The sequence below is a fragment of the Rhineura floridana genome, chromosome 1 (assembly GCF_030035675.1).
Source record: "Rhineura floridana isolate rRhiFlo1 chromosome 1, rRhiFlo1.hap2, whole genome shotgun sequence".
NCBI lineage: Eukaryota > Metazoa > Chordata > Lepidosauria > Squamata > Rhineuridae > Rhineura > Rhineura floridana.
The window spans coordinates 281,271,912-281,416,090 of record NC_084480.1 but is presented as its reverse complement, the minus strand read 5'-3'; the positions used below and the strand labels follow the sequence as shown (position 1 = coordinate 281,416,090).

The 144,179-nt window shown below is 41.5% G+C and overlaps 3 protein-coding genes across 8 annotated transcripts; 1 reads left to right on the top strand and 2 right to left on the bottom strand.

Moving 5' to 3' along the window:
- Positions 1-35,054: 35,054 nt before the first annotated feature.
- On the bottom strand, positions 35,055-72,116 carry LRRC69 (leucine rich repeat containing 69). 5 transcript variants are annotated; one of them, XM_061607255.1, is made up of 8 exons: positions 71,829-72,116; positions 69,635-69,761; positions 67,685-67,757; positions 65,746-65,941; positions 61,693-61,764; positions 49,231-49,332; positions 46,448-46,627; positions 35,055-37,833 (listed from the first exon to the last, which is right to left on the bottom strand). In XM_061607255.1, the coding sequence occupies exons 1-8, from the start codon at positions 72,054-72,056 to the stop codon at positions 37,720-37,722; spliced, it is 1,092 nt and encodes a 363-aa protein (XP_061463239.1). In that variant the 5' UTR covers positions 72,057-72,116; the 3' UTR covers positions 35,055-37,719. The 5 variants fall into 5 exon arrangements, with proteins under 5 accessions (XP_061463239.1, XP_061463258.1, XP_061463250.1 ...); XM_061607284.1 differs by having other exon boundaries at positions 37,721-37,833; positions 46,489-46,627; XM_061607274.1 differs by lacking the exon at positions 49,231-49,332.
- Positions 72,117-74,685: 2,569 nt separating this feature from the next.
- OTUD6B (OTU deubiquitinase 6B) lies at positions 74,686-83,174 on the bottom strand. The gene is made up of 7 exons (XM_061607238.1): positions 82,882-83,174; positions 80,074-80,228; positions 78,541-78,633; positions 77,727-78,039; positions 76,631-76,692; positions 75,401-75,507; positions 74,686-75,035 (listed from the first exon to the last, which is right to left on the bottom strand). The coding sequence occupies exons 1-7, from the start codon at positions 82,997-82,999 to the stop codon at positions 74,954-74,956; spliced, it is 930 nt and encodes a 309-aa protein (XP_061463222.1). The 5' UTR covers positions 83,000-83,174; the 3' UTR covers positions 74,686-74,953.
- A 13,444-nt stretch (positions 83,175-96,618) lies between these two features.
- On the top strand, positions 96,619-138,165 carry PIP4P2 (phosphatidylinositol-4,5-bisphosphate 4-phosphatase 2). Of its 2 annotated transcripts, none has more exons than XM_061607225.1 (7): positions 96,619-96,955; positions 115,577-115,722; positions 118,634-118,740; positions 120,789-120,912; positions 134,848-134,900; positions 136,149-136,239; positions 136,681-138,165. In XM_061607225.1, the coding sequence occupies exons 1-7, from the start codon at positions 96,850-96,852 to the stop codon at positions 136,822-136,824; spliced, it is 771 nt and encodes a 256-aa protein (XP_061463209.1). In that variant the 5' UTR covers positions 96,619-96,849; the 3' UTR covers positions 136,825-138,165. The 2 variants fall into 2 exon arrangements, with proteins under 2 accessions (XP_061463209.1, XP_061463200.1); XM_061607216.1 differs by having other exon boundaries at positions 115,574-115,722.
- Positions 138,166-144,179: the final 6,014 nt, after the last annotated feature.

Sequence of the window (144,179 nt, the reverse complement as noted above, 5' to 3'; positions counted from 1 at the left end):
GCTGCGAAACAAGACACGTCAGGCTCTTAACATGGTTGCCCCTAAGTGCCCTCTCTGGCATTGCGGAACCCAGTTTACACCTTGGTACACCAATGAACTAAGGGCAATGAAATAGGCTGGACAATGGCTAGAGCACAAGTGGCAAAAGACATCCTATGAAGCTGATCGGGCATGAGTAAAACATCATAACCATATCTACTATGTGGTGGTGAAGGTGGCGAAGAAGGTCTAATTCTCTGCCTCCACTGCATCCTCAAGTACCCATCCGCTGGAGCTTTTTTGTATTGTCAGGGGTCTGTTGATACCAACTCTAGGAAATGGAATTTTAGACCCTTTGGAGGCCCACTGTGAATTGTTTGCAAGGCACTTTGAGGATAAAGTTGCTCACCTCCGTAGCACTCTTGATGCCCCTTCCACATGTACTGTGGTCCCCAGTGAGGTGTCCAGTGCAACGTCTGCTACAACTTCTTGGGATCACTTTCAGTTGATGCGACCTGATGACATGGACAGAACCTGTGTTTCAGGTTCTGAGCCATTCTATATAAAAAAAAGCTCTGTGTTTTCCCATTCACTACAATGGAAAATCTAAAAATGGCTACAATGTTTTCCCCTTTTTGCCAAAGTGGATGAAATTTACAGGCATAGGAGCCCCTCAAGAGTGGACTAAGCCTGCTAAATTGCAGACAAACAGGTCCAGGGGCATTTTGTAGAGGAAATTTTAAAAAAATCATTTCCTCCATTACCCCTGGAGGGGGGCACGTTCTTATTTTATTTATTTATATCCCGCCCTTCCTCTCAGTAGGAGCCCAGTAGGAGCTTATCTTAAAATAAGTAAGAGGTGGCTGAGCAGTATGTATTCTTGCATGTACATTTTTAAAAACTTTGCAGCCTTCCTTTCTGACAGAAGTTGTGTCCTCCAATAGGGTTTTATAGGCTTCCAAAAGACATTACATTGGGGGGCATTCTAGAACACTGCTGGCAAAGTTCCCTAGACCTCTGGAGGGTTTTTGTTGTTGCTATTTAAGCAGATAGATCCTCTGTGGCGCAGAGTGGTAAGCAGCGGTAACACAGCCGAAACTCTGCTCATGGCCAGAGTTCGATTCCAACGGAAGGAGGAAGTCGAATCTCTGGTAAAAGGGGTCGAGGTCCACTCAGCCTTCCATCCATCCATGGTTGGTAAAATGAGTACCCATGCTGGGGGTAAAGAAAGGCCGGGGATGGAACTGGCAATCCCACCCCATATATATGGTCTGCCTAGTAAACGTTGCAGGGCGTCACCCTAAGAGTCGGAAACGACTCGCACTACAAGCGCGTGGACACCTTTACCTTACAAGCGCGGGGACACCTTTACCTTTTTTTTTATTTAAGGAGATAAATGTAGGATTTTTAAAAAACTTAACTGAAGTTTTTAACTTAAAAAAAACTCAGGTCATAGTCCAACACTCTAACCACTATGCCACACTGGGTCTCTACATCTACTATATACCACCTCAAATATTGGAGGCAGCATGTTCCGGAATACCAGTTGCTGGGAATCACAAGCAGGACAGTGTTATTACACTCATATCCTGTTTAAGGGCTTCCAACAGGCATCTAACTGGCCACTGTGGATAACAGAATGCTGGACTAGATGGGCCTTTAATCTAATCCAGCAGAGCTCTTCTCACGTTCTTGTCCATAAATCTGCACTTGCAACTGAATTTAGTACCAGTTTTGAAAATTATTATTTAGATGGTGTCATACATAAGAAGATTATGTTAACTCAAGAGATTCATCCCAAGAGAACTACCAGTAGTCCCTGGTTGTACCCACAACACAACCAGGAAGAGCTGGTTGATGCTGTCTTGTTCATTACTTGATGGCTGCAGTATTGTGGTTATTTGCATGGGTGGAAGAGCTTCCACATCAAACACCATAGATAGAACTCAGCTTTCATTTTTCCTCATATCATCCCAAGCACAGAACGTTTCAGTTGAGTCAGTTCACACATGAAGCCATCCAAATCCTTTACAAATGTCCAACATGCATAGGATGAAAGGGGGGTGACTACATAGGCAGGCTCTGCCCCAAACTTAGGCAAGCTTGTTTGAATTCAGAAGAGAACCTTTATTCATTGCATAGACTCCCTTCAGATGTTCAAACTAAAATGCATAGGTCAGGGCTCAGAGGTCAAGTCTGCTTCAATGCTGATCCCTGCCCCCACATCTGCATATTTGTTCTATCCAGATCAAACATTTGTAAAAGGCTCAAGCACTGAGCAATCAAGTGATCAGAAATCATGCATTAAATGATTAGAATCCCCATCATATCTACAAGCATACCATGAAAATGTGTGAGAAAACCAGAACTTTACTTTTGAGGGGGGAAGGTGCTCAGCTACATAACCTGTTTTAAATGTCAGCCCAAGAACATTATAATAAAGAATGTCTCTGAGCAGGTGCAGAGTGCATTTCTTCCCTATTTATTTAGTATAGCGCATCCTCACACATTTTAAGATTAGGGAGGCAGAGTTACCTAGTTGGAAGGGGAGGCCTCTAGGCTTAAGCCAAAAAACATCTCTTTTCCCCCCAGAAATTAAGCACTGGAGAAACCCACAATAGTTCATTTTTGCCAATCAGACTATGATCACAAAATTATGGCTAACATCAATGGCAATAACCCCTTTACAAAGTAATCTTTACTATGTGCTGCAATAGAAAATGTTTTCTGGCTACATTATAGGTTTTAGATCCTTAAAAGCTCTGCAGTCATTTTAAGATAATTTTATTGTCTATCTTTACAGAGCAGCTGGTATAGTACAGTGGGGAGGAGAGCCTGGCTGGGAATCCAGAGTCTGTGAGTTCAAATCCCCGCTTGTGTCTCCTGGGTGTCAAAGGCCAGCTAAAGATCACCCCCACAGGAGTGGCTCAGTGGTTATGTGCCCTGCCACCTGCGCAGCTGTGGGCAAGCTGCATAGTCCCAAGGAGCCCAGTTGCCCCCCAGCTGGCAGTTACGGGCAAGGAAGGGGCTGGCTTGTGTAGCTGTGGCAAGCTGAGCAGGCTCTAGCCAGCTGGGGAGGACTAGCCTCAGAGGGAGGCTATGGTAAACCCCCTCTGAATACTGCTTACCATGAAAACACTATTCATAGGGTAACTGTAAGTCAGGATCTACTTGAAGGCAGTTCATTTCCATTTTCCATCTTTACAAAAGAGCTGGCAACAGGGGGCACCAAAGCACTAAAGTTTCTGCAGAATCTACCACTCATGAGGTAACTGCTACAGGAGCAGAAAGAACTCCTGAAAGAACAGAGAAGGCCCACTGGAATCAAGTACAAAAACTTGTCACCCGACCCAAAAGCAAATAGGAAGGAGGTGACTACTAAATTTACATGAGTTCTGCTAGCTTATTCAATAAGGCTTTTCAAAAGAGCACTGATAAAGAACACACAAACTCCCAAATGCACAGGAATGAAGAACAGTCAAAATCCCAAATGCGCAGAAATGAAGAACAGTCAAAATCCCAAATTTCTCAGGAGCGTATGTATTTGTTACTGAAGTTAAGAGGGCTTCACGTGCATCACTGCAGGATTGGGGACTTTCTCTAAAATCTATTATAGCTAGTAAGACAGCAGGCTAAGTTGTATAATGGGTCACGAGAGTCATTCTTTTTGCAATGTCTATTGACCTTTTTCTGATGAATGATTATCTCTAATGTCACAAAGGCCTTCATTAGGTGTGTCTTGGTTCTTCTGGCTGCTATTGGCTCTGCTGCTCTGATGTCAGTCTCAACTCTGCTGACATCACAAAGGGGCTTTTAAGCCTTCGATATTACAGTTGATTGTAAGTGCAATGGGGAAGCATTTTATGCTGAATTCCAATGTTCGTGAACACAATAAAAACTTTTCCATGGCATCTTGTGGGTACCAGTGGGTTTTGAGAGACAGGTAGAAAATGTCTACCTTCTAAGATGATATAATTAATATCACTCTCAAAAAATTCGGTATCCCAGTTGTGTCTTTACCTCACTGTTGATACTGGTAAGCCTTCTATCAGATCTGCAGATTGTGTACCAGTTCAAGACTTGAGAAAACAGCTTTTTTTGTCTCATCCACTGCCTATTCTCATGACTAAGTTTTTGCCAAACACTCTTTTTAAAACCACATTTGAAAGATTATCAAAATATGACCAGTGATGTTGTGTCACCTTAGAAGGCTAAAAACTTAGCCAGCTTTTGTAATTACAACAAACAGGTGCTAGCTGACACTTCACAAAATATTTAAAAGTCAAGATTTTCCAGTCAGCATATTTTTTATTTAGAAGAGGTAATGTAATAAGGATAAGCAAGGAGGATCAGAAGACTTACTGATAAAGCCAAAATCAGAAAAACAGGGAGTACCTGAGAGGTGTTTTTATTATTTTTTATTGTTGGGGAATATTACTCACTATAATAACTAACTCAAATGGTGAAAGCACTGATAGGACTTGCTGTGAAACAAGAGGGTAATATCAGCATGCATGGGGGAACCTCAAGGTTTGCAGACATAAAAAAAACAGAAAAACTTCCATAAGAAGCATTTCTCCCACCCGCACCCCCCCAAAAAACCCAAATACAACAGCCCAGTCAGCAGAATATGACTGGCTGAATGGCACCCTGGAGCACTCCTACAAGAATACATTGCATCACTTTGTTGCAAATCATATTTGTATACTAATTGGAAATTCGGATGATCATATGTTTATCAGTTTGGAAGCAATGCTTGTCAGTTTGGAACCGCCTACAAATAAAGTAGTTGTTTCCACATACTTGGGGAACTCTTGAACTCTCCAGGTATGCATGAGTATACATTAGAAAAAAAACCCCAATTAATATATACACATACACAGAGCCCAATGTGGCAACTCTAGGGAGTTATGGGGGAGGGAGAATGGAAGGGGGGGAGCAACTTGACATATTTCAGCCCCTAGCAACATATATGCTCAGTTAACACATAAGTTCACACAGAAACACTAAGTTGAACCATGGCTTAGCGCAAATGTGTGGGCTCTCAGAGAGGAGATTGTGACCATTTTGTTCCTCCTCTGGTCTTACTGTTGCTGTGCTGCTCCAGCTAAACCATGGTTTAGCTTAGTGTGTCATCCAAACTGAGGTGCTCGGTTTGTCTCCTCCAAATAAACCACGAGCTGTAAACCAAGAATAAATCTTGGTTATATAGCTCATGATTTGGTTTAGCACTGCATGCACACCAGGTCATAATATCTCAGAAGAGGATGCAGCTGGCTAGTTGGAACCCTGTTAGCAGGTGAGGCTATACAGCAACATTTTGTTTCACATCAGACTTGCTCCTTTCGAATAAGGAATATGAAGAGCCTTCTAATATAAAGGCTGTTAAATAAAGGGCCATGTATACAGTATTCTGTTCATTTGTGTGTTTTGTGCCCTGCAGAATCTAGAATCCTGATAATTTCTATTCTGAAAGACAGAAGCAAAGGAAAGAACATAACGTACGGAGAACCTGCTGGATCAGGCCAATGACCCACTTAGTTCAGCATCCTGTTCTCACAGTGCCTAACCAGATGTCAATGGGAAGCCCACAAGAAGGACCTGAGCACAAAGCCCTCTTGCCACTTGTGATTCCCAGCAACTGGCACTGAGATATTCAGCCATCCAAGTTGGTGGTCATCGTTATTTCTTGTAGGAGTAAATTCCCAAGTTTAATAAAATTTTAATTCACGAGTTTAATGTTAAGTTCAAGGTTCTAGTTTGGTGTACAAAACCCTATGCATCTTGGGACCAGGATACCTGGAAGATCATCTTACCCTTTATATACCCGGTCAATCACTGCGCTCTGCAGATACCATCTTATCAGGAGTTCTGTTCTGCACAACATAGGAAGTGGACCTTTAGTGTCATAACACTGACACTTTGGAATTCCCTCCCCTTAAATATTAGACAGGCACCATCTCTGTTACCTTTTCAGTGCCTATTGAAGACCTTCCTCTTTCAACAAGCCTTTTAAGGAGAGATCTTATACCAGCCTGCTTCTGTGCTGGAATTGCTATTTAAGATATTTTTAAAGTTGTTTTTTAAGGATTTTAAGATGTTTTATTTCAATACATTTCTAAAAATATTTGTTTCACCATTTTTAAAAAGTCTTTTGTTTTTAAGATGTTTTAAAGTGCTTTTAGTGTTTTCGCAAGCTACCTTGGGCTCCTTTTGGGAGGAAGAGCGGGGTATAAATTTAATAAATAAATAAATACATGCTGCGTGAAGAAGTACTTCTTTAAATCTGTCCTGAAGACAGCTGTTCTATTCCTGCTGATGTGAGGCTCCTTGGTCTCTGTGCCCACTTGTGGAGGAAGGCAGGAAATGGCACAGGAACCAGTTGGTGCCACAGCCACAAACCTAACTGGCCTGGAGAGTTCCCAGGCTAGTTGGACTGGCAGTAACAGCAGCTCTAGACAGGTCTTTGTTTGAGTCACCACCATGGAAATACCCTACCACCAGTCCATAGAGTTCACAGCTGCAGTGGCAAGCATGTAGTCTTTCTGTGAGTAATTTCCATGGAGGCAGTCCACAGGGGAACCTAGCAGAGGTATACGGAAAGGGAAAGGGCTGAAGAATAGACATAACAACGTAAGAAGAGCCTGCTGGATCAGGCCAGTGACCCATCTAGTCCAGCATCCATCTAGTCCAGCATCCTGTTATCACAGTAGCCAACAAGATGCCCATGGGAAGCCCGCAAGCAAGACCTGAGCGCAAGATCACTCTCTCCTGCAGTTTTCAGCAACTGCTATTCAGAAGCATACTGCTTCCAGCTGTGAAGGCAGACCATAGCTATCATATCCTCCATGAATTTGCCTAATCCTCTTTTAAATCCATCCAAGTTGGTGGCCATCACTGCCTCTTGTGGGAGAAAATCCGATAGTTTAACTATCTGCTGCTCTGTGTGAAGCAGCACTTTCTTTTGTCTGTCCTTAATCTTCTAACATTCAGCGTCACTGGATGACGCCGAGTTCTAGCATTATGAGAAGGAGAAAAATGTCTCCCTATCCACTTTCTCCACACCATGCATAATGCACACCTCTATCATGCCCCCCTTCCTTGCCCTTTTTAAAAACAGGTCCACATGTCATAACCTTTCCTTTCATATCCGTTTTTGAGATAAGACAACCAGAACATAGTATTCAAAGTGTGGTCTCGCCATAGATTTGTATCATGGCATTACTGTATTGGCTGTTTTATTTTCAGTCCCTTTCCTAATGATCCCCAACAGGGAATTTGATTTTTTCACAGCTGCTGCACACTGGGTTGACATCTTCATTAAGATACCCAGTGCCTGCAGGAGACCCAGTGTCTGCAGGAGGAAGGGGATCACCATCGCCCAGGGAAGGAGAGCCATTTGCTGCTGCTGCTGTCTGTCTGCCTGCCTGCCTGCTTTCTTGCTGCTGCTGCTGCTCAGCTACCACCACTGCCCTCTCCCTGTTGGACTTCTGCTCTGCAGGTGTCACGTCTTGCAAGACCAGGCCCCCAGGTACTCAGCCAGCTGTTGCTGATATCGTCCACCTGTCCCTTCCCTGGAGGGGATACATAAGCTGGCTGTCTGAGGTGGCTCCTGCTTTGCAGATTGCCTGGCTTTTTGCAGGTCTTGAGTCAAGTGCCTGAGACAGAGGACTCAGAGCCAAGTGGGGAGACTTGAGGGGGGCCCAATTAGAGTAGTGACGGGTAGAGGGAGATATGGCGTTGTGAGGAGGACTTGCCAGGTAAGGGGAACGTGGCCCAGGCAGTTAACAACTGTGCCTTGTTCTGGTCCTCCCCACACCCACAGGTTTGTTGGTTGCTCTATCAGTCAGCTCTCAGACCTCCGGATGCTACTCCTAAACGCCATATTGGTGCATAAGATCTCACTCATTCATGATTTAATTGTGGATACGGCAGCCGATCTGGCATGTGTAACCGAGACCTGGGTGGGTGAGCAGGGAGGAGTCAATCTCTCCCAGCTATGTCCACCAGGGTACCTAGTCCAGCATCAGGGTAGACCTGAGGGTTGGGGAGGGGGGTTTGCTGTGGTCTATAGGAGCTCCATCTCCCTCTGCAAGCACCCTGTCCATATGACTACTGGCCTGGAGTGTTTGCACCTTTTGTTGTGTCAGGAGGACAGACAGGGGATTCTGTTGGCATACTGCCCACCCAGCTGCCCAACAGACTCCCTAGCTGAGCTGACAGAGGTGAACGCGGGTATACTGTTGAGATCACCCAGACTGTTGGTTCTGGGGGATGTCTACATCCATACTGAGGCCACCTTATGCGGGGCGGCTCAGGATTTCAGGGTCTCCATGACAACCATGGAACTGTCCCAATATGCCATTGGCCCAACACATGTAGCAAGGCATACTCTAGACTTGGTTTTTGCAACTGGACATGGAGATGGTGATCTGAATGTGGGGAGCCTTACATCAGTCCCTCTGTCATGGACAGATCACTGTTTGCTGAAGTTTAGACATACAGCGGCTTTTCCCCTCTGCAAGCGTGGGGGACCTATTAAGTTGGTCTGCCCCCAGAGACTAATGGATCCAGATGGTTTCCAAAGGGCTCTGGGGAGTTTTCCGGCTGATAAGGTTGGCGCTCCTGTCGAAACCCTGGTTGAACTGTGGAATACAGAAATGACCCGGGCGGTTGACATGATTGCTCCTGAGTGCCCTCTCCTGTGTAGAGCTCGTATGGCTCCATGGTATACCCCAGAGCTGAGAGCAATGAAACAATATAGGAGAAGGCTTGAGTGCAGATGGAGACGAACTCCTGGTGGATGCAATTACACACTGGTAGGTGCCTATGGTAAGCTGTATGTAGGGGCAAAAAAATAGTTTTTTTGCTGCCACTATCAAATCATCAATCTGCCGCCAAGCAGAGCTCTTCAGAATTGTCCGGGGGCTATTACACACTGGCCCCAAGGACATGGTAGAACCATCTGAGGCCTGCTGTAATGAATTTGCTAGGCACTTCAAGGATAAAATCTTTAGCATCTGCCAGGACTTAAGACTCCAGTGTTATAGCAGGTGAATCAAGCGGGGTATCAAAAGCACAGCCTTGTCCCAATTTCTTGGATGAGTTTCAGTTCGTACAGCTTGAGGACATTGACAAGGTGCCTGGACAGGTTTGTGCAACCACTTCTGTGCTGGATCCTTGCCCTTTTTGACTAATAAAAGCTAGCAGGGATGGAACAGCCAGCTGGGCCAGGGAAGTGATTAATGCCTCTCTGCGTTTCAGTCCCTGGCTGCCTGAAAGAGGCAGTAGTGAGCAGGGCTGTGGAGTCGGAGTCGCGGAGTCGGAAGCAATTTTGGGTGGAGTCGGAGTCGGTAGAAATGTACTGACTCCGACTTCAAAATAAAATTAATATTTTAATATTAATACATTAATATTAATACATTAATATATATTTGCCATTTATGAAGGTGTCAGAGTCGGAGTCAGACAGTAGAAAAATTAATATACATTTCCCATTTATGAAGGAGTCGGAGTCGGACAGTAGAAAAATAGAGGAGTTGGAGTCGGACAGTAGAAAAATAGAGGAGTTGGAGTTGGAGTCGAAGGTTTGACATACCAACTCCACAACCCTGGTAGTGACACCACTCCTGAAGAGACCCTCCCTGGACCTAGAACATCTTAATAACTATAGGCCGGTAGCAAATGTTCCATTCCTGGGCAAGGTCCTTGAACGAGCGGTGGCAAGCCAGCTCCAGACACTCTTGGATGAGACCAATTATCTGGATCCATTTCAGTCGAGTTTCAGGCCTGGTTTTGGCACGGAAACAGCTTTGGTCACCCTGTATGATGACCTCTGTCGGGAGATAGACAGGGGGAATGTGACTCTGTTGATTCTCCTTGATCTCTCAGCGGCTTTCATGGTATCCTTCTGGGAAGACTGGCTGAGTTGGGAGTGGGAGGGACTGCATGGCGGTGGTTCTGCTCCTACTTGGCGGGTCACCTCCAGAAGGTGGTGCTTGGGGAACACTGTTCGGCACCCTGGACTCTCCAGTATCGGGTTCCGCAGGGGTCAGTTCTGTCCTCCATGCTGTTCAACATCTACATGAAACCGCTGGGTTCGGTCATCCAGACCTTTGGAGTGCGTTGCCATCAGTATGCTGATGACACGCAGCTCTATTTCTCCTTTTCATCTTCTTCAGGTGAGGCTGTCAATGTGCTGAACCGGTGCCTGGCTGCGACAATGGACTGGATGAGGGCTAATAAACTGAGGTTCAATCCAGTCAACACTGAGATGCTGCTAGTGGGTGGTTCTTCTGACCGGATGGTGGCTGTCCAACCTGTGCTGGATGGGGTTGCACTCCCCCTGAAGGAGCAGGTTCGTAGCTTGGGGGTTCTCCTAGAACCATCTCTGTCACTTGAGACTCAGGTAGCCTCAGTGGCACGGAGGGCCTTCTACCAACTTTGGTTGGTGGCCCAGCTATGCCCCTATCTGGACAGGGATAACCTGGCTTCAGTTGTCCATGTTCTGGTAACCTCCAAGTTAGATTACTGCAATGCGCTCTATGTGGGGCTGCCTTTGAAGACGGTTCAAAAACTGCAGCTTGTGCAAAATGCAGCAGCCAGAATGGTAACAGGGACCAGACAGTTCGAACATATAAAACCAATTCTGGCCCGCTTGCATTGGCTGCCTGTATGTTTCTAAGCTCGATTCAAGGTGCTGGTTTTAACCTATAAAGCCTTACACGGCTTAGGACCACAACAGCTGATGGAACGCCTCTCCCGACACAAACCCACCCATACACTATGCTCCACATCCAAGGCCCTCCTCCGGGTCCCTACTCCGAGGGAAGCTCATAGGATGGCAACAAGGGAGAGGGCCTTCTCAGTGATCACCCTGACGAGGTGCACCTGGTGCCAACTCTGTTATCTTTTCGGCACCAGGTCAAGACTTTCCTCTTTTCCCAAGCATTTTAGTATGTGTTTTTAAATGGCTTTTTTAAAATGTGTTTTTAAATTCGTATATTTGTTTTTAATGTTTTTAATTGTTGTAAACCGCCCAGAGAGCTTCGGCTATGGGGCAGTATACAAATGCAATAAATAAATAAATTAAAATATCCACTACAATCTCAAAATCTCATTCTTGGTCAGTCACCACCAGGTCAGACCTCATTGACATATATGTGACATTAGGATTTTTTTTGCCCCAATGTGCATCATTTTACACTTGCATATATTGAATCACATTTGCCATTTTACTACCCATTCACCCAGTTTGAAGAGATCCTTTTGGAGCTCCTCGCGATCTCTTTTGGTTTTAACCACCTTGAACCATTTGGTATCACAGGAACACAGGAAGCTGCCTTATACTGAATCAGATCATCAGTCCATCTAGCTCAGTATTGTCTACACTGACTGGCAGCAGTTTTCCAGGGTTTCAGGTAGGTCTCCCATGCCTACCTGGAGATGCCAGGGATTGAACCTGGGACCTTCTACATGCAAGGCAGATGTTCTACCACTGAGCTATAGCCCTTCATCAGCAAATGTCGCTACCTACTGCTCACCCCTAACTCCATACAATTTATGAACAAGTTAAAAAGCACAGGTCCCAATACCAATCCCTTAGGGACTCAAGGAAACTTGGAAGACTGGTTCCCTTCCTTCCTCAGCTTAACCCCTTACAGAGTTTATCATGGGCTCCTATTCACCCTCCCTAATTCTCTCCGGAAACTGGAAGAGAACTCAAGCCCCACTCAGGCTTCACCCAGGTTTTGTGTGCTGTATTCATTTGCTGACTCCCTATAGTATTATATGAAGACATCGCTTCTTGTAACTGCCTTTGTTAGAACTGGGCAGTGCTTCCAAGTTAAAATGTTGTGCTTGATTGCTATGATACAGTCACCTCCTAGAACGCTGGGATAAGCCTACTGTGGGACTGCAAATCACTACAAACCTATTGCTTCATCCTTTTCTTCTTCTAAGGAGCCATAGAATTGTGCAGTAGCTTTGAACCCTTTGTAGGCTTGTCCCAATGCCTGTTTTTTGGGAAGTTAAATAATCATGTAATCAGGGAAGGCATTGGGGGGGAAATGCAATTATGTTTTAAAATGTATTAAAAGTTCTAGCATTTTTTAATGGAACAAGAGATTCATCGAGTTAATTCATTAATAAAAACTCAAGTCCTTCAGTGCTTTGGTTTCACAATCAGTAATGATACTATGCTCTGCATCTCCCCACCCTCATGCTTCCAACCTTGGACAAGCCACCTCTGTACAAATTACAGCTGCTGGGTTCACCTAAGGTCAAAGTGGCCAAGCGTATCTCTTGGTGAATTTGCTCTGTCAATTTGCAAAGTTGCATACTACTGTAGCTCAGGACTCTGTTTATGACCTTTATTACATACTGTATATTAAGGACATACTCTTTTCAAAGAATATGGGCCACTCTTCTGTATTTATTAACACTGCATAACCTAACCCATATGGCACCTCCCTTGGTGGCACACAATTCTTTAAAGAAAGTATTGTGTACTATAAGAATCTATGGAGGGCTGGGGAAGGTTGGAGTAGATGAATCTATCAACAGAAATGGCATTTCAGGAGGTGTTTCAAGACCAGGTGCAATTATTTCTCAGAAACATGTTCTTTTTTAGGCTGTCTCACTGGTTCTCCTCAGTGGGTTGCATCCAGTGCTCTGCATGCTTAGTTGCACTGGCGCAACAGGACTTGTTTCCTCTCTTCCATATCCCCAAAATCTGCCCTGACAGGTCCCCCAACCATCCAGAGGTGATTTTTAGGGCACGGGCTGGAGGGGACAGGAGAAGAAGAAATGGAAATCCATTGTACCGCCGCAGCTGCAGTGCTGAATGCTGCTCAGTGTATTACTCTTGTTATAAAATTGGCCTACAGCTATGTACTAGAGGTGGAGAATCTTCAGCGCAGTAGCTAAATGTGGCCCTCCAGGCCTCTCTATCTGGCCCTTGAGACTCTCCTGAGGCTGTACCCCTTATTGGCCTTTTTCCACACCATTCTCCACTTCTTACACCTACCTAGAATGTGTCCTTGAACTGTAACTCTCATACACATACTCGTGTACGCATAGAAACCTCTGATTTTGCATAGCTGGATTGTAGCCTAGGGAACAACGCTAAGAATCACTTCCATCTCCCCACATCCACTGTCATGCAGCCCCAAGAAAGTTGCTCAGTAGGGAATGTGGCCCTTGGTTCACCACCCCTGTGCTAGATATACATGCCAAAGGCAATCACTTTGCTTTGTGTGTGTGTGTGTGTGTGCATGTGAGAGAGAGACAGAGAGAGAGAGAGAGAGAGAGAGAGAGAGAGAGATCCGTGTTCTCTTGTGTTGTTAAGATTGCTAGGATTATGAGGTCTAAAAACAGTAACTGTACCCAATGTTTGAAACATTCAATGAGACTTTTGTTTGGGCAGTTTAATCTTGAATATTGTATATTGAAAAGTGGGCCTTGAAATCCTACAGAGAATCTTGGCCCCTCCCATACACATGCATACTCACACATTCTGAAATTTAATCCAAAACAGCACCCTGTCAATTAATTCTGTTATTAGAAGGTGGTAAGATATAGAAAAGCTAATGGGGCCCATATGACACAGTCCCATCACAGAAACTAAACTGTTCTTCCTGGGCCTGATACGCAATTCTTTTTTGTTTATCTAAAAATGCAATATTCCACCTTCCTACCATATATGTGAACAGGAAAAAAACATTCTAAGAAATCCTGTCAGGTATGAAATACATGCACATATTTAAATCTCTGCTTTTCCCTTTAAAAATTAGAACTGTCCTGTTTTTATTGATTATATGTAAGCTTCTCTGGGAGCCTTTCTGGCTGATGAGCAGAGTTCAAATGCTCTAATAAAATAAACATGTTTATTATTACTTTTTTGTCCCACCTTTCCTCCAAGGAGCTCAAGGTGGTATACAAACACAGTTCTCCCTCTCCGAATGTTATCCTCAGAACTAACCTGTCAGGTAGGTTAGGCTGAGAGACCGTGACTGGCCTAAGGTCACCCAGTGAGATTCATGGCTGAGCAGGGATTTGAACCCTAATCTCCCAGGTCCCAGTCCAATCCTCTAACCACTACACCACGTTGGCTCTCATATATGTGGCCAAATAACCAATCCTTTCTCCATTTGCAGGTATTTTAAAAGGAGAAACGGCAATTTAGACACATGTCCACCTTTTACATCTGGGGCAATTTACAAAAACAGAGTTACAGTTCAACTAATTCTTGTATATATTGATGAACATCCAGGTACTTGTGGAATGCTGAATCCATCTTTTTAGAGACAGACTAATTTGGAATACCAGATGTTAGGGTCAAATAATAGGACAGCTGGCTAATGCGGTCACTGAAAAAATGTGCAGATTTTCACATCCCATTCCTAATCACAAACACCAAACACTTCCACTACACACACACACACACACACACACACACTTTCCACAGGCAACTGAGTCACACAGTATACTGAAACACTATTTATGCTAGTGTTGTAATGGTATGAAAATGTACATAGCGTGTTCTGTTAATGCATTGAATTTTATCACAAGGTCACATAATCTGTGCACACCAATCTTTCAAAATTATTTGTTGAACCCGTAATCAAGGAAACGTGTTTCTGATAAGGAAACAATATTTTATATGCAATTCTGCCAAAGCCTAATGGCTCTAATAAAGCTCTCCCCTGAATTCTAAGGCTATGAATATACTAGTCGCCAGAGCAAAGAGTTCCATTAGCCACACCTGGAGGGGGAACAGGTTGTATACATGTAGGCAAGCTACAGATGTGCAAATGAGTATACAGTGCCTTGCAAAAATAATCAGACCCCTAACGCTCTCATATTACTGAATTACAAATGGTACATTGTAATTTTGTTCTGTATATTTTATTTTGAAACACTGAAACTCAAAATCAAATATTGTAAGGTGACATTGTTTTTATGTTGAGAAATGTTTGTAAGAAACATAAACTGAAACATGTTGCTTGCTTAAGTATTCAACCCCTGTGTTGTGGAAGCTCCCAGTTTACACAGATGAAAGAGATTGCCCCATCGAGGACACAATTATCTTACCATTGGCCTCCACCTGTGAACCATTCAAGCTGCTGTCACATTGTCAGGCTAAAAACACCACTGTTGAAGGATCAGTGGTCAGGCTGTGGAATCTGCTTATCAGTTCCAAAATCTCTTTGAAGCTGAATTTTTTAAAAATGCAGTCAAGCTGCTCCCACCAGCTTTTACAGTAAAAGGGGGCAGGGTTTGACTAGCGTCATGTGCCCCCATTTTCAGAAGAGAGGTGGAGATGCACTGTGTGTTTCTACCCTAAATCTGATGCGGTCTACATGGCTTGCAACCCCAGTCAAAACAGTGGAACACATTCTCACATAATATGCAAGACTTGAGTATGTGGAAAAGTTACTTTTTTTGAACTACAACTCCCATCAGCCCAATCCAACGGCCATGCTGGCTGGGGCTGATGGGAGTTGTAGTTTTAAAAAAGTAACTTTTCCAAGCTCTGGGTTCACCTTTCATTTGAACTGCTAGCTAAAACAAAAGATTTCTCCTTTCCTGTGCTAAACTAGCTCCTTTCACAAGAGGCATACAAAGCAACAGTGACATCCAGTGGCTTCTATAGGGAAATTGCTGATCATTCTTCCTTGGATCACAATAGGTAGCATCCTGCTTTCTCAATCAGTAAGATTCTCCAACCTTGATATCATTCACTAACTACACAATGTACCATCAAAAAATGATACTGGAGTTTGATGACTAAAAAGGAGAGGTTGATTACTCATGCTTCTGTTACAGAGCCAATCAAGGGAAACTTTAAGTGACTCCAAGAAAATGGTGTAAGATGTCCTTGGAGGGCATAAGCAAGAACTTTCGAAGTTGTGACACTTTTTAAGATTATTAGATAATTTGTAAATGAAAACTAGTGAAATAGATAACAATTATATCTCTATGGCCTCAATCCAATTTCAGTTGTGTGCAAACAAGTACAGCTGGTTGCACTAGAATGGGGATGCGAACGCACGTCAGAATGTTTATCCCATTCAAACCAAGAATGGTGTAGTGGAGAATGAATTCAGGGGAGGGTAGCTCCAATACTCTTTTCACAGCAGGAGCAACAACATCATCTCCTGGAGCTGTATATGCCGATGTTGTAAGCTTGGAGAGAAGAGGGTTGGAGAACAGGCCTGGCCTTTGGTTTGGTAGGTTGTGAACCTGTGAATGGCCAATAATCACCAGGCAAACTTCATGGCTAATTAGGGATGTGAACCTAGGGATGGGCAAGAATTTCAATCCAGTTTGCATTTCAAGCCAAATCCATAAAATTCACACTTTCTGAAACCACATGAGAACCAAGAAGCTGCCATCCTTTGAAATTCACACTTCTTTGAATGTTGTGATGCAGTTCAGCAACCAAACAATATTTACAAAAATGCATACATTAGGGGAAGTATGCATAAAAATGAACATACAAGTGAAAATAACATGCAAAAATGCATTATATGATGAGAAATGGCTTGCAAAAATGCAACATTAGTCAAAAATGTGTTTATTAGGAGAAATATGCACTAAAATGCTGGAGGATTTTCATGAGAAAAACACACATGCACACAAATTGCCAGAGAAATGTGGAGAACTGAATCTAAGATAGGAAAAATGAGAAACTGGGAGAAGCAAATGACAGATCTTTCCCTCCCTATGTGAACCCAAGTCTCCTGGGCCACAGGACCAACCACTGTGCCACCCTTTGTCAGCTCACTATTCTATGACTGTCAAACATAACTTGGGTATGTCTTCTACTCCTGCTTTTAGGGGTAACTGGGATCAACAGAACTATAACCCCTCTCCTTTGGGGCATTGTTATGGGAGAGGTCCTGGGCTTCAGAATTTACTGCTACACCACTGCAAACCAATGCAATATAGACAGACTGCAACTTCATTCAGGTGCCCTGTGAGGGCCTGCATGATGTGAAAACACTTTGGATTTAAATATAAACATTTTAGTAGGGCCTCTGAGTCATGTTTTTCTTTTGTTTGAGACAAGGAGTGGGGAATCTTTTCCAATCCCTTCACATTCCCATCTGGGAAACCTTCTAAGGGGCCACATGTCAGTGGTGAGCAAGGCCAGAAGCAAAAGTGGTGATGTTCACATTTCACATTTGTAAACTAGTTTCTACACACACTCACACAGCCCTCTCTATCCATCATCCAAATGAGCAAAGGAATTATCAGAGTTCAAAGACCCATTCCAGGGTGTGAAGCAGGGCCAGTGAGGGGTGCATGCTGGGGAGAGTTCCAAGGGCCAGATAAAGAAGCCTGGAGAGCCGCATTGGGTCCATGGACTTGATGTTCCCCACCCTTGCTCGAGGCCATGGATTGACACACTCCTCCTTAATTACCTGAGCCATTGAGCCACAATACAAAGAAAATGACCTCACAAAGGATAGATCTATTCATGACTATTAACCACAAGAGCTAAATATAACATCCACGTTCAGTGGAAGCAGTGGGTCAGTGCTATGTGGTTGCCTTCATGCACTGAATGTGTAATTTCTAGGGTGGTCCAGTGCAGCCGGGCTCCTCTACCATTGAGTTTCTGAACACTCTCTCCTCCCCAATGCAGTAACACATGGCAAGGGATGCAGAATGCTAGCCATTATATAGCACTAAAGTACTATACTGAACTCTATTCAAAACAGTTCATATAATTATTTCAGTGATTTCTTTACAACAGCCCTGGAATGTAGGCAATTGTATTGCCTTATATTTCAGGTAAACAAATGGCTGAGAGACTGTTGCTTGCCCCCACGTCCGCAGGGGTGAGATGTGAACTGGAGACTTTCCGGCTCATAGATCATATATTTAGGCACTATTTAACATTAGCTCTCTGCTTCTGTTCACAAGGGAAAAGGGTAACGGCTGTATTTGGAAATCCTGATCACTCTTTTTGGACTGGGACCAGTATTTTGCAGGGCTACCTTCAGTTCTACATACAGCTTGTTGAAATCAAAGGGATGCACAGCTTGTATACATGTAGGCAAGCTACAGATGTGCAAATGAGTATACAGTGCCTTGCAAAAATAATCAGACCCCTGACTAATGCTCATATTACTGAATTACAAATGGTACATTGTAATTTTGTTCTGTTTATTTTATTTTGAAACACTGAAACTCAAAATCAATTATTGTAAGGTGACATTGTTTTTATGTTGAGAAATGTTTATAAGAAATATAAAAAACTGAAACATGTTGCTTGCATAGGTGTTCAACCCCTGTGTTGTGGAAGCTCCCAGTTTACACAGATGAAAGAAATTGCCCCATCGAGGACACAATTATCTTACCATTGGCCTCCACCTGTGAACCATTCAAGCTGCTGTCACATTGTCAGGCTAAAAACACCACTGTTGAAGGATCAGTGGTCAGGCTGTGGATCTGAAGGAAAATGAACACCAAAGAGCATTCTACAGAAGTGAGAGATAATGTACTACAAATGCATAAATTAGGAAAAGGGTACAAAATAATATCCAAGTGTTTGGATATCCCAGTGAGCACAGTTGGATCAATAATCAGGAAAGGGAAGCTGCATCACATCACCCAGGCACTGCCAAGAAAAGGCCGTCCCTCAAAACTCAGAGCTCAAACAAAAAAGAGGCTTTATGAGAGAAGCCACATAGAGGCCAACAATCACTTGGAAGGAGCTACAGAGTTCAGTGGCTGGGAGTGGAGTAATGGTGCACCAGTCAAACATATCAAGAGCTCTGCATAACACTGGCCTGTATGGGAGGGTGGCAAGAAAGAAGCCATTCCTCAAAAAGTGCCATCTGAAAGCACATATGGAGTTTGCCAGAAAGCATGAGAGTGCCCCAGCTGCGATGAATACTTATGCACGCAACATGTTTGTTTTTTATGTTTCTTACAAACATTTCCCAACATAAAACCAAAGTTACCTTACAATAATTGATTTTCAGTGTTCCAAAATATCATACAGAACAAAATTACAATGTACCATTTGTAAGTCAGTAATTTGAGAACATTGGTTAGGGATCTGATTACTTTTGCAAGGCACTGTATGTATAGTGACCAGGGTGGAGAGTGAGGGCAGGATTACCTGTCACGATCCTGTTCCCCCTGCATACACTTTTTGTAGAATCATGTGAATAGTCCTATAGTGAGAAAACAAGTGAAGCACTGACCTTGTTCATTTTGTACAACTGAGGAACACAAAGCTCTTAGCTCTCTTTACTGCGAATTCTGGAGCAGTATCTGGATGGTTGGTACTAAAAAGTATCTGCTGATTTGGTATCTCTTAAATGTTTTCTACTGAGAACCAATCTCCATATCCAGAATAATCACATGGCATAGTAGCATTACTTCAAACAGCAAGTGGGGGGTTGCATTTTTGAATGGCCCTCGAGTCCAAACTTCCTACATACAGAAAACAAGTACCTCAAGGAGATGACTATGGAAGAACAAGTACACAAACATAATAATGCTAGTCCACATTCCCTGGTTTGATTTGAAAAAAAAAAGTATAAAAAGAGGCGTTGCCTGTTTTAAAGCTAGGAAGACAGATTAATGTAAGGCAGCAGGTGTATGTGTGGGGCAGGGAAGGCTGGTCCAATGGGGCGAATGGAGCACTGCCCCATCCACTTCAGTCAGCCCCCCCCCCACCTTGCCAGGCTTCTTACTTAGAACCAGTCTAGGGGTTGGCATTGCCTATCAGCTTCCTCCTTCTTAGTTTCAGCATTGCTCTTGTAGAACTCAGCAGGGAGAAAGGATGAGAGGCCTAAACTAGAATAGGCTCTGGCTCCACCTACCGTTGGTCCCTTTGCCTTCCATCCTACCAGTCCCAATGGGCACCAGTCACCAGTTGGGGGAGGATCTCAAACCCAGACCTCTTGCAGACAATCTGCAACATCTTACCTTCTTGGACTAACAGTGTTCTGGTTCCTCAGCAATAGACTAAACTTTGCAGGCCAAGGCTGCCTTCAAGGCTTCCGTCATACTGGACTGGAAACTGTCAGCTGACCCACATAAGCCAATCAGGACCCACAAAGGCCTATAAACATCCAAGTCAGTGCCTCTGTGTGAACATTGTATCAACAGTAGAAGGTGCTAACATATCAGCTTAGAAATCAGCCACACCCCACATCTCTGCTCTGGCCCCTGGCATACTTGTCTGCCTATTCTTGATCCTGACCATCAGCCTTTTTAAAACTTTGTGTCTGCCTCTTGTTCTTTGGAACTTGGTCTCCCTGCACCAAAGGGGATCACCAGGTATGACCTTTTTCTGAGTTTGGCAGAGGCCTAACAATGATTTAGTTTAAGTTTAAAAGGAAGCTTATTTTATTTATTTACGTTTATATCTCACCTTTCTTACTTCCTGGAACCCAGGGCTGCATGCCCATGCTTTTCAGGCACTGACCAGACGCAGACCTTCTTATCTTTATGAGAGTGGTGGCCTCATAAGAACATAAGAGCCTGCTGGATCAGGCCAGTGACCCATCTAGGCCAGCATCCTGTTCTCACAGTGGCCAACCAAAAGAAGGACCTGAGCATAATTGCACTTGCCCAGCAACTGAGGTTCAAAAGTATCCTGCCTCCAACAAGGCCTCACATGCCTTCAGAACATACTCTTGAGATTAGTTATTTCCTTTCTATAAACTCCTTATGTTTTTGATTGCCGGATTTGTATTTACAAACAGACATGGCAGCATGGCAAGTATCCATATTAGACACAGATGACATACGCCTTTTAGATGCTGTTCCCTATTTCCATGATCTAGTGTCAGTTTTCCTGTACATTTTGTAGACCAGAGGCTTAATGTTTCAGCCAGTCACTTTCTCTCAGCCTAACCAACCTCCCAGAATTGTGAGGATAGAAGGAGGAAAGTACTGTGTAGATCACCATGAACTATTTGAAGGCAGAATAAAAATGTAGATAACATTTTGAGGCCTTTAAATCCTATCAGCAGCACCAATTCCCACTGTACCTAGAATCTCAGTGCTTCTGATTATTATGATGCTTGCTCCACCCTCCGGTTGGGCTGCCTGCCACAGTCTGTTGATTCTCCTGCTGGTTCATAGGAAATACTAGCAGGAACTAAGGAATTCTAGGACTGTTGTTAATGAAGTAGCATGTCACAGAAAGAAGCATGTCAAACATATTTATTATGGTTCCCATAGGTTAGTTTTATTTTATACTGATGTTTGAGAAGATCTTATCTAATTGTTCTGTTTTAAAATGCAGGCTTCTACTGCATTTTTGGGTGATATTTTTATAATGTAAAAAGGGGTGTAAGGCATCGACTTTCATTCCAACCCATGCTCATCACATGCAACACTGTTTCTGTTCCATTACAGTTCAACTTCTGACAGAAACTACATTATTCAGCTCGCTGTGCACTGAGATGGAATTTTACATAATTAATTTATTCCACACCATTCATTTCAATGCAAAGGAACTGCCAGTCAAATGGGGGGAAAGCTAGCAATTACATATTGTTTGCTGACTGAAAACAATAACACCGAATATCAATCATATTAGCTGGATTTGTTTCCATTCTTGACATGGGATGGATAAGCGAACATCAGCAATTTGTGCTCCTGTTTCTGTCAAAGTTCTCTGACATCACTGATTATAAACCACTTAGAGACTTCTTTGATGTACGAATCGGTATATAAATTACCTAAATATTAAACACTATCTGTTCCATCTGTACTGGATCAGTTTCAATTATTGTGGTCTGAGGACGTGGACAAGCTGCTTGAAGAAGTGTGGCTGACCACCTGCCCCCCGACCCTTGCCCATCTTGGCTTCTTAGAACAAGCAATAGGGGGATTGACTGGATAGGTCTAGGGACTGACTAAAGCTTCACTGGTAAAGGGGGAGGTATCATCTGCCTTGAAGGAGGCAGTGGTGTGTCCCCTCCTTAAGAGGACCTCCCTGGACCCAGAAGTGTTAAACAACTATTGCTTAGTGGCAAATATTCCCTTTTTGGGCAAGGTGCTCAAGAAGGTGGTGGCAGTTCAGCTTCAAGCATGCTTGGAGGAAACAGATTACTTGGATCCATTCCAGTATGGCTTCAGGCCTGGTCATGGCACTGAAACCACCTTGGTCATCCTGGCTGATAACATCTGTTCGGAGGGGGGGAATACGAAGACAAGGAGAAACGCATCTGCCACAGCACAGCTGGGGACAGAGCTAAGAAAAGGAGTCATATACATTCAATAGCACATTTTCAGAATCCAGATTCAACTTTTTGAATTTCAGACACTATCAAACTTTGCTTTAAAGAATGAAATTTGGGGGTACTTAAAATGTGTCAAGTATTTTTGTAAGGCAATGACATTAGGTACTAACTTGACAAATCAGTGCTTTTTTGTGGGGGGGGGCAGCATATGCATGTTTAACTATCCTAAAATCCAACAGTATGTATAACTGGAAACTCTGGGGTAGGAAAAGGAATCAAAGTGGCAAGCAAATCTGAATTAGAAGAATTAATCTTCAGTTAGAGTAACACAGCTTATTCTCCCTCTCCTCCAAAGAGCTGCCTTGTGAGAAATTATTACAAATGCATCTGTCCTACCTTGCACATATTGGAACCAAGGTAGGTGTATATTTCTTTTGAGCTTCCCCAAAGTGAGATTCCTTCTGCAAAATTAGCTTTGCTAATTATGAATATACTACTGAGAAATTATTTTTACCCCCTATTTCAACTTTGCTGGAATGTCATAAAGCAGCTATTAACAAATAAAGCTTCACATTCCCTCAGCTCATCACAATACTATAAAGCAGCCACTTCTTTGTAGCAAAACAAAGTAGCCAAACCTTGTTGCTTGGATGCCTCCTCTAAATAATTGCTTTACTAACACTAATTTTGATAAGCAGCTGAACTGTTAACCATCCAGCCTTTGGTTTGCATTGCCCTGTTGTAAACCCTCATTAACTACTAGCTGGAGACCACCAAAGGTCTCCACAGATCTTAGTCCTTTGTCTCCATTTCCACCTGAACAGTCTATGTATGTTCTACAACAGGCACAAGCAGCCATCCTAGAACTACTCTACATAATTGATGAGCAAGGCTAATTTGCTGACAGTTCATTTACCAACACCTAGAAATGGGTGTGAGTGGGAGGGACATGGGTGATGCCACTCCAGTTTCGGTGATCACTGGTAGAGGGAAGTATTGCCATGGGGAGGTGGTGAATTACCGTAGAAGACGAGGGCAACGCTATCTGCGCCTTGTTCCTTGCTGCCACTCCTCTCAAGGATGGGTTCCATGTTGCTCATCTGCTGTGCCCACTGCCCTGTGTGTGTTGTTGTTTAACACCAGATCGGTACACAATAAGACCACATTCATCCATGATTTGATTGTGGATGAAGGTGCTGATTTGGTGTGCATTACTGAGACCTGGGTGGGTGAGCTGGGAGGAGTTGATCTGACCCAGCTTTGCCCACCTGGATACTCGGTGCAACACCAGCACAGGCTGCAGGGACGGGGGGGGAGGGGTTGCTGTGGTCTACAGAACTTCCATCTCTGTCACCAGGAAACCACTCTGTCTTGGAGCTGGCTGTGAGAGCCTGCACCTGGTGTCGGGCCAAGGAGACAGTAAACTAGGGTTGCTGCTGGTGTACCGTACACCCTGCTGCCCAGCAGCTTCTCTGACTGAGCTGGCAGAGGCCATCTTGGTTGTGGTATTGGAGGAGCCCAGAACAATAGTCCTGGGTGATTTCAGTGTCCACACTGAGGTTACCTCTAGTGTTCCTTGGGACTTCATGGCCTCCGTGATGACCATGGGACTGTCTCAAGGTGTCACAGGTCTGATGCATAGGGCAGGGCACACCCTCGACTTGGTTTTTGCTCCAGATGGAGGAAGGGATGGTCTGGAGATGGGGGAGTAGATGTCACCCCATTGTCATGGTCAGACTGCTTCCTAGTGAAGTTTAGACTTATGACTCCAATCCTTTCCTGCAGGGGTGGTGGACAGATTAAGAGTCTGCCCCTCGGAGACTAATGGAATCCACTGGATTTCTGAATGCCCTGGATTCCCAGTAGATAGAGGAGGTGACCCTGTTGAAGCCCTTGTCACGCTGTGGAACAGCGAGGTGCATTGAGCTCTTGCCATGGTTGCCCCCAAGCGTCCGCTCCGGCATTGTGGAGCCTGGTTTGCACCTTGGTACACCAGTGAGTTAAAGGCAATAAAACAGGCTGGACGACGGCTAGAGTGCAAGTGGCAAAAGACATGCTGTGAGGCTGATCAGGCATGAGTAAAACATCATAACTGTGTCTACTGTGTTGCAGTGAGGGCGGCAAAGAAGGCCCACTTCTCGGCCACCATTGCATCCTCAAATAGCCGTCTAGTGGAGCTTTTCGTATTGTCAGGGGTCTGTTGACATCAACTTCAGGAAATGGAGTTTTAGACCCTTTGGAGGCCCACTGTGAATTGTTTGCAAGGCACTTTGAAGGTAAAGTTGCTTCCCTCTGTAGCAGTCTTGATGCCCCATCCACATCTACCGTAGTCCCCAATGAGGTGTCTAGTGCAATGTCTGCTGGAACGTCTTGGGAATGGTATCAGTTGATGTGGCCTGATGACATAGACAAGGTGCTTGTGATGATGCAGGGTCCTCTCCACACTTGCCCTTCTTGGCTTATTAAAGCTTGCTGAGGGGGTTTGACCAAGTGGATCCAGGATGTGGACAATGCAGCATTGTGGAATGGAGTGGTTCCAGCCGCCCTGAAAGACACGGTGATCTGACTGCTCCTGAAAAAGCCAACCCTGGACCCATTGGTCTGTGACAATTACCGACCTGTCACAATACCCCCTTCTTAGGGAAGGTGATTAAGAGGGCACTTGTGGTGCAGCAATTGCAAGTATTCTTGGATGAAACAGATTATCTTGACACATTCTAGTATGGGTTCAGGCCTGGTTATGGGACTAAATTGGCCTTGGTTGCCCTGATGGATGACCTTTATCATGAGAAGGACAGGGGGAGTGTGACCCTGTTACTCTTACTTGATCTCTCAGCGGCTTTTAATACCATCGACCATGGTATCCTTCTGGGCCGACTTGGTGAGCTGGGTATTGGTGGCACTGTTTTAGAGTGGTTCCAATCCTATCTCCAAGGTCGTTTTCAGAGAATAGCATTGGGTGATTGTCTTTCAGCCCCCTGGCAGTTGTGATGTGGGGTGCCACAGGGTACCATCTTGTCTCCCATGCTGTTTAACATCTATATGAAACAAATCACCAGGAACAGATGGCACACCAATAGAGTTGCTACAAGAGACTGAATCTGTCAAAATTTTGACAAACATTTCTCGACAAATATGGAAAACTAAACAATGGCTCACAGACTGGAAGCATTCAATATACATCCCAATTCCAAAGAAATGGGATCCCAGGAAATGCAGTAATTATCAAACTATTGCCTTAGTATCCCATGCAAGTAAAGTAATGCTCAAGATTCTACAACAAAGGCTCTTACCATATCTGGAGCGAGAAATGCCAGATGTCCAAGCTGGATTTAGAAAGGGAAGAGGCACCAGAGACCATATCGCAAACATACGCTGGATGATGGAACGGAGCAAGGAATTCCAGAAGAAAATCACCCTGTGCTTTATAGATTACAGCAAAGCCTTTGACTGTGTAGATCTGTCAGGGGATCAGACGTCCAGGTGCCAGGTTGGGGGTATGAGGATTCAGAAACGGAGGAGGAGGGGCCCAGTTCGTTAGAGCAGACTGGAGGAGAGGAAATTCCAGAGATAGCGTTGCATAGCAACGGAGACCTTGATGGTCTCACAGAACTGGAGTCTTCCCTCGAAGTTCCCACACTGCCTCCTGAGCCAGAGAAAAGCGGCGAGAGATTGCAAGACAGTTTGAAGTTTGACCACCCTCTTTCCCCCATCCCAGAGTCGGAGACTTCAGAAGAGGAGGGGCCCATGCTTCCCCCGTTGCCATGTACGCGAAGACAGTTGAAAAGACAGGAAAGGAAGGGGGGCAGGAGGGTGGTGACCGAGGGTCCGGTAAGGAGGAGCGAAAGGCTTCGTGCCCGTTTGCCCCCCTCTTAAGGGACAGGCAGGAAAGTGGTCCCTTGCTCTGTCAACTTTCTTCCACGTCGCAGGACCTGTAACTTTGTGTTGCTTCATGAAATGGTGCAGTCTATGTTTGGATATTACCTTAATAAAAACTGAATTGCTTTCAACCACAAGCCTGGTTCCTGAGTCCCATCCTGGGCCTGACAGCTTGACAGAGCCACCTAATTCACCCTCTACGCTCTCTTCACTTGACCGTGACAAGATGTCAAAGGGAGCGGCGGGGGGAACAAATCCCACTTCTGAGACGGAAGAAGTGAGACGTTTGAGGACTAATGTGGCTGATCTGCAGACGGATGTTCAAACCTTGCTGGCAGCAGTCAAGGCGCTAAAGACGGATAATCAGGCCTTGCAAGCCACGGTCGATCGGATGCGGGCAGCCCCTCCAGCCGCAGCGGTGAAGGTTCCCATTGGATTACCCCCAAAGTATGCGGGGCAAAGTGATCAGTTGGCAACTTTTGTGGCTCAATGTGAGTTATACTTGGATGTCAGGAATGCAGAATTTCCGAGTGATGGGGCTAAAGTGGCCTTCGTGATCAGCCTCCTGGAGGGAGAAGCTGCAAAATGGGTGACCCCGTACCTGGTGAGAAAGGATACGCTCCTAGGAAGATACAGAGGATTTATACAAGAAATGACTGAGATGTTTCAAGACCCGCAACGAGCTGAAACAGTAGCACGGCAGCTAGGCGCACTGAAACAAGCCAAAGGAACTGTTTCCGAGTACACTAATGCTTTTAAAATTTTGTCCCAGGAAACTGGTTATAATGAGGCAGCCTTGATGTTTATGTACCGGAGTGGATTAAATGCTGAGATCCTGGATGAGCTGGCCAGGACCTCCCCCCCCCACTGACCTGCCAGGGCTAATCCGGCTATGTTTACAGATCGATCACCGGCTGGAAGGAAGGCGCCTGGAAAAGAAACAGGAAGTCCCGAGATATTCAGCCTCGGCATCCCGCAGCAAGGTCCTTTCCACTTCAGGAACGGCAGGTAATGCACCCGAGGGACAGGGAGGGTCTAGGCTGAGACTGTCAGAAGAAGAAAAAAAAGAGAGACGACGCCGAGAACGTTTATGCTTTTATTGTTCAAAACCGGGCCATGTGGCCAGAGATTGTGGACTGAAAGGGGGGAAGGCAGAGCCGTCGGGAAACTAGAACACCCAGTCCAAGTGCAGGCCGGTGGACTGGGGGCAGCATTGTATAAAGGCCCTCCAATGATCCAACCCCCCTCCAAAGGAGTGTTGGTTCTACCTATTCGGATTACAACTTCCCAAGGAGTGATGTTTAACTCTACTGCATTAATTGACAGTGGGGCCTCCACGAATTTTATGGATGCAAAGTTAGCCAAGCGTTATGGAATTTCTAGATGGAAACTGGACGCTCCCCTATCTGTGGAGACCATCGATGGGAGACCCCTGAAGTCAGGAGGGGTGACACACGCCACGGAGGAATTGAAACTTCAAATTCCTGGGCATGAGGAGCTCATTTCGCTGTACGTGTCAGATCTCTCGAACTTTGAGGTGATTCTGGGAATGCCCTGGCTAGCCAAGCACGAACCCAAAATAAGCTGGAAGGAGGCGGTGGTGTGGTTCACCTCTCAGTATTGTCAGGAGAACTGTCAACCCGAAAGAATCAAGAACACCTTAGCGGGGGCAGTACAAGAGAGCGAGCAAGTGACCCTTCCTTCGAAGTATGAGGAATTCAAAGATGTATTTGATGAAAAAGAGGTGGAGACTCTACACCCCCCACCGCCCTTACGACTGTGCGATTGATCTCGTGCCAGGAGCCAGCATCCCATCGGGGAGAATTTACTCTCTCACAGAGATTGAGAGGGAGGCCCTGAAGGAATTTCTGGAAAAGAACCTGAAGCGAGGATTCATACGTCCCTCACAGTCCCCTGCTGGAGCGCCCCTGTTGTTTGTGAAGAAGAAGGGGGGGAGCTCAGACCTTGTAATGACTACCGTGCATTGAATCAGATCACCATCCCTAACAGTTACCCACTGCCCTTGATTTCAGAGCTACTAGACCGCCTGCGCTCAGCAAAAATCTTCACGAAGTTGGATTTAAGAGGAGCGTACAATCTGGTCAGGATGAAGGAGGGACATGAATGGAAAACAGGATTTCTGACTTCTTACGGTCAGTTTGAATATTTGGTCATGCCGTTCGGACTTTCGGGGAGTCCAGGCGTGTTTCAAAAGTTCATGAACGACGTGTTTAGAGACCTGTTGGACACGTATGTAATTTGTTACTTGGATGATATCCTAGTGTTCTCAAAGAATCAAGAAGACCATGACCAGCACGTAAAAACTGTGTTGAGGAGACTGAGAGAAAATCATCTGTATGCTAAGCTAGAGAAATGTGGATTTGACCTCAAGTCTCTGGACTTCCTTGGGTACCGAATCTCAGCGGGGGGAGTGGAGATGGACCCAGGGAAAGTGAGTTGTATACTGGACTGGGGTCAACCTGTCACCAAAAAGGATGTACAACATTTTCTAGGGTTTGCCAATTACTACAGAAAGTTCATTCCAGGGTTCTCCAAATTAACAGCCCCCCTGACTGACTGTTTAAGGGGAAAGAAGAAATTCCAATGGACAGAGAATGCCACAAACGCCTTTGAGGAGCTGAAAAGAAGATTTGCTACTGAGCCCATTCTGCGCTTCGCCGATCCAACCCGCCCCTTCGTCGTGGAAGCCGATGCTTCGGATTTTGCCATCAGGGGGGTCCTTCTGCAATTAGACCAAGAAGGGAAGGAGCTGCACCCCTGCGCGTACTTCTCTAGAAAGTTAAAGCCTGCAGAGAAGAACTATACAGTTTGGGAGAAGGAACTACTAGCCATCAAGGATTCTTTTGAGAACTGGAGACAATACTTGGAGGGGGCCTCTCATCAGATTGAAGTGCGCTCCAACCACAAGAACCTGGAAAGCCTGCAAACAGCCAGGAAGCTGAACCAGAGACAGATAAGGTGACCCCAGTTCTTCACTAGGTTCAACTTCAAGATTACTTATCATGCTCAAGCTAAAAACCAGAGAGCAGATGCCTTATCCAGACAACCACAATTCCAAGGAAGTGGATACGATGACCAGCCTCAATATGTGATCCCGCCGGAGAAATTAACGTTGGGATCATGTCAGCCTTCATGGGAAGAACTAAAAAGGGCACAACAGGCAGATGCAGACCTGCAACGATATATTCAGGAGGCGGGAGAAGATCAAGATCCAGAAGTAAGTTTCCACTGGCGAGATGGGCTGTTATGGTTCAAAGCAGCCAGGTATGTGCCAGAAGGAGAATTAAGACTCAGAGTCCTACGTCAGTGCCATGACTCCATCACCGCGGGGCACTTTGGTATTTATAAAACCATTCAGAACGTGGCCAAGGACTTTTGGTGGCCTAAAATGCGTCGAGACATTGAGAACTATGTAAAATCCTGTTCTGTCTGTGTGCGGGCGAAAACACAAACAGGAAAGCCAGCCGGGCTGTTACAACCGCTACCTGTCCCAAACGAACCCTGGAAGGACCTTTCCATGGATTTTATAACTGATCTACCAAGGTCACAAGGAATGACGGCCATCCTGGTAGTGGTCGATTTACTCACCAAAATGGCACATTTTCTCCCTTGTTCAGGGGCCTTAGAGGCAAAAGAAACAGCCAAGTTATTCATCAGGGAAATCTACCGGTTGCATGGATTGCCAAACAGTGTAGTCTCGGATCGAGGAACTCAGTTCACAGCTAAATTTTGGAGAGCAATGTGGAAACAGTTGCAGACGGAGCTAAAACTCTCTTCAGCTCATCATCCCCAGACGGACGGTCAGACGGAACGCCTGAATGCTGTTTTGGAAAGATATTTACGTTGTTATGTATCCTATCAACAGACTGACTGGGTGTCATATTTGCACTTTGCAGAGTTTGCCTATAACAACTCCTTGCACTCCAGCACTAAGCAAACCCCGTTCTTCGCTAATTATGGATTTCATCCTAAAGCCTTCCCAAGCAGCTCAGAAGGGGTGCTGGTGCCAGCCGCAGAAGACTATCTGAAGGAGTTACAGGCCGTTCAACAGACATTGAAACAGCAGCTAAACGAAGCCAAGACAGAGTACAAGTGAGCTGCTGATCTGCACAGGAGGGAGCCCCCCCCCTTCAACCAGGAGATCAGGTACGGCTGTCCACTCTTTTCCTTCAGATGCCGGGCAAATGTAGGAAATTACAGGACAAAAGGGTGGGGCCCTTTGAAATAGAGGCTCAAATTAATCCCGTGGCTTATCGACTAAAGCTACCAGACACGTTTAAAATACACCCTGTGTTTCATCGATCCTTGTTAACAAAAGCAGCCCCCCCCCAAGCGAATTGCGGCCAGAGGAGCCTCCAGGGGCCCCGTTAATAGTGAATGAGCAAACTGAGTTTGAAGTGGAAGAAATCCTGGACTCCCGAATGAGGCGTAACAAATTGCAGTATTTGATTCACTGGAAGGGCTATGGGCCGGCAGACAGATCTTGGGAAGCTGAAACTGATGTGCACACTCCAGATTTGGTAAAACTTTTTCACCGACGGTTTCCCCATCGCCCCAAGCCAGTCGGGAGGGGGGGGGCACAGCATGGGAGAGGGGATGATGTCAGGGGGTCAGACGTCCAGGTGCCAGGTTGGGAGTATGAGGATTCAGAAACGGAGGAGGAGGGGCCCAGTTCGTTAGAGCAGACTGGAGGAGAGGAAATTCCAGAGATAGCGTTGCATAGCAACGGAGACCTTGATGGTCTCACAGAACTGGAGTCTTCCCTCGAAGTTCCCACGCTGCCTCCTGAGCCAGAGAAAAGCGGCGAGAGATTGCAAGACAGTTTGAAGCTTGACCCCCCTCTTTCCCCCATCCCAGAGTTGGAGACTTCAGAAGAGGAGGGGCCCGTGCTTCCCCCGTCGCCACGTACGCGAAGACAGTTGAAAAGACAGGAAAGGAAGGGGGGCAGGAGGGTGGTGACTGAGGGTCCGGTAAGGAGGAGCGAAAGCCTTCGCGCCCGTTTGCCCCCCTCTTAAGGGACAGGCGGGAAAGTGGTCCCTTGCTTTGTCAACTTTCTTCCACGTCGCAAGACCTGTAACTTTGTGTTGCTTCATGAGAAGGCGCAGTCTATGTTTGGATATTACCTTAATAAAAACTGAATTGCTTTCAACCACAAGCCTGGTTCCTGAGTCCCATCCTGGGCCTGACAAGATCATGAAAAACTATAGAATGCTTTAAAAGAAATGGAGGTGCCACAGCATCTGATTGTCCTGATGCGCAACCTATACTCTGGACAAGAGGCTACTGTAAGGACAGAATATGGAGAAACAGATTGGTTCCCAATCGGAAAGGTTGTGAGAGAGGGGTGTATTTTATCACTCTATTTGTTTAATCTATATGCAGAACATATCATACGGAAAGCAGGACTGGACCAAGATGAAGGAGGTGTGAAAATTGGAGGGAGAAATATCAATTAAGATATGCAGACGATACCATACCACTAGCAGAAACCAGTAATTATTTGAAACGAATGCTGATGAAAGTTAAAGAGGAAAGCACAAAAGCAGGACTACAGCCGAATGTCAAGAAGACTAAAGTAATGACAACAGAAGATTTATGTAACTTTACAGTTGACAAAGAGGACATTGAACTTGTCAAGGATTATCAATACCTCAGCAGAGTCATTAACCAAAATGGAGACAACAGTCAAGAAATCAGAAGAAGGCTAGGACTGGGGAGGGCAGCTATGAGAGAACTAGAAAAGGTAATCAAATGCAAAGATGTATCACTGAACACTAAAGTCAGGATCATTCAGACCATGGTATTCCTGTGTGGATGTGAAAGTTGGACAGTGAAAAAAGCAGGTAAGAGAAAAATCAACTCATTTGAAATGTGGTGTTGGAGGAGAGCTTTGCACATACCATAGACTGCGAAAAAGACAAATAATTGGGTGTTAGAACAAATTAAACCAGAACTATCACTAGAAGCTAAAATGATGAAACTGAGGCTATTATACTTTGGACGCATAATGAGAAGACATGATTCACTAGAAAAGACAATAATGCTGGGAAAAACAGAAGGGAGTAGAAAAAGAGGAAGGCCAAACAAGAGATGGATTGATTCCATAAAAGAAGCCACAGATCTGAACTTACAAGATCTGAATAGGGTGGTTCATGACAAATGCTCTTGGAGGTCACTGGTTCATAGGGTCGCCATAAGTCGTAATCGACTTGAAGGCACATAACAACAACAACGATTTGTCTTCCATACCTAACTCACAATACTGTACTAATCAAGCACAATACTAAAGAAATATACTTAAGGTGAAAGTGGGCACTATGCAGAGGACAATAAATTTATTGGCTCTTTTAAGTATTTTGAGTAAACTTAAAATCCTTTGCAATAAATTTGAAAATCTCCAACTTTTGTTAAGTAGATATATTATTTTTGTAAATATTTTTCTTTGCTGAACTATAACAGGAGCAGGTTGACAGCCATCTCAATCAGTTACTGAACATTTATAAGTTATACAAAGAATGAGCTCTAGAAAATACAGAAATGATATCAAAGAAATACCATCCAAAGCTACGATCTACAACTCCACAATGTCTTTCACTTTCTTTCCTGTATTTCCAGTGACTATTGGCTGCTTTCTGTCACACCATGATTATTTGCTTTTAATAATGTTATTTGTTATTTAATTTTGAGAATTATATTATTTAATTAATGTATTATGTTCTATTGATGTATTGTTATATTCATGTGTTTTTTGTAAGCCGCCTTGAGGGCCTTTTGGCCATAAGGCGGGGTATAAATTTTATTATTATTATTATTATTATTATTATTATTATTATACACAGAGGGCTCCCTTGACCTCTCTGGGAAGGAAGTATCCATACTGTGTATGGGACTCTTTCCCTTCACATAGCTGATTAACTAGAAAACCTTATTCCATGTATAGACCAGCTCTGTTGGGGTCTACCATCTTCAAGGAAATTTAATACAAATTAGGTTATGCATATTGGCTCATACCCTGTTCCAAGTGAGACCCTTGATCAAGTTGGTTTCTTTGGTGGCAAACGTCCAGAGACTTAAATATCTAGTACTCTCATCTTTCCAATATTCCTGGCATATCTAGAGTAGAATAGTTCAAATTTACACACATTCATACAGTTTAAGGCACAGATTATGTCTTTCAGAGCTGGGAACAATTGGGTTAATTAAAATGAGACCCAATTACTGAACATACAATGATCTTTGTTTTACAATGTGTGTGTCTGTATCTGTGTGCATGTATAAAATAAAATAAAAATAACTGAGCCTTTTCGTACAGGTGCATATAGACCTTTGGCTAATATTGCCTATACAGAAAATTGCAAGCTATTTTTAAGTTTAGGAAAGAAACTGTACAAGAAAACCATACAAATGAAGTAAACAAAGAATATTTTGTTCAGATTCAGATATTTTTCTGTCTAAAAATGATTTTGCCCCATTCTGTTCTAATTTATTGACAAAAAAAGACAACATAATCTTGCAACTATTAAGAACAAATACATGCAAGGTTTTTTAAAAGTATCCTCAAATTTAAAAATAATTATAATCCATAGCATTAAATATTTAATATCATCTAGTACTTACATAGTAATATTTACTTCAATCAGATCAGTAAAATGAGCATTTATGTCATTAGAGCTGCAATCCAATTTATAAGCTCCACTGCTTTCAACAGAACTTAATTCAGAGTAGGTGCATACGAGATTCTATTGCAAAATATATTAGGCAGTCAGAAAAACGTCGATATAGATCCTTCCTAATAACACAATTATCTGAGGAAACTCTTTATGGCAAACTGTTGAAAGCAGTTTATGTGTATCTTATAAATATTACATTATTAACAAACCATGAACTTTTGCATAGGGGATTCCATCATCTCTCAAGCAAATACAAAATTATGTTACATCTCAAATAATTATACTAGGCCATACCAATGACAGCTGCTTGTGAATTTCTTCCAATTCTTCCATTCCTCTAGGGAAAAGGCAACTTAACCTCAACAGCAGTTGCTTAGTGCTTTGAAAACAGCACTCTTACTGCTACTGCAGTTGTTTCTCTCATTGCATTAGGAATGAAAACAATCCAGTGTGTACTGTAACTTTGAACACAGAGTCAATCTGCCAAATATTAATTTTCCATTCCATGAAAATAAAACTGACCCTTGAAAGAACCAAGTCTAGACAAGAGTCATTTTCTAATGACAACTCATCTTTCATTTTTAAAGGAAAATGCTTGGGTAATATATTTGTTACATTTTACACTACACTAATTTATCTTCTTACGCAAGAGAGCCACTGGAAAACTCAAGTAACTGTAAACCATTCTGAAAGTTCTTCCGAAGTTGTTCTTGGTCTATTGCAAGAGTACGGATTAAAAAAACACAGCCACTGCTCCATACTGTAACTGAAATGGATGTCATGAGCTTTCATGGTATCTTACCAAGGTCAAACCCAAATGTATTTGTCACATCCAGGAATCTTCTTGGTGGAATTAAATATTCTGGAAAGTTCCAAAATGTGGACACTTGCTTCTAAGGCCGGGGTTCCACATTTCCTTCAGAGGCCTATTCAAACTAGCTAACTTTGAATCAGTTACCTACAATCTACTCCTGTTTTCAATTTGGTAACTCATACAAATTACCAAATAAAGCATCAGTGTCATTAAAGACCTTCATTGCAGAATACAGAAGTAGACCCACAAGTTCTAGGATATTGTCACATGCACAGTAGTATATAATGTCCCCAAATTTTAGCCTCATTATTTATAGTTTTCTTTCTGCACAAAAATAGTACACAAAACCGGGAAACAGGGAGGTAGGGGAGGATATAAATTATTATTAACAATAACAATAACAGTAATAATAATAATACACAAGTGGTACAAAAATGTCCCAAGAGAACAATTTAATTTTATGTGAGTTGCTTTTTAATGTAACGTGTTGAGGTAAAAAAATAATAATAATAATCCAAGAAAAACTGATCACGTGATACATGTTTAAGAGCCTACCAAGAATTTTCTGTTTCAAAACCAAAAAAAAGCCTTTGGTGATTTTTTTATCCCAGCCAATGTTGATATATTGGAATAATAATGTTCCATTTTTTCAGACAATAACTGATCTAGGGAAGCAGATGTAAGTGCCCTTCTTTGGACAGAATACACACGTCTTTCTTTTGGGCCATTTTAATACCCCAAGATACAATGGAATTTAGCTTAAGAAAATGTCATCCCCACCCCCAAAAAGTTAGTGTTATTTTTCAGGGGTGTGGGATGCTGTTAAATATTAAATACTGCCTATTCATATAAGCCAACAACACAGAGGTATCATATCATTGCATCAATATACAGAACCCACGGAATACCTGTGTAGCACATGAAAGAAATAATACCTAAAAGCGCCAATCCAGATATAGCTGTGCTTGAGCCATGTTGTAATCAGTGGGATAAATGAATTATAACTACTGATTTCAACAGGACATAAATACAGCAAACTTTATGTTAGCCATGGTCTTTGGTATAAATCTGCCTTTTTGGTCACATGACTTTTTCTAAGGCTAAGTTTTTGTTTGATAGTTGAATTAACAGACTTTTTGGAATCCTTTTGTTTACTACAACTGTGCAGAGAAAAAGCAAATATCAGATGCATTTCTAGATAATACCATGTATCAACAAATATTAAACAAGGTCTTTATTCTTGCCCATAATTGTAAGCTAAAATATGTTGCCTAAGAAGTGCTCTTTCTATATAACTAGCACTTCAGAAATGTGTACGTTTTGAAATCACTGTTGGAATGTATGAGGTTCAACTCCAACTTGTGGGTTGAGGCTGCATGGGGCTAAAGGCGTAGCTAGAGAAGAGACCTCTTGGTTGCTAGGCTACACCTGTCCTTTGATATACTGCTGTCTCTTCCTTCCTGCTTTACTGATATGCAAGGAATGTTGATCTCAGTTCCTTCCCACCTTCCCACAGTCTTTCTTCTTTCTCAAGAGGGGAGCAGACATTTTTCCTTTGTCTCTCCTCTCAACCAGCATGAGGGCTGCTCTGGGACCAGTGCAGGCTGCTCCATCATAGCTAGTTAGCTAGATGTAAGGACTCTTTCCTATCAAGCATGTACTTCCAGAACAAAGTAGTTGTTTCTTATTTTAAAGCTTAAAGTCTCCGTCTGACTAATTTGCAGGGAAGGTAGAATCTTAGCAAAGATTCAAACACACACACACAAGCTCGCTCAAAACTCTCCGTTCCGCAGCGCAGCATTTCGACACTCTCCGACAATCATAATGTACTAGTGAAGAACAATATTTGGCAGGCCCCATTTCGCAATCTGAGTGTAATACATTTTTCAATTCGTCCCTGTAAATTGGTGTAGAATACAAGGTGGGGCTTGTACTTGAAACACTGAAAGATGTTCTGAAGTCTGACATCACCTTTCATTCTGATTCCTCAATCTTCAAGAGCTATATCACATTTTTACAATGTTCTTGAAAATAGGTGGTGTGTCAAAGGTTTTCACTTGAAATGCAAAATGTTGTCCTGAATATGGACACCGGTTTCATTATAGTATCTCAATGCTGTGCTTGATTTCTGAATCATTCTGCTACATAGAAGCAGTTCTTGCATATAGAATAACTGCAATTTAGACAAGCACATGGTTCTACTTATTATTCCAAATTGAAATACATCTTTTTTGTTATTATTTAGATTAGAACTTGGATGGTCTCTATATGTAAACACTAACATCAATCGTTAAATTGAGGATCAAGTTTAAGAAATAGCCCTGTTTTCTGTAGCACTGTAATTAGTTATATGAGAGGAGAATGCAACTTGTAAATTAGAAGGAATTGCAGCATTGAAACATTTAAGATAAAACATCCAAAGAAATAAAAAAGGGAACCGTAGCAAAAAATAGAAAAGCAAGCAAGCATACAAATGTCCTATCAAGCTCCTTGCTTCCCTAAGGAATGTTTTTTCCAAAGGTTGCCAGGATACACAGCCTTTTTATAATCAAAGCTCCTATGAACAAAGAAATGCTTCTTAATATGTACCAATTCTATTTCTTTTTTAAAATGTTCCAACCTGTGTTGAAAATTCTGCATGCCAAATGTTAAAGCCAAGTTATAAACTTATACAAAACAGGGTTTATCATGGAAATCAAGCACTACGTAATCACTGGACACACACTAAAGGATTCGTTTGCAGTTTTAAAGTCTGACCCTAAATCTTCGGGGAGAGGGAACACTTCACAGAATTTCTGATCAAGGTGCATGGATCGTAACAGAGAAGCCAAAGAAACCACAGTAACGTAGGTTAGTTACAGTTTACATTATAAAACTTTTACCTCACTGTTAAACAATGTCATTAAACTTCATCTATTTTCAGAAGCAGAGTCAAGTCTGCCAAAACACACCACCAACCCTGCACCGCTGTAGGAAATAATTCCTGCCCTCCATTAGATCACTTCTCTTCCACCACTGTTTCAACACAACTGTGTATTTTAACTTGACGATGCTGTGTTCCGTTTCAGTTCTTTAAAATGTCATAATAGTCGCAACTTGCCGGCTGGTTGAGATCCTGAATGCATTGCTTGTTCTAGGGTATAGCAATTCCAAAGAGTTCATGGTCACGGTGGTTGAAGCACTTATATGAGCACAGAAGTACCCGGACAGGTAAGAGCTCTAAGTTTCTACTAGTCTTCATTCGCTTCTAAAAAGGAAAACGAAAATATTACACTGCATAAGGGTTACAGTACTTTACAGAATATGTTCCTTTTTATAAATTGTAGTTCTGTATAAATTGATGGCTCCTCATGAACCTCTCTGACACTCAATACAGTAAACACTTCCTAACATTCAAATTTTCTCAGACAAAATGAACAACAAAGAGCTTGCAGGTTATGTTTAAATTAAGAACATTTGCATCAGGACCATAGTTGCCCTAGCATCAGCTGTGAAGCACATTTATCACTAAATAGCAAGGCAAAAGGAATTTTACATCTGTGAAGAAACAATCCAGCGCTATGTAATCTGGTGAAGAAATGGGCCAACAGGAGTCTAAGGAAAGCTACAATACTGCATGACATTCAAAAATTATTAATTGGAGGAGCAGGATGGTGAAAATGAAAATCAAGATGTCATCCCTGTTGATGGAATGTTAGAAAAAGTGTCAGACTTTCCACTTCAGCACAAGTCTCTAGAAAGGACAGCCTGCACTGGTCCTTTTAGAGACCTTCACCAGGAGAATATTGATTCAATTATGAAATATAATAACAATTTTATATGGAGAATTGTGTTTGAAGTTCTATGATCTTATGTCCTCCCTCAATGCAGAAATTATTAAACTAGTAATTCTGCATAGGATTGGAGAACTACACAGTAAATGTATGCAACCTGTGTGTCCTCTCCCTGAGGACCCTTTCACCATGGTAAATGGTGCACCAGGTCTTGGTTTCCATTTAAGGCCACATCTCTCTGCTGACACTAGCACATACACAGGGAGAGGTACTATGTTGTGTGCACCATGCTAACCGACACAGATGTTTCAGATATAACACCAAACTGTGGTTTTTATCATGTCTGAACCAATTCTATCTACCAAACCAAGGTTTCTGAATAGCTACCAAACCAAGAACTTAAAACTACTTGATTTGATGTAACATCTGGATGGACAAACCTTGGTTTGGGATGTTGGTCTACCTTTAGAGAACAGTGTTTGGACTGGCATACATAGATTCAGTGACTGCAGGGGAAGAGGGAAACCACATAAACCAAGATTCGCCTGTACATCCAGAACACAAATCATGGTTGCAGTCTAAACGATGGTTAACACAAACCATGGTTCCATATTACATAGGAACTAACCCACTGCTGGATTTTGGCAGATCCAGCAGAATACAGAATGATAGGAACCCCAAGGAATCTGCTAATCTACTCCCTGTCCAAACTTACAATATCCTAAGTATGAAGCACCCCTAACAGTGCCTTTTGAATATTTTTTAAATATGCAAGGAAAGAGACTACAACCTCACAAGATCTTTATTCCATTACTGAACTGTTGTAAAAATGGGAAGTTCTTCTCAAAGTTCAAACTAATCATTAATTCCTATTTTACCCTAAGTAGAAAGAGCAAACAATTGCTATTCTCTTCTTTAACTTTGTTTTAAATATCTTAAATTCCTATCATACCTATAAAAGAATATGGAGATCTTATGGTACTGTTCTGTAGATCATACACTACCCACCCTCATAGGATGTCCTCATTTCTGCAAGGTCATATAGGTGACAGGCAGGCAGTACAGATAATTACAAGTTCAAATAAAGATTTTTTGGTACTGTTTCCTAGAGGATGCGCAGTTTCCAATGCAATACCTACCCACCCCAGGCCTTAATTTATATTAATAAATAAGTGCACTTGCTATACATTAATAAAGAGTTGATATAGGAATCTCATATTAGGTACAAACCAGTCTAGGATTCTGAAATGACAAATATATTTCCTCACCACACAGAAAAATGGTTCTGTATATTTTTTAGTATGCCATATAAATCTGAGTTCCCAATACTATAATAATATTCAAATTTCCAGTACCATAGAAAGTAAATAAATAAAACGGAAATTAAAAAACAAAAGAAAGAAAAAGAAGGCTGATATATAGCCAACTTAATTGGTACATTTAGAGGCTATGCCTTCCATATTAAGTAAAATTAAATTCAAGTGATACATACTATTATTACTTACATTTGTCTCTCACCCTTCTTTTAAGGAACATGGAACAGCAGCAGCAGCAGCATTTTACTCTCACAATGACCATGGAGGTGGGAGTGGGGACGGTTTGGCTGATTTGTGCAAGGCCACCCTGCAAACTTCATAGCTAAGTGGAGATTTGAATCCCACATCCTACCCACCACTGTACTCTACAATCCACTGATATGAATCACACCAGAATTTTCCACTTTTACTGAAACATATCAAAGCCCTGATCCATGATACTTGAGGGATTAGTGTTTATGGAATCAAATATGAGACTGAGTTATGCCTTTAGAAACTTAAATTCTCTCAAAATGCCTTTCAAATATAAGTTATTTTACTTTCACAAAATCTGTATCAATCACCAAACTGAGAGCTGAGATAGATAATAGGGTAAATAGATATTGTTTGACATCAAAAGAACTGCACAACGAAGTCTGCATGCACAAGAGGAATTTGGGACTGTGTTTTGTAAACAGCAGCTCCCCATGCCATACGGCTAGGGATGGTGATCTGTCAATTTCAGGTTCTCTCAGTTTCTCATTTTTCCTGTGAAATTCAATTCTCCATATTTCCATATCAGTTTCCAATTTATTTATTTATTTTTAAAAGCCTTCATGAAAGTTCATCAGCAATTCAGTGCAAATTTCTTCTAATATACATGTTTTATGCAATTTTAAGATACAAATTTTTGCAGAGAAAATGTTGCCTAATGTATTGCATTTTTGTATGTTATGCTCGCTAATATATGTATTTTAATATGCACCTTATCCCAATATATGCATTTTCATACACATTACTTGGCTGGAGAACTGCATTGCAAAATTCGGAGAATTTCAAATTTTGGAGGATGACTGTGTTTTGGTTTGAGTATTGTTTTAGAAAGGGCAAATAGGTACATCATCTTTAAATGCGAACTGAATGGAATTTCTTCCCCATCCCTCCATATGGCAAACAACTTTAGAAACTGAGGGGGCTTTCAAAGCAGATTGTGATGTGGCATGAAAAAAGATTTTTTAAAATCCCACTTGTGCCTCTCACAACTTATTTTGTATTGGGCACAGATACTCAGTTATCTGTATTTGACAATGGATGACTTACAAAACAGAAGACATCGGAAAAAGCCAATGTGGCTACACGGAAGACTGGTGGAGGAGGTAAAAATAAAAAAGAGCATGTATAAAGAATGGAAGGAAGGACGCATCACCAAGGAAGAGTACCGATGAGCGGCTTGGGCTTGCAGGAATAGTGTAAGCAAAGCTAAAACCCAGAATGAGCTAAGGCTGGCGAGGGAAGCGAGGAACAACAAAAAGGGGTTCAAAGCAAGAGAAAGACCAAGGAAATGGTGGGACTGCTGCTCAATGAGGATGGCAAAATGTTGACAGATAACAAGGAAAAGGCAGAACTGCTCAATGCCTATTTTGCCTCTGTTTTCTCCCAAAAAGGGAGCAGTGTGCAACCTTGCATCAGTAGCAATCAGTAAGGGGTCGGGATTGCAGTTCAAGATTGATAAGGAGATAGTCAGGAAATACCTAGTTAACCTAAATGAGTTCAAATCTCAAACTGCATCCCCTAGTATTGAAGGAACTTGCTGATGTACTCTCGGAACCTCTTGCCATCATCTTTGAGAAATCCTGGAGAACGGGAGAGGTACCGGAGGATTGGAGACAGGCAAACGTCGTCCCGCTCTTTAAAAAGGGTAAAAAAGAAGATCCGGGGAATTACAGGCCGGTCAGTCTGACTTCAATACTGGGAAAGATATTAGAACAGATAATAAAAGAGTCTATTGGCAACTATCTAGATGACAATGCTGTGATTAGTAGGAGCCAGCATGGGTTTGTCAAGAAAAAATCCTGTCAAACTAATCTCATCTCTTTTTTTGATCGGGTCACTAGCTTAGTAGATGGTGGAAATGCTGTAGATGTCATCTATCTAGATTTCAGCAAGGCGTTTGACAAAGTCCCCCACGACCTTTTGATTAGCAAACTGGTCAAATGCGGACTAGATGGAAATACTGTCAGGTGGATTCACGACTGGTTGGAAAACCGTACTCAAAGAGTGGTCGTTGGTGGCTCTGCTTCGGACTGGAAGAAGATTTCGAGTGGAGTGCCACACAGGGCTCTGTCCTGGGGCCGATACTCTTCAACATTTTTATCAATGACTTAGATGACGGGGTGGAGGGAAGCCTTATGAAGTTTGCGGATGATACGAAACTGGGAGGGATAGCTAACACAATGGAAGACAGGAATAAAATCCAAAGGGACCTGGATAGACTAGAAAATTGGGCTGAAATTAATAAAATGACATTCAATAAACACAAATGCAAGATTCTGCATTTAGGCCACAAAAACAAAATGCACGGGTACAGGATGGGAAATACCCGGCTTAGCAGTAGTGCGTGTGAGAAGGACCTTGGAATTGTAGTGGATCGCAAGTTGAACATGACCCAGCAGTGTGATGCTGCGGCAAAAAAGGCAAATGTGGTTTTGGGATGCATAAACAGAGCTATAGTTTCCAGGTCGAGGGAAGTAATACTCCCACTATATTCTGCATTAGTCAGGCCTCATCTGGAATACTGCATTCAGTTCTGGGCGCCTCATTTTAAGAAAGATATAGACAAGTTAGAGCGGGTTCTGAAGAGGGCGACAAGGATGATAGCCGGTATGGAGAACAAGTATTATGAGGAAAGGTTGAAGGAACTTGGCATGTTCAGTCTGGTGAAGAGAAGGCTGAGGGGTGACATGATTGCACTCTTTAAGTACCTGAAGGGCTGTCACATAGAGGAGGGTACAGATTTGTTCTCTGCTGCCCCAGAGGGTAGGACTAGGTCTAATGGTTTTAAGTTGCAAGAGCGTAGATTCAGATTGGACATTAGAAGGAACTTCTTGACAGTAAGGGCAGTTCGGCAATGGAACCGACTGCCTAGGGAGGTGGTGGGATCCCCTTCGCTGGATGTCTTCAAGCAGAGGCTGGACAGCTATCTGTGGGAGATGCTCTAGCTGTGGATTTCCTGCTGTGAGCAGGGTGTTGGACTCGATGGCCTACAAGGCCCCTTCCAACTCTATGATTCTATGATTCTATGATTTTAAAAAACATTTTTCATCTTAAAAGATTTTTGGAACTCTTTAATCTTTGTCTTTGATCAAAAGATGCCCTTCCACTAGGCAGAAAGCATCTTCCACTCATAGAAGGTAGATTTCCAACTTAGCAGAAGAACAGTGTATGAAAAACATGGCCCTCAAACCCAAAGGAGTTCCTCTGTTTACACATGCTCTTGCGTAGGACAGGAGACACACTCACACAGGAGCTGAACTCCTTTTAAAGACGAATTTTTCCATCATGATGTGAGTTTAAAGAACGCACTTCCTACCTTCCAATCACTGTTTTCCGTTCATACTGAAGGGAAAGAGTCAATCACACAGCTTCCTAATGACCATGCCCTCTTAAGGTCAAGCTATCACTTCCTCTGGTTACCTTGGCAACTGAGCATGCTTAGTTTGTTCCAGAGCAAGTTTCATTTAAAAAAAAGAAAAAATCCTCAAATTTGATTATTTGTATTTTCAGAATCCAGCAGAAATACAAATATTTGTTTGAACAATGCTATGCTTTTTTGCACAAGTTAGGGGGGGAAGAAAAAAAACAGTTTGCAGCAGGCTTGCAGAACGGGAGCCAGCAGGAAATGACATAACAAAGAGAGGAGGAGGGAGTGTGCGTGGACTCACAAAAGCATCAGAGCTAAGCATCGACAAGTCCCTAGAGATACAAAGCACAGATGGTTTTTCCTTCCCTTTTTGGATTAAAATTGGATTGATTTGCTGCGGATTAAAAGCTAAAAGCAGCAGGACGCCTTCTATTTGCCTCCTGCGTCATATGATCGCTGTGAATTAAACGGGCATGCAAGTAGAACCCATCTCACATTAAATCACAATGTGAACCGGCCCTTTGAGAAAGCTCATTCTCAAGACCTGTTTATGGCTCACTAGTTAATACATTATAGTGTGTGAGTTTTTTATTCACCACTTCTTATACTGTAATGCAATCCCTGATATATTGTGACACTCACTGCATGGTGAGAAATTTTGTGCCAAGAGTTTATAGATCACTAAAGAGTTTTTCTCCTTCCACTCGAAGGAGTGGAATTCAAGCCAATTTATTTTGTCACTCCTGTGCTTATAATAGCTATAAATATTTTTGTTTCTAATTGTTATAATTCTAGTTATTTATCTATAAAAGTATTTATACACCACCCTCTCATAAAATATCAGGATGGTATACAGCAAAATAAAAAGATGTTTAAAAAACATTTAAAGCAATACAAAAGGATCATTAAAATGAGTGGCTACTGAAGAAAATTTTAAACAACTGCATTGGTCTTTCAGTATAAAAAAGTCTTCAAGAGAAACCCAAAAGACAAAAGCGAGGATGCCTGACAAATCTCTGCTGGGAGAGTGTTTCACAGCATGGGACCAGCGACACTGAATGCCCAACTTCTGATTGAGGCCAATCAAGCCTCTGTAACATGGGGGACAACCAACAACACTCCTAGGGATGATCTCAGTGATCAGACTGGAATATAAACGTTCACAGCAAACCACATTCCTTTTTACCTGGTGGATAATTTTACCTATTGAGTAAGTGTTTTAGGTTATAAATTCTGAGTAAAATTAATCACAATATAAATTAAAATGCCTTCTTTACTGGAGCCCAACTGCACATGCAATTGAAAGGCTGCTGTAAAATTATATGAATTTTCCAAATACAGATTCTCCAAGTCAAACTCCTTTGGAACAAAGTGTGTTCTCTTTCATCTTTTTCAAATATGTTTTTTCATTACATTACATCATTTCATGCAGGACTGAAAGTTTGTTAGGCAACACATAAGTAGTTTACTCCCTGCAGTTTATTTATTTATTTATTTTATTTCATTTTTAAACCGCCCATAGCGAATAGCTCTCTGGGCGGTGTACAAAAGATTAAAAGTACAGAAATACAAAATATCACAATAAATAAACTGAAACAAAGATATTTAAAATTGTAACATTAAACGCTTTAAAATGCCTGGGAGCATAGCCAGGTCTTAACCTGGCGCCGAAAAGATAGAAGCGTCGGCGCCAGGCGTATTTCTTCGGGGAGGCTATTCCACAATTCGGGGGCCACTACAGAAAAGGCCCTAGATCGAGTAACTGTCCTCCGGGCTTCCCGATGGGTTGGTACCCGGAGGAGGGCCTTAGACGCTGAGCGAAGTGACCGGGTCGGTTCATAGCGGGAGAGGCGTTCCACAAGATACTGCGGTCCCACGCCGTGTAAGGCTTTATAGGTCAAAACCAGCACCTTGAATCTGGCTCGGAAGCAAATAGGTAGCCAGTGCAAACGGGCCAGAACAGGTGTTATATGCGCTGACCGGCTGGTCCTCGTCAGCAGTCTGGCTTCCCGAATTGTGGAATAGCCTCCCCGAAGAAATACGCCTGGCGCCGACGCTTCTATCTTTTCGGCGCCAGGTTAAGACCTGGCTATGCTCCCAGGCATTTTAAAGCGTTTAATGTTACAATTTTAAATCTCTTTGTTTCAGTTATTTAAGTTATCACTTAAAGAGGGAAAAGTTAACAAAAACTAATTAAATGGTTTCATAATTGATCTTTATAATGGAGACAGGCAAATGTATCACATAGTTCTCAGGTGTAAACCAACAGGCACCTGAAACCCCATAAATACATCAGTGGAAATAGCCTTTGTTTCCCTTCTGGGTGGAGAAACTAGTGTTTCCCAGCTTCAGTTCAAAGTGTCCTGCAACACTAATTTAAACAAAGCTGACTGCAGGGTAGGAAAAATGTACATCTGTGTTGTGGGCAGTGAAGACTGTTTAAAGATTGGTCTCAATGTTCAGAAAATACTATGTGTCTTCAGCTTAGGACAGATGCACTTGAATTGACTGAATTGTGGACAGACAAATGTAATGCAGTGTTAGGCTTGGCTGTGGAAAGCCCAGGCTCAAACCCCTCCACACCAACAGTGGTCTCTGGTTGATCTTGGGGAAATCACTCTCTCAGTATAACCTACACCATAGGCTTGTTGGGAGGCTGAAATGCATCTCTGGAGGAAGGGTGGGACAAAAATTAAATAAATAAATGGAATGCTATCAATGAAAAGAAAGAGGGGATACAGATGAGATAAGCAAATGACTAAATAATAGCAGAAGTGGTAGTCAAAAACAGAAAAAGTTCCAGTTGTCTAGACAGGAGATTGCTGGCCATGGAAGGAAACTGAATGCTAATCTTATGGAAACAATGCTGAACCAATTAGGTTCTGCTTATAATTAGGGCCAATAAAAATGTTATGTATATATGCAGAAAGAAAACAATAGGTAGTATTCAACACTCATCCTACTCAGAGTAGACCCACTGAAACTGATAGATATGATTAATTTAAGTGCATTAATTTCAATAGGTCTACTCTGAGTAGGGCATAGCTGACTATAACTCAATAGATTTGGGAAGTGCTTAAGGAAATCAGGCAGCAGCAGAACTCAGCAAAAGTCTGGATATGCTTTAAACAGTGTATTATTTTAAAAACTTACCTGTTTTACATCCACAAATTGTACACATTCTAGCCACATACCCAGAAAGCCATGTCCACATTGAGCACATTCTCGTTTATGGGAAAGCATATTCTGTGCTTCTAAGTTCTGCTTTATTGCTCTGTGTAAAGAAAAGTTTTTGTTTTCTAGCTGATCAAGAATAAATCTTGCTGTTAGTTCCTGTATAATTGAAAAGACAGAATAACTGATATTACAGAAGTGTGGCAACCATGATGCACTGTTAATTTATTGTAAGGAACAGATCAGGTGCCAAGAGCAGCCAGCCACACCCAAATCTGGACCCAAGAAGGATGTTTTTCGAACAATGGTCCCTGCTGTCTGTAGATGGAACTTGAAGGACGGGTCCTGTGCTGGAAGCAGTATTAGACGACAGGACATACTGCTCTCTTGACAGGCAAGGCAGAACACCACATTCCTGGTACTTATACTCGGGCTGCTCACCCACAGACCTTCATATTGGTCCATGTGCCACTACCAAATGGGGCTTGCCTGGTGCCTTCTTTATGGTCTTTCCAGCACTGTTTTATTCATTCAGGCCTTTTAAAACTTATGTTTTAAAACAAACCCTAGGCCTTAATTATTTTAATGTGGTTTTAAATAAACCTTATGATCCTGCTCTTTTGGTGTGATATTAAGTTGAACTGTAAATTGTTTTATTCTGTCTCACTTAGGGAAAGATTTATATTGTTATTTTGATTTATATTTATTGTTTTAATTATTATATTTTATATTTTTAAATATTGTATGCTGTATGTTTTTAATTTTGTAAGCTATCTAGGAAATTTTACTTATGGCAGCAATATACATTTCATAAATTGTTATATTATAATAATACTGTTTATGAATTGGAGGCAATGTGGCCTGAATATTCCCTTCTGTGTCTGAAGAAGACTCTAATGCCTCTACTCTCACTCTTCCCACCAACTCATGAAGTTTGTACTTCAGGTCCCAGAATCCCTGACATTCACAAATTACCCAAGCACTTTTTCTTTTGCTTATAGAGTGTTTATTAATTCCATGGAGTATGATAGACTTTTCCCCAATAAATAGCCAACTAAAGAACTGAATATTTATATAAATAATTACAAGATGCAATCAATTTTAAAACTATTATTGTTTTAACTCACCAAGTTAATCTGTTCTTTTACAATTTGAGCAAGAATTCAATTCTAACCTCACATTAATATTGAAATAGCTAGTCCTTTTGCTAAAGTATGTCCTTTTGAAAACGCTCAGATTGTTGCATTCTGTCTTTTTCCAGGATAAATACTTATTTTGCAATTACGGATGGTTCACTAAGCTCTTTGCAAAAAGATATATGCAGACCCTACCCCACGGGGATCATTTTATAAAATTTGGAAATATTATGTTCTGTTTTTTCTTTAAAAATTAGATTCTTGTATTAGGGTTTAAAAAACCAAATTAGCTTTTAATGTATTATTGCAAAATCATTACCTCAGACAAAACAAATAGACTGGAATATAAACCTACAGTGATAAAAAATGGCTCACTATAAGAGAAAAATACATTTATTTATAGCAATTAACACACTGTTTGCTGAAGCCACATAATACTATGTAGTTCAGCACCAGAAATATATGGCATTTGTTAAATCAGCAGTTATGGCTAGTGTTGGGTTAAGCAGTGCAACTTTATTTTAAATATATATAATTTAGGTATAGCTGATTTATAAAGCATTTTAATACCATGTATTTATTTGTTCATTTGTGTATGGGAAATGACAATATCACCCCTTCTATTTGTGGACAGGGTTGTTATCTAGTAAAGCTCCTGCTAGTGGAAGGGGGACAGAGAAATGTCTTGCCAATTCTCCCTTCTTACAACATGTTCCTGTACCACATCCTGTGTTGTTCTCAATGATCCCCTAATCCTCCAGAGCAGATGGGGGGGGGGCACAATCACCTCAGCTGTTCTGTGAGTGGAAATGTTCCTGGAGTGGAATTTCATTAACAAGCTATATCTTGGCTCCAGCCCACAGTTTAGCAGTACCTGTATTTAATATCAAGCACACAAATCTCAGAAAGGCTTTGAAAATAGTTCAAAAGATAGAAAAACTTAACTAGTGCGTAAACATCCCCTGAGTCTTTTTAAAACATATCTTAAAAGTATCTGGTGGTAGACTACCAAATTATTAAAGCTGCAACCATTAAACAATTAATTGATCAGGTTAATTGATTTAAAAATTGTAATCAACTAAAAAGTTACCCTTGATTAACTGAGTAGTGGATTTCTTTTAAAAATAGTATTTTGCATATAAATACCAGATAGCAAGCACTACCTTGACACATTCTAAGATGATGGCTGCTACATGTATACATTATCAAAAAACAAAGAATGCTTCTTGCTTCAGAATTACTGTTTTTCACTGAATGATTTTTATCAACCAAAACTAAGATTTCTTTGATTGAATAGTAGCTCAAATTAGGCATGTTGTTTCAAATAATATGCCAAACGGTTAAATGACTTAATTTTAAACTCTACCCATTAGACTAATGATTACTTTTGGCAGGTAAATCTATCTTTTAGACTACAGAAAGGTTATTTAAAATGGTTTAAATAACAAGGATTCAAATTACTTTGAAATCTGAAAAAAAGAGTTAATTTAAAACTATAGAGTGGTACTAATTCTTACTCAGATCTGAGCTACTGATATCAATGGACTTAAGTTAGTCAACTTAATGGGTCTACTGCATGACTTTGTCAGACACCACCCCAATTTTAAAAAGTTTTTTTCTAGTAACCTTAAGAGTCAAAATGTCCTCCTCTTGTACAGCACTAACTGGATGCTTCTGAAGCAGTGGATTATTTTCACAATAAAGTTCCTCCAGCTCAAGATCTTCCATCTATTTAAATAACATAAGAAATATTTTAATCTAAGACAGGAAAAGTCAACATTTTCAATGAAATGTTCACTAAAAGTCTTTTCTAATGAGAAAGTTGAGCCCTTTACCTCCCAATCAGATCAAGAGTTAAGCTGTGGGGGCTTGGTGGACCAAATCCAGGCTGCGGGTCAGCCAGCTCTGTTCTAGAGAGTGATTAGGCAGGAGCATCTACCCCCTGACGTCTCTGGCTTGTCATATTGATACAAAAGACTGCTGGCTCACCTAGTATTAGACTTTGATTGTGGTTGCAAAAATATGCACACTTACTTGGAAGAAAGTAGCTGTGAACGGAGTGGAACTTAGGGCCAAACTAAGTTGTGGAGGTATGTGCGTTATACTGACCCTCTGGGCACAGTATGGGAATTAACAGATTATAATATAAGGGTAAGGTTGAAACAGGCCACAACATTACTGATTACAGCAAGTTTAAGTGGGGTTGGCATGACACTGGAGGCAGAATTGATGTCCCTTCAAGCAACATGCCTGTTGCTTGAATGCTGCTTCAGACTGACTACTGAGGAGCACACTGGGAGTTGGCCAGCGTAAAATGGATCCCATGTTGGTGCGTGCCAGGCATCTGGAGTCCTGCTGGTAACTGGAGATATGTGACTTCAGATCCTGGACTCTGAACTCAATCCATACTCTGAGAGCCATCCCCAGACTTCTTATGACATTTCCACCATTAAGTAAGTTGTGACAAAGTAGCGATAGTGCCTAACAATGATATGCTATTCACTGAGAGAAAGCAAAAAACTTCCTACTTAATTCCTTTCTGGCCCTGTTAACCAGCAACTGCTTAATGCCTCAGTGGGAGCTCCTATATCAGGGCAGGGGGTTAGGTGAAGTCAGCAAGGTAGGCCAAAGAGGCCAAAATAGTATAGTGCCAGGCCTTTTAAAGGCCATACTGCTGCCCATCCGCAAGATCTTGCAGAGCCTTGCAAAAGCCAAGGTGCTCTTGCAAGATCAGGCAGGATTCCTCCCTCTCTCTCCTCCAGGTCACCCATGCAATCCCACAACCAGGTTCCAGTGCATAGCTGCACCCAGAACTTTATATTCCATTCATGGTTTACATTTGCATCTATTAATTTTTTTAAATAGGTCAACCCTTTCCCATTGTGCCACGGTCTTATCAAAAATCATCTCCCCCAAACCTGCTATATTCTCTTGAAGGGAAGTTACTCTTGGCACCCACCTCACCACAATTCGATACTGGTTGGGCTTACCACCCACCATCACACCACACCCTTTGTGGCTCTAATTTTTTTTAAAAGTGCAAACTTGACATTGAACATAACGCATAGTTTCACCCTTTCTTCTAAAGGAATGTTTGTAAGAATGGGCTGCGTGCCTTTGAACAAGTTTGGAGTGTGTGTTCCACTCTTGTTAAAAGGCACTGGACATCCAAAACACAAACCTGCTACAACTACTGTACTGTTAAACATAAATACCATCGCAAATCAGGATAATTTTTGCAAGCAATTTTCTTTAAACTCCACATATCTATGCCGGAACACTGGGATTACTAAAACAGTACATTGAGAACAGAACATGTTATATATCATAATTGTGTAATGGGAATAATTTTTCCCTGTGTATTTTGTTCTGTGCCTAAAACTGCTTCTTGACGAATGCAAGTTGATAACTAAAAAAGATCTTTTTTCTGTTTTCAAATGTAAGATATTGTGGAAACACCTTGAAGTTTTCTACTTAGGCTTGGAATCACCAGCTACAGGCACCAGGACCAAAACTGGCTCCCTTGGGAATATCAGCTGACCCCTGTCATGACCCTGGAGCCAGGCTTCCCTTCTTCAGCGGATGAGATTGAGGACTATGAACCAGAAGGGGAAGGGGATGTAGGGCCAGTTCCATAAGCACTTCCACCAGATGAGCATGGGGGGCCAGTTCCCTTCAGTCCAAGCATGTGGCGCTGCTGTCCTCAGTTTCAGAGGACTTCACTGTAGAAGTCCCAGTGAGGCCAGAGGCTCCACTGCTATCTGCAGGTGGGATCCCTTTAATTGAAGAAGCACCTTCCAGTACAGGCAGGGCTAACATATGGGATGCCTCTACATAAGGATCAGTCTCATCCTGTAGTTGAAACAACATCAGACCTCTGGGTTCTATAGCACCCAGCCTTGCATCTATAGCCTTGCATCTAACGCAACCCTTGCCTTGCCTTGCCCCCAGCCTGGCCCTCGCCTCAGAGCAGGACACACACCCCCATTTCCCACCCCATAGATAAGAGAGATTATATAGAGAGTGGTTACTTTGGTTACAGTGCTTTCCAGTGTCCATTAAATGCAATGGACTTCCCATAAAGTTAGTTGGTGACCAGGGACTTGACTATCTCTAATGAATCTGGAAGAAATGATTCATAGTTAGGACATCACCACTGTCAACTGTGGAACAACTTGAGTTCTTATACTCTTGATTTCTACAGGTACCAAAGGGACCCAACATTCCATTCTGTTTGCCCAAAAACTATCCCAGAATGTATTGTTGCGCACCACCCCATTCTCTGAGCGGTGAGAGATTTCCAGGGGTTCTTGCCCAGGGTTTGGTTTCCTTGGAAAGAAGGTCAGCGGAGTCTGTGGTCTTTATGAAATATAGTTTATTTATTTACATACATTCCAACCTGAGCTTAGGATGGAGGGGTTCAAGGCATCAGCAGTCCAATAGATCTTGCATTTTTCCTTAAAGGAGACACCCTTGAGTCATGGTGCAAAGAACCAGCCTCTCTGCCTGCCTTCAGTACCCAGCCTTTTTCTCTCTCCCTCTCCTCCAAACTCAAACCTCTCCTTGGCCTCGGGAAGGGGTCTCCTGAAGAGTTGCAATAACAATAGGATCTCCCTGACTGATTCACCAGTTAATGGGCACTTGATAGGCCTATTATCTCACCTGGCCACTCTATTAGACTAACAAAGGGAGATGTGGCCAGCAAAGCAGATTTCTCACCTCCAGGTGCAGGGTTCCAAAGCAGAGGCTGAAGGGAACTCATAGAAATCACATATCTCAGCCCCAAACCCATACCAGTATTTTTACTTTAGGTTTCAAGAAAAGTCCAGAGCTTGGAAAAGTTACTTTTTTGAACTACAACTCCCATCATCCCAGGCAGCATGGCCACTGGATTGGGCTGATGGGAGTTGTAGTTCAAAAAAGCAACTTTTCCAACCTCTGGAAAAGTCACTAATAATCTTGAAATAAATGGTACTGATCCTTGGTTCCTTCTGTAACAATTATGATTTCTCTTGTATACATTCTGGCCTATCAACTGATATAAACTAATATATACATTTATTTTTGATCACAAGTTCATATGAGGGGACAACATGATGCATAAACAAATGTTAAGTTTAATTTGACTTAGTTATGCTAAATCTTCATTGAGCTTAATTTGTCACTATGCAGTTTTCTGACACCACCTACTCTAATATATCTCCAATAAGTCATGGTTGGCCACTGTAAGAACAGGATGCTGGACTAGATGGGCCACTGGCCTGAACCAGCTGGCTCTTCTTATGTTCTTATCTTCTTATTAGATAAAGACAGGTAAACCCTGCAGATAACAACTCTGCTGAGATTATATAAAACAACTACCAAGTGTAAATAAAGGTGGAAGACCCTGACTTCTTGAGAACACTTGTGTTAAGTGTATGAAGACACACAGAGAATTCTGTGCAGCTTGTATATCTGTACAACCTCTTATCTTTCCACCAATAAAACCTTGAGCTTTCGTGACATTAAAAGGTTCATACCTCCTGGGCAAGATGAGTGAATAGGCAATTATTTTCTGGGTCACATAGTTTGTAGCAATTGCCATAAAAATATATCACGTTCCTACAGTATTTTAAAATTTAAATTTAATTTTTTTTAAAAAAAATTAACTAGCTAAAGTTAAAACTCTTAAAGCCCATAAATTTCAATGGAACAGATTGAAAACATTTATTTATTTATTTTTCTATTTATACCCGCCCTTACTTCCAGCAGGAGCCCAGGGCGGCAAACAGAAACACTAAAAACACTTTAAAACATCATAAAAAGACCTTAAAATACATTAAAACAAAACAACGTTAAAAAAACTAAAAAAAAAACTTTCAAAACATCTTTTTTTAAAAAAGGGTTAAAAGATATTAAAAGACATATTAAAAGCAATTCTAACACAGATGCAGACTGGGATAGGTCTCAACTTAAAAAGCTTGTTGGAAGAGGACAGTCTTCAAACGGCGCCGAAAAGATACCAGAGATGGTGCCTGCCTAATATTTAAGGGGAGGGAATTCCACAGGATAAGTGCCACCACACTAAAGGTCTGTTTCCTATATTGTACAGAACGAACCTCCTGATAAGATGGTATCTGCAGGAGGCCCTCACCTGCAGAGCGCAGTGATCGACTGGGTATATAAGGGGTAAGATGATCTTTCAGGTATCCTGGTCCCAAAACTAGAACCTTGAACTTGGCCAAGTAGCAAATGGGCAGCCAGTGCAATTCTTTCAGCACCGGGGTGACATGTTGGCAATACCCTGCCCCAGTGAGCAGTCTCGCCGCTGCATATTGCACCAGTTGCAGCTTCCGGACCAACCTCAAGGGCAGCCCCACATATAGCACATTACAGTAATCCAGCCTAGAGGTTACCAGTGTGTGGACAACAGTGGTCAGGCTATCCCGGTCCAGAAACGGCCGCAGCTGTCTAACAGCCGAAGCTGGTAAAAGGCACTCCTAGCCACAGAGGTCACCTGGGCCTCTAGCAACAAAGATAGCTCCAGGACCACCCCCAGACTACGGACCTGCTCTTTCAGAGGGAGTATGACCCCGTCCAACGCAGGCAACTGACCAATTATCCGAACTCGGGAACCACCAACCCACAGTGCCTCCATCTTACTAGGATCTAGACTCAGTTTACTGGCCCTCATCCAGCCCACCACCGAGTCCAAGCACCGGTCCAGGGCTTGCACGGCCTCTCCCGATTCAGATGTTATGGAGAAATAGAGCTGGGTCTCGTCAGCATACTGCGGACTCCTCGCCCCAAATCTCCTGATGACTGCTCCCAAGGGCTTCATATAGATGTTAAACAGCATGGGGGACAAGAGGATACCCTGCGGCACCCCATAGCACAACTGCCAGGGGCGTGAAAGACAGTCACCCAATGCTATTCTCTGAGAGCGACCTTGGAGATAGGATCGGAACCACTGTAAAACAGTTCCTCCAATACCTAGCTCACCAAGTCGGCCCAGAAGGATACCCTGGTCAATGGTATCAAAAGCTGCTGAGAGATCAAGTAAGAATAACAGGGTCACACTCCCCCTGGCCTTCTCCCGATAAAGGTCATCCATCACGGCAACCAAGGCCGATTCAGTCCCATAACCAGGCCCGAACCCAGACTGGGATGGATCAAGATAATCTGTTTCATCCAAGAGTACTTGCAATTGCTGCGCCAGAACCCTCTTGATCACCTTCCCTAAAAAGGGGGTATTTGCAACCGGTTGGTAGTTGTCATAAACCAATGGGTCCAGGGTAGGCTTTTTCAGAAGTGGTCGGATCACCGCCTCCTTTAAGGCGCCCGGAACCACTCCCTCCCACAAAGATGTGTTGACCACACTCTGGATCCACTTGGTCAAACCCCCTTGGCAAGCTTTAAGAACATAAGAACATAAGAAGAGCCTGCTGGATCAGGCCAGTGGCCCATCTAGTCCAGCATCCTGTTCTCACAGTGGCCAACCAGGTGCCTGGGGGAAGCCCGCAAGCAGGACCCGAGTGCAAGAACACTCTCCCCTCCTGAGGCATCCGGCAACTGGTTTTCAGAAGCATGCTGCCTCTGACTAGGGTGGCAGAGCACAGCCATCATGGCTAGTAGCCATTGATAGCCCTGTCCTCCATGAATTTGTCTAATCTTCTTTTAAAGCCATCCAAGCTGGTGGCCATTACTGCATCTTATGGGAGCAAATTCCATAGTTTAACTATGCGCTGAGTAAAGAAGTACTTCCTTTTGTCTGTCCTGAATCTTCCAACATTCAGCTTCTTTGAATGTCCACGAGTTCTAGTATTATGAGAGAGGGAGAAGAACTTTTCTCTATCCACTTTCTCAATGCCATGCATAATTTTATACACTTCTATCATGTCTCCTCTGACCCGCCTTTTCTCTAAACTAAAAAGCCCCAAATGCTGCAACCTTTCCTCGTAAGGGAGTCGCTCCATCCCCTTGATCATTCTGGTTGCCCTCTTCTGAACCTTTTCCAACTCTTTAATATCCTTTTTGAGATGAGGCGACCGGAACTGTACACAGTATTCCAAATGCGGCCGCACCATAGATTTATACAACGGCATTATGATATCGGCTGTTTTATTTTCAATACCTTTCCTAATTATCGCTAGCATGGAATTTGCCTTTTTCACAGCTGCCGCACACTGGGTCGACATTTTCATCGTGCTGTCCACTACAACCCCGAGGTCTCTCTCCTGGTCGGTCACCGCCAGTTCAGACCCTATGAGCGTATATGTGAAATTAAGATTTTTTGCTCCAATATGCATAATTTTACACTTGTTTATATTGAATTGCATTTGCCATTTTTCTGCCCATTCACTCAGTTTGGAGAGGTCTTTTTGGAGCTCTTCGCAATCCCTTTTTGTTTTAACAACCCTGAACAATTTAGTGTCGTCAGCAAACTTGGCCACTTCACTGCTCACTCCTAATTCTAGGTCATTAATGAACAAGTTGAAAAGTACAGGTCCCAATACCGATCCTTGAGGGACTCCACTTTCTACAGCCCTCCATTGGGAGAACTGTCCGTTTATTCCTACTCTCTGCTTTCTGCTTCTTAACCAATTCCTTATCCACAATAATAATAATAAGCGAAGAAGGGCAAGGGTCGAGAGGACACGTTGCTGGCCACATCATCAAAAGCACCTTGTCCACATCATCAGGCCGCATCAACTGAAACCGTTCCCAAGAAGTTGCAGCAGACTTTGCACTGGACACCTCATTGGGGACTACAGTAGATGTGGAGTGGGCATCAAGCCTGCTACGGAGGTGAGCAACTTTACCCTCAAAGTGCCTTGAAAACAATTCACAGTGGGCCTCCGAAGGGTCTAAAACTCCATTTCTTGGAGTTGATGTCAACAGACCCCTGACACTACGGAAGAGCTCCACCAGACGGCTACTTGAGGATGCGATGAAGGCAGAGAAGTGGGCCTTCTTTGGCGCCCTCACCGCCACACAGTAGGCAAGGTTATGATGTTATACTCATGCCTGTTCAGCCTCACAGAATGTCTTTTGCCACTTGCACTCTAGCCGTCGTCCAGCCTGTCTCATTCCCCTTAGCTCACTGGTGTACCAAGGTGCAGACCGGGCTCCACAGTGCAGGAGAGGGCGCTCGGGGGCAACCGTGTCAAGAGCCTGACGTGCCTCACTGTTCCACAGTGTGACCAGGGCTTCAACAGGGTCACCTCCTCTATCTACTGGGAACTTCCCCAGGGCATTCAGGAATCCAGTGGATTCCATTAGGCTCCGGGGGTAGACCATCTTAATCTGTCCACCACCCCTGCAGGGAAGGTTCAGAGCCATAAGTCTGAACTTCACCAGGAAGTGATCTGACCATGACGATGGGGTGACATCCACCCCCCTATCTCCAGACTACCCCTTCCTCCATCTGGAGCAAAAACCAAATCGAGGGTGTGTCCTGCCCTATGCGTCAGGCCAATGACAACTTGAGACAACCCCATGGTCGTCATAGAGGCCATGAAGTCCTGAGCCAGAGTGCTAGAGGCAGCCTCAGCATGGACATTGAAGTCACCCAGCACTATCGTTCTAGGCTCCTCCAACACCACAGCCGAGACGGCCTCCGCCAGCTCAGTCAGAGAAGCTGCTGCGCAGCAGGGTGTACGGTACACCAGCAGCAACCCTAGTTTACTGTCTCCTCGGCCCGACACCAGGTGCAGGCCCTCACAGCAAGCTCCAAGACAGAGTGGTTTCCTGGTGACAGAGATGGAAGTTCTGTAGACCACAGCAACTCCCCCCCCCCGTCCCTGCAGCCTGTGCTGGTGTTGCACCGTGTATCCAGGTGGGCAAAGCTGGGTCAGATCAACTCCTCCCAGCTCACCCACCCAGGTCTCAGTAATGCACACCAAATCAGCACCTTCATCCACAATCAAATCATGGATGAATGTGGTCTTATTGTGTACCGATCTGGTGTTAAACAACAACACACACAGGGCAGTGGGCACAGCAGATGAGCAACATGGAACCCATCCTTGAGAGGAGTGGCAGCAAGGAACAAGGCGCAGATAGCGTTGCCCTCGTCTTCTACGGTAATTCACCACATCCCCCTGGCTATATTTCCCTCTACCCATGATCACTGAAATTGGGGTGGCATCACCCATGTTCCTCCGTACTAACACTCCTCCTAAACAGCTGATATGGACCCAACACAAGCCCACCAACAAAGCCTGCCAGAGCCAATTATCCCAGAAAGCCTCTACAAGAATTGGGAACAGTCATACCCATTCAAACCTTTTCACACAGGGCCCATTTACTCCCCCTCCTGTCTCACACCCAGGGAGGGCCACCCTTCTGCAAGTTACAGACTCTCACTCTGAAGGCATCTGGCGACTTTCTCCCACCATTCAGTTCACTGCACAGGCTCTCACCCTGTGCAGGAACTACAGGTGCACCACACGCCCTTCCCACCACCAATCTCTAGATTGGTTTAACAGAAAATTAAAACAAACAAAAAAGGAAGGTAATAGAAGGGGGGTAATGTCCTCGCCCTCGGGATTCCCGAAGGAGCTCCCGAAGGGACAATCCCCTTTGGTGTCGCCCCTTTGGTGACGACCCCGCCGGCAGCAGACCCGCCGCCCAAAGGCAGCTGGGCTTTTATGGCTCCTGGCCCAGCCAGCAACTGATGCAAGAGGCAACTGCAGCCTCTCTCTGGAGCCAGGGTCAGGCAGGGGGTCCCAGTCCTTGCAGCACTTACCAGGGACTTCAGCTGTCTTGAAAGACAGCACCCCAAAGGAGCAAGCAGCAAGCACCCAGATGCTCAGATACTCACTCCCAGGGCAGGTCTTCTTCAGTCCCCTAGTGCTGCAGCTGTTCCCAAGGACCGCAAGGGTAGCTGGGCTTTTATGCCTCTTGACCCAGCCAGTGCTTAACTCTTCCACTGAAAGCAATGGGACTTAAAAGTGCTTAACTTTAGATGGATTATACCAACAGCTGGATATAGAAGGCAAGGTATTTGCATTTTCTGCACACAGTTGTCGACTTACAAAGCATAAATTGATGTAACTGTTGTAACAAGCAAAGTCATAATCTGTGTAGCTGAGTGACAGGCTTTAAATATTTTAAAGGTTAACAAAATTATTTTTTTATATTTTAATTAAAATTAAACAGTATTGACATGGACATGGTACTAAGGAAATTCTCTTCAGACTTATCTGCTTTATTCAAATTGGGGAGGGGGTATTTAGTTATTATTTATTAGATTTATATTCCGCTCTTTCTCCCAGTAGGAGCCCAGGGCGGAATTTAGGCAGCATTTGTATGCACACTTACTTGGGAGTAAGTTCCACTGAACACAGAGGGTGCTACTTCAGATAAAACATGCATAAAACTAAAAAAAAGTCAAGGCTCTAATGTTCACATATGTGCATTAATATGTTCATTAACGTGTTAAAGTTAGATGTCCTCAGCTTTGCCTGGATAGCCAGTTCTTTTCCCATTGGAAGAAATACTCCGTTCTTTTCTGCATCTAGGACTGTTTGCCTACAAATGTCCATTTTAAAAAATGAGCCCTCTATTTTTGCCCAAATACAGTTTTGGCTCAGAGACAATTTTTTTCTAATATTTACAATGTTACAATCTTTTTCTAATACTACATAAGTTCAAAACAGCCATATTTTCATGCCAATACACACACAGTTTACATTGTAAAATATTTACAACCTTTCACTCCTTTTTAATTTACATAATTTTACTACATGTAAAATGATAGGTCCAAGAAGGGATTTTAGTTTCAAAAACTATTTGGTTTAATAACACGCTTGTTTGTGGTTTCATAATTTTTTTTAACATTTTCCTTCTGGAATGTGTATTTTTCAGGCGTATATATTTTTAAGTATGGACAAAATAATGTTGAAAAAGTCCTTTGCAGTGTGGGCCATTTTACACTTCAAAAAACACTCATGCACATGTAAAAGTGTAATGTATGCACATGAGGATACTAGCTCCTGAGTAAACTATTCTTTGAATGTGCACTCAAACAGGAGAGATGAATTTACTGTATCCAGCACAGATCTCAGATGGAATGACAGAAAGTTCACTTCTGACAAGTGGATCCATAGGGGCTTCTCTTATGAATGATAAACTCATCATAGAGCAAATACTGCACTTAGAACCCTTAGAAAAGTACTGGTAAGAAAACATACTGTTGCGCACCACCCCAATCTCTGAGAGGTGAGATTTCCAGGGGTCCCTGAGCTCGCCCTGGGTTTGGTTTCCTTGGGAAGGTCAGCGGAGACTGTGGTGTATTTATGAAATATGGTTTATTTATTTACACACATTCCATCCTGACCTTAGGATGGAGGGGTTCAAGGCATCAGCAGCCCAATATCCAGCTTTTCCATCAGGGTTACAGGAGGCATCCTAAAGCCATGGTGCAGAGAGCCAGTCTTTCCGCCTGCCTCCAATTCCAGCCTTTCTCCAACACAACTAACTACTCAGGCCTCTCCTAGGGGCCGGGGGAAGGCTCTCCTGAAGAGTTTCAGTGACTAAAGAGTCTCCCTGGCCTATTCACCAGTTCAGCCTTTCCCAACCAGTGTGCCTCCAGATGTTGTTGGACCACAAGTCCCATCTCTCCTGACCATTGGCAATGCTGGCTGAGGCTGATGGGAGTTGTGGTCCAACAACATCTGGAGGCACACTGGTTGGGAAAGGCTGCACCAGTTGATGGGCACCTGACAGACCCATCAACCCACCTGGCCACTCTATTAGCTTAATTGGAAGAACACATGTCTTACACCACTACTATTCTATTCCCATCAGTAATAGTATGACTAGTATGTTCATGAATAGTACAGGATAAGTTAAACAGACTGTTTCACACAACAGGGTGGAGATTCATAACAGAAGGGCTGGACTAAAACAGAACACACAAATGGTACCCCCTTCTTCCCACTAAATAATAGGAGGTTCTCCTGTACAAGCATTGCTGAAAAGAATGGATGTTGCACAAGAGTAATGCTCTCATTCCTGTTCATCTTGATGGAGCTTAGAAAAATCTTCCCAATGGATCATGCCTTATGGGTCAGATCTCTGTCTTCCACTCTGTTACCATTTAATGGCACCTAATAGTCAATGCTGAAGGTGACCAACACAGATAACTTCACAGAGTTATCTTTGTTAGGGAAGCTGAGGCACTGATGTCTTATGGCAGCTCTTCATATTTACACATTAAATATATTTAATGTAGATATTAACTAGGTGCTTCGTGCAGCAATACAATGATATATTGATGTATACAGATATATGAAACATACATGTACTATGGCACTAGATGCAAAGCCTGAAAATTCAAATGTAGGGAAAAAAATTATCAGGAGAACTTTTCTATTTAGCTTTTCTAGATCAGGCTATATGAAACCTGAGTTGATCTGTGTGACATAATTTAGTGCTGCCCTCAGGTGTTTGCTGATATTATTGCAGCAGACATTAAAACATCCTATCCCTAGACTTTTATAAGCATTTCTATATATTAAGTGGGGATCCAAAAATTGCAGGCAGACTTGCCATCACACAATGGGACTTTCCTGCCTGCTCTTCCAATTACTAGAATTGCCATCCTTTGTTCACTCACTTTTTATGGTGCATCCATATGATATGGTTGACAACCAACTGCATTGCAGTATTTTCTGACTATTCCTCCTGGCTGGGATGCTAAGGTAAGTTAAGGAAGTTCATAGAAGGAAAGTTTCCATTCCCTTCCGCTCTGCACCCCCCCCCCACAACTACTTGTTCCACCCCCACAAAGCGTCTCCAGTGGGTTGCAGGGCCCTTCTAACAATGTGCACAGGACACAAAGGGTTGCTGGGGGAGGGAAGAATTCTCCTAAATGGAATGGAGGTCTTGACAATTTGGGGTAATCCTCTACTCTCCTGCATGCTACCCTACATTGCTCAGAAGGAATTCACATAAACAGGAATCCAAATCAGGTACATTTTTTATAATTAATGCAAGCATATTCCTATATACATGTTCTTGCTTCATGTTTCTGAAAATCATTTTACTAATTTCCACAATTCACAGGTTATTCCAAAGAAACTTATTAATATTCATACTTACTGCTGTTGGAAAGATCTGGATATTGTTTCCTGCTACATCTAGAACCCTAAGCCTCTTCATTTTGCAAAGTCCCTGGTTAAAAATGATATATTTAGTAAAAGCCAAAGGTGCCTCAACAACATTGAAGTAAGGAACTTTCAGTGCAGTCTACACAGAAGTAAGACCCATTCAGCTTGAGGGGCTTGTCCCCAGGTATAGGATTTCACCGTTAAATGCTTACTAGGAATGTCTCAAACAAGTAAAAGTGAGAGGAGAAAATGAAAAAAACTTGCCAGAAGCAGAAAAGCAACATTGAAAGAAAGGTGAAAATGAATTATATGGGGGAACTAGATTTTAGTTGGTTTCTGTATTAGGAATTAGGAATATTTACCTCTTTGGGATTATTTATTATTCTTTACACATATCCTGCCTTTTCTCTGTACAGGGCTATGTATATAGTTCCCTGCCATTTTATCTCCACAAGCCTGCAAGGAAATTAGGCTGAGATACAGACTATGATCCACAGTTACCCAGTGAGATTCATAACTGAGTACTGTAGGGATTTGAATCTAGGTCTTCCCAGTCCAAATCTTTGACACTCTAACCACTACATCACAATGTCTCTCTTTAATTCTGTACTCCCTTTAGTTCATAAGAACATAAGAACATAAGAAGAGCCTGCTGGATCAGGCCAGTGGCCCATCTAGTCCAGAATCCTGTTCTTACAGTGGCCAACCAGGTGCCTGGGGGAAGCCCGCAAGCAGGACCCGAGTGCAAGAACACTCTCCCCTCCTGAGGCTTCCGGCAACTGGTTTTCAGAAGCATGCTGCCTCTGACTAGGGTGGCACAGCACAGCCATCAGGGCTAGAAGCCATTGATAGCCCTGTCCTCCATGAATTTGTCTAATCTTCTTTTAAAGCCGTCCAAGCTGGTGGCCATTACTGCATCTTGTGGGAGCAAATTCCATAGTTGAACTCTGCGCTGAGTAAAGAAGTACTTCCTTTTGTCTGTCCTGAATCTTCCAACATTCAGCTTCTTTGAATGTCCACGAGTTCTAGTATTATGAGAGAGGGAGAAGAACTTTTCTCTATCCACTTTCTCAATGCCATGCATAATTTTATACACTTCTATCATGTCTCCTCTGACCCGCCTTTTCTCTAAACTAAAAAGCCCCAAATGCTGCAACCTTTCCTCGTAAGGGAGTCGCTCCATCCCCTTGATCATTCTGGTTGCCCTCTTCTGAACCTTTTCCAACTCTTTAATATCCTTTTTGAGATGAGGCGACCAGAACTGTACACAGTATTCCAAATGCAGCCGCACCATAGATTTATACAACGGCATTATGATATTGGCTGTTTTATTTTCAATACCTTTCCTAATTATCCCTAGCATGGAATTTGCCTTTTTCACAGCTGCCGCACACTGGGTCGACATTTTCATCGTGCTGTCCACTACAACCCCAAGGTCTCTCTCCTGGTCGGTCACCGCCAGTTCAGACCCCATGAGCGTATATGTGAAATTCAGATTTTTTGCTCCAATATGCATAATTTTACACTTGTTTATATTGAATTGCATTTGCCATTTTTCCGCCCATTCACTCAGTTTGGAGAGGTCTTTTTGGAGCTCTTCGCAATTCCTTTTTGTTTTTAACAACCCTGAACAATTAGTATCATCAGCAAACTTGGCCACTTCACTGCTCACTCCTAACTCTAGGTCATCAATGAACAAGTTGAAAAGTACAGGTCCCAATACCGATCCTTGAGGGACTCCTTTCTACAGCCCTCCATTGGGAGAACTGTCCATTTATTCCTACTTCTGCTTTCTGCTTCTTAACCAATTCCTTATTCACAAGAGGATCTCTCCTCTTATTCCATGACTGCTAAGCTTCCTCAGAAGTCTTTGGTGAGGTACCTTGTCAAACGCTTTTTGAAAGTCTAAGTACACTATGTCCACTGGATCACCTCTATCTATATGCTTGTTGACACTCTCAAAGAATTCTAGTAGGTTACTGAGACAGGACTTTCCCTTGCAGAAGCCATGTTGGCTTTGCTTCAGCAAGGCTTGTTTTTCTATGTGCTTAGTTAATCTAGCTTTAATAATACTTTCTACCAGTTTTCCAGGGACAGAAGTTAAGCTAACTGGCCTGTAATTTCCGGGATCCCATCTGGATCCCTTTTTGAATATTGGCGTTACATTTGCCACTTTCCAGTCCTCAGGCACAGAGGAGGACCCAAGGGACAAGTTACATATTTTAGTTAGCAGATCAGCAATTTCACATCTGAGCTCTTGAGTAAATATACTGAAGCACTGCTATAATGGGAAGAGCAAAAACAAGCAGCCAGATCACTTAAGGCTATGGGATGAATCCACTGAACATGCTTCAGTCCCATTTAAATCAATGAAACAAGTTAGGATGCAATACAATACACACTTACCTGAAAGTAAGTCCCATTAAACCCAATGAAGCTTAGTTCTGAGTAGATATGTACTGGATTGCAATGGGACCAGTTATTCATGATGAATTTAAATCCAATTGATTTCTATGGGGCTACAAAAGCATGACTAACGTCCTCTAGATTTAATGTTTAGAACTCAAGCGTGATTAACTTCCTCTGGATCCAACTTTAAAGTCACAAATCTAGGAAGACACTATTATCTGCCATGCTGCAATTAAGCCCTATAGTTGGTTTTTGTTTTTTAATGGTTCCCATTCAGAGCAAGATGAAATTCTGTTTCATCCACCTACTGTATGCAATTCTTCATTAATGTACAATGATCTTTTCAGTAATGAGCATTTCCCATATAGGGAATATCAATAGCGTGTTTAGCTAAATCCCCAGGCTCTTATGCCCAATAAAATCACCATTCCCATTTTCAAAATTACCACTGGTCTTCAACATTTAACTCACATTTCATTTCCTTTTTTTGCAAATTTTGAAGGATGGCTCTGTTCGGTTCTCATATTGTTTCGGAAATTGGAAATCTGATAAATTCTGCTTGAAATGCGAACCGAATCAAAATTCTCACCCATCCCTACCTATGACTCAGAGGGGCTGCTGAGGGGTCCCTCCTTAGTGTGGGAGCTCCCGCTCTGTGATCTGCAGCATCATCAGGTCATGTGAACTGACACTGCTGCAGATCACAGAGCGGGAGCTTCCAGACACCCCCCAATACAGGCGGCAAGGGTGCCCGTCTCATCTCCCTGCCACATTAGCATGTCAGTGTGCACACCCTGCGTGCTGTGCATACATGCATACCATTATCCAAGATGGCAGCAGGGTATCCCTAAGGGGCTGACAGTGACACGGGAGGTAAGTGAGGCCTATTTAAGCCTTGAGCCACCTGTATCAGGAGGGGGTGTTGGGGCGTACAGCACTGTGGGCCCAGCATAGGCTGGTGCCCAAGGGCCCAATCACATCTGGCCCCAGCCCTGCTACTCTCATTAGAACTACCACTGTATAGAACCCCATACCTGAAATCCAGTACCAAGAAAATGAACCAATTTTTAAAAAATCCAGTATAGCTTTAACGTCAGAGGTCTTCAGTTACTGATTCTGAAATATACTGCAAAAGCCGATTTATTTCAGTGGGAAAAGACACAGTTGTCAAGCATGTGATCTCATGTATCTGATGCTCCCACACTATACTGGTTCATGCAACCAGACTGCTTACATGAGCAGCTGGCCTCTGACATCCTGGCAAATTGTGCCCACTTTGCTCAGGGAGGAAACAAACCACCATTCCTGGCTTAGTATTACATCCAAACCAGGGATCATGGTTTGTTTCACTCTCATCAAACCACAATCAGTAAGCCAAGAACAAATCTTGCCTACAGATTGTGGTTTCCCAGAGTGAGCAGGGAAGAACAAAACAGCTAAGGCACATCACAATAAACCATTAACTATGGTTGACCATGATGTGAAAACTGGCCGTGTCTATACACTATATAATAAATAGCAAACAAAATGCACAAGACAAGCTAATTAAAGTATTTTTAAGAATCCCCCTACAAACAGGATATGACTTCTGAATGGTCTCAAGAAAATACCGTTTTCAAAGCACACCACCACTCACATCAGGGAGTTCTTCTATTTGATTTCTTGACAAAATCAAGATCTTGAGTTTTGTCAGGTATTTAATCTCTTCAGGGAGTGCAGTGATGGAATTGTGGGACAAATGGAGTTCACGCAACTTTCGGAGACAGCAGAACTCTTTGGGAATTCTTTGCAGTTGGTTATTGTCTAAACTCACACATTCAAGGTTTTCAAGCCTATGAAAAGAACAAAGCATTCCAAGATAATGGCCTCCAACTCTATTTTGTTTTTGTATGTTTATCTACTTTTGTGAATGATGTATATACCTGCATATAAATAAATTTTAATTATACAAAACAGAATTAGTTGTTAATTAGAGATATATCTAAGAGTATAACTGTCACTTTATAGGACAATAAATGTATAGAAACAGCATGAAAACTAATTCAAAATTCATTCATTTTTAATTGTGTATACTGCTGATAGAACTAGCCCTGTAATTAAACACAGCCAGATAAAAAGGTAGTAGACTGATAAGTAACTATCATGGAGGAAGTAGATGGGCCTGACACCCTCTCAAGTAATTGTGGAAGGGACAGGGACTAAACCCTATAAAGGGTGCAATATCCCAAAGCATTATTTCTAAATATATTGTTATGAGCATGGGGGTTGGGATGGATGATTCCTGTGGGTCCCCTTTCCAGCCTCTGATTTGGAATCCCATGCCTCTGCTGGCCAGATGAATTCCCTTTGTTAACCAAGGATTGGCCAGGTAGGATAATGGGTCTATCAGTTGCCTAGCAACGGTGAATGGGCCAGGAAGACCCTTTTGTCATTGAAACTCTTCAGGAGAGGATCCCCCCCCTTCCTGGAGCCCAGCAGAGGCTTGTAGTTTAGTTGGGTCTAGAGAATGCTTGGAGACTGAAGGCAGGCAGAGAGACTGGCTCTCTGCACCGTGGCATTTGGGGTGCCTCCTGCAACCCAAATGGAAAAGCTGAATATTGGACTGCTGATGCATTGAACCCCTCCATCTTAAGCTCAGGTTGGAATGTGTGTAAATAAACAAACCATATTTCATAAAGACACCACAGTCTCCGCTGGCCTTCTTCCCAAAGGAAACCAAACCCTGGAGGAGCGCAGGAACCCCTGAAATCTCACTGCTCAGAGATTGGGGAGGCATGCAACAATATGTTAGGATCTCTGTATGAGCCCTTTTCTAGTTTTGATGTGACCATATGAGAATCTGGGTCTACTCAATATAAGACTAATGTAGACAGGACAGACATTGCACCTAGAATAGCAAATGTATACTAGATAATTTGGTGGAGAGGGTATGGATTTTCTTTGTTTTTTTCTGCTGCTATTGTCTGAAACATTTGAAGTATGGAACAAAAATAAGACAAATGACTTGCAATGTTTTATTGTTTCTACCTTTTCAGTGTTAAGGAATGGACTAAAGAATTTGGGCCCAATAAATGGACCAGTTATTGGGTTTATAACACTGCCCATTTGTTTTAAATAACTTTATTTTTTTTCAAAAGTGCTCCAGTTGCCTCTGAAAATATACTTTTCCAAACAGTGTGAGATAAAGGATACAGGTTTTTTTTTAATTATTGTTTCTACACATAGGTTGTTATTACATGTAATCAGTTTATCCAAATAGGAGAAACGTAAGAAAAATAGGAGCCATTTGATTGAAACCAAACTCTCTAGTTTAACTGGCATTTGAGTATTAACTAAAACTGTAATCCTAACCCCACTTATCTAAAGGTAAGGCCCACTGAATTCAGCAGGACTTGTTTCTGAGTAGATATGGTTAGGTTTGTGCTCTAAATGTTGTAATATACATGGTTAATGGTAGGTTTTCTGCCCAGATAAACATACTATATCTCACACTAGCAAAAAATGGTTATTATAGCCAACTTGTAACAGTATAGCCAACTCGAGTAAAACCTCAGCCTTATCGTAATCAAAATTACCTGTGTATCTCAGGAGGGAGATAGCTAAGCTGGTTGTTGTTTAGATTGAGGAGTACTAAATTTTGCAATCCATCTATAAAGAAAGACAACTTTAAGATAAAGTACATATTTTTTCTACATATACCTCAATATGCATTTTAATCCCATTGCATTCCATTCCATATACCCATGCTGTTATAAACATTTTTGTCATTATGCAAGTTTTAAAAATGATCAAGAACATAACATGAGTGAATATTCTATAGAGTCATTAGATAAGTACACAGTTTCAAGTGGGTGATGAAGTGTTGCCGAAAAAATCTAGAGGAAGTAAATGCTTAGAAAGATGAAAGGCCAGTGTCAGGGAAAACCAAAATTAGAATTAAGGATAGGATAAACCACAGTATGGATCAGTAACAGTAACAGTCCTGTCCTTTACATAGTTACTTGGGAGAATGTCCTCCTGAATTAAGGGAAGCTACTCCCAGGGAAGTGTGGACAGAATGACAGCCTAAATGATACCAAGGTGGCAAAATGAGGGCAGAAAGCACATTGTAGATTTGACTATAAGATCATAAGCAGCCTAAAGTTCAATTACTGCCCTTGCAGTAACATACATATTAATTACAAACATAATTCTTGGACCTGAGACTACTGGGAATTGGGACTACTGGGAATTGGGACTACTTAGGTCTACAATGTTCATCTACTTACAGCTCAGTCCTAACCATGTCTATTCAGAAATACTATTGAATTCCATGGGGCTTTGTTGTTGTTATGTGCCTCCAAGTCGACTACAACTTATGGCAACCCCATGAATCAGTGACCTCCAAGAGCATCTGTCATGAACCACCCTGTTCAGATCTTGTAAGTTCAGGTCTGTGGCTTCCTTTAAGGAATCAATCCATCTCTTGTTTGGTCTTCCTCTTTTTCTACTTCCTTCTGTTTTTCCAAGCATTATTATCTTTTCTAGTGAATCATGTCTTCTCATTACGTATCCAAAGTATGATAACCTCAGTTTCATCATTTTAGCTTCTAGTGATAGTTCTGGTTTAATTTGTTCTAACACCCAATTATTTGTCTTTTTTGCAGTCCATGGTATCCACAAAGCTCTTCTCCAACACCACATTTCAAATGAGTTGATTTTTCTCTTATCTGCTTTTTTCACTGTCCAACTTTCACATCCATACATAGAGATCAGGAATACCATGGTCTGAATGATCCTGACTTTAGTGTACAGTGATACATCTTTGCATTTGAGGACCTCTTCTAGTTCTTTCATAGCTGCCCTCCCCAGTCCTAGCCTTCTTCTGATTTCTTGACTATTGTCTCCATTTTGGTTAATGATTGTGCCAAGATATTGATAATCCTTGACAAGTTCAATGTCCTCATTGTCAACTGTAATGTTGCATAAATCTTCTGTTGTCATTACTTTAGCATTTTTCAATGGGACTTACTCTGGTAAGTGTGTACTAGACTGCAGCCTTGGTCAGTTACATTAACTGATTTAAAAACCTCTTGTGAACATTTTAAAAACTGCTCTTGACTAGCCACATTTTTTTTAAAAAAATAAATAAATGTAGGTTGTTTAAAAATCTATAGACCACTGGCACCATCTTTTAAATTTGTCTTTTCTCACAAGAGTAATTTTTTCTAAGATGTTGCAACATGTGTATATATCATCCAAAACAAAGTGTATCTTCTCCAGAACTATTAGGTTTAGTCAGATGCAATTTGATTCACTGAAACTACAATATTTTCCCCTCCCAATCCCTTTTCCTTTTGTGTCTTGTTATTTAGATTGTCAGCCTGAAGGGAGGGACTGTCTTATTATCTCTAGCCTGTTCTGGTAACCCCCTAAAGTGCAGGATAAAAACTCTTTAAAATAATTTATTTTTTATAATATATTATGTTTCACATTATATATGCTGTACAATATTTGATTTTGAGCGCAATGTGATAGGAACTTACCAAATACTAAGGGTGATATTCTGGTGATCTTGTTTCTAAACAAATGAAGGTTCTCCAGAGATGTGAGGTATTTCAGCTGCTCTGGAAATTCCTCAAAATTATTGTTTCCCAAATTTAGTACCTTCAACTATAATAAGATATTTGATTAAACAATCTTGCATCATTTCATGTACTAAAGCTAAGAAACTAAGCCACTGCAAACATAAGAGCCATACTGGATGAGCCCATTGGCCCATCTAGTGCAGCATCCTAGTGGCCAACCAGATGCCTATGGAAAACCCAAAAGCTAGACCTGAGCACAAGAGGACTCTACCCACTTGTGATTCCTGGCATTCATTTACTTAAATACATGCATTACCAAAAGATATTACCTTAAAGCTGAAACTATAGTGAGTACAAGAATGCATCAGAAAACTACCTAATACCAGATGATATTCAAATATACCCTGTGCAACCCCCCTCCATCACACAAAAAACCTTTCCAAGGAAGTGGCATGCATGCTACACAACACCCTGTTGTAGTCTTGCTGAGCTTCTGCAAAACTGAAATCCTAAATCTCTATTCTGTTTGATGTCACTAGCCAGATCTCAAGTTTGTGCTAAATACTTGAGAGGGAAAGCTTGTCAATTTTAACCAATTATAACAAGTTTCTTAATTTGAAAACTGAGGAAGTTGATATTTTAAATGCCAATGTAATGTAACATACATAAGTAGTAGGGTTTCTGGTTATGATGTGGACAATAGGAGGCTTTTAAAATAAGGGGAAGTTACTCCTTCTGTAAATGAGATTGGACTGCTTCCTTCTGAGCAAAATTTTAAGAAAATTTGGGAAATGCAGTGCAGCTTTCTTGAACAATTCTGCAACACACAATTGTCTTTATAAATACCACTATAAGGTTTTAGACCACAAATGAAAATATAAAGATGCTATAATCTTAATGGTTGTAAATACAGGATGCAAAGTATTCAAAGATCAAGACTTTTAAGTGCCACTGATTTCGGTGAGAGAGACTTAAGATTTTAAAAGCTCAACTCTCATATTAAAATCAATGGGATTTAAAGGTGCATAACTTCAACTGGACCATGCTCTTAAATTTCTGGGGCATTTATCAGATCAAATTAGGAGGGAATGGGATCACGTAGAAGGCCCTGACTATGCACAGGTGGACTGGGGGTGGATGGAATAGGTCTTTACATCTTTCAATCTAAGCCTTTCTTTTTAATGGGTCATAAAAGGGGTAATGGAACTTTTTGTGACAGACTGAAACTTGGTGGTACTATAAATCGACCTGGGCCTAATATGCACTTTTTAAAACATTTTTAAAATGTTCTGGGAAAACTCAAATTACTTCAAAATACTTTCACAAAGCCATGTGACTATGGCAAACAAGTGTGCATTTTCCCACAGTTGTAAAATATTTATACTTCATGATGAAAGCAGTGTTGTTGAAAGTGCTGGCTGTACCACAATACATAATTATTTTGAGAAGCACTCTGCCAGGCTCTTTTCTTGGAATGGGTGCAGTCCTATCATGCTTTCTCCCTTGGCATACAGTAGATTTATATGGAGAAGTATTTGGTTCTCACTGCTTCTCCTACCTAGCTCACGTTTTGGAAGACAAAGAGATACTTTCCCCATCATTTCAACATGAGGTAAGTTTCAAAAGCAATTTCTGATAGGATACAGGCCCTACTGTTTAAAGAAAAAAAGGTAAAAATTCTGGTTCGCATATGCAAGCCCTTGGGCTTGGAAGGAAGTCCAACCAGCTCTTCATAGCAGGGAAAAGGAGGCTTGGGAAGAAAAGAGCTTGCAGAGAAAACAATAACTTCGCAAAACCACATTCTGTAGTTTAAGGCAGACCGCCAAAGCTCAGTGCCCAATGTGACCTGGTAGAAAATGTTATTTTTAAAACAACATTTTCATGTGGTGATTAGGGATGGCCTTTGAGGGAGCTCTGGCCGGCATTGCAAAATACCCTCCCCCGCCCTGCGCTGTTTAACAGTAGCTGATGGGGGGGAAATTCCTGCCCACTTTTATTTCCGTACTACCTTCACAAACAATGCCGTGGTACTGCCAAAAAGCACAGGAGCAGGGCTAGGAGAATCATTAGAGGGAACGAAAGGAATTAAGCTAACAAGAGAGAATCCTCTTGGCGTGCCTCTGTTGACAGGAGATCTCCAAGGCCGCCTCACCCGGCTCAAAGTCTGCATGTCTTGGGGTAGCCGACGCAGCCTGTTGTCCCGCAGCGTCAGTCTCTCAAGGCCTTTCATACTCCCCACACCCCGGGGCAAGTGATGTAGCCCCCGCGCTTTCAATGAAAGAGACCGAGTGCCTGGTCCACCCCGCAGTGCCCGGAGCAGTTCTGCCATGTTTCCTTTCCTTCCAGCCGGGAGAACTGTCTCCTCTAGGCACGGCACCATAGAAACCGCGGATGTAAACAAGGCCTCTTTGGCCGTCGCTATGGAAACAGCAAAGCGACGCCTCGTTTTGAGAGCGGAAGAAACCTCGTGGCCATAGTAATGAGCGTATTCTACGGCGGCCGAGAAGAGAACAGGCATATGTAAGGGTGCAAATGTCACGCAGGTAGCTGCAAGGAAAAGGAAAAGCAGATCCCAATGACACAAAAGACACTCTTAGGACAGCGATGGGGAACCTCCCGCTCCCATCAGTCCAAGCCAGCCCAGCCAACCGGGGATGTTGGGAGTTGAAGTCCGACAATATTTGGAGAGTCACAGTTTCCCCATCCCTTCTCTAAGAAGTTGAACCAGGGGCAGCAGAGAGAGGAAACGAGAAGTCGTCACGATCCTGGCTGCTTCTCTTTCAATGTTGTCAAAGGTGCAGTACAAACTGACAGGGACACATCTCATAGTTTGTTGTGGATAATTAAATGAAATAAATAAATAGAAACACAAAAGGGGAGTGTTGAAAACTGAGTGCAAGGAATTTCGTTTTATGTTGCAAACCACAAGCACAACATTAAAATCCCTGCTTTGCCATGAAGCTCACTGCGTGACCTTGGGCTAGTCACTTTCTCTCAGCCTAACCAACTTCATGGAGTTGTGAAGATAAAATCATGTTTGTACACCATCTTGTGCACTTTAGCGGAAAGGTGGGATATAAATGTAATAAATAAAATAAAAATAACTTAAATGACTTGGATAAGCGTCTTGGGGAAAGAAAAAAAAAGCAAGCCCCCTGGATATGAATACTGTAGTAAGGTTTGCCTAGCCCTCTCTGAACTGAATTTCTAGAAGGGTAGACGGGTTAGTATGTTGCATCAGAAGAGAGATTTGTAGTACCTTGTAGACTAACATATTTATTAAGACAGCAGCTTTCATGGACTATAGTCCGCTTCAGAAGGGGAGTGAAATGGAGGCAGGGACCAGGCTGTACTCATTATTAGAATATAAGTTTTCAAATAAAACTAATTTCAGATAACCCCCCCCCCAAGCAGGGCTTGTTTCCATCGCCTCTTCCCAGCTCTGCCTCTCCGCGCTCGCCCTCCCCTGCCTTGTGACACACATATTGCAGGAGTGTGGCTGTGGAGAGGGCTCTTCCCTCACCAACCTCTCCTCGCTGTTGCTGCAGTAGTCATGGCTGCTGACAGGGAAAGACCTTTTCTTTCTCCGCCAGGCACGTCTGCCCCAAACTCCCCCTTGCCATCACGGCCAACTTAGGGTGAAGAGAAAGGGAGAGACGTGGTGGGAAAGGCCTTGTGACACACACGTTGTTGGAGTGTGGCTGTGGAGAGGGCTCTTCCCTTGCCAACCTCTGTTGCTGCAGTAGCCATGGCTGCTGATGGGATGTACTAACACTTTGTTGCTGTTAGCAATAGAATAAGCACTCTGCAATAGAATGCTGCTGGGAGTGGAAATTGCAAGTTACCTTAAATAGCCATCTATTTATAAAACTGACTAACATCATGACTCTTGAAAACAAAGAAAAAAATCTTAACATTATAAATCAGGAAGATTAAATATGCAACTGAGCAAAACATAGCTTTCATTGTACAAGTAATTGTAATACAAGGTTAATTATATGCAGGTATTCTTTAAAATAAGCAGCTGCATTTGAACCACAGCATGAAAGTTGCAGTTTTTAAGTTGCAACTTCAGATACAGTATTTGTGTTTTTGTGTCCTACAGATGTAGGGTTGATTCAAACATGGAATGGGTTGCAGACTGACGAGCTGATATGAATGCAGTGTTTGCGTGAATCAGTATCTCCGCACGGCTAGTATATACAGTACTTAGTTGATCCTATCCTTAAAACATGGCAGCAATTTTGACCCACTACCATTATGGGAATCGGGACTGCTATATGTACACTACAGCTATGTTTTAAGCTGCCTTGCATAATTGTGGAATAGTGAGATTAAAATATTTTAAATAAAATGTGAAAGGCAAGTTCACATCCAAGTTTAGCAACAATGCCATAACTCCAGAGCTGATTGTGTAGCGTCTATGAATCTGGCACCAGGATCAGCAACTCAATCGATTCTTATCCCGTAACGTAGGGATGCTTTTGCTACATAATTCAGAAAGAAACAGTCATCCTATTTAAGAACAAAGCTAACTTGATATTCAAAAGAATTTAAAGGGAAGTGTAAAGCACATGATTTGCATGCAAAAAAGGTACTAGGTTCAATCTCTAGGTAGGACTAGAAAAGATTCCTATTTGAAGCATGGAAAGCTGCTGCCAAATGGACCAATGACCTGAACTCGGTATAAGGCAGTTTCTTATAACCAGTAACATATGTTTCAGAGCCTCCAAAATTGTTACATTTGGATGTACAACCCCATTTCAAGCTGTCCTTGGAGGTGGGGTGAAGTGGTTGAGGAATTTAACAAAAGTTTTTTGTTTTTTTTAAATCACAACAATGGTTTAAAGAACTTTGGCCTAAAGAAGCATCATACAACCATCCCCTAGTATTCCTGAAACAGTCTTAACTATTGTAGTAATTTCACACTGTTAAATACTCCCATATGTTGCAGTTATTTAATGATTGCCGTTCATAATAATTGAAGAGTTGTGCAACAGTGGTACATATACCATTGTCTTTGTTACTAAAGAGGATAGAACACAAATGAAAAAATCTAATACACAGTTTATTATGAGGTACATTACAAACACTTTTGGGGGAAGTTTTAAAACATGATTTAAATTAGAATTAACAGTTTTTACAACAAATTTGATATATTCCCAAACCCTCAATGCCTTGTAAAAAAAAAACTCAAGCAGAATTAGTTTACTTATCCAAAGATAAGTAGCATAAAGTGCAAAGATGCACTCATCATATCTTCTGATGAATCATGTACTAGCTTTCATTTTCTGTCGTGTCCATTAGAGGTTTTACAGAATTATAATGTTCTCCTAATCCATATGCATGTCTCATATACCTAGAAACAAATGCAATAGATGTTAAAGAAATTATGAAAGCTTTCTTCCCAGCTAGTAGAATACACAAACACACAATGGTTTTACTCAGGTGATAATAAGGCTTCCATCAGCAGAACAGAAGGAAACAATTTTCAGCTATTCCCTCCACAGTCCATACTCCTGATTCTGCTCCAGAGGGTTAGGGGGTCCTTCACACTGATCCCATGAATGTTTACCCAGAATAAGTCCCACTGAGTTTGATGGTCTTATCCCAAGGTACCCTTAAATATATAATTCAATAAATATTTTCAAACATCAGTCACTTATATAGCCTTCTTCAAACACAGAACTCCTTTGAACCCCAATGTTTAAAGTATCTACTTACACAAGTATTAGTGGCTTTCTACTGTATTCTTCACCAACAATGATAGGTGGTGAATCCATTTGTACGACTTCAATTGGTGTTTGCAAGATGTGTGACAGAGCCCTTAGCTGTAAGGCACAATGACATTTTTTTTAAATTGATGTACGAGAATTTTAGTTTACTACACATAGCCTCAGGGTGCGTTAGCACAACATTAAATTAAAACAATGATTTCCTTTAAAAAATGTACTGATGGTTCAATGAAATAAAGTTCTACAACATAACTTTGCTCTAACAACTGTATTGTTTTAGATACTGTAAAAATTCCTAACACAAAGTCTTTTCCTTTTTATTATCTTAAAAACTAACTCATTTTATGAGTATGACTTTTCATAGAATAGTCTATTCAAATGCTGAAATGGGCTGAACAACAGCACACAGATCAGGACAGTAAGATGGAATCTTTATTGTTAAAATGGGCCTAAATAATTACATTGCTTCTCTCCTTGATGCCATAATTGGCAGAAATGTCAACTGGACATGTTCACTAACTAGGATCTATAATGGAAAATGGTACAGAGCCATAGACCTGGCAGTGGTCTTAGCAATATAGAAAGATGCAATAAGCTTTGGAATGAACCCCAATCATAGGTGCACTTCTTTTTTTTTAACAAAGTACAACTTGTTTTTCTACCACATAGACAAAATGGAAATGCTCTTGATTTTCTCTGCAGTAAGGATTGCCAGTGTGGTGTAGTGGTTAGAGTGTTGGACTCTGACCTGGGAGACCAGGGTTCAAATCCCCACACAGCCATGAAGCGCACTGGGTGACCCTGGGCCAGTCACTGCCTCTCAGCCTCAGAGGAAGGCAATGGTAAACCCCCTCTGAATACTGCTTACCATGAAAACCCTATTCATAGGGTCGCCATAAGTTGGGATGGACTTGAAGGCAGTGCATTTCATTTTTTTTCAAGGATTGCCTAACCCTGAAACAATGTCTTTATGTTAAAGTAGGCTGGGGCAACCTGCGGCCTTCCAGATATCACTGGAGTACAACTCCCATCATCCCTGACCATTGACCATGCTGGCTGGAGCTTATGGGAGTGAAAGAGTCCAACAATTTTTGGAGGGTCACAGGTTTCCTAGCCCTGCTTCAAAACTTTCCCTTGAAGAATTGGGAAAATTCTGATTACTCAAATGAACAAGCATTAGCATTTGAGATACTAGGAAAGTAGAGAGTGCAGTACTTACTTCCAACTGACCACCCCATGCAGCTGTGTTTGCTATATCATGACAGTATTTTTCAAATTCCTCTGCAGGGGGAGGAAAAAGGCATCATTTTTAATTTGAATGCTGGAAGACAAAGCAAGCTTAAAAGGGAAAGGTTACAATGGAAGTTAAAGTAGGATGACGAACTGAACTTTGCTTAGTAAAACACAAGACAAAAGGGAAGTAGACACTGAAGACAAAGATATAGCATTGTCCGTTAAAACAAAACAAATGGGAGCAAACAAAAAGTGCTCCGTGAAATGACAAAGGCAAGAAATACTTTAAAATGTATGGAAAGATTTTCCAATAAAATGTTCACTATAATAATTTGTCCTTCTCCTAGATTGCACAGAGGTTCTGCTTTGGGATGTTTCCCTAGGCTACACAGATACAGTTAAGGACGGGAAGCAAATCTCAGTAAGGGCAATGGTAAACCATGGCATACTGAATCATTATAATCCAAGGTTTTAATCCAATGTGGAGTTTTAAACATGCTTAAACCCAGTGATTCAATGGGCTTGAGCAAGCTTCACTCTACACTGGATTTAGGTCAAAGACATTAAAACAGCCTTACAGTCTCAGGTCCTCACTGTTATCTAGAGCAGAGGTTCCCAAACTATGCTCCATGGATCAACAGTGGTCTATGAGCTTCATTCAGGTGGTCCAAAGCATGGCCACATTAAATATTCATAATGATTTTAATTGTATTTTCATTGCTTCTTTTATTTCTTGTATTGTAATTTACAATATTAATTCTATGGAATGCAAATTGTAATACAATAAAATATAAGAAGTTAAAGAAGCAATACATACATACAGCATCTAGCATAGTACATTACAATTTCTACAACAGACATAAAAATAATTAAGTGGTCTGCCAAGACCCTCAACAATTTTCAAGTAAGGCATGGGGGAATAAGTTTGAGAACCACTGATCTAGAACATAGGGCCCATCTCTTTACATCCTACTCAATTGGCCTGTTCCACTTCCACTCCTACCCCCCAGTTTGCTATCTAGTCACCACTGACATTACTTGCAACAGAAATCTGCACATAATGGTGGAAGTAGTTTACCTACCTTGGCTGTACAGGTCACCGGTATTTGTATTAGTTAGAAATGGTAGGAAATCATCTATATGACTTTTCATGTACTCTGCAGTCTGACTTCTAAGAGTTGCAACTGTCCAGGAGTTTTGTTGCTCCTTGAGTTGATCTTCAATAGCTCTGTACATGCAATGACCATCAGATGGGATCTGCTTAATTTCCAGCTGCCTTGTGGCTAAGCTCTGTGCAAGTTTCTGACTTTCAAGGTGCCTAGCTCCTGTTAAATTTTCAATCTCAGCTTCTGCTATTCTTTCTTCTCTTTCCTTTTCTATGGCTGCTTTTTTATCCTGTGGTTTGAAAATAGTGAAACACATTGCAATGCTACCTTTTTACATTATGAACTAGTATCATAATCATGCTTAATAAAAGGTCTCGATTATCTGCAATACACTTCTCGATTCTAACAACAGAATTGTGCAAAATGAGCAAAAAGCAAAGTAGTAAAGTTCCACAGGTTAAGGAGAGTACTGAAACGTATCCAGAAATTTCAGTTACATAGAGTTTGCCATTCAAAAATGACACCATTAGTACTTCTGAGAATCCAGTCACATTTAGTTGTAGCCAGTTCCTAGTATACATGAAAGAGGCTTTACCACCAGAAAAGACCCATGGGATAACATGCAAGGTGATGTGCTGATGGCTGCTTCTATTTGAGCTATGGGGCCGGATCCAGGTCCAGAGTCACACTACTGATACCAGATCTCACACTGAAGCTGGTATCTCGCTCCTGGCTCTACATGTTGTTCATGGTCGAATTAAGCCAATATTCACATCCATAAAAATCTTACCCGCCTCTTCTGTGCTTTTGATATTCTAGGAGGCTGACTCTGTTCTGTGCCCTCAAGCTCCAATCTTGCAATACTTCTAACTGCTGAACCCTCCTACAGGATAAATAAGAATTATGTAAAATATGAAATTAATAGTTTCTTGACCTGCCACACTTACATTTCAGAGTAAGTTGTTATCCTTGCATTTGGAGTTTGATATTGCTCAGTTTCCTGATATATCATACCATTCTTACCGTGGTCTATCACCGAATATAATTAACATCCATTCCAGTTGTTTAGTATTTAGCTTCTACAGTTTGCAAAAGGTGGCCCCAACAAGACAGTTATATACCACTCCAGAAGTATCACTCAACCTCTAAACTAAGGTTTAAGACATCAAGCTCAGTTACCTTGTCATAAGGATAGTTTAAACAGGGTTCTCGGTACTTCAGTCTGCCCAATATGCCACCCCAGTATTGCAGAAACAGGGTTTATGGGGGGAAAATCCCTAGTACATACTGCACAAAGTCTGGGTGTTCCATGTTGTGCAGGTCAAGTATAGGAAGAATAGTCATACAGCAGTCTAACACCCCAAAGTTCTACTGCAGAGGAGGGGGATCTCCAGCCTGCAGGCCAATTTAGGCTCAGGATATATTCTAATTGGTCTACAAGGCTGTTCTCCCCAAACCACGTCACCCTGACCCATACCACGTCACCCTGACCCATACCTGATGCTATATACGAGATCAGGTGTGGAGCAGCTGTAGAAGTAGCTGCTAAAGAACAGTCAGGAGCTTAAATTGTTCCTTGTCATGAAGGGCTTGCTGACGGCCCCACTGAGATTGGCTGCACTAGGGAATTCCCCATCAGGAACACCCTTGTGCAACCCATAAGGCTCTCTCAGCAGTGATCAGCTGATCAGTGCTGAGCAAGTGCCTTCAAAGGTGCATGCTCTAACCACCAATCAGCCAATTTAAAGTTGTCATCTGGTGTCATAATGATGTCAGGTGATTGACAGGTGGGCAGCTGCATCCACTTGTCAAAGTTGGCCCACTGAGGGTGGAGAGGTAGAGATCTAACTCGCTGGCTGGGTAGAGTTCCCCACCCTGGTCCACTGCTATCAGTGAAATTATGGCAGGCCAGAATCTTCCCCAACTTAAAAAAGAGAGCTAATTTGAATCCCAGACACCATGGAAAGCAAGTTAGACGTTTGCTGTCATTCAATGATGTAGCAAGCAAAATCAATGTCTTGGGAACTAGAATGCACACCATCAGAGTTCACCAAGAAATAAACATTAAACTTAACATGTTTATTGAGCAAATGAGTGTTTGTCACAGAAGTAACACAAATCATTTACTTTTATACAATATGGCTGCCAAGAATCAAGATGTGTTTTTAGTGATCACTCATTGTGCATCTAAGGATAATAATCAGATTTATTAGAGATATGAGCAATGTTCACACACTGACATTCAGTACCGTTTCAGTGGATATTATGCCGAAGAATAAAGCACAACAGTAAAGAATAAAATAAAGTGCATCACAACACATACTTTATTCTGTTCAGGTAATGTCTCCTTTAGCTTCTTCAGTTCTTCTTTGTGCTTCTGTTCCAGCTCAGCTTCCAGTTTAGCAACATCCTCAGACAGCTGTTTTCTTTTCTTTTTGTCATTCTTTGGAACAGCATTTTTCATTCCTTGGATTTTGGCTGCAGAAGCACAAATCAGTGAGACAAATGATAAGCACCTAACAATTATTTTTGTCACTGTTTATAAATGAAAAACTGCCCATCATATGTGTTTAACATTACTATATCATGTGTGTGATTCAATGCATGGTATTATTTATTTATTATTTGATTTATATCCCGCCCTTCCTCCCAGCAGGAGCCCAGGGTGGCAAACAGAAATGCTAAAAGCACTTTAAAACATCATAAAAAGACCTTAAAATACATTAAAACAAAACAAAAACATTTAAAGAAAAGCTTTAAAAACATCTTTTTAAAAAGGGTTAAAAACATAGTATTAGAGAAAACATATTAAAAGCAATTCTAACACAGACGCAGACTGGGATAGGTCTCAACTTAAAAGGCTTGTTGAAAGAGGAAACTCTTCAAACGGCGCCGAAAAGATAGCAGATGGCGCCTGCCTAATATTTAAGGGGAGAGAATTCCACAGGATAAGTGCCACCACACTAAAGGTCCATTTCCTATATTGTGCAGAACGAACCTCCTGATAAGATGGTATCTGCAGGAGGCCCTCACCTGCAGAGCGCAGTGATCGACTGGGTATATAAGGGGTAAGATGATCTTTCAGGTATCCTGGTCCCAAAACTAGAACTTTGAACTTGGCCAAGTAGCAAATGGGCAGCCAGTGCAATTCTTTCAGCACCGGGGTGACATGTTGGCAATACCCTGCCCCAGTGAGCAGTCTCGCCGCTGCATTTTGCACCAGTTGCAGCTTCCGGACCAACCTCAAGGGCAGCCCCACATATAGCACATTACAGTAATCCAGCCTAGAGGTTACCAGTGTGTGGACAACAGTGGTCAGGCTATCCCGGTCCAGAAACGGCCGCAGCTGTCTAACAGCCGAAGCTGGTAAAAGGCACTCCTAGCCACAGAGGTCACCTGGGCCTCTAGCAACAAAGATAGCTCCAGGACCACCCCCAGACTACGGACCTGCTCTTTCAGAGGGAGTATGACCCCGTCCAACGCAGGCAACTGACCAATTATCCGAACTCGGGAACCACCAACCCACAGTGCCTCCGTCTTACTAGGATCTAGACTCAGTTTACTGGCCCTCATCCAGCCCACCACCGAGTCCAAGCACCGGTCCAGGGCTTGCACGGCCTCTCCTGATTCAGATGTTATGGAGAAATAGAGCTGGGTCTCGTCAGCATACTGTGGACTCCTTGCCCCAAATCTCCTGATGACTGCTCCCAAGGGCTTCATATAGACGTTACACAGCGTGGGGGACAAGAGGGTACCCTGCAGCACCCCACAGCACAACTGCCAGGGGGCCGAAAGACAGTCACCCAATGCTATATCTCTGAGAGCGACCTTGGAGATAGGATCAGAACCACTGTAAAACAGTTCCTCCAATACCTAGCTCACCAAGTCGGCCCAGAAGGATACCCTGGTCAATGGTATCAAAAGCCACTGAGAGATCACGTAAGAATAACAGGGTTGCACTCCCCCTGTCCTTCTCCCGATAAAGGTCATCCATCAGGGCAACCAAGGCCGATTCAGTCCCAAAACCAGGCCTGAACCCAGACTGGGATGGGTCAAGATAATCTGTTTCATCCAAGAGTACTTGTAATTGCTGTGCCACAATCCTCTCAGTCACCTTCCCTAAAAAGGGGGTATTCGCAACTTTACCCTCAAGTGCCTTGCAAACAATTCACAGTGGGCCTCCAAAAGGTCTAAAACTCCATTTCCTGGAGTTGATGTCAAAAGACTCCTGACAATATGGAAAAGCTCCACTGGACGGCTACTTGAGGATGCGATGGTGGCAGAGCAGTGGGCCTTCTTTGCTGCCCTCACCACCACACAGTAGGCATGGTTATGATGTTTCAGTCATGCCTGATCAGCCTCACAGCATGTCTTTCGCCACTTGCGCTCTAGCCGTAGTCCAGCCTGTTTCATTGCCCTTAGCTCACTGGTGTACCAAGGTGCAAACCGGGCTCCACAATGCTGGAGAAGCCGCTCAGGGGCAACCGTGTTTTTTCTTTTATGTTTCATGTTTTTTCTTTTAAAAACTTACTCTATTTTATATCTTATGTATTGAGTTTGCAAGGCTAGCATCAGGGTCAGCATCGTTGGGTGCCTGGCCCAGGCCCACATCTCTGCAGGGGGTCCACTGGTAACCCCCTCCCTTCTGCTCACCCTCTGCTTCTTCTCACCCTCCCCGGCTGTGCTCCCCAGAGGAGCAGCGGCATGATTGATGAGGTGGAGCCAGATCCTGCACTCGCCTTGCACTTTCCTTCTGGGAGGTTGCAACGAGGCAGAAGACCCACCCAATCAGGGAAAGTATCTCAACCAAAGCCCCGAAAAGCTGGATCAACACTACGTGTTCGTCCAGTGAGCAGCCAACCACAGAATCCGTGTTATGTGGGGCAGCGGTATACGTTTAGCGGGTCAAACAAAACCAACACGGTTACGTGTTGAGAGTGCCACAAGCTTGGCTGCTGTTTGTGCGTATCAAGAAGTCCCTCGATACACACACACACCCCTCCCGCTTCCAGGCCAGGTGTCCTGCCGGCTCCCCCTCCCTGCCATTTAGCGGTCCTGCCTCGGCAGCGTCTGATCAGCTCTTTTCCCTCGTAGGCCCGGCCCGCTCCCGCCTGCCTGCCGTCAGCCTCACCCTGCAGCTCGCGCTTTTCCTTGCGCTGCCGCCGGGCCAGCAAGTCCAGCCCGTCATTCTCCGCCTCCTTCGCTGCAGCCACCACCGGCTCTTCTTCTTCTTCGCCGAGCCTGTCCATGGCGGTAGCACCACGCACCTCCTTCGCTCAGGTGTCAGCCAAAGCTGGCTCCGCCCACGTGGACGAGCCCCGCCCCGATGGGTAGAAGTCAAAGAGGCGCCGCTTGTCCCTTAACCCTCTCGCGGCCGCCTCGTATTGTTATGCCGGGAAGCTTTAGATTCCAAAAGGGAGGGAAGTTGGGAGGAGATGGAGAGCCGTGTGATCATGGAGTTAGGAAAAGTGAAGAGCGATTATTATATTATCTCCTGCGATTTCAGCTATACTTGTGATATGAGCAGCGGCGGGCCCACCCAGAAATAAATTTACTACTGTGTAAGCCGTATTTATCTCAATGAAAATGATCTCGGAGCAAAGATGGGTAGAGATTGCAATGGAAATATTGCCGACAGCACAATCCTATGCATGTCTACATAGAAGGAACTATCCTTATTATCAGTGGGTGGGACTACTCACTCCCTGCACACTGATATAGGGCTGCGTTGTGAGAGTTCCTGCACTACTTCAGTTCTTATTTATTTCGTGGGGAAAACATGAGCGGTGATATTTTTAAAATTTAAATTAAAAAAATCTGCCACTGTTGAGGTCGATACAGAGAGCCAGTGTGGTGTAGTGGTTAGAGTATTGGACTACGACCTGGGAGATCAGGGTTCAAATCCCCCCTCAGCCATGAAACTCACTGAGTGACCACGAGCCAGTCAGTCTCTCAGCCTAGCCTACCTCACAGGGTTCTTGGGAGGATAAAATGGAGAGACAGTAGACTCGCGTGCTCCTCAAGTGCTTATGTCTACCAGCTTTGAATTCCATTGATCTGCATGCAGACGTGCTGCGCTTCTAAAAGTTTAAAATTAGAAAGAGCAAGAGCTCCGATGTTTGCAGCGATCTTTTGTTAGTGAAGGACACGTGGGTGGCCCAGTCACAATTATGCTAACATCAAAGTTTCACCGGGTAGCAGCCATTTCCGCCTTGATGCAAATTGTCCAAAGTCAACTCGGAAGCAGCTAAAACTATAAGTCTCTTATAAGTTAATCCTTTTCCGGTCTCTTTGCGGAGGAAGAAACATACCAGAGAAAAGAACAGAGGGAGGAAACCCATCCTAGTGAGGCAGCGCGCCACCCTGTGGCTCTTTAGATTATTGTGCCTCCAACTTCTTGTACTTGGCCCCAGCTGATATTTTTCGTTTTCAACTTGTTCTTGCGAAAAAACACACTTACTGTTTTGCTGGTTCCAGTGTGTCTCCCCCTCTCTCTTCTGAAATGGGGCACACAACGCTAGTCAAATCCCGCCCCTTTTTACTGTAAAACCTCCTTCAAGGTGCAGTCCTTGAGGAAGGCCAGTGATGGGGAACCTGTGGCCCTACAGATCTTGTTGGCTGGCGAACATCTGGAGGGCCACAGGTTCTCCAACCCTGCTATAAACTCTGCTTTTCTATCAGACTGTAAAATCAGACCCAAAAAGTTATGAGAAATGAATGGAATAACAATGGGAATAGAGCTCCAGTGGCCAAAGTAGTTTAACAGTCTGCCCTGCTTCTGATGACTGTAGCTCTGTAAAGTGAATAGGGAATATCCTAACAACTCTTAGTACCCTTCACAAAGTGCACTTCTTTGAGGGAAGCCATGACAGTTTAAAGTGGAATAGAAATATCTACTGGCTATAGGCTATACTGTACGTTCTTAAACCACAAGGGTTTTTTGCCTATTAATGAATTTTACCGCTAACAATACCTTCTACCAGTTTTTGTAAATTAAGCTAACCAGCCTATAATTTCTAGGATCCACCCACCCACCCATCCTGGATCCCTTTTTAAAGATTGGTGTTACATTGGCCACTTTCCAGTTCTCAAGTATGGAGGCAGATCTGAAGAACAAGTTGCATACTTTTGTTAGGTCAGCAATTTCACATTTGAGTTCTCAAAGAACTCTTGGGCAGATGCCATCTGGACCACCATCTGGACCGGGCAATTTGCCGGTTTTTATTTTGTTTATTAAACCTAGAACTTAATCTCTCATCACCACTATTTGACTCAGTTCCTCAGCCTCCCTTCCTGCAGAAGTTAGTTCAGGCACAGGGATCTGCCCTATATCCTCCACTGTGAAGACAGATGCAAATAATTCATTTAGCTTCTCTGCAATCTTATCCTCCTTTAACACACTTTTGGCTCTCTTGTCATCCAAGGTTCCAACCACCTCCCTCGACGGTCTTGTGCTTTGAATGTGCTTGTTCTAAGAATTATTCAGAATATATATCTGCAATGCTTTGAATTATATATAGAGAGGGAGAGACACTTTTTTCTCAATTGTTTAGCTAAAGAGTCCTCTTTTGAGTAGTTTCTGTATTTTCCCCCAGTAGCAAACAGCAGTCTTAATCCCTCTGCTGTTACAATGGCAAGATAGCATGTAACTAGAGTCTGTGGCTAAAGGAGGAATCCAAGATGCATAGCTCACAGGAGTTATAGTCCAGCCTTTTCTTCTTTGTCTTGCTCACCACTTCTCTGTACTCCTGGTGTCATGTCTGAAGCATGACGCCTGCATGTGGCAAGATCTCCAAGTTCCAGACAACCTGTGGATTCTGCACTTCTGACGATCATCCGATGACCAGAGCAGACACATGCAATCTGTGATTCCCAGTCTGCTTTTTCATATAAATATTGAAGCAGTATTTGGGGCTCTGATTCTGGGTGCTTCCAGACTCTTGCTGTTTTCAGATGGGATTCCCTCACATATTGGCAAATTAAGGTTGCACAATCAACACTAGTTTAGAGTTCTTGTGCAACAAACACGCTTCCCCCAAAGATTGGACTTTTTCTGATAAGAAAAGTGACAGCAAAGTGTGGCACGACACTTGCTTGAGGCAAACGTCATCCAACCTCCCACAAACAAATCAGAAAGAATGCTCAACAAACAAGTCATCTGGAAGCATCTGCTGTTTGGATCAGATGTTATGAATGAAGAGGGGTCTTAATCCTTTCTCCATGCAAGTTTTCCCTATATAAATTTCCCCCAGAGGCTATTAGCCCCACTGAGGAAAATAAAGGCGCTACTGACGGACAGAGCTTGGAAGTAACTCGTTATTTTTAACGAGTTACTTGTAATTCGTTACAATTTTAAATAACGAGTGGGTAATTCCATTACATTTGGCAAGTAACGGGACGACTAGTAATTTCCCTACTTTTCAGCTGCAACTTTAACATTTCCACGTTAGGTTGCACGTTACTTCGGGGCGGGAACAAGGGGAAGACAGCTCCTGGCTGTGATTGGTTAACACAAGACATGTGCCTCACACTGATTGGACCTCTGCGCAGACTCTCTCTTCCCTCGTGATCTGTGTTAGGATGCACGAGGGAAGAGGTGAATAGGCAGGGCCTGCTAGCGTCTGAGAGGACAAAATGGACGCCAGAGGAAAAAGCCAGGGCAAGGACAACGGAGGAGAAGGCAGCAGCAGAATGGCGAAGAGCTGTGGAGGTGAGTGACGATGATTTGTGTGTGTGTGTGTGTGTGTGTGCCCCCCGCAGCACCGTTCTGCCCCCCCACCCCCCACGGCACCGTTCTGCCCCTCCCACTGCCTCTCCTTGCCTCTGCCGCCCCCTCCATCAATCACAAGGCACTTCTGAAACTTCGGCCTACTTCTCTTTCTTCCCCCCCTTTTTGAACTCTCCCCCTTGTTCCCATGCATACCTGTGTGCTGTATTTATCCAGACAGAGCACTCCTGCCTTTTAAAATGCTGGCTAGCTTTTTATTGTATATTTATTTGAACTCCATCTTTCTTTTTATTTGTATTTTTGTCCTGTTTAATCACAAGACTGAATTGTATGTGGGACAAAAACTGTCTCAGTAATAATAATAATAATAAAAATAAAAAATCATTAGGCGTATAATAAATGGCTTAAGGCTGATTTTTTTGTTCTTGGCAGAGATGAGGTGAGAAGTAGGGTCCTTGCAGCTCCTCCTCTCAGTCCCCCAGCTCTCAAACTCATGTTCTGTGAGAAAGAGAGAGATTCCCAGTCCCAGAGAGAGATAGACTGTTGACAATCTCTGCTAATATCTATACAAATGTACATAACATGCATCACCTGAACTCACATGATCTAGAGTTACCTTAGATCTTGCAAGATTTGCAAATGAGAAGCAATAGGGTTTTATATTAGTTCTGATTGTCTATTGGGCTATCATAGGTTATATGTTTTTTTCATTTTCTATGGCAAAAACTCCAACTTCAGTGGAATTTATGTGATGTGTTCTAATCATTTGAATTTGGCTAATGAATGCTTTATTCTTTCATCAGAACTTTAGCAGTAGTACTAAAATATTAATAAAAAAGAAAAGGGAAAGAAAAAATACTTTACATACATCATTCAGCTGTATTGCTAATTACAGATATAAAAGATAAACGGCATTTTGTCAAAAGTATTTTTGTCTACATTTTATACCTCATCCTTGGTTTTCCAAGCTTGGCATGGAATGCTTCTCATACAGAATTAATTTGAAATGCTGCATATTTATTATCATAATCATCACATTCAAAATAAAAAATATTTGTACCGCCTTCAAGTTGATTCCAACTTATGGTGACCCTATGAATAGGGTTTTCATGAGGCTGAGAGGCAGTGACTGGCCCAAGGTCACCCAGTGAGCTTCATGGCTATGTGGGGATTTGAACCCTAGTCTCATTTTGTTCTCACAACAACCCTGTGAGATAGTAGGTTAGACTGGCCCAGGCAGGGTTATTCAGTGAGCAAAAATGATGCAAATAGGATCTCTTTTAATTGTGCTATCGGCCTGCTTACTTCCACTCTGACTGGGGGATCTTGCAGCATGGGGAAGAGATGGGGGCACATCACAGCTGAAGTTCACCCATATAGGAGCATTATCTCTTGTTTATTACAGAGATGCCTGTTGCAGGTTTTGCTGCTGAGAGCAGCAGTCAGTTAGTGCGGCCACTTGAGTCACAGCTTGTTGATCCTGAGAAGGCAAAACTAGAAAGTGAGGTTCAGAAACGAGGCCCTGTGCATGAGGAGAAGGAGGGCATGAAGCAGTGCCAGTTGCCCACAGCCACATCTGCAGAACAGCAAGTACCATGGTTTGGTTTTGAGAAAGCTTGTACATTTGTGAGCCAGAGTGGGAAAAATGTTGTTGTACGATGCAATTACTGCCTTCCAAGGATCCAAAATCTGAGATCAGCTGTTTCCTCCTCATCCAATGTGAAGAAACATTTTGAGGTAAGCCTTTGTCATGCTGGTCCTCAAAGAGTGTCCATTGTCTATTTATGTTTAAATTGTGAAGTTCCTCTTCCATTTTTTCTTGGATTCATGCTTTGTTCTTCTTCCTCAGAGGGCACACCCTGAGAAGCTGAGAGCAATTGAAGAAGCAATAAAGGCAAGGAGACGTGGCCTTCCTGAACCAATGCATGACACCCCTCCTCCCAAAATGCTGAAGCAGCAGCAGACAACCCTTGAGAGGTGGGGATCTGGCAGGGAGCCTGTCACCCAGAGCAATCTCGACAGGAGAATCATTGATTTCATTGTAGAGGAGACGTTACCACTTCAGACTGTGGACAAACCATCATTCATTAATCTGGTTCACATTGGACTCCCCAAAGATCTCACTATCATATGTGCCAAGACTCTGAGAGACAGAATTGAGAAGAGAGCATGCCACATGAGAGAAACTCTTGCAAACCGAATGGGTGCTGTGGCATATATAGCAACCACTGCAGATTGTTGGACCAATGGCAAGAAGAGTTACTTTGGGGTAACAGCCCACTGGATCAACCCAACTACCCTGAAATGTGAGGTCGGGGCCTTGGCTTGTAAGCGTCTGAAGGGGCGCCATACATACGATGTCCTTTCAAAAGCACTGCATGATGTACATGTGCAGTACAGGATCCACAACAAAGTTATGTGCACTACTACAGACAAGGGCTCCAACTTTGTGAAAGCGTTCAGAGTTTTCATGGCCAAAGAACCAGTGGAAGCTGCAGGCACCAGTGACGATGATGGTGATAACCAGGAGGAGGAGGAGGCTGAGGTGGAGTTTGTGCCTATCTGTGAGATCCTGGACACAGGACCTGAGGCAGAGGAAGAAGCTGCAGACTCAGGAGAGGATTTTGTTTTACCACCACACCAGAGATGTGCTAGCCACACCCTCAACCTTGTGGCAACACAAGACATAGAGGCCATGCTTTCTGACTCCTCCAAAAGTAGTCTTCTTGGTCCTTTCAAGAAACAGTTTCATTCCTTGATGGGAAAGTGCAGCAAGTTGTGGTCCAAGCAGAACCAGTCAGCACAGATTGCTGAGTATATCCATGCGCAATATGGTGTGTATCTGAAGGTACCGAATAAGACCAGGTGGAATTCCACCTTTGATGCGTTGAAGCAACTACATGAGCTCCTGTCAACTGTGCCACTAAAAATGCATGCCGCAATGGACCGCTGCTCCTTGTCCAGGATCACAGCTGCTGAGATTGAAGTGGTACAGGAATACACAGAGATTATGGAGCCACTAGCCCAGTCCCTAGATATCCTGCAACGGGAGAACGGCATGTTCATGGGGTATTTGCTACCAACGCTTTGCAATCTGGACCACAAGTTAGAAGGACTGGAAAACAAACCTGAGAGGTACACATACTGTTTTCAGCTGCTGAGAGGTGTGTGCGAAGCCCTAAGAAAGCGATTTGCAGCTATCTGGGAGGACAAGAGGCTTCTTCTGGCAGCCTGCCTACACCCTCGCTTCAAACTAGATTGGCTGGAATCGTGTCAGGCCGCCACCCATACCAACAAGTAAGAAGATTAGGGAAGCCCTTTGGGTGGATTACTCCAAGGGAAATGTTGTCTCAAGGGAGGCATCAGAGGGCTTAAGGTGGTAGGCAGGGGCTGGGCCTTTTCTTCCTGGGGCTTCTCATCACAATCTTGGGTTGCTGCAGGTAATCCTTAAGGGTCTGCTGTGCTGCCCCATGAGTGTGGTGACTTGGTCACCTTCCTACCTTCCATGTCATCATCTACAGGCTCAGGCTGGACCCTGAACCAGGGGACATGACAAGCATCAGGAAATGAAGAGCAGATGATGGTTTCCTAACATATATGTGTTAACATATCCTCTCTCTTTCTTAGATACACAATGGAAGCCTTGCTGAAAGCTGAAATAAAGATGGGTGTACTTAATGAGGACAGTGATCAGTCTTCAGATAAAGACCAGGAAGGAGATGACTTAGAAGATGCCTTCTTTAACTTTCTGCCCCAGGGCAAGAAGTCAGCAGTGGACACTGCTGAGGAGGAACTGGTGAGGTACCTGAGGTCTCCCAGCAGGGAAGTGTCATCACTCCATGGCTTTCCACGTGTGCTGCGGTGTTTTTTGCAGCACAACACAGGCATGCCTTGTTGGATGTTGTATCTGGTGCAAGCAGATGCCCAGGATGCAGAACAGTATAGTGACAGGCTAGATGCCAGTTGAAGCAATGAGCCAGACAAGTAATAAGTTTTAAGAGTCACTTTACTGACAATAGAATATATCACAAGCTCTCTCTCTGTACAAACTCCTCGACCCCCACACCAACTGGCCAGATCTGCCAAGTCTTATAGATAAGGCCAGCTGGTTGCCTTGGATACTTGTCCTTGAGATCTGCACGGACTCTGAGCGTCTTGGCCTTGTAACTCTGCTGTGGAAAAATACATTCAGGCACTCTTTCTTTGCCAACACCCCCCACCTATTTTTCCATAGCATAAATCTTTATCATTTACATTACATCTTTCATGTTTCTTCCAACTTTTGTTATCACAATTACAGTTACATTTCTTGCAGTCACTTAAATTACATTTCTCCACATGATACATTTCTTTTGTTCAGTTTACATCAGCATCATTTGTAATACAGTTACTCCATTGCAATCTCAGCATCATTTTTATTACATTTATTTCAGCAATTATTTTTCATGATTCCCATCATCCCACTTTTTCCAGTTACTGAAGTCTATATGCTTAATGGAATTTATTTTAAATCTAACAGGTGGAATACCTTTGGTTGTTCTCTCTGATCTGCGTGGTTGTATTTCTGCCTTAGTGTCTGTGTCTGTGTCAGGCGATTCCTCTGTTTCTCTCTCAGAGCTAGAACTTGATTCACTACTGCTGCCTGTTTCTTCTTGTTTTATAGGTACTGTGTCTGCCTGTTCTTGTTCATTACTACCTTCAGTGTTTCCCAACTCCACATATGTTTTCTCTTCCCAATCCTGGTCTATTGCTTGCACGCTTCTGCTTAACACTACAGACCTTTGTTTTGGCATCAGCTCAGCTTTCGGTTTCTCCGTCTCTCTGCTGTTTTACTCGTTGGTCTGCAGTTCTGGCTTTTCTCTGCCGCTTTTCTGCAATCCTCAGCACCAGGTAATCCTCAGCACCAGGTAACCCTCAGCACCAGGTAACCATCCTCTGCTACCACTTGTTGGATGTTGTATCTGGCGCAAGCAGATGCCCAGGATGCAGAACAGTATAGTGACAGGCTAGATGCCAGTTGAAGCAATGAGCCAGACAAGTAATAAGTTTTAAGAGTCACTTTACTGAGAGCCAATGAAGATTACAAAACACTGGCATAATACATTAGCAATGCCCAGTTCCATGTAGCAATCTCACCACTATATTGTCTGCAAAAGTAAGTTTCCGGCCTAGCTTCAAAGGTGGCCCTATGCACAACGGATTGCAGAAATCCAAACAGGTCTTTATAGCTCACTGAGAAAAGACAAATGCTGTCCAAGCTAGGGTTCTAGCTAGCATACCAGCCTAAGCAGCTAAAAGGAACTCGAGTCATAGAGGCCACTGTGATGTCCCTGTAGATATATATAATACTGTAAATATGGTAAGTGCGGGTTTATTAGAGTATATGTGGTAAGTAGACTGAGTGAGAGGGGGTACATGGGTTAGAATGTTGACAAATGTTGTATGATGATTGGCTGAGCGTTTGAGTGTCTGAAGGTATAAATGAGAGGATGACAGTTGAGAGGGGAGTTGGTTGGTTCTGAGGGTTTGGGGGGTTGGTTGGTTTGGGGGGTTGGGGGGTTCATTCGTTCTGAGGGTTTTGGAGGGTTGGTTGGTTTTGGAGAGGGTTGTTGGGTGGATTGGATTAGGCGGGTAGTGAGGCAGGTTACTGGTGCCTAAGAAACATAAAGAGTAACACATCTTATGAAACCACACGCTTGTTGACTGAACTTTTAAGTAATCTTGTTATTCCCTGTGTATATAAATAAATAGTTCTTGGTTTACCAAAATGCCTGATCCTTGGCTGGGTTTACACAGACCAGAAGGGTGGGAAGGACATATACCAAGGTTGGGAAACAGTATCAATGGTGGCAGTGGTGAAGAGATAGTGTAACATCATCAGGTATCCAGAGCAAAGCAGGGCTGTAATCTTTATAGGCACAAAGATACAGGGGGGTTGTGGCCTGTAAGTGCACCCAGACACAACGTAGCAATAAGCCAGGAGGAGACGAAGGCACAGTCTCAAGGCAATATTGTTTACAGGGAGTGTCTGGTGGTGCTGCCTAGCAGTGGGATCTTGAAAGATCTTTGCTAGAGCCGGTGAGAGAACCGTTAAGAGACCAGGACCCTGAGGTGGGACCATGACAAGATGGTGTCCACAGGTGGGGTCCTGACAGCCACTTGCATAGACAAACAGCCCACATAAGTACCTCCATCTTGGCTGGAAGGAGCCTCAGTTTACTGGCTCTCATCCAGTCCATTACTGCATCATGGCACTGATTTAGCATTTCTGCTACCCCTAGCACTAGATGAGACAGAAAAGAAAACTTGCATAGCAATGACAGCATACTGTGATCCCTGGACAACCACCTTCAGCAGTTTCACGTACATGTTAAACAGCAATTAACTCTGGCCTATTTACTGTGTGGCTCCCAACTGGTTGTGATCTGACCATACATCTGACTGATACAGAAAACACTGCCTTCACTCTCCCCTGATTTCTCTCAGTTATATTATCACATGAAGCCACTTCTGGTTACCATGCAGCATTGTAACACCCATGCTTGCTTGCTATCATGCTCCAGGAGGTGCCTTCAGGAGCTAGGGGGCCAATGCAAGGAGATATAAGCTTGTTAGCAAAACACTCACCCAGGAAAGCAGGATTGAAGATACAGGACAGTCCAAACAAACCAGGTCCAGGCACAGGGAATCAGATCAAGTCCAAAACATGATCCAGACACAAAATCAGACAATAATTTGAGGTCACCACACACCACCACAGGGAACCCAGGCAAAGTGCAGCTCAACAAAATAGGTGAACTAGGTTTGGTAACAAGTAATCGGAGATCCATGCTGTCAACAATTAGTGGGCTCTAGAAGGAGATCTTATAGACACTGGCCTTCTAGATCGCATCCTAACCACAGATGCTGATGGTGAAGGAATTTGAGGGATTACTTACTCATGAGGAAACCCCTGACTCATGAGATGTACAACAACTCTGGGTCTGTAGATGCATGCTATTGCTCTTCAGCCCAGACCTGGATCTTTTGTGGCAAAAATTCTCAGGGGCTGGGTTGCATCCCCTCTTCCTCTGACATATCCAAGGGGTCTTCACTGGGTATCCCTCCCAGGCCCTTCAAGGGAATCCTCAGCACTGGTTCCAAGCGATCCTGCCTGCTCCCCAAGGTCATTGTCCTCTGAGGACACCCTATCTGGTACTGGGTCAGGGCTAGGCACAGCAATCCCCACTTGGTTGGGACTGTCCATGGATTGAAAAAAGGGAATATTCTCATAAGCAGAGAAGAGTAGGGAAGGTTTTTATTCCCCTAAAAAGTTCTGCTTTTGACCTAAACATCAATATGGGAGAACATTTAGTGCAATCTGAATTATGTATTTACTGGACTATGACCTGGGAGACCAGGGTTCGAATCCCCACACAGCCATGAAGCTCACTGGGTGACCTTGGGCCAGTAACTGCCTCTCAGCCTCAGAGGAAGGCAATGGTAAACCCCCTCTGAACACCGCTTACCATGAAAACCTTATTCATAGGGTCGCCATAAGTCAGAATCGACTTGAAGGCAGTCCATTTCCATTTCCCATACTATAAATTGGACATATAAGAAATTGCAGGGCAACTAGTTCTGTGGTGGGCAAAAGCCCTTTAGGATTCCCCTTGAGTCATTCCTAGCCATGTCAAACCACAACACACACTCCCTTTCACAACTTCTCTCTCTGTTTATTTCTAGGCTGCGTAATGGCATATCACTGCTAGAGTCTATCTACTGATAGTGGCTGTTGCTAGTGGGGTAGTTCCAGTCGAAGCTGCTGTGCCAGATGACTGGGTGAAGTTATGATTTTTTCCAAGGCTCAACTTAAAAAATAAATCCACCAACTGGATCCAGTTCCCCACCCTTGGATTAAAGGGAACCTTAAGTGCAAAAGCTGTTCTGTAAGCACATCCAAGTTAAAATATGGATTGTCATTAATAAGCCAACATTTAGGGTTTTTTGCCAGTGTCTACTCATTAACAGATGATCATCCACAGACCTTCTGCTGTTTTCTATATGTTATTTATTTATTCATTATATTTTTTATCAGCCCTTCACTGTAAGGTCCCAGGATGGGCTATATCTTAAAAAAAACAACCATCCCAAAATGCCATACAATAAAATACGTACATATCAGCAAAGCTGATGATATATATAGGGGGACACTAATAACAATCGTTCAACTGTCAAAGGCCAAGGAAAAGAAGTGTGGCTTCAGTGTCTGCCTAAGGTTGTAAAGAGACGGTGCTTGATGCACTTCTGTAGGGAGGGAGTTCCATAGTTTGGGGGGCCATTAAGGAGAAGGCTGTCTCATGGGCTGTCACCCCTCATACCTCTGAAGGAGATGCCGCCGTAAGAAGAGCCTCTCCTGCATGTCTTAATGTCCTGCAGGTAGCAATGATTATTAATAATGCACATAAAGTATGCTCCGCTTTTCATTCTCAATGTTCCGTGAAAGATTCATAGGCTACAAAAGATAACTGGCAGACCAATGACATGAGGTTCTGAGCGAAAACCCAGTGTTGTAACTGCAGGAAAAAAACAGGTGTGAAACTAACTGACCAGCACTGCATTACTTGCCTTAACTTAAAAGAAAGCTAATAATCCTTTAATATCCCACTACTTGCAAAACTCCTAAATCTGCCAATCATTTTAATCCTCTTCACAAGGAGCAAGAATTTCCATCATGAGTTAACTGACCCTGAAAATATGGCTAGGCACATAAATAGCTATATGTTAATTACAGCAAGGAAACCCACTTCCGCAGCTTCTCTCCACTGATAGCCAGAGTTCTTTAAATCCCTCTCTGCTTTGAGTTCACAAACTATTAGAACAAAACAAGTGGGGCCCACAAGCAAGTGTTGCAGTACAGAGTGCTGCAGTCCAGGATTCCAGCCACTTCTTTCCATTCCCATTTTTCATTTTTGGATCTCCACTGTCAGTCGCATTCTGTGAACAAAATCCTTACCTGAAACCGTGGAGAGCCGCCGCCAGACACTGTCAACAGTATTGAGCTAGGTGACTCAAAGGTCTGACTTGATATAAGAGAGCTTCCTCTAATCCTACATATTTTGTGTGTGTGTGTATGCAATATCCGCATCTTCTTTTTTGATTATGGATTTCCTTTGTTTCTGACAATGCATAAGCGGCTACCCTAGCAAAACCACAGCCTTGAGTGAGATCCTTCAGATCAACCCCTCCCCATTTCACACAATTTAAAAACTATAAGAACAATTAAATAAATGTATTGGTTTAGTATGTGAGTATTTGACAGTTAATTGGATGTCATAATATGCACACATTTGCACAGGGGTATAAACAGTGTTTCAGTCTTGTGCTTTCGATGCCGGTGTGGTAGCACAGTCCTCTTAAGAAAGGAGTGCAAAACTTGTGGCCCTCCAGATTTTGTTGACTCCAGCTTCCATCAGCCTCAGCCAGCATGGCCAATGGTCACAGATGATGGGAGCTGTAGTCTAGCAACATTTGCAGAGTCGCAGATTTCCCAGTTGCTTTAGAAGAACACCACATCACAGTTGATCAAGAACATTAGTGGCTAAGTAAGAACTATTGTCAGGTATGCTTCCCCCTTCCCTCTTTTTTCCCAATTCCTTTTGTGCAATGTCTTTTACCTTGTAAGCCTGATAGCAGAGCCTGGCTTACTAAATTTTAGTAAACTAATTGGGGAGTCTTGAGGGAGCTGGCAGGCAGGCAGGTAGTGGGAGGATGCCTTAAATTGGGGCTAGCTAATATAGTGTCCTTTAGACGTTGTGGACTGCAACTCCCATCGTCCCTGACCACACAGTGGAAGTTGGGTATCCAAAACATCTGGAGGGCACACTCTTGGCTACTCCCGCTTTATTCCCGCTTCCTTCAAGATGGTGCTTGTTTGTCTGAAGTTTTTTTTTAAAAAAGTATTAAAATAATCTGTCTGATTAATGATCACGGGCATATTTTCAATTAAAAGTTTTAATTCAAGGAATCTCATCGATGAAACGGTGTACCCCTAAAACACAATGTAAGCATTCTGTCTCATGCATGTATAAATAAAGTTTCTCCGCACCACCACTAGCGGCAACTTGTGTTGTGATTTGTACAGAGCAGGAAGCAGATCCTTAGAGCCCCTCCCCTATTTCATTGATTTACTTGCCCCTTGGATATAGCCAGGCTCTCAGCTTTCTCGGGCGTCCCCCGTCGCTCCCGCCCCCGGGCTTGTTTCCATCGCCTCTTCCCAGCTCTGCCTCTCCGCGTTCGCCCTCCCCTGCCTTGTGACCCGCACATTGCGGGAGTGTGGCTGTGGAGAGGGCTCTTCCCTCGTCAACTCTCCTCGCTGTTGCTGCAGTAGTCATGGCTGCTGACGGGGTGGACGAGCGCTCCCCGCTGCTGTCAGCCCCCAGTTCTGGCAACTTGACGCCGACGGCCCCGCCGTATTTCCCAGACAGCAGCCCCAGAGGTAAGGGCGATGAGCTTGCCCATCTTCCTGTCTGTCTCAAGGCTCCCTTTCCAGCCCCAGGGAAAGACCTTCTCCCCCGGCACGTTTGCCCCAAACTCCCCTTGCCTCCTGGCCATCACGGCCAACTTAGGGTGAAGAGAAAGGGAGAGACGTGGTGGGAAAGGGTGGCGATCTTGTGGCTTGCTTGGAAATTTTCCCGGAGATCCGCCTCCAGGGTTTCATGCCATTGCGGGTCGCCCCCCCCGTGTCTTCCAGAAAAGAGGGGTTTCGGGAATGGATGAGTTTGCAGCGTGGTATGGATATCATCTACATGTGCATACAGCTGGGTGCCTTTCCTCTCCGTTTCTTTCCTTCCCTCCATCAGCCATGGTTATACATTGTTCGTAGCCAGGAGAGAATCGATCATAGAGGCTTTCGCACTGTTCGTTAGTTGGGTGGAGGCTTTTGCTTCTAAGGTGGGAGAAAGCCGGGGGGTTGGGCGAGATCGTTGGTGCACATGGCTCTCGTGTCCTTGAGGGAAGGTTTTGAGCGCAAGAGCCTTCCCCATTCAAGCTGCATTGCTCCCCCTCCCCCAGCTCTGCTGAATCAGGGGGCTGTTCCCGAGAGAACAAGGTCAGGTAGCCATTAGCGAGCAGACTTTTTTGGGGGGGGAATAGATATCGGATATAATGTATATCTCACCCCCGCGCGCCTCCGTCCTCCTCCTCTTGGTTACAAAAACCACACCCCCCATCTTTGGGTTACAAGGGAGGGGGAAGGGCTGGCTTGTGCTGTGTAGGGTAGGAAAAAGAGGGAATACCATTTTGCATATATTGTCAAGGCTCATGTGAGTGCCAAAAAGGCTCAACGGGGCTGGGTTGTGCTTACGTGGTCCTCCCTGAGATGAAGGTTGTATTTGTTTTCTAATGGAGATATAACACCACTCAGGCCTGCTTGACACTTATGCCATTTGACCTGGAAGCACTTGCTCCCATTCCTAGATATGTAGGGCCTGCCTGATTCTAATACTGAGAAAAATGTACTCTGCATAGGCTCATGAAGCTCATTTTGATTAGTATTCTGTATTTTCAGTGTGGAGCAGTGCTACTGAAAACAGGTTCTGATGTGCAAGGAATTTCCTTTCTCGCTTTATCCACCACCACTCTTTTTTCATCTTTTGATGGTGATGTGTGTCAGTAATTGGTATGAAGGGGGAAATAGATTGTCTAAGTCACATCTGACTTTTATTTCCTCATTTTAATGGCTAGCTGCATCCTTGAGGGTGGTGAAGGGGGTGGGATTTATTTAGGCCTCACCAGATGATATGTCAAAAGGAAGGTTTGAACACCTGGTAGATTTAGGTCTCTAGTCCTCATGTTATTTACTGCCTATGTCAGGGATGGGGAACCCATGGTCCTCCAGATATTGTTGGGCTACATCTCCCATAATGCCTGACCACTCTTCAGGTTGGCTGGGATAGATGGGCATTAAACAACATCTGGAGGGCGAGAGGTATGCATCCCTGAACTATGTTTCTCTTAAGCTCAGTAACAAGAAGGGTCATGTTGCTGTCATCCATGTTTAGGCTCTGGTTTGAATGGTGTTGTATGATTTTATTTATTTATTTATAGATGTAAGACAGACTTGACATGGAATAATTATAGCATTCAATCAATGTGTTAGGGCCTGAATGGTAATTCTGCTGCTTAATTAGATACGTGTGAGGGCTTGAATGGTAATTCTGCTGTTAGATACGGCGTTAAGCCAAACTGAATTGTTAAATTCAGTTATTATGGCAAGCAGGATGAATTAATTTTCAGTCAAGGTAACTTCAGTCGTTATTTAAATTGCTGAGAAAAATGGCCAATTTTTAAATTGTTGATTTTAAATTAAGTTTCCCCCTGGTACATCAACTACTTCCTAAACGACAAATATTAATTGGCTAATCTAACCAATTAAAACATGTCAACTTACGACTGAGGATGCAATCCTAAACATACTTAATAGGCATTACAACACTCTATTACAAGTATAGGGACCCTTTGGCCCTCCAGATGTTGCTTGAACGACAACTCACATCATTCCTGACCATTAACACTGCTTCATGGGGCCAATGGGAGCTGCAGTTCAGTAACATCAGGAGAGCCAAAGGTTCCCCATGCCTGCCCTGCTAACTAGGGAATAACCCCGCTGAAGACAGTGAGCTTGCTTCAAAGAAACACATGTAGGTTATGCTATAAATAGGATATTTACCCTATCAATGACTGTTTTGTGGGAGTTGTTTGGTTGAGGAACCCCTGTAACATGTTATGATATCCTGCAGAATCCCTTTCTCTGCTCTTTTAGTAAAAAAAAAAACCAAAGTGAGAACCAGTTGAGACTAGACTAGGCTACGTTACTCATGGACGCTCCAGCTCCCAAAGGCACGGAGGTGAGTGGCTAGCACAAGGAGGAAAAGTGAAGTGCTTGAGTTAGGGGATGGCAAAACTTTGCAGAAAGCCCCTGAGAGATGCTCGCTAAACCCTGGCTGGAAAACACAGATCTGAGTAAAATATACTTTCCAATTTTTCCTCTTTATCTTGTTTCATTTCTACCTCCTCCTATAATTCTTCTGTTTTGCTCTAACCTCATTTGCATCCTATAAACAAAAAGCAGCTAACAATCCAAAGCTTTTGCTAATGGCAGTCCATCTGTCTGTCTAAAGGCCCAAAACTTTGCAGAAACAAGGGCTCGTATTTACTGGTCATAACATTTTATTGTCATGAGATGAAATGGAAATGTCCTTGATTATATGCATGTAGAGGAAATATTTATAATTTGAGAACTGAGCACAATGGAGAGCTTATGTAGGTAAAGAATATAGAAATAGGTAAGATTACGTAGGTAAGCACCATGGATGCTCTTCGTAGTAACATATAGGATGGTCTCTTCTGGAACCAGGGGCTGGTTCTTGCTGCCTGCTTTGGTTTGTGAGTCACAGATCCCCAGTAAGTACATAATAAGAGATTTGCTGGATCAAACCAAAGGCCTGTTCAATCCAGCATCCTGTTACCTCCAATGGCCAACCAGGTGCCTATGGGAAGCCCACAAGCAAGAGCAGTGACTGGTATTCTGAGGCCGATCCTGGAGGTATTTTATAGACATGACTAGTATCCATTGATAGCCTTATCCTTCATGAATTTGTCTAATCCCTTTTAAAAGCTGCTTTGCCTAACCATGTCTATTTAGTCCTAATCATGTCTACTCAGAAAAAATTCTTACTGAATTGAGTGGAGGTAACTCCCAGATAAATGGAGCTGAGACAGCAGCCTAAGTGTAAGTGAATTCCATAATTTCTCCCAAGCACTATGTGAAGAAGTGCTTCCTCTTGCCTGTCCTGAATCTTCTATCATTCAGCTTGGTTTGATGACCCCAAGTTCTAATATTATGAGAGGGAGAGATAAAAACTCCAGTCTATCCTTTTTCTCCACACCAAGCATAATGTTATACAATTCTGTCATCCCCACCACTGCTTATTTGTCTTTTTTTGAAACTAAAATGCCTGTAACCTTCCGTCATGGGAGAGTTACTTCAGGTCCCTGATCATTTTGGTTGCCGTTTTCTTAATCAAGCCCATAATGGTATAGCACATGACCTCTTGATATAGCATGCTGTTGTTATGTGCCTTCAAGTTGATTACGACTTATGGCGACCCTATGAATCAATGACCTCCAATAGCATCTGTTATAAACCACCCTGTTCAGATCTTGTAAGTTCAGGTCTGTGGCTTCCTTTATAGAATCAATCCATCTCTTGTTTGGTCTTCCTCTTTTTCTACTTCCTTCTGTTTTCCCCAGCATTATTATCTTTTCTTGTAAATCATGTCTACTTATTATGTCTCAAAAGTATAGTTTATCATTTTAGCTTCTAATGATAGTTCTGGATTAATTTGTTCTAACGCCCAATTATTTGTCTTTTTTTTTTTCAATTAATTTTTATTCAAATTTTCAAAACCAAAACAATACAAAAAGAAAAAACACAAATTAATAACTAATACAATAAAAAAAAGAAAAATAAATAAAACTATTGACTTCCGATTTGTCGTAGTTCAGCTATAAGTCTATAATATATAACAAGCCTGTCTCTTAATAGATTATAAAATCACCTTCCTCCAGCGGTTATCTTAGTTGGTATCAAATCTCATTAACATCATATCATTTTATTCTTCCACAAAAAGTCAAAAGAGAGGTTTCCAGTCCTTAAGATATATGTCCATCAATTTTTTTCTAGATAGACATGTCAATCCAACTCATCAAGTCTACTAAGTCCAGTAATTTCAAATCGCTCTTCTTCCATTATCTGTATTGGTTCCATCTTCCATCTTTACGCACCCAATAATCTTGCTGTCATAGTCATATAATAAGAGTCTGATAGGAATTTCCTTTATCACAGATATTTCCTTGCCATCAATTCCAAACGTATCACTGAAGTATTGTTGCAAAGCCGCATCTCTGTCCCTCTTTTTTACAGAATACACTAGCACATCTCTTGAAGGTTTTTCCATTGACACAAAACAGGGATTAATTCTGTAAACTTTCTCCATTTCAAGTTCCATCAAATCCTTCTAGTCCAAGGATTTTTTCGAACCAATAATATCTTTATCTCCAATCTCTTCATCAATTCCTTCAGGGACAGCGCTGAGTTCCAAACTGTAATATTTGTCTCCAGGATCCATCACAACCAGGAAATCCAAATCTTTTTCCAAGTCCATATTTAATCCAATCTCCATAGTTTGAACCTTGCCTTTAATTTTTCTTTCATCCTTTTTTGGTTTTCCAGATCTCTCTTTATTCTCCTTTCTCATAGAATCCTGAATTTCTTTCAGCTCCTGTCTCATTTCGTAAAAATCAATTTTCAACGCTTGTCTGTTATTTCTCAGTTCTTGTTTTATTAGCTTAATCCCATTCATTATTTTCTGAAACATATCTAAAGATAAAGTCCCTTCTTGTACATCCATGGTCTCACCCATCTTCTTAATTGTCATTCTTAAAACCAAAGGAACAAAACTCCTTCAATTTTCAATGTCCCAAGCAAAGAACAGTTTATTTCTTTATCCAGTTACAAAGGAGTTAATCTTTCAAACCAACTGACGTCACACTCTAGACAGCATGGACTTCCTTATCTCTTATATGTCCAGAAGTGCAAAAACAGCTTTAGTTCACACCAGCCAAATAACTAGTATCAGAAAGAATGAGCAGATTCGTCAAAAAAAAGAAAAAAGAAAAAAGTAGACCGGAAAAAATAGTCCCAGACATATATTACCCAAAAGTCTTATAAATCAAAAAATCTTCCAATTAGAAACCCCTCATCCGTTTGTAATCTTTATAATGCTGATTTCCATGCCAGCTTTTTGCAATAAAAAAAAAAAGATAGGCTATTTTTATTTTCTTCCCCTTAGTTCCGTGAATAAAAAAGAAGGTTATGACTCACCCAGAATTTCTTAATTGCTGGTTCTTTGACAAATCTCTTTAGCTGTATAGATAACAAAATAATAAGCGTAGACAGGAGAATGCTTGCCTGTTAATCCGTTTTTCTTTGAAGGAAAAAAAAACGGCTCACTTTAATCAGCTGAGCTAGCTAGAAATCCTAGCTCCGTCCGAGCTGCTGGAAGACCTTCTTTCACAGACAATTCTAATGAATTCCAGTCTCCAACAAACACAACAAAGCTGTGTGGGAAATCTCTACGTTTTTTCCTTATCCGGAAGAAATTATCCCCAGTCAAAAAGCTCTTCTGACTGGTTTTAAAACTGAAAAAGTTTCATCCAAGACGGGAGCCCGTCTCAGAGGCAGCACAGGCGGAGCGATCCTCCTGGGAAGTCCCCAATTATTTGTCTTTTTCATGGTCCATTGTATCTGCAAATCTCTCCTCCAACACCACATTTCAAATGAGTTGATTTTTCTCTAATCCGCTTTTTTCACTGTCCAACTTTCACATCCATACATAGAGATTGGGAATACCATGGTCTGAATGATTCTGACTTTAATGTTCAGGGATACATCTTTGCATTTGAGGAACTTTTCTAGTTTTCTCTTAGCTGCCCTCCCCAGACCTAGCCTTCTTCTAATTTCTTGACTGTTGTCTCCATTTTGGTTAATGACTGTGCCAAGGTATTGATAATCCTTGACAAGTTCAATGTCCTCATTGTCAACTTTGAAAAATGAAATGGACTGCCTTCAAGTCAATCCCGACTTATGGCTACCCTATGAATAGGGTTTTCATGGTAAGCGGTATTCAGAGGGGATTTACCATTGCCTCCCTCTAAGGCTAGTCCTCCCCAGCTGGCTAGGGCCTGCTCAGCTTGCCATAGCTGCACAAGCCAGCCCCTTCCTTGTCTGCAACTGCTAGCTAGGGGGTAACTTGGGGTCTTTGGAACTTTGCAGCTTGGCCACGGCTGCACAGGTGGCAGGGCACGTAACCCCTGAGCCACTTACCATGGGGGTTATCTTTAGCTGGCCTTGTACACCCAGGAGACACGAGTGGGGATTTGAACTCACAGATGCTGGAGTCCCAGCCAGGCTTTCCTCCCCACTATGCTATACCAGCTATTGTCAATTTTAAAGTTACATAAATCTTCTGTTGTCATTACTTTAGTCTTCTTGACATTCAACTGTAGTCCTGCTTTTGTGCTTTCCTCTTTAACTTTCATCAGCATTTATTTCAAATCATTACTGGTTTCTGCTAGTAGTATGGTACCGTCTGCATATCTTAAATTATTGATATTTCTCCCTCCAGTTTTCACACCTCCTTCGTCTTGGTCTAATCCTGCTTTCCATATGATATGTTTTGCGTATAGATTAAACAAATAGGGTGATAAAATGCACCCAGGTCTCATACCCTTCCCAATTGGGAAACAATTGGTTCCTCCATATTCTGTCCTTACAGTAGCAGAGTATAGGTTGCGCATCAGGACAATCAGATGCTGTGGCACCCCCATTTCTTTTAAAGCATTCCATAGTTTTTCATGATCTACACAGTCAAAGGCTTTGCTGTAATCTATAAAGCACAGGGTGATTTTCTTCTGAAATTCCTTGGTCCATTCCATTATCCAACATATGGTTGTGATATGGTCCCCGGTACCTCTTTCTAAATCCAGCTTGGACATCTGGCATTTCACGCTCCATATATGGTAAGAGCCTTTGCTGTAGAATCTTGAGTATTACTTTACTTGCATGGGATATTAAGGCAATAGTTTGATAATTACTGCATTCCCTGGGATCCTCTTTGTTTGGAATTGGGATGTATATGGAACACTTCCAGTCCGTGGGCCATTTTTTAGTTTTCCATATTTTGTGACAGATTTTTGTCAAAATTTGGACAGATTCAGTAGCTTGTAGCAATTCTATTGGTATGCCATCTGTTCCTGGTGATTTGTTTCTTCCAGGCATTTTAAGAGCAGCTTTCACCTTTCTAACATTTCTAGTTCTTCATCATAAGGTCCTCCGTGAATGAATCTGTCATCCTTGCATCTCTTTTATAGAGTTCTTCAGTGTATTGCTTCTATCTTTTATTTCATTCGGTTTTATTTCATTTGATTATTCAACATCCCTACCTTTGGTTTAAATTTCCCTTTCATTTCTCTAATCTTTTGGAATAGGGCTCTTCTACCTTTTTTTGTTGTCCTCTTCTATTTCTATACAATAACTATTGTAATAGTTCTCTTCGTCCCCACGTACTATTCGCTGTATTATTGCATTTAGGGTTCTGTGTTTCTGTCTCTTTTTGCTTTTGCTTTCCTTCTCTCTTTAACCATTTTAAGAGTTTCTTCAGCCATCCATTGAGGTCTCTCTCTCTTTTTAACTGTAGGCATTGTCCTTTTGCATTTTTCCCTGATAATGTCTCTGACTTCAGTCCATAGTTCTTCTGGTTCTCTATCAATTAAGTTTAAAGCCTCAAATCTCTTCCTTATTTGATCTTTATATTCTTCTGGGATTTTATTTAAATTGTATTTTCGCATTATGATTGCTTTGTTGTTCTTCTTTAGCTTAACTCTGATTTTTGATATTACAAGTTCATTGCCTATACTGCAGTCTGCTCCTGGTCTTGTTTTCGCAGAAAGTATGGAACTTCTCTATCTTCTGCTTCCAATTATATAATCAATTTGATTCCTATATTGACCATTTGGTGATGTCCACGTGTACAATCGTCTTTTCAATTGCTCAAAAAATGTGTTTGCAAGAAACAAATTATTGGCTTCACAGAATTCAATACGTCTTTCTCCTGCTTCATTTCTATCTCCTAAGTGCCATTTCCCCACAATTTCTAGTTATTCTCTGTTCCCTGCTTTTGCATTCCAGCCCCCCATGATTATCAGAACATCTTGTTCTGGTGTATGATTAATCTCTTCTTGTACTTCTGCGTAAAATCTCTCCAATTCCTCTTCTTCTGTGTTTGCCGTTGGAGCATAGACTTGGATGATGGTTATGTTAATAGGTTTCCCGTTAAATCTCATTGATATCACTTGCTCAGACCTTGCATTGTAGCTCCTAATAGCTTTTGCTACATCACTTCTTACTATTAAAGCAACCCCGTTTCTTCTTAATGTCTCATTTCCTGCATAAAATATTTTGTAGTTGCCTGATTGAAAATGTCCTATTCCTGTCCATTTTAATTCATTCATGCCAAGTATTGTAATATTGATGCGCTCCATTCTCGCTTGACAATTTCTAACTTTTCCTGGCTCATGCTTCTCACATTCCATGTTCTTATTATGTATGTCGTACAACTCCGGACTCTCTTTTTGCATCTGTGCACGTCAGCCCCTGGGCCTCCAATTTGGCTTTGACCCTGTGGCGTCATTAGTCCGTTGTTCTTCCACAGTAGCTTGCTGAGTGCCATCTGACCTTGGGGTGTCCTCTTCCAGCACTATCTCATGTTGCATTTTGGATACTCTGTTCATAGGGTTTTCATGGTAAGAGGTATTCAGAGGTGGTTTACCATTGCCTTTCTGTGTGTCTGGATACATCTTAGTCTAGTGTCTCAGTTTTGACCATTCCACCTTGGGTGCCCCTGCTAGGAGTCTAGCCTCTTGGTTTAGACTCCTGACGGCATTGCTCTCAGCTTCTTCAAAACTCTCAAACCCCCCTCATCCCATTAAGGTATGGGTCCTAGAGGAGGAATTTATAGTTATAGAGGAGTTCATGGATTAAACATGTGAATAAAATGTAAGAATTTATAAATAATGAAACTGGTCAGAACACACTACAAGGACATGGTGCAGATATAATAGTGAAATTTGATATAGCCACTAGGAGAAGATGGTGACAGTTCTCCTGGGATAGAAAATTCTCTTGTCAGTGAAAGCTTACGCATAGCCATGCTAATCTCATGAATTTGTAAGTTACATGGAGCTGTAATGCATGTGAAGTGTGGCATGCAAAAAGCCTTCCCCATTCATATCAATAGTAGGGGCGGAGTTTTGCATGGATAATGAAGTGAACATGTGATGCTGCCACTGATGTTAAAGTGGGAAAGTCTGAACACAGAGGGGGGATGTCTTTCTGTGCACTGAAACTTCATAAATCTTTCAATTAGAACACAGATGAGGAGACTGACCCCCTCAGATGTTGGAGTATAATATCCATCATCCCTCACCATTGGTCATGCTGGTTGGGACTGATGTGAGTTGGGCCCAATAATATCTGGTGGACCACAAATCAGCCACCCCTATTTTAAGGCTTCCTGCATACCATACATTTAAAACTCACCCCCTCAAAAATAAAATCCTGGGAACTGTAGTTTACCCCCATAGAGGTACAAATCCCAGCACCCTTAACAAACTAGTTTCCAAGTTAGTGAGTGTGTGTGTGAGTGTGAGTGTGAGAGATGTACTTTAAATGTATGTATTGTTTGTAGGGCCCGCATCCTGTATTGTGACTACATTTGCACAATACGCTAAATCATGGCTTAATGTTAAATGGATTAACCTCTGTGAGCCTTAGTAAAGCATTATCCTTACATGTTCTTCCATCTCCTTTGCTTGCTCCATATGGCAGGAAGAACTTTTGCCAGGTTGAGTTTCCCCTTTCAAAGAATCTTGGCTTATCATTATGTACAACCAGGAATCATAGTTTACAACATTCAACAGGTTAGCTGTAAACAAATCACTGGTTATGATAGGAAACAAAAGAAGCTGCTTTACACTGAGTCAGACCATGGGTTCATCTAGCTCATTCTTGTCTACACTGATTGGCAGCAGCTTTCTGGGGTTTCAGACAGGTTTCTCTCCCAGCCCTATCTGGAGATGCTGGGGACTTAACTTGGGACCTTCTGTATCATGCTCTACCACTGAGCTGCAGCCCTTCCCCAATGCTGGCTTGTTTAACTCTCTATTGTTGTAAACCACATTCCTCACTTAGTAATGCTAAGCTGAGATTCTTTAAAAGCCAAACTAAACTTTGCTCAGCAGGGTGCAGATTTCTGTCAAGTTTAGTTTGGCTTTCAAAGAATCTCAGCTTAGCATTACTAAGTGGGGAATGTGGTTTACAACAATAGAGAGTTAAACAATAGAGAGCAGAGGGGGAGGGAGGGGGGAGCATGCAAGCTCAATACCATGAATCAAACTTTATTACTCCAAGGATGTGGGAAAGGCTTGTAAGCGTGTACAACTTATAAGATGTAATGAAAATAAAAAGAGGAATAAGAGGACAACTTTTATTCACATGTTTATAGCTGCCAGTATAATATATCTATCTTTACCTTTCAGGTTACTGGCAAATCTTGATGTCTGTGCTTGGAAAAGATGTAAACAGTGGCAGGATCCTTCACTTCCCTAGCTTATACTACTATTTACTTGTTTCTCCTAACAAACTCCTGGTGCTGATAACTTGATGTTGGAGCCCCTTCAAATGCATATTTTAGCAGGAGGATTCCTGTAAGCTTCCACAAGATTCCTGTAAGTTTGGACTGACCTTTTGCCCAGTTCAGCCTGCCTGTGCTTGACTAAGCTCAAAGCTGCTGTTGTCTCCACTGCCATTCAGGGTGACCAGGATTTCTTGTGCTGTAACATGTTGGTGCACATGGAGTGGATAGTGGCCTGGTTTGCATGTCCTTGTAAGCCAGAGTCTGGCTTACCATGACTACATGAATGTGCTGGTTCCCGGAAGAGAGCTTGCACCTGCTTTGCTCCTACTGGGCCTTTTTAACTGAGAGGCAGTTAAGCCAAGATTTAAATTAGCATGTCATCTGAAGCTGGGGTTGTGGTTGAGATCTCTCCTCAATCTGTAGCTAAGATTTGTCCTATGGATACAGATTATATCTGTGATTGGTAGGAGCCAGCATGGGTTTGTCAAGAAAAAATCCTGTCAAACTAATCTCATCTCTTTTTTTGATCACTAGCTTAGTAGATGGTGGAAATGCTGTAGATGTCATCTATCTAGATTTCAGCAAAGCGTTTGATAAAGTCCCCCATGACCTTTTGATTAGCAAACTGGTCAAATGCGGACTAGATGGAAATACTGTCAGGTGGATTCACAACTGGTTGGAAAACCGTACTCAAAGAGTGGTCGTCGGTGGCTCTGCTTCGGACTGGAAGGAGGTTTCCAGTGGAGTGCCACAGGGTTCTGTCCTGGGGCCGATACTCTTCAACATTTTTATCAATGACTTAGATGACGGGGTGGAGGGAAGCCTTATGAAGTTTGCGGATGACACGAAACTGGGAGGGATAGCTAACACAATGGAAGACAGGAATAAAATCCAAAGGGACCTGGATAGACTAGAAAATTGGGCTGAAATTAATAAAATGACATTCAATAAAGACAAATGCAAGATTCTGCACTTAGGCCACAAAAACAAAATGCACGGGTACAGGATGGGAAATACCCGGCTTAGCAGTAGTGCGTGTGAGAAGGACCTTGGAATTGTAGTGGATCGCAGGTTGAACATGACCCAGCAGTGTGATGCTGGGGCAAAAAAGGCAAACACGGTTTTGGGCTGCATAAACAGAGCTATAGTTTCCAGGTCGAGGGAAGTCATACTCCCACTATATTCTGCATTAGTCAGGCCTCATCTGGAATACTGCGTTCAGTTCTGGGTGCCTCATTTTAAGAAGGATATAGACAAGTTAGAGCGGGTTCAGAAGAGGGTGACGAGGATGATAGCCGGTATGGAGAACAAGTCTTATGAGGAAAGGTTGAAGGAACTTGGCATGTTCAGTCTGGTGAAGAGAAGGCTGAGGGGTGACATGATTGCACTCTTTAAGTACCTGAAGGGCTGTCACATAGAGGAGGGTACAGATTTGTTCTCTGCTGCCCCAGAGGGTAGGACTAGGTCTAATGGTTTTAAGTTGCAAGAGCGTAGATTCAGACTGGATATTAGAAGGAACTTCTTGACAGTAAGGGCAGTTCGGCTATGGAACCGACTGCCTAGGGAGGTGGTGGGATCCCCTTCGCTGGATGTCTTCAAGCAGAGGCTGGACAGCTGTCTGCGGGAGATGCTCTAGCTGTGGATTTCCTGCTGTGAGCAGGGGGTTGGACTCGATGGCCTACAAGGCCCCTTCCAACTCTATGATTCTATGATTATGGTTAAGTAGGTAAAACCGTAACTGCTATCCTGGGTCTGGATGACACGTTAAGCCATACCTTGACTTCGCTGCCACACTGTGCTGTGAGCTTTTAAAAAACCCAAGGAGCAAAACAACTGCAATCTCCTTGGGAGCCAGCACTCTTGTAATAAGCTATGGTTTGGCTTAGCATTATGTATGAACAAGGCCAGTGTATAGCAATAGTGGAAACCCACCCCTTTGTTTCCCAGCTCCATGGAGCCTGCAGTTGCCTCCCAGCAAGCAGAAGGTGGATCTCCCTGGACTTGGCTCTGAGAACCACTGTCACTGTTGCTCCTTTGACGCAGTGGCTATTAGCCCTGATAGCTATGTTCTACCTCCACTGTTTGAGATAGATGGTTTGCATGCCAGTTGTTGGAAACCATAGACTGCTGTTGACCTCAGGTCCTACTTGTGTGCTTCCTAGGCATCTGGTTGGCTGCTATGAGAACAGGATGCGAGATTAGATGGGGCTCTTGCCTGATCCAGCAGGCTCTTATGTTCAAGCTAGGAATTGCCTGGCTGAAACTTTTTGGAGTATATTTGGATTCTTCAAGACATCAAGCGCTGGAGAGCTTTTGAACTTATTATGACAAATGTACAGTTGCTCTTCCCCACATTTTACACAATATACACTAGGCTGCTCAGGCAGGCTTCTTTAGAGGTTTAATATTCTCAGAGGCCAATATACTTCACTGACAGCTTTTATTGCTCTGTTCCGAGGAAAGGGCGGTTGGGAATCCTAGCCAAGGTGAATGATACTTTCTTCCCTTCTCTAGTTGGCACATCTTGGGTTGTCTCAGTGCTAATTTCTGTGACTTGCAAAAACAGTTGCTGGTGAACATTGTAGCTGGGTATAGGATTATCTCACATAAGAGAGTTTTTGCATGCAGAATTTAGATTCCTCAGAAATGTAGTGACTTCTCTTTGAAGGGAAGGCTATAGCTTAATGGTAGAATACATCATTTGCATATACCACAGGTTGCCAAGAGCAGTGGGCACATTTCAAATTTTAAGAGACGGCTGAGTGCACCAGTTACATAATGGCTGCCATGAGGGCATAACATAGCACAAATTGGTTGCCGTTGGGGTGTGGCATAACACAAAATTAGAGAGGACAGTCATTGTTGATTCTCTCTGCCCCCTCCCCCCCAACAACTTCATGTTTACTACAGGAAGTCAACTGTGTCCTGCTGGTCCTTATTGTGGAGATGTAGCTGTTAAAAGCACAAGAACCCTGTTTCCTCAATGCCAATCCTCAACCAAAGCCTAGGCTGCCATCCTGTACCCACTAACCTAGGAGTAAACTCCATTAAACACAAAGAGACTTCTGAAGTAGACTTGTATACTACTTTACTGGTAAGTTAACTCTACAGTGAGTGGCTGGACATCAGCTTCTTCACAGCTGGAGGCATGCCTAAACATCTTTGAAAAGTTTTTATATTTTGCATTTGATATTTGGGGAGGAAATTATTTATTTTATTTATTTATTATTTGATTTATATCCTGCCCTTCCTCCCAGCAGGAGCCCAGGGTGGCAAACAACTTTAAAAACATTCCTTAAAAAAGCTTTGAAGACATCTTAAAAGAAAAAGGTTTAAAAACATATATTTTTTTAAAAAAGGTTTAAAAATATTAAAAAGCAATTCCAACACCAAAGCAGACTGGGATAAGGTCTCTACTTAAAAGGCTTATTGAAAGGGGAAGGTCTTCAATAGGCGCCAAAAAGATAACAGATAGCGCCTGTCTAATATTTAAGGGAAGGGAATTCCACAGGGTAGGTGCCACTACACTAAAGGTCCATTTCCTACGTTGTGCAGAACAGACCTCCTGATAAGATGGTATCTGGAGGTGGCCCTCACCTGCAGAGCGCAGTGATCGACTGGGTATATAAGGGATACGACGGTCTTTCAGGTATCCTGATCCCAAGCTGTAGAGGGCTTTGTACGCCAAAACTAGAACCTTGAACTCGGCCCATAGCAAATGGGCAGCCAGTGCAATTCTTTCAGCAGCGGGGTGACATGTTGGCAATACCCTGCCCCAGTGAGCAGTCTTGCCGCCACATTTTGCACCAGCTGCAGCTTCCGGACCAACCTCAAGGGCAGCCCCCACATAGAGAGCATTACAGTAATCCAGCCTAGAGGTTACCAGTGCGTGGACAACAGTGGTCAGGCTATCCCAGTCCAGAAACGACCGCAGCTGCCTTACCAGCCGAAGCCGGTAAAAGGCACGCTTAGCCACTGAGGTCACCTGGGCCTCTAGCAACAAAGATGGATCCAAGAGCACCCCCAGACTATGGACCTGCTCTTTCAGAGGGAGTATGACCCCATCCAAAGCAGGCAACTGACCAATTATCTGAACTCGGGAACCACCAACCCACAGTGCCTCCATCTTACTAGGATTCAGACTCAGTTTATTGGCCCTTATCCAGCCTACCACCAAGTCCAGGCAGCGGTCCAGGGCTTGCACGGCCTCTCCCGATTCAGATGTTACAGAGAAATAGAGCTGGGTATTGTCAGTGTACTGCTGACACCTCATCCCAAATCTCCTGATGACTGCTCCCAAGGGCTTCATATAGATGTTAAACAGCATGGGGGACAAGAGGGTACCCTAAGGCACCCCACAGCACAACTGCCAGGGGGCTGAAAAACAATCACCCAAAGCTATTCTCTGAAAACAACCTTGGAGATAGGATTGGAACCACTGTAAAACAGTGCCTCTGATACCCATCTCATCAAGTCGGCCCAGAAGGATACCATGCTCAATTGTATCAAAAGCCGCTGAGAGATCAAGTAAGAATAACAGGGTCGCACTCCTACTGTCCTTCTCCTGGTAAAGGTCATCTATCAGGGCGGCCAAGGCCGATTCAGTCCCATAACCAAGCCTGAACCCAGACTGGGATGGGTCAAGATAATCTGTTTCATCCAAGAGTACTTACAATTGCTGTGCCACAATCCTCTCAGTCACCTTCCCTAAAAAGGGGGTATTCGCAACCGGTTGGTAGTTGTCACAAACCAGTGGGTCCAGGGTGGGCTTTTTCAGGAGTGGTCGGATCACCACCTCTTTCAAGGCGAGCAACTTTACCCTCAAAGTGCCTTGCAAGCAATTCACAGTGGGCCTCCGAAAGGTCTAAGACTCCATTTCCTGGAATGCTTTAACATCTACCTCCACTCATTGTATAGTTAGCATTTGCAGAAAATAACTTCTAGGGAGTACCTGGTTTCAGAAAAACTCACCACAGTGAGTTGCTCAGTGGATTCTGGTTCCTAGGGGAAAAGGAAGGGCAAACTATAGAGATCCTGAGGACCACTAGAAAATCAGAAGCAAGAAAAGTGCACTAAAGGGGAGGAGAAACCAGAAGCTCTTTAGAACCCCAAGGATTCCTGCTGCATGGTAGCCAAACAACTCACTTATCTATCAACATTTGACTTCAGTGATTAACTAAAAACACTGACAGTCTGGAGCAGCCAGGCTGGCACATTTCATAGAAATCGCTGAGACGAGTACCTACACATTTTGCTTCATAATGTTTCTTTCTGGGAAGAACAGATGCTTTTTTTCCCCCCAAAGAAAGCTCAGAGTCTGGGGTCCCTGCCTGTGGGTGCCAATGAAAGCCTTCATGTGTGTTGGGTTGGAGTTCCAGCATACACAGTCTCAGCTTAAATCTCTGGCCTATCCAGTTACATTTTTAGAAGGATCTTAGTAGAGATGGGAAAGATCTGTGCCCAAGTCTCTGAGAACTTCCAGTCAGAATACAGGCAATACTCAGCTTGCTGGACCAATGGCTTGGTCAGTACACACACACACACACATATATATACACACACATATATATGTATGTATGTATGTGGTGGAGAGAGGAAGAAATCTCTGTGTGGCTGTGTATATGTGAAGTGTTTGTGTATGCGTGAGAGAGGAAGAGAGATGCATGCGTGCCTGTGGTTTGTATGTGTGTAGTGTGTGTGTGAGTGAAAGAGAGAGAGAGGTGTGGCCACCTTGTTTATTTTTCTTGGTAGTGGGGAATGCTTTCTGTTGTTAGATAGCAAGAGCATCACTGTGCATGTGTGCACTTGCATGTGATCAATATAGTGTGAGTTCCATAATCAGAACCAGCAATAGGACATAGTTGACTTCTGATAGCAAGCATGAGATTGTGTGTGTATATGGGTCTAATGTTGGGCTACGCCATGCCCCCATGGCAGCCATTTTGAATTATGCCACACCCCCATGGCAGCCATTTTGTGAGCGGCACCCACAGAATTTCTCAGAATTTCCTGGTCCAAAAAGGTTGGCAACCCGCTTTAGTGTATTGAAATTCTTGTGTTCCCCTTGGTTTTCCCCATTCTAATTTGTAAATTTATACTTTACTAATTGTTTTTCTGAGTATTGTTTTAGCCTTTCAGAAGGGTGGTGATGAAATGGATTATAAAATGTAGGCACATCTTTCTAATTGGCTGTCAGGCCCTATTAATACATATACAAAGCTATTCTGACTCATAAGAATTATTAACCGTGTTTGATACAAAAACTGAATGAATGTCAGAGTTGCCTCTACAACTAGCCTCTTTGCAGTCCAGCTGCCTCACTGCTTGTATTTATTAACAGTTTTGCAGAAACATTTGCAGTGTTACTGAAGCTGTTCTGTCACATCATATTGCTTTCCTGCTTAATGATGGTGTCCTTGCAGCTCCTGTATTTTCCTGCCCTAGTTTTATGACCACATGTGGTGTACAACTTCATGGGGAAAAAACAATCTACTTCAGCCATGCATATAAATGCAAACAAAAATGGGGGGGGGATAAACCTTGTTGACAGAAGGTGTTGGAAATGCAACAAAAAAACATGTTTTTTGGGAGAATCCTCAGGAGTTTGTTTCTGAAATCTTATTCAAATATTCAGAAAAAGAGCATACCCCTTTTGGTACAGTAAGACTTCCAAATGCAGATGGAAGACAATATGGTTGCAAGTTACAGTTGTATCAAACTCCCTGCATGTGGTAGGTTAGCATGCCAGATAAAATGCCTTGATAATTTTCATATCCAAACTGTGAGAAATCCAGGTTTACAAAATTTTATTGGCATTCAATTTCACACTATCAGCTTTTGTTACCACTGATTCTTTTTAAAGAAAAAAGCTGCATTAATTTTACCCTAAAATGTACTAATTTGGTGTATAAACCAGGAAGAAAAAAACATGTTTACAATCCCTTTTCTTAAATTTAGATCAGGGGAGTGCAAATGAGCTCTGTTGCACCATGACATGACTTCCAGCAGTGGCTACTTACTTTCAGATCTGCCATTAATTTGAGAACGGGGGGGGGGAGATGGATTTAAATGAATTAATAATCTGTGAGATGCCACTAATTCTGCCTTAAGAGTTATTTGGCTTAGTCTGCTAACATTCTCTTCACACTTCCTTTTGCTAGAATAGGGAGCAGAACCCACAATTACATTGGTCCCTGTTGTACTTTATTTCAAGTGAGGAATGAATCCTGAAAGTGTGGCTTGATTTTGGCAGTGGTCTATTCCATGATTAAAAGGCACTGTTTGTCATCATGGTCAAATGTTCACTGTGTGAATGCATGGTGTGCAGGGAGAGAGACTTTTTCTCTCTCTTAATACTAGAACCCAGTGTCATCCAATGAGATTGAGTGTTGGATCATGCAGGACAGACAAGCTTTTCTTAATACAGCATAGTTAAACTATGGAATTTGCTACCACAACATGTAGTAGTAGCCACCAACTTGAATGCCTTTGAGAGGGGTTTACACAAATCTACAAAGATAAGGCTGTCAGTGGTTAACAGCCACAATGGCTCTGTTACCTCTGCTCATATTCTACTTGTAGGAGCATAAGTGAGGAGAGTGCTGTTGTGCTTGTGTCCTGATTGTAGGTTTCCCATAAGCATCTGGTTGGACACTGTGAGAACAGGACTCTGGACTAGTTGTGCTTTTGGTCTGATTCAGTAGGGCTCTTTTTATGTTCTTATGATAACTTGCCTTTGATTATTTGCAACTGTTTTATGTGTTTGCTTTTTTTATTTTTCTTTTCATCCTTTCTTGCAGCAGAACTCCCGCCACCATATACTGCCATTGCCTGCCCAGACGCCAGCGGTATTCCTGTAATAAATTGCCGTGTGTGCCAGTCGCTAATCAATTTGGAAGGAAAGCTTCACCAGCATGTTGTCAAGTGCACAGATTGCAATGAAGCTACGGTAAATGGCTTTACAGGCTTTTCTGTCTTATGACATGTTTTATAATGCCCTTTCAAAACAGAAAGGGCTTATGTTGATGTTACTGCTCAGCCGCTGAGAATTACCATGCAGTATAAAGATCAGATGGGTTCAGGAAAAGCTACTGTTAACCTTTTAGTAGCAAACAGTAACTAGATGATGATGCACCTACTTCATAGGCACTACATTTTTGAAGATGGTAACTCCCATGATCTAATTGGGTCCTGAATGAGTAGCATCTTTATATGTAGTCCAATCTAGGCATGATCAGTTTCTGTATTCTGGAGAGAAACTCTTCTTGTTCACCAATGGTAGTGGCTTATGCAGAGTGTATAGTTTACCAAACCACAATTTAAAGCCTTCGTTTTAAAAATCTTACAAGTCCCAAGTGCCATCTTTTTTATTAGTAGTATTAAATGCAAATATAATACAAAAAGGAAAAAGAACTGTGTCAGCTCACATGAACAGTAAAAACAATCAGCCCTAATTTAAACACACACGCACACACAATATACAATGCCTTGCAAAAGTAGTCAGACCCCTGACCAATGCTGTCATATTACTGAATTACAAATGGTACATTGTAATTTCGTTCTGTATGATATTTTATTTTGAAACACTGAAACTCAAAATCAATCATTGTAAGGTGATATTGGTTTTATGTTGGGAATGTTTGTAAGAAACAAGAAACTGAAAAATGTTGCTTACAAGTATTCAGCCCCTGTGCTGTGGTAGCTCCCAGTTTACACAGATGAAAGAAATTGCCCTATCGAGGACATAGTTACCTTACCATTGGCCTCCACCTGTGAACCATTCAAGTTGCTGTCATATTGTCAGGATAAAACCCCCACCGTTGAAGGATATTTGTCAAGCTGTGGATCTGAAGAAAAAGAGCATTCTATAGAAGTGAGAGATATTGTAATACAGATGCATAGATTGGGAAAAGGGTACAAACTAATATCCAAGTGTTTGGATATCCCAGTGAGCACAGTTGGATCAATAATCAGGAAGTGGAAGCTGCATCACACCACCCAGGCACTGCCAAGAAAAGGCCATCCCTCAAAGCTCAGCACTCAGACAAGAAGGAGACTTGTGAGACAAGCCACAGAGAGGCCAACAGTCACTTTGAAGGAGCTACAGAGTTCAGTGGCTGGGAGTGGAGTAATGGTAAACCATACTTCACTGTCGAGATGATGTGTTATGCAGAGCTCTTGATACGGTTGACTGGTGCACTATTACTTCATTCCCAGCCAATGAACTCTGTAGCTTCTTCCAAGTAGATTGTTGCCCTCTCTGTGGCTTCTGTCACAAGTCTCCTCCTTGTTCAAGCGCTGAGTTTTGAGGGACGGCCTTTTTACAAACATTTCCCAACATAAAACCAATATCACCTTACAATAATTGATTTTGAGTTTAAGTGTTTCAAAAGAAAATGTCATACAGAACGAAATTACAATGTACCATTTGTAATTCAGTAATATGACAGCATTGGTCGTCTGAGTGCTTTTGCAAAGCACTGTATGATCCTTGCTGAGAGTTAGACCAAGGTACACCTAGTCCAGTATTCTGTTTCCAACAGTGTTAAAACATATCATGTAAAAGGGTTAATCAATTTTGCAGACTCCTATAAAGATAAGAATTGTTATATATAAACAGTCCCTCCCATGCTCTGCCTTGATAACCAGCTGTTACTTGAACCAGAAAAAATACTGTCATGCCATTAGGTACCCAAACTTCCCCTTTTTTCCAGTCAGTATAAACTACACAGCAGGTGTATGTGTGTGTTTGGGTAGTGGAATTAAAATCAGCTTGCTTACATTTTTAATCTTTTTTTTTAAAACTCAATATAGTGAAAATATAAAACAGTAAAATAAATGCATGCAAACATGCACTGAACGGCCTAATCCAAAATCTTTCTGTACTAGCACATAACTGGTTTATTCTGGCCCAGCCCTTATATACACAATGCTTTTATGCAATTATGCCAGTGGGGCTGGCAGCTACACCCACAAATATGGTTATGGACATTGCTATTGTTTCTGAAGTTTGCTATATATCTTTATTACTGTTTTTAATTACTTTGGTTTTGTTGTCCAGCGCTTAATTAACTTGTTGGAAAAATAGTCTAGAAGCTTTCAGCTAAAATAGCATTGGGAACTAAGGATATATATCTGTAACAGCTTTTTTCATGTGATTTACACCTGACAGTAACCTGAAGAGCTTATGGAGTTCACACATCATCCTGTGCCCTGTTTGCCCCAACTAGCTTTCCACCTCTGTGTGTTTTTTAAAACATACAAGTACATATTTTGTGGAAGTTTATCCAGAGTCCCTCCTTTTCTTAGCAGAATACTGCAGTGTTCTTCATGCCAGCTATTGCCCTACTGCTTCTGACACATCGTTGCAGCTTTTTTCTTTGATTTCTTAAGCCTGATAGTTCACATGCCCACCAACTCTCCCACTTTGACTAGTATTTCATTTCTATCCATTTTTTCTCCTTAACGTTGAAATGGCCCAGTTACTTCCAAATCTCAAAGAGACGGTGCCCTCACCATCACCCCTTCCATCTCAGCCTTGTCTAACTTTACAATAATTTTTGCTGTTTTAGTTTTTTGCCCAGTCTCAAGAAAAGGGTGCACATGGACAATTGGACACAGAACAGAAAAGAGTGATTGAAGTACAAAATAAAGCAAAAGAAATGGAAAGTGCTGTAATAAAGGGGTGTTGGTATAGACATACCTTAAATTATTTAAAATATCACTATATGAGAAACAGCTGCAGTGCCATGAATATCTGTGTAGTTGTAACTTGTCTGTTGCTCTGTTTAATCACTGTAGAATATTTTTCTTTTTGACAGTCAGTGTGTTACATGTATGCTTTTTCTTGTTTCGTGTAGCCAATCAAAAACCCTCCTTCAGGGAAAAAGTATGTTAGATGTCCATGTAATTGTCTGCTTATCTGTAAGGATACATCACGGAGAATAGGATGTCCAAGACCCAATTGGTAAGGGCCAGCAAAGTTATAATTTGTGTTTTCTCTTTGGTTTCTCATAAAAATTTGTCTGACAATTTTGATATAAATAGCATAAATAATTAAATAAATGTATAAAGTCTCTTTGGCATGTTTCACCAAAAACCTGCCTCTGCAGAACTAAATCAATCTTAAACATAAAGAAGAAAAATAACTGCTTCTTCAGTCAACTTCAAATTTGCAGAAAAGCATTTACTGTGAGGGCTAAGGGTCATGTGAGAGAGAGAGATGCCTCTTCCACAAGATAAAGAGGAAAAACCCTCTTAATTTAGGGTAATGATCCTAATTTGGCCTGCAAGGATGTTTTCCGAAATCATGTCCACCTGCTCCACACCTGACAACATATGTGACATCAGGAGTGGAGCAGATAAAGATGTGGCTGCAAAGGAGCAATTAGAAGTGTTTGAAGTGTGCTCCCAATTGTTTCTTGGTAGGATGGGGTTTGCATTTGGTATTTTGGATTTGGTGCCAAATAATGCCCCACTGGGATGGGTTCCATTCAGGTAACTGCTGAAAGTGGGGGTTGTAATCAGCACCAATCAAATTATTGGCACTGACGGCAACTACCACTGGGATTCGCTGCACTCTGGAGTTTCCATTCTGGAACCCCTGAGTGCAACTGATCAGTGCTGAAAGTGGGGGTTGGATTCAGAGCTGATAGGCACTGACTGCAACCCCTGCTGGAACTGGCTGCAGAAATCTTTCTTTGAATTCAAGCCGGTCTGCAAAGGAAAATACTTCACCTGATATGATGATTGACAGGTGGGTGCTCCACCCACCTGTCTAAATGGCCTGTTGGGAGTGGGAGACAATGGCCAGATCCTGTTCCTCACCCCTGATTTAGGGGAAGTATGTGCATAAACTCCTGCAAAAGTAAATTCATGGTACTTCCATGCAAAACTGCAAAATACGCAACTTTATTACAGTATCATTACCGAACAACTGCCACACCCTTTTCCCCAATAAACACTTACTATGTACTGTATGCAGTCAGATTGATCTAAGAACCTTTTTATTCTTTATAACACCAAAGTAATGAGACCTGTCTGTGAAAAATACACTAATAGTGCAAGTCTGTGGATATTTCTTCTGAAATAATTCTAATTATGTTCAATAGCTCTTGGTCTTTAGTAGGTGTATTTAGGACTGCACTAAATCAAAATGAAGGAGGAGGAAAAGATGAAGGGTAATTCAATATATCCAGGAGAAAAAAGTCATTCTTTTAAAATGCATACTGCAGTTTTATGAAATACCTAATCCTATGCTGTGTTGGTATAGGAGCAACAGAAAGGATTGTAAGGTTGGTTCCCCAATTCAGAATTGAGGAATTCCTTTTCTGCTTTTTCCAGTAACAGGAGCCTCACTGGATTTCTTTGTCAAGGACAGCACCAGATATTAATGTCGCTGAACTGGTGACTTTTGGGGAAAACAGTGAGGTTCTATTCCGCACAAGATACTTTTTCTGACTAGAACAACCCTGCCCCAAAGTACTCAGTAACATCTTGAAATGATGCATCCTAGCACTAGGGAAAGGGTTTAAAAGGAGTGGAATGGTGGTTTATGAGCATAATGATACAGAACTTGGGCAGCACATAAAGTGCTACTTTAGTCTTCGTGGCCATTCAAGTTACAAGCCTAGAGGATTGCTTGGGGAAACTGGGCCGTGACTTCAAGGCAGTAGATTCAACTTAGATATCAAATACCTAGAGGGTAAGATGATATATTTAAGGGCTGACTTAAATTAGTTTCAGTATATGCAAGGTTTTGATTTCTTCAGAATTGCAAAATGTTTTGAAAGTGTGCATAGGTCTACATCAACAAAAGTTTGTATTTTTATCTTATCAGTATTGCCTTATCTATTTTTTATCTTAAAATGTTGTTTGGGGTTTTTCTGTTAGAATGGGCCTATTTAAGATGAGCCAAACTGGAGCAAGCTTTCACTGTAGAAGATATGTGGCTGTGGAGTATGCTTTTTCTGTGCTACATGAAATGGTATGACATGTTTACTTTTCTTCATACAGTAGGCGCATCATTAATCTTGGTCCAGTTATGCTGATTCCAGAGGAGCAGCCAGCCCAGCCTGCAATATCTGTTCAGCCAGAAGGCACTAGAGTAGTGTGTGGGCACTGTGGAAATACATTCCTAGTAAGTACGATCCAAATGCATCACACAAAGCAGCAAATTTCTTTTATCACTGATTTTTTATACCAGTCTGCCTTATACAAGAGGCATCACTATCTGCTCTCAAAAAACCAAACCATTTGTGTCAAGTATTGGTTTCATAACTCTCTTAGTATGTTCAGCCCATGTTTTAGTTTTCTCTATTGGTTTCCAGAGCTGATCTTGATGTCTCCGGTGGTTGTTCCTCATAGGGTTGGCTCCATAATAAAATGTAAGCTTTTCATTGTATTATCTGTTTTTTGTTCTGAATGGTTGGTGTCATAAGTCTAGATGGAGAGGTTCAACCTTGGTATCTGTAATTAAAATAATTAGATAGCAGATGATGTGAAAGACCTCTGCCTAAGCCACTACCAGTCAGGGTGGAAAATACTGGGCTAGATGGGCAAATAGTTTGACCTAGTTTAAGACATCTTCTAATGATAGTTAAGACTTCTAACGGTTTCCCTTGTCATGCCATGATTTTATTTCTGATAACTTTCTTCAGTTATTCTCCCTTCCTGAGACTGTTCTCTCTGGGAAACATTGCAGACAAAAGTTTTGAAGGGATGATGTTTTGAAGGGACCAGTGCTTGAAGTGGGATGGTTTTAATTTCAATTAGACCAAACTTAAATTAGCCTCTTGTCCACTCACCATCTTTAACTACAAACTATTTGTTAACAAACTTTAATTAGTACATTCACACTTTTGATAACTAATTATTTTTGCCAATTATCATGAAAAGAACTATAAATGAAGTTAACACCATTAATGAACATGGCATAATATTAAGCATAATGTACCTTTGAAAAGTTTCCAGATATTCTCATTGTATAGTCACCTACACTTCTACACTACAGAGGTAGGGCAGGAACTGTAGTCAGCATGATGATGTCCCTTTGCCAACCACTGTTTCATATAATTGTCTGGCTAAAAAACTTGTAGTGAACGGCCAACCAAGATGATGAACATCAGAGTGGATGCTGTTTTTAGTAATGTGGAGTATCTTCCTGGAGGAAGGATAATATTTATAGTGCTGAATGTCTACTCATGTTCTGCTATTGAAATTATTAAAGTATTAGCGGCTTTAAGTGACTGAAGCTTCTTTGGTATATTTGTCTGGTTCATCCATCATATTAAATCACAGTTTAAAATGAAGTATGGATTAATGTAGGGGTGGGGAATTACTTTCAGCTGGAGGATCAATTTCAGAAGTGGCCAATGTTATGTAGGCTGTTTTGATACCATCATACGACATCAGGTGATATGACATCAACTTTAAGCCACAGCTGCAAAATAAGAACTGAGAGCACACTAAGTAAACTTCCAGTTCTTTCTTTGCAGCAACAGCTTGAATTTTTCTTGAACTTACCTGCACCTGATATCCTATGACATTGGGCATAGAAAAGTTGGGCATAGTTCGCCTAAAACAGCCTGGCAGGCCTAACTTGGCCTGCGAGCCAGGGGTTCCCCACCATTGGTTTAATGTGAATGAGCTACACACTGTTCAGACATTTTGGGGGCACCCCAGACAAAACAAGTCAGAATCTGACGTGTTGTCTGAATCTGGACTAGTGTTTTGTTTCTCTCCAAATGGGGCTTTGAACATCAGTTGTTGCAAGAAGAGGATGCTCTCTTTGCAAGTCCCTGCCCCTCCCCCAGCTCTGCAAAGCACCTCTGGCTTGGATCAAGCAAATTTTTGCAACACTGCTTCTCTGTGTAGCATCCCATTAAAAATAAGCAGAATGACATCTTTACCCCATTTTGAGTACTGATATTGATGGAGAATGAAACTGTTTAAAGTTCAGAACAGACAGAATAAAGTCTGGTAGTAACTGGAAACAGTGGCTTTCTTTTCCTATAAAGGATATAATTAACTTTTCTTTCATATCCTTTTTTCTCAATTCCTGTTATCAAATGAAAGAACTAAAAGGAAATGGCTTTAGCATATGGACAATAAACTGGGTAAAGGGCTTATTGTAAACCAAATTGAAAATAAGGTACTTGTAGGTCAAAAGTGTAGCTCCATGTTAATTCAGGTCTCCAAATTCTTCCTGACCCAAAGAAAATGATCTGATTTGTTTCTTCCTAAAACATATTCTTGTTTAACTAAAGGGGAGTCAAACTGCTCTTGTTGTTGTTTGTTGTTATGTGCCTTCAAGTCGATTATGACTTATGGGGACCCTATGAATCAGTGACCTCCAATAGCACCTGTTTTAATAGCATCCATTCCTTGCATAAAACAATTAACAACAATTCCGTATATAAAAACAATGTTGTTATGTGCCTTCAAGTCGACTACGACTTATCGCGACCCTATGAATCAGTTACCTCCAACAGCAGCTGTCGTGAACCACCGTGTTCAGATCTTGTAAGTTCAGGTCTGTGGCTTCCATTATGGAATCAATCCATCTCGTTTGGTATTCCTCTTTTCCTACTCCCTTGTTTTTCACAGCATTTTTGTTTTATCTAGTGAATCATGTCTTCTCATTATGTGTCCGAAGTTTGATAACCTAAGTTTAGCTTCTAGTGATACTTCTGGTATAATTTGTTGTAACACCCAATTATTTGTCTTTTTCGCAGTCCATGGTATGCTCAAAGCTCTCCTCCAATACCGCATTTCAAATGAGTTGATTTTTCTCTTCCTGTTTTTTTTCACTGTCCAACTTTCACATTCATACATAGAGATCAGGAATGCCATCGTCTGAATGATCCTGACTTCACTGTTCAATGATGCATCTTTGCATTTGAGGACATTTTCTAGTTCTCTCACAGCTGCCCTCCCCAGTCCTAGTCTTCTTCTGATTTCTTGACTATTGTCTCCATTTTGGTTAATGACTGTGCCAAGGTATTGATAATTCTTGACAAGTTCAATGTTCTCATTGTCAACTTTAAAATTACATAAATCTTCAGTTGTTATTACTTTAGTCTGCTTGACGTTCAGCTGTAGTCCAGCTGTTCTGCTTTTCTCTTTAACTTTCATCAGCATTCGTTTCAAATCATTACTGGTATCTGCTAGTATTATGGTATCGTCTGCATATCTTAAATAATTAATATTTCTCCCTCCAATTTTCACACCTCCTTCCTTTTGGTCCAATCCTGCTTTCCATATGATATGTTCTGCATATAGACTAAACAGTGATAATATACACCCCTGTCTCTCACCCTTTCCAATGGTGAACCAATCTGTTTCTCTATATTCTGTCCTTACAGTAGCCTCTTGTGCAGAGTATAGGTTGTGCATCAGGACAATCAGATGCTGTGGCACCCCCATTTCTTTTAAAACATTCCATAGTTTTTCATGATCTACACAATCAAAGGCTTTGCTGTAATCTATAAAGCAGAGGGTGATTTTCTTCTGAAATTCCTTGGTCTGTTCCATTATCCAACATATGTTTGCGATATGATCTCTGGTGCCTCTTCCCTTTCTAAATCCAGCTTGGATGTCTGGCATTTATTGAGAGCTTTTGTTGTAGAATCTTGAGCATTACTTTTACTTGCATGGGATATTAAGGCAATAGTTCGATAATTACTGCATTCCCTGGGATCCCCTTTGTTTGGAATTGGGATGTATATTGAATGCTTCCAGTCTGTGGGACATTGTTTAGTTTTCCATGTTTCTTGACAAATTTTGTCAAAATTTGGACAGATTCAGTCTCAGTAACTTGTAGCAACTCTATTGGTGTGCCATCTGTTCCTGGTGATTTGTTTCTTTCAAGTATTTTAAGAGCAGCTTTCAACCTTTCAAATTCTACAATTTCTGGTTCTTTATCATACTGTTCCTCCGTGAATGAATCTATCATCCTGGCATCTCTTTTACAGAGTTCTTCAGTGTATTGCTTCCATCTTCCTTTTATTTCATCTTGGTCAATCAGTGTGTTCTCCTGTTGATTATTCAACATCACTACTCTTGGTTTAAATTTCCCTTTCATTTCTCTAATCTTTTGGAACAGGGCTCTTGTTCTACCCTTTTTGTTGTCCTCTTCTATTTCTATACAGTAACTATTGTAATAGTTCTCTTTGTCCCTAGTCACTGTATTATTGCATTTAGGGTTCTAACAGTGTTTCTGTCTCCTTTTGCTTCCTTTTCTCTTTAACCATTTTAAGAGTTTCTTCAGTCATCCATTCAGGTCTCTCTCTCATTTTAACTAGAGGCATTGTCCTTTTGCATTCTTCCCTGATAATGTCTCTGACTTCAGTCCATAGTTCTTCCGGTTCTCTATCAATTAAGTTTAAAGCCTCAGATCTGTTCCTTATTTGACCTTTATATGCTTCTGGGATGTTATTTAAATTGTATTTTCGCATTATGATTGCTTTGTTGTTCTTCTTTAGCTTTACTTTGATTTTCGATACGACCAGTTCATGATCTGTACCGCAGTCTGCTCCTGGTCTTGTTTTCGCAGAAAATATGGAATTTCTCCATCTTCTGCTTCCAAATATATAATCAGTTCAATTCCTATACTGACCATTTCATGATGTCCATGTGTACAATAGTCTTTTCAGTTGCTCAAAAAATGTTTGCGAGAAACAAATTATTGGCTTCACAGAATTCAACACGTCTTTCTCCTGCTTCATTTCTGTCTCCTAAGCCCCATTTCCCCACAATTCCTAGTTCTTCTCTGTTCCCAACTTTTGCATTCCAGTCCCCCATGATTATCAGTACATCTTGGTTTGATGTGTGATCAATTTCATCCTGTACTTCTGCGTAAAATCTCTCCAATTCCTCTTCTTCTGCGTTTGCTGTTGGAGCGTAGACTTGGATGATGGTTATGTTAATAGGTTTCCCACTTAATCTGATTGATATAACTCGCTCAGACCTTGTGTTATAGCTCCTAATTGCGTTTGCTACATCACTTCTCACTATTAAAGCAACCCCGTTTCTTCTTGATTTCTCATTTCCTGCATAAAATATTTTGTAGTTGCCTGATTAAAAATGTCCCATTCTCATCCATTTTACTTCACTCACGCCAAGTATTGTAATGTTGATACATTCCATTTCTTTCTTGACAATTTCTAACTTTCCTTGGTTCATGCTTCTCACATTCCATGTTCCTATTGTGTGCGTCGTACAACTCCGGACTCTCCTTTCGCATCAGCGCGCATCAGCCTCTGTGCTTCCTTTCAGCTTTGACCCAGCTGCGTCATCACAGCGCTACTCATACTTGTCCTTTGTTCTTCCACAGTAGCTCGTTGAGTGCCTTCTGACTTGGGGGTCACATCTTCCAGCACTATCTCGTGTTGCATTTTGGATACTCTGTACATAGGGTTTTTGTGGTAAGAGATATTCACAGGTGGTTTACCATTGTCTTCCTCTGAGTTAAGATGCATCTTAGTTTGGTGTCTCAGCTTTGACCATTCTGCCTTGGGTGCCCCTGCTAGGAGTCTAGTCTCTTGGTCTAGACTCCTGACGGCATTGCTCTGAGCTTCTTCAACACTCTCAAATCCCCTTGCCATGTTAAGGTGTGCATCCTAGAGGGGACAAACTGCTCTTGGCTTTTGCAAACTTTGAGATAGATAATTGAACCCAAAGGTTTGCTGGGATTTGCTCTCTTTTGAAATCGTTTGATATTCAGATGTTTTTGTGATAACCATGGCTATTGAAGGAAGGCTTTTGATTTTCAATAGGGCTATCCAGAAATGCTTGTGTTTCATATAAATCCCACTATTGAAGTAAGTAGGATTATTTTGGATAGGAGTTCTGAGGATTACAATCCAATGGCCAAGATGGTTCCCACATGCTCTTTGCAATACTGTGTGGGCATGCATGTATCTGGGCAAGTATGTTGGCCAACCTGTGTGCTTTCATCTGTTGCTTCTCTTCTCTTTCCACCCCCCCCTCAAGCACAGCTACTGCCTCAGGGCCAGACAATGTTATGTTAAATGTGTGGTTAGCACTTGTCTCTCTCTCTCTCTCTGTGTGTGTGTGTGTGTGTGCGTGCTTGCATATGTGCGTGCATGAGAGAGAGAGAGAGAAAGAAAGAGAGAGAGGGAGATCTGGGGTGGGGGTGTTCAAACCCCTGCCTGTGTGTTCTGTGTTTTGGTGAAAACTGTATCTGAGAAGCAGCTGCCTACCAGAGGGGCTGCAATTGTACAAACCTTCCCTTTTACTATTCACTTAATTACCATCCATTCCCATTGTGCTAAACTTATTCCCCTTTCAAATTTCTACTCACTGGAATTGGAAGAGCCCAGTAGTTTTTATTCATTCATTTATCTATCAAATTTATATCCCATCCTTCCTTCCAGCACTCTAAAACATCTTCAAAACAAAAGACTTTAAAACATATTAAATCAGAACATATTAAAAAATATCCTTTTTTAAAAAAAGCGTTTAAAAAATCTTAAAAAGCAATTCCAACACAGATGCAGGATCCTTCTCTCTTCTCCCCCCCCCCCAATTAATCGTCCCCACCACCATGGCACGTTACCAAATTCTTCCAAGCTACACAGCAAGTGGATTGGACTGTGAAAGACCAACCCAAATTGTGTTTGCATTTTGACAAATTTGTAGGGCAGTACAATATCTCAGAAAGGAGGTCAGGTCTCCTGCTCCCCTGGTGCATTCACTATAGCTGCCCAATTTCCCTGCTTTTTAAAGTTTGATAGAAATATCTGTGGGCTATAGGTACATTCTTAAACCGCAAGGTTTTTTGCCTATTAGTGAACAGTGTTATGCATATACAGAGTAATTCAGTGATCTGAGCTGTATGTGCCAGTGTGTGTATTTACCTAAGAAGCAGGCTTTTATCCTGCATTTAAATCACTGAGACTTAAGACTTAGTAAAATAAGAAAAAGCTAGATTTTTTAAATAGATATACATATAAGATAGGAAAGGCATACCTAGTTCTAACTAACTAAGTTGGAGGCACAATGCCCAGACTTGAGTATCACCCTCATGGTTCAAGAGAGAGAACAAAGACAGAGTTGTCTTCTCTCTCCTCGGACAGTTGAAGAAGACAACGACGAAGGAGAGACTGGTCAGCTTTTCTGAGCACATCAGTTTACAATGGAAGGAAGTAGATAGAAAAGAGCACAGGTAAAGGTAGGCAAGCCTAGCCTAGCCAGCTGGAGGACCCTAACTCTATCTTCCTTCTGGAATACAAACAAAATAAGCCAAACAGGAGTTGCTTTTGACCCACGTCCAACAGATAGCTGGATTTGTGATGGATGTGCAGTGTGCATAGTGACTTGCTTGGTGGGTGTGAAGATTACAGATGTCACTATCTGCTAAACAGCATGGTAGATTGTGCTAGGGAGAGGTCAGTGACCACATATTAGCATCAATGATGTGAGGAAATGTCGTTGTGCAGCACAGCTGTGATTTTTTTATGAGTTGGGGGTTATTTTTATGAGTTGTTTATAAATAAAATAGAAGCTGAGCTAGAATGAATACTGTAGATCAGGAAATATACCAGGGCCACATTGGTGCCAGTGTAGTTAATGAGCAGAGTCATGGAAACTGTTAAAAGCAAAAAAGTTTCTTTCAGAAAATGTAAGTCTTGTCCAAATGAGCATGAAAAAGAACACAAGCTTTGACAAAAAGAAACGCAAACAAGCAATAAGGGATGCAGAAAAAGAATTTGAGAGACACATCACTAAAAACATTAAGCCCGACAACAAAATCTTTAAATGCATTAGAAGCAGGAAACCAGCTAAGGAGGCAGTTGTACCTTTGGACGATAAGGTAGCCTAAACTGAATTAAAGGAGGAAAAAGGAGATTGCAGAGAAGCTGAATGAATTCTTTGCATCTATCTACATCATGGGAGATGTAGGGCAGATCCCTGTGCCTGAACTAGCTTTCTCAGAAAGGGAGTCTGAAGAATCGAGGCGCCATCTCTGCTATCTTTTTGGTGCCTTTTGAAGACTTTCCTTTCAACAAGCCTGTTAAGTTGAGACCTATCCCAGTCTGTGTCTGTGTTAGAATTGCTTGTTAATATGTTTTTTTAAATAATATTTTTAACCCTTTTTTAAAAGATGTTTTTAAAGCTTTTTTTAAAATGTCTTTAACGTTGTTTTGTTTTAATGTATTTTAAGGTCTGTTTTTATGATGTTTTAAAGTGTTTTTAGCGCTTCTGTTTGCCGCCCTGGGCTCCTGCTGGGAGGAAGGGTGGGATATAAATCAAATAATAAAATAAATAATAAAATAAATAAAATAACAGTGACAAGAGACAGAGTGCTAGACCTTATTTGACAAATTAAAAATGGACAAATCACCAGGTCCAGATGGCATCCACCGGAAAGGGTTTTTTAAAAGTCATCACTTTTATTATTTTTGAACAATAGTAGTATCAGATAACAAAAAGAGAACAATGAAAAAACCAAAAACAATATCAGGTCTCGCATAACATCATAAAGTAAGGGAACTCCCAAGTACTGATAGCCAAAACGGTACCATCCATGCACAAAAAGGAGGCATCAGCAGTTTTGTGGGGGGAAATAAAATAAAAAAGATTTAGGAAAAGAAATCGGGGTGGTGATGAAGAAAATCCCAAAATAGCGCAGTAAGGAATGAGCATGCTCAATGGTAATGGAATGCTGACTGACTCCTAGGAAGGAAAACCAGAGGAGAGGATGAACGGAGTGGAGTATCCTGAGAGTACATGGAAAGCATCATACTACAACATTTTGTTACAGTTTCTGCTAGTATAAATCTGTTAAATAAAAAAAATAAGATTGTGAGTGCTTTAGTTAAAATTGTGATTGCTATGGCTAATGTCTAAACTGTCAACTTGCATTGCTAGCCACATCTCAAGTGGTCTTTTGTTCCCCAGTATTCAGTGTTTTAGTATTGTAGTAGTTACTGTAGGAATTCTATACATAACAATAATCTTCAAGTATTTTTTAAAATGACAATATGAAATGAAACAAATAGTTTCAGCAATATACTCAATTCTGTTCTTTCAATCCATTAGATTATACACATATTTTTTGAGTTTTCTTCTCTTCATGCTCTTCATTTTGTAAGGAATTACATTAAAATATTCATGTGACAATGCTTGTTAAAGTACACATTGTTTTTTTTTTAATGGAAGACACCAGCTGGGGGAAGGAGAACTGTTTTTTTTTTAATAATTTTTATTCAAATTTTTCAAAAGACAAACAAAACAAAGTCAAACAACAAAAACATAACAATACAACAAAATAAAATAAAATAAAATAGTTGACTTCCGATTTGTCGCAGATCAGCTATAAGTATATAATATATATCAAACCTGTCCCTTAATATATACATACAGGATCACTTTTCTCCATAGGCTATCTTAGTTAATCGTCAAATCCCAATATCATCATTTTATTTTGATCTTTCAACAAAAAGTCTAAGAGAGGCTTCCATTCCTTAAGAAATGTGTCTGTCGATTTTTCTCTAAGTAAACATGTCAATTTATCCATCTCTACTAAGTCCATTAATTTCAATAGCCAGTCTTCCGTTGTTGGTGTTGATTCCATTTTCCACTTTTGTGCATATAATAATCTTGCTGCCGTAATCATATATAATATTATTCTTCCATATTTCTTTTCTATTTGTTTATCCATAAAACCCAATAAAAAAAATTCTGGTTTTGACTGAATATTTATCTTTAGAATTTTTTGCATCATCCTACCTATCTGTGCCCAAAATGATTTTGCCTTTTTACACAGCCACCACATATGATAAAATGATCCTTCTTGTTGTTTACATTTCCAACAAACATTAGAAACATTACTATACATTTTTGACAACTTTTCTGGAGTCATGTACCAACGATACATCATTTTATAGAAATTTTCTTTAAGATTATAGCATAATGTAAATCTCAAGCCTTTTTTCCACATATTTTCCCATTGATCTATTTGTATGTTATAACCAAAATTTTTTGCCCACTTTACCATACACTCTTTTACTTGTTCTTCTTCCATATCCATTTTCAGCAAGAGTTTATACATTTTCGCAATTGTATTTTCATCATTTGTACACAAACCTATTTCAAAATCAGATTTACTTATTTCAAACCCATACATTTTCTTGTCCATTTTATATCTTTCTAACAGTTGTAAATAGGCAAACCATTGAGAACTATATCCTTCCTTTATCAGTTGTTCTCTCTCTTTCATTATATATTCTCAATGTACATTTTCTAATAGTTCTTGATAAGTTAACCATTTCTCTTTTCCAGCCATTTCTCTTCTGTAAAACGCTTCTTTACTTGAGACACATAATGGTATTTTCGAATAGAACCTTGGTTTATATCTATTCCATATTTTCAACAGAGGACGTCTTATAAAATGATTATTAAAGTCTACATTTACTTTTACTTTGTCATACCATAGATATCCATGCCATCCCCACTTCAGGTTATGGCCCTCCAAATCCAATAGTCTTTTATTCCTCAATAAAATCATTCCTTTATCCAGACTAAACAGCAGGCAGCAAAATAAAGTCTCAGATTTGGTAATCCCAGTCCTCCTCTTTCTTTGGCGTCTTGTAGTAATTTAAATTTAACTCTTGGTTTTTTTCCTTGCCATACAAATTTAGAAATATCTTTTTGCCATTGTTTAAAAGGTAAATCAGAGGATATTACAGGTATTGTTTGAAACAAAAACATCATTCTCGGTAATACATTCATTTTTATCACAGATATTCTACCCATTAATGACAATTGTAGTTTATCCCATCTTAGCAGATCTTTCTTAATCTCTGTCCATAATTTTTCATAATTATTATGAAACAACTTTGAATTTTTATTTGTCATAATGATACCTAAATATTTCAACTTTTTCTCTATTGTAAAATCTGTCTTGTCCATTAACTCTTTCTGTTCCCTTAAAGTTAAATTTTTCACCAACATCTTTGTTTTTTGATTGTTGATCTTAAATCCTGCTAACGGTCCAAATTCTTTTAATTTGTCCAATACATTAATTCCTTCTAAAGGGTTTTCTAATACAATTATCAAATCATCAGCAAATGCTCTCAGTTTATATTCTTCTTTTTTTATCTTTAATCCCGAAATCCTTTTATCTTGCCTTATATCTCTAAGCAGCACTTCTAAGGCCAGAATAAATAGAAGAGGAGATAATGGACATCCCTGTCTTGTACCCTTTTGTATTTCACATGAATCCGTTAAATCTCCATTAACAATTATCTGAGCCTTCTGAGATGTATAAATCGATCTAATCCATTTTATAAAATTGTCTCCAAAATCCATTTGCTCCAAAACCTGAAACATAAATTTCCAATTCAAATTATCAAATGCTTTCTCAGCATCTAAAAAAATCAAAGCTGCTTGTTTATCATTTTGTTGTTCTAAATATTCCAACACATTCAAGACATTCCTGACGTTGTCACGTAATTGTCTTTTAGGTAAAAACCCCGATTGATCTTCCTGGATAAATTGTTGCAATATTATTTTCATTCTTTCTGCCAAAATCATTGTAAAAATTTTATAGTCATTATTCAATAGAGATATCGGCCGATAATTTTTTGTTTTAGTTAAATCTTGCTCCTCTTTAGGTATTAATGTTATGTTAGCATTTTTCCAACTATCCGGTATCTTTCCCTCTTGCAAAATACTGTAAAGGTAGCAAGAGTTCTTCCTCCAAACATTTATAGTACACTGCAGATAACCCATCTGGTCCTGGCGCCTTTCCTGATTTAATTTTGTTTATAGCTTCAGATATCTCTCTTGACGTGATAGGGTCATTAATAGCTTGTCTCTGAAAGTCTGTAATTTTAGGCAAATTCTGTTTAGATATATACTCTTCTATTTTTTCAGATGGGATTTCCTGACACTTGTACAATGTTGAATAATATTGATGAAAAATATCTTTTTGATTTTTACATTATCTGTCAGCATCTCATCTCCTTCTTGTATCTTTAAAATAATATTTTTTTGACGTTCTTTTCTTAATTTATATGCTAACCATTTCCCCGGTTTATTTGCAAATTCAAAAGTCCTTTGTTTAGGAAAATTTAGTTTCCTTTCAATTTCTCTCACTGTCAGCATTGATACTTGATTCTGTAACATTTTAATTTGATTTACAATAGAAACTTTAGTTGGATTCTTTTTCAATTCTTCCTCTTTTTGTTTTATTTCTTCCAAAATTAATTGCATTTTCTGTTGTTTCTTTTTTTTAATTCAGAGTTACATTTAATAAAATATCCCCTCATAAATGCCTTACTTGTATCCCAAACAATATTTTCATTTGTTCCTTTATGTAAATTATGTTCAAAAAACTCTTTTAATTTCTTCTTACATTCTTGTACTACTTTGTCATTCTGTAATAAAGATTCATTTAGTCTCCATCTAAATCCAAGATTTTTTTTTTTGAAAGTTAATATCACAGGATTGTGGTCCGAAAAAGTTTTTGGTAATATATCCATTTTAAAAATATCTTTCACTAGATTTTTAGACATCCAAATCATATCAATCCTCGAAAATGTTTTATGTCTTTCTGAAAAATAAGTAAATTCCTTTGTGTTATCATTTATATATCTCCAGGTATCCACCAATTCTAAATTTTCCATCAATTCAAAGCAAATCTTCGGTAATTTACCCTGTCTCTCTTTAATATTTTTTTCAGAAAGTCTATCCATTTTTGGTGAGATTACCCCATTCCAATCACCCATGACACACCAATGATCATATGAAAACTCTGACAATTTTTCCATAAGTCATAAGAACATAAGAAGAGCCTGCTGGATCAGGCCAGTGGCCCATCTAGTCCAGCATCCTGTTCTCACAGTGGCCAACCAGGTGCCTGGGGGAAGCCCGCAAGCAGGACCCGAATGCAAGAACACTCTCCCCTCCTGAGGCTTCTGGCAACTGGTTTTCAGAAGCATGCTGCCTCTGACTAGGGTGGCAGAGCACAGCCATCATGGCTAGTAGCATTACTGCATCTTGTGGGAGCAAATTCCATAGTTTGACTATGCGCTGAGTAAAGAAGTACTTCCTTTTGTCTGTCCTGAATCTTCCAACATTCAGCTTCTTTGAATGTCCACGAGTTCTAGTATTATGAGAGAGGGAGAAGAACTTTTCTCTATCCACTTTCTCAATGCCATGCATAATTTTATACACTTCTATCATGTCTCCTCTGACCCGCCTTTTCTCTAAACTAAAAAGCCCCAAATGCTGCAACCTTTCCTCATAAGGGAGTCGCTCCATCCCCAAGTCCTGTGTAAAACCTTGTTTTATTTTCATTGGGGGCATAAATACCCACTATCAAAATTTTTATGCCCTGTAAAGTAATTTCAACCCCCACAAATCTACCACTATCATCCAGTAATATCAATTTAGGAAGCAATTGTGGGTTAATGTAAAGAACAACTCCATTTTTTTTTAATCCAGCCGAAATAAATTCTTCACCCAAATTTTTACAAATCTTTCTTCTTAATATGAGTTTCTTGTAAACAAATTATATCCAATTTTAATTTTTTCAAATAATGAAACACTTTCTTTCTCTTCTGCGCCGTGTTGGCTCCATTTATATTCCAAGTTAAATATTTGTAATCCATCTTTAAGCGTGTATTTTAAAATGTACCTGATGCTCCCTTTAATCCATCATCTTGGGGGAAGGAGAACTGTTGAGGAGTACCAATGATACAATCATAGTGGTTGCACGTCTGTTGTTTCAAAAGAAGAGTAATAACTGTATTAATGACATAAAAGTGCTACTGCCATTTATAAACAGAGCTTATACTACATCAGACAACCTTGTAACTAGTAAGTCATGGGAAAAAGTTTGCAAGGAAATCCCAAACCACAGAGTGTGAGGATACAGCTTGCAAAAGGGCATCCCAGTGACGAAAGAAAACAAGGAGCGAAGTCTAAGTGAAGCATGAGAAGTAAAATCTTGTTCTGTGATCCCCAGTGACATTTAACACAAAGCAAAATAAACAGTTTTTCATGCTAGCATTTTTTCAACACTCCCCCTTCTTTATTACAGTGGATGGAATTGAGGTTCAACACTTTGGCAAAGTGCCCACATTGCAAAAAAATGTAAGTTTCAACAAGTACTTCTACTAATTTGGGGGGATATACTTATTTTAAATGTTAGCCCTCAGTTCTTGGTTAGAACGTGTTCTTTACATCTGGAATGTAAATGATAATGGATGTTAACTGATCCTTCTCTTGTCGTTTCTCACTTTCCTGAGTCAATAACTATTGAAAATTACACTGGATTGGAAATGGGGATGGTTATTCTCTGATGAGGAAGGGGGCTCTCTGTAATAAATGCTTGTTGACATTAATAAATCCTGGTTGGTTGATTTTTTTTACATGTTCTTGATGTTAGTATGAAATGATATCTTTAAACCTGCGGTTTTGGGGCAAGGATATGAACAGCATTTTTGATATGAAAAATATGCCTTCTACTTTCTTCAGTGTGGCAGTTCACTTAAATTAGAATTGCCAATACAAAACTAGTTGAACAATACAAAAACTAAAGATGATTTTCTCAAGGTCTATTAATGAATAGATTAGGGGGACCAGTTACTGCACTGCCCATCTTTGACGTTTTACACCATGTGTTTTTATAAATTCCGAAGGAATACCCTGAGAACTTTTACCAGAATAGGTTTGTATGATCCATGCCCTATCGGGCAAAATATTAATCTCTTCAAACAATGTGACATATATAAACATTTTTGTAGATAGAGATAAGCTGTATGTTGAAAAGAAAAGCGCTGTACAAAGCAGCTCTAAATAAACTGCAGAATTTTCAAATTGCCTTGTTTTGACAGAAGCTTCATTCATCTTAGTTATGTCTGGACCAATAGAAAGCCTTGGGCACAAGGCTACAAGCTTCATTAAGCAGTCCCAGAGAACTTCATCTTTTAGTTTGAAAATTTTGAAATTCCTTTATTGTAGTAAAGCTGCTTAAGCCAGTCAATTGGAAAGCATTCCAACAATATATGTTTTTTAAAATATCAGTCACTGTGTTAGTCAAGCTGAGCCTTGGAGCATTTGCTCAATCACATGAAAGATTACTGATTTGTTTTAGAGAAGTTTTTGCTGCTATGAATTTTATTTGGACATCTATATGATTAGAGTTGTAGTGGGTAGTGTTCCTTGCTCTAGAATGTGGTATAACTCTGAAACCCAGACTTAGTTTAGAATCGTATAAGTTTAAATGTGTAACTTCTTTTTGGGTAGACGGAGAAAGTACACCCTGTGATGACTCCTAACCCCCCCCCAAAACTGTTTTTTGTGTTTTAATTCTGGCCCTGGCATACTGCTTGTTTGCAGTTCTTCTGTTGGATGTGCACTTCCACGAAGAAGGTGCTGTGCATATATTACCATTGGAATGATATTTATCTTCATTGGAGTTGGTTTAACTGTAAGTAACATAAATTAAATAATGAATGGTATTTTGCAGTTGAACAGAACTAGTGGTACTATGGCAGCGGTACAAAAAATTGGGGAACGCTTTTACAGTTATTCCATTGTTTAGAACATAGGTAGTGTTTTGTCTCTGTCACAGAAAAGCATGTTCATTTGTCTAGAGACTTTTTTTCAAATACTGGTAACTTCTTGAGTATGGAATGTGGAATAACTGTGTTCTCTATATGGCAACAGATTTCCGATATGCAAATAGGGCAGGCAAGTGCCCTAAAAATGTTATGTAGAGCAGACTGTAATTGCTTCACAAACCTTAAAGGATGTTTTAATTTAATTTTATCTTTTAACTTTATATATTAATTTTATGTAAACTGTAATGTTTCACCTCAAAAAATTAAATACTACATATTAATTGATTTTTCCTTGTTTTCTTTAATAGGTTGGTACACAAGATTTTGCAAGAAACTTTCATGCCACATATGTTTCTTGGGCTATTGCTTATCTCTTAGGTTTGGTCTGCCTAATTCGAGCCTGCTATTGGGGAGCCATAAAAGTCAGTTACCCAGAGCACAGTTTTGCATAGACTCCTAATGCTATCTTACAGAAAACCGAGATTTCTAGAGGGTCTGATGATATGAACTGAATAATTTAAACTTTTTTTCCTTTTAATGTTTCCATTCTATTACAAATAGTTTTTAAGCTGGGGATCCTTTAAGAACAAATGTTTATTGTACTGCATTATATGCAAATAGTTTGTTTTGCTGCTAGATTCCCAAGCTCTGAATACTAAGCCTTTGTTTACACTAAAATACATGTCTTAAAAGTACTGTTGAATTCAGCTCCAACTGCAGTATTGTTTTCTATATTAAACATCAGTCTGTGCCATTTGGAATGAATATGTAAAAGCAAGAAGTGTTTCTACAATTGCTTCACATTTGAATGTGCACTTGCAAACTGTAACAAAGCAGCCGGCTTTAAAATTTTAAGCAATAAGCATTTTGCTTTAACTGCTTACTGTAACTTTTACCTAAGATCAGAGTGATCTTACTGAGTGTGCATCATTTTTGAAGAATGGAAGTTTTGCCAGGGAGTCATTTGTAAACATTGTATGCTTTTAAATTTCCAGTTCAAGATGCAATATTTTGGTAGTCCAATTTAAGAAAAAACTCCACAATGAAAATTCAGCTTGAGTAATTTTTTTTCTTTCAAGGATCCTGGGACTTAATATTTTTTATCTTTTTACAGACGAAGCCATGATTGGATTTACGGAACTTATTGCTAGTAATTTGTATGAGTTCCTTTACAGGGTCTAAGTATGGGAAGCATTTGATATGACTTGTTTTATAAATTAGATGACTATAGGGTGATGTTGGGGTTGAATTGTGGTTTATTTTCCATAATGGGAAAATAAATTTTCAATCACTACAAAGGAAAATATATAGCTTTACACTGATATGAAATAACATAGAGTAAACATTTACTCTGATCATTCCATAGATGTATAGCTGGTCAGCATAACATGGAAAACTAGTTGAACAAACAAAAACTAAAGATGATTTTCTCAAGGTCTATTCATGAATAGATTAGGGGGACCAGTTACTGCACTGCCCATCTTTGACGTTTTACACAATGTGTTTTTATAAATTCTGAAGGAATACTCTGAGCTCTTTAGATAACAGTAGTAATTAGATAATTGGGGGTGAGAGTAGATAAATGTGGGTATTCCAGGGTTGTATATAATATTTTCAATAATCGCTATTCCTGTTTGGGGGCAAAGTAATGCTTGGATGTGGATTTGGAGCACAATAATTGTATCCTTCAAACTGTAAAAGCAAGTATTTGTATAATATTAAATGTACAAAAGCAGTAGCTCAGGATTACTATGTACCTTTTAAAATACACTAATAAAAGATTATTATTCAAAGCTAATATTTTTGCTTCTCATCCCTAAACCTCTGAACTTCATGTGGTGGGTTCAAGGCTTTTGTGGGCCAATAGCCAATGACTTGCTACTAAGGGCTGCTCTAGGGGTGTGGCCAATGAGGTCAGCAGGGAGTAGCCAAGTTATGGGATGGACTATAGCTCACTAGTAGAGCATATGTTTTGCATGCATAAGGTTCCAGGTTCAATCCCCAGCATCAACAGGTAGGGCTGGGAGACAACCCTGTCTGAAACCCTAGAGAACCGCTGCCTATCAGTGTAGACAGTACTGAATTCGGTGGACCAATGGTCTGACTCAGTATAAGGTAGCACTTTATGTTCCTGTGTTGGGTTTTCTCCCCTCCTCCTCCCTTGCAAACATACTGCAGATACTTAAGCATTCCAGTTTTGCATACAGCACCTAACTAAACTGTAAAGTATCTTCCTTTGGTTCAGAAAGGATTCTGGCTGCTTCTCTGATGGGGTAAAAGTTCTGTGGCCTTCACCTATTCTGGTTCTTTCTCTATCCTACCCCTTTCCAAAAAGTAGTGGACACTTAAACATTGCATTTTTAGTAATACTTAGCACCTAACAGAGCTGTAGTCCTGTGTTTGCTCTCATGAATGTACCCACAGTTAAGTCATAACTCCTCAGCAGTGAACAGAAAACTAGATCTCTGCTCTTTCAATAATGCTTTCTCACGCACACACACAGTGAGTTACTGGAAACTCACATGTAGTAGGCACTCTAAAGGGCTTTAGTCCTGTGCTTGCTCTCATGAGTAAGCCGCACAGAATACAGTGGGATTTACTTACTTCTGAATAAGATGATGATGATCAGAGCTTGGAAGTAATTAGTTACAAAAATATATTATTTGTAATTTATTACTTTTTTGAGGAACAAGTGGGTAATTTCTTTACATTTTGATTGTAGTAGAACAAGGAGTAATTTTATTCCTTTTGAGGATTAATTGTAATGTTTCTAGCGTTACTTATAGGGCAGGAGCAGGGGAAGTCTTCTGCTTCTCTGATTTGTGGATGAAAATCATGTGCCTCAAACTGAGCTTCCTCACAGTGTCACTCTTCCCTCGTGCTCTGTGGGTGTTTGGGAGGCAATGAGGGCGGAGGTGGAGAGCGAGATGGGGGTGGAGTGGAGAGAAAAAATTGTTAAAATGGATGGTGGTGAAGAAGAATTGAGTGGAGGGAGAAAGGAGCCTGAGGACAAGGACGTGGATGAAGGAGAAGGAGGCAGTAGCAGAATGGAGATAAAAACTATGGAAGTGAGAGATGACAGTGTCTCTCTGTGTGTTAATATTGTGTTTGTACTTGGCACACAAAGCGGCCTCTGCCGACCTCCTTAGCTACTTTGCTGCATTTGCAGTGTTTTAACTTTTTACACCCCAAGGGAAAATGTTTGCTTGCCATAGTTGAGTGGTTGAGTGAGACAGATGATACTTGCTGGCTCTCTCTCTGTGTGATGGGGTTGCACTTGGTTTGACTTGCAAAAATCTGAGTGGTGGTCTCTGCCTCCCTCTCCACCTCCCTTACCAGCTAAGAGACCACCACTGCTATCTTATGGATAAAAAGAATTATTCTACTATCTCTTTCTGGATGTGTGTTTATTTTTAATGTTGTTTTAGGCTACTTAGGTGTGCAGCAGCCAAGGCCAGCAACTTGTAGGCACTCTAGGTTTTTTTAAAGCACCTTAAAAGTAATCACTACAATTACAGTCAAGTAATGGTAAAGTAATCAATTCCTTTGAGAACAATTGTAATTGTGATGGTAATTTATTCCTTTTTAAAAGTAATCTTCCAAGCTCTAAAGATGATTGTGTTCGTAACCAAAAGTGCTTGGAAAATTCATTTTAAAAAGTAACAAAATAGTTCAAGTTCATCCAAATGAGTATTTAGTTCATAATAATTTCTGCCTGCCACACAGCTGTTAAAGGCACAAGAGTGCTGCTTTTCCCCAGTGCCAACCCTAAACCATACAAAGAACTCAACAGAAGAGTAAAAAGAAAACACACATTTGAGCAACTTGATAATATATATTTAAATTAAAACATGTTTAAAATAAAAATTTAGAAGAGTAGGAGAGTAGTTGGTAACACAGATATTCTAGCATTGGTAATCCAGTTAGCAGGGCATGTGCAGGATTGTCGCATACTTCCAGTCCCAATTTCACTTTGAGTGGAGAAGTGGAACCAGTGTAAATGTGGTTGACAAAAGGAATTTTGAGGTAAGCAAATCACTGCTTTTATAAAAACGAAGAGACTTAAATATATTTAGGATCATAACATAGTAGAGTTGGAAAGGGCCTATAAGGCCATCAAGTCCAACCCCCTGCTCAATGCAGGAATCCAAATTAAAGCATACCCAACAGTTGGCTGTCCAGCTGCCTGTTGAATCTCCCTAGGTAATTGGTTTCATTGCCGTACCAGTCTAACAGATAGGAAGTTTTTCCAGATGTTCAGTCAAAATCTGATTTCCTGAAAATTGAGCCCATTATTCCGTGTCCTGCACTCTGGGATAATCAAGAAGAGATCCTGGCCTTCCTCTGTGTGACAGCCTTTCAAGTACTTGAAGAGTGCTATCATATCTCCTTTCAGTCTTCTCAAGGCTAAACTTCCCCAGTTTTTTTCAGTTTCTCCTCATACGGCTTTGTTTCCAGTCCCCTTGTTGCCCTCCTCTGAACCTGTTCCAGTTTATCTGCATCCTTCTTTAAGTGCAGTGTCCAGAACTGGTCATAGTACTCAAGATGAGGCCTAACCATTGCTGATTAGAGGGGAATGAGTACTTAATAATTATTAACATTTAACATCTTGTAAATAATAAAGTTTGTTTGTTTTAAATTCCTGCGTATCAGCTTGGTGACATGTGCTACCAAATCAGGGTGCAATTCTATACCTACACCAATTATATTGACATTCTACACCAGTGGTTACTTTTTGAGAGAAAAGGTGGTGGGGCTGAAGCTTGGGGTTTAGAGGGCATATCTGACCCAGACTGCGACAGACTTCCCAAGAGGATTTCCTGATCCAGGCATGGGGGATCAGGAGGTGGAATCCCAGAGACATAAGGAAACATCACAAGTCTGTTCTCTTTTTTAAAGGATTTGTACTCCCCCCTAAAGATTCAGGTCTTGAGCTTGGGAGAGAGAGCTATTATCTGGCTGTATTTTTGGAAGCCTAAATGGTTTCTATGGCTCAAAATACTTTTCATCAGTTTTGATCCCTAGATAGAGGGGTTTTTCATGCTCTGGTAACAGCTCACGCTGACTACTCAAAAGCACTGAATATGCAACTTCCCTTGAAGGCTGCTCAGAAACTTCAGCTGCTGCAAAATATGGCAGCAAGGTGCTGGTCTTTTTCTGGTAGCAGGTGAAGATCTTTTTTATTTTCCCAGGTTGTTTAATGATTGTAATATTTTAAAATTCTGTTTTATCTGTATTATTCATTGAGATAGTGCTGCTGTGTTTATATTCTGATCTTATTTATAATATTACACACTAAGCTGGTTTGGAAGTCATAGGACTGAATGACAAGATATCAAGTATTTGTAATTAAAAAATACTAATGCTGCTTTGTTTTGACAAAAGATGCAGAAAAATTGCATCATCATGAATTTGTTTATTGTGACCAGAATATCAACTGAAACAAACTTGAGGATGCCAAGAAAGAGGACATTCTAAAAGTAGATTTTGTCTGGAATCCTTCCAAGACTTTCATAAAATGAAGAAATATCAACCTTGAGGCTTAAGATTAAATCTATAAGGACAATGGAACAAACTGTTGCAAAAGTGATTCTGTATTATAAATATTATATTAATATAATATTATAATAAATGATAAGGCTCTATTTTATCACGGTCATAGCTAAAGATGTGAAGGCCCAGGAAAAAACGTGAAAAATTCAGGAAAAAACTTTTTTTTTCTCAAAAAAAATAAATGAAGGGGAACAAAATGGGGGAAAACTTTTTTTTAAAAAAAAAAATCCAGGTTTTTTTCTGCACCTTCACATCTCTAGTCATAGCTACCTACAGTAGACTTCACCTTTTCTGTAAGATGTTTTGCATTCACATTCTTGTATATGAAAAACTGGAATTACACTAATTTAGCTCTCTAGTATGTGTGAAATAAGCAGGGTTACACTATGAAGAAATTAGAGTGCCGCTCTTGCTGAGACATTTTTCATCATGAGACAGCACTCTTTCATGGTTCGTGGGCACTGAAAGTCAACTGTATATAAAACAGTTTAAGATCTGCAATCTCTTAAGGATTAAGGACTCTGAAGGGGCTGAAAAAGCTCTTGAGTAATGGGTAGTATAGGGTTAGATTGTAGCTTCTTGCCAGTGATGTACATTAAGTAGAATGAGAAGGAGTGTGGGGTCTACTATGTGATGGGTTACTTTGACTTAGTGGCCTAACTCATTTCAGGTACTTAAATGAAACTGGTGCCTCCTAGAAAAGAAATCAAACTACAGAAGAGATTGCTCATCCTGTTATATTGTCTCTTCCTCACCTTTGCTCTTTTCCTTGTACCAATACTTGCTCACCATCTATGCTACACACAGACTTTCTATGTGAGGAGGATTCCATATTAAGTTATGGTTTGGTATTAGAATAGATTACAACTGGGCTTTACAACAAAATATTGGAGTGGAGTGCTCCTGTTCAGTGCTCTATGCTTTCATGCAGGACACTCCATTCCATCCCTTCAACAGACGCAACATTCTGTGGTCACAGAACATGGTTCAGTCTTCATTGGGCTATTTTAGAGAGGAGTTGTTTTCTTCCGTTTGTTACCTTTTTCTCCCTAAAGATTTGTTTTCTAGTTTTGCAAAGTTTTGGGTTCCTCCAAGCATCCTGATATCTCCTCCTTGTTTCTCAGCAGCATGACTTTCAGGTCTTTCTTATGATTTTGTTTATCTCTGTGAAACTCAAACTCAGTTCATTATCCCCCATGTCACACAAAGGTAATGATACCCATAAAGTACCACTATTAAATATCATTTCTGAAAAGACATTAAAGTTGTACAAAGGAAGGTTCAGCTATGAGTTTTAAACTGCTGTCTAATTGAAACTGGAATAAAAGCAAGTGTAGCATTACTGAGAAAGCTATTTCACATATGAATCATTTGTGATCAAAGATGCTAAAGCCAGTTTCTAGAAATAATTTTTGTACAAATTTGGTTCTTAATAATCTTTCTGTCTTTATATATTTAAGACTTGTAACAGCAAATGAAAAAAGTAAAGCACTTTGCTATAAATAATCCCATTTGCCTGAAGAAGTAATATATAAATAAAAATGCCTGTTGGCCTACTTCCAACGGCCAAATGTTAAAAGAAGTGATGAACAAAGTCCTAGATTCTGCTGTATGAAGAGATGAAATAATGTGACAGGGTGGCTGAGATTCCTTCCCAGGACAGCAGTAAGAAGGGAATGGAGTGAACCAACATGATAAAAACAAGCAAGTTCACTCTTCAAAAAAGAGGAATAAAAAAGCCAGTCTTCACATCTTTACATGTGTTTTATGACATTTATTTGCTTGTGTTCTATGTATGCACATGCCAAAGGATGTGAAGACTAAAAACAAAACAACACATTACCTTTTTAATCAGGGGTTACCATAAATAAATAATAGTCTAATGTACATAAGCACTGTATATTAAGCTATACACCATCCACTACTGGACCCAAATTATTAGGTTCCTACAACTTAAAAATATTTGTATGCTGGCATCAGTCATGAAAAGAAAAAGACCAAATAAAAGGCTCAGGAAAGCGTTTCACATGACATCAACCTTCAAAAGTCCCCCCAAAATAAATGGTCTTATGGTCCATTCGAAAGGAAATAAAGCAGGAGCAGACTGACTTCAATAAGAAAGATTGTTTCATAATTTGAGGTTGTCTCCAATGCTAGCTGTTAATGATTTCATTTCATAAAGACAAACAAATTAGGGCCTGGTTAAAATATTTGAAGCAGCAGGAGAAAGATGCTAGCCACTGGTCATTAACTA

Coding starts and splice junctions, on each gene's coding strand:
- PIP4P2 (XM_061607216.1), top strand. CDS start 96,850: ATGGCTGCTGACGGGGTGGACGAGCGCTCCCCGCTGCTGTCAGCCCCC. Junction 120,913..134,847: donor ACTGTGGAAATACATTCCTA/GTAAGTACGATC, acceptor TCTTTATTACAG/TGGATGGAATTGAGGTTCAA. Junction 134,901..136,148: donor TGCCCACATTGCAAAAAAAT/GTAAGTTTCAAC, acceptor GCTTGTTTGCAG/TTCTTCTGTTGGATGTGCAC.
- LRRC69 (XM_061607255.1), bottom strand. CDS start 72,056: ATGGTGCCGTGCCTAGAGGAGACAGTTCTCCCGGCTGGAAGGAAAGGA. Junction 69,762..71,828: donor ACATGCAGACTTTGAGCCGG/GTGAGGCGGCCT, acceptor ATCTTATTATAG/TTGAAGGTACTAAATTTGGG. Junction 61,765..65,745: donor AAATAGAAGAACTCCCTGAT/GTGAGTGGTGGT, acceptor ATTTTTAACCAG/GGACTTTGCAAAATGAAGAG.
- OTUD6B (XM_061607238.1), bottom strand. CDS start 82,999: ATGGACAGGCTCGGCGAAGAAGAAGAAGAGCCGGTGGTGGCTGCAGCG. Junction 76,693..77,726: donor CGGTGACCTGTACAGCCAAG/GTAGGTAAACTA, acceptor CTCCCCCTGCAG/AGGAATTTGAAAAATACTGT. Junction 75,508..76,630: donor CATGGGGTGGTCAGTTGGAA/GTAAGTACTGCA, acceptor TGTGCCTTACAG/CTAAGGGCTCTGTCACACAT.